Source organism: Petromyzon marinus, chromosome 30 (assembly GCF_048934315.1).
Source record: "Petromyzon marinus isolate PM22_M1 ecotype Great Lakes invasive population chromosome 30, UKy_Petmar_22M1.pri1.0, whole genome shotgun sequence".
Classification (NCBI taxonomy): domain Eukaryota; kingdom Metazoa; phylum Chordata; class Hyperoartia; order Petromyzontiformes; family Petromyzontidae; genus Petromyzon; species Petromyzon marinus.
Genome location: NC_133696.1, coordinates 12987957 through 13132135, shown reverse-complemented (window position 1 = coordinate 13132135; position 144179 = coordinate 12987957). Strand labels below are relative to the sequence as shown.

The following is a 144179-nucleotide window of genomic DNA, read 5'->3' as shown; positions in this document are numbered from 1 at the left end:
GGCCAGGTTCAGCCAATAGCCAATATGACTGACGGGTGTGACAATCAACCAACGGTGTGGGAATGTGTGTGTGTGTGGGGGTTACAAGAACCGGACAGTCTTGAAACGAGTCCTTGTAGCCGGGCCCCAGGCGAGGTGGGCTTGAGCTCCCCGGGGGTCCCAGGGGGAATTCAAAAATGTCCTGACGAGCGTGGCTCCTCTCGAGGAAAACTCAGCGTACAGCGCAGTCGGCAGGGTAGATGGGCGCTCTGCCCGCTGAGCATCTGGAGACAGCGCAGGCTGCGGCGTTGGGGGTGTTAAACGCTCGGATCCTGTAGGCGAAATCACAGAACTCTCCTGAGAACCAACTTCAGCGGGCGCACGCCCCAGCTCGCTCGACACACCCGACACTCGGCCCCTATGTACTGGAGATGAGGTGAATTCACAAGGCGCAATGAAAGGTTTAAGGCATCAGGGGTGAACGAACCAGCTTCACCGACTGAAGCGAATTTGAACACACTGTGGCCTATATTCTTAGTTTTTTCGGTAAAGTCACGTTGAAGAGAAACAACAAAATAACAAAATATATATAAAACAATAAAAAATTCTCACGACGTTTCGACCATAACTCAAACGGTCATCATCAGGTGTGTCGGTTTGCATAAATTTATTTTGAAAACGGCATATTTATTTATATATATAAAAATAACGTTTGCGTCACGCGCAACGATGGCAGTTTGCCAGGACTAGTCCATCTATTTTTTGAAAAGAGGAGGGGGGAGACGAAATTTGTTTTTATGTATGCTGTCTGAAAGGCACTGTAAGCGTGAACAATCAATCAAGAACTGAAATGATTTATCAAATCTTTCCAATGATTGCTAAGATAGAATCCATCTTCTCGGTTGAAATTGTCTCTGTGTTTGTATATGTGGATAGCCTCATGAACGAATCTCTCATGGAAGCCAGATGGCTTACAAAGAACCTCCGTCTTGGAAAAGTCAATGGCATGTGAGCCTACTGAATTAGAACAATGATCTGCTACGGCCGAGGTGTTGGTCCTACCGTGTTTAAGGTCTGCTTTATGTTCACGAATGCGGTCCGAGATATGGCGTTTGGTTTCTCCAATGTAACTACTACCACAGAGGCAACTTAGTTTGTAGACACCAGGGTATTGTATGTCCGGAATCACATCTTTTACAGACGGAACCAGATCACGGATTTTATGTAATGTGTTGAAACGGACCTGGATCTTGTGTTTATTCAAGATTTTGAGCGTTTTGAATTATATAAATTAAAAAAGAGGAATGATATTGTAGTTCTCTCAGCTGACAAAGGCAATGCTACTGTTATCATGGATAAAATAGAATACAACAACAAAATTAAAGAATTACTCGACGATGGTAGTTATACAAAAATAAAAAGAGATCCCACCAACAGCCTCGTCACACAAACCAACAAAATAATTTCTGATTCAACCGCATTAATTGATCAATCTAAACAGTTTTCGTTGAAACCTTCTGCTGCCAGGCCACCAAGATTATACGGCTTACCAAAAATACATAAAGTTGATACACCTCTTCGTCCCATAGTCTCTACTATCAGCTCCCCCACCTACAAACTAGCTCGTTTTTTGTCTGAAATCCTGCGTCCTTTCACTGGAAAGACCACCTCTGCGGTACAAAATTCTACTCACCTGGTATCAACAATCAAGGGTATTTCCCTGTCCCCAGACGACCTGCTTGTCAGTTTTGATGTAGTTTCCTTATTCACCAAGGTTCCTGTACCTGACACCATTGCAATCATTGAAGACTTGGTTCATCAAGGACTAAACACTGAGGTACCCCCCCTGGTGAGACACTGTTTAACCAATACATACTTCACTTGGAATGGAACTTTCTACAAACAAACTGAGGGCACCCCAATGGGCTCCCCCCTTTCTCCAGTTATAGCTAACATTTTCATGGAGAAATTTGAGACTGACGCCATCCAGACTGCCACTCTGCGCCCAACCTTATGGAAGAGGTACGTGGATGACACTTTTGTCATCTGGCCACATGGCCGGCCTGCTCTAGACAAATTCTTCGACCACATCAATTCCATACACCCAGCCATCAGATTTACCATGGAAGTCGAAATAGATGGCAAGATACCTTTTTTGGATGTCCTAATTAAAAAGAGACCTGATGGTTCAATGAGCCACTCTGTCTACAGGAAAGCTACCCATACGGATGCTTATCTGAAACCGGATTCCCACCACCATCCATCACAGAAGAATTCTCTCATCAAGAATCTGTATCATAGAGCCCAATGCATATCCGACCAGGAACACATAAGCAGTGAACTCAAGCACGTACACCAAGCTCTTAGGGCTAATGGTTACTCCGACTATACAATCCGCAAAGCTATCACTCAAACCATGAAGAAGAACCCTCTTGAGGAGCCTTTCAAAACCATCACTTTACCCTACATTGCTGGGATCACAAAAAAGATCTCCAAAATCTTGAATAAACACAAGATCCAGGTCCGTTTCAACACATTACATAAAATCCGTGATCTGGTTCCGTCTGTAAAAGATGTGATTCCGGACATACAATACCCTGGTGTCTACAAACTAAGTTGCCTCTGTGGTAGTAGTTACATTGGAGAAACCAAACGCCATATCTCGGACCGCATTCGTGAACATAAAGCAGACCTTAAACACGGTAGGACCAACACCTCGGCCGTAGCAGATCATTGTTCTAATTCAGTAGGCTCACATGCCATTGACTTTTCCAAGACGGAGGTTCTTTGTAAGCCATCTGGCTTCCATGAGAGATTCGTTCATGAGGCTATCCACATATACAAACACAGAGACAATTTCAACCGAGAAGATGGATTCTATCTTAGCAATCATTGGAAAGATTTGATAAATCATTTCAGTTCTTGATTGATTGTTCACGCTTACAGTGCCTTTCAGACAGCATACATAAAAACAAATTTCGTCTCCCCCCTCCTCTTTTCAAAAAATAGATGGACTAGTCCTGGCAAACTGCCATCGTTGCGCGTGACGCAAACGTTATTTTTATATATATAAATAAATATGCCGTTTTCAAAATAAATTTATGCAAACCGACACACCTGATGATGACCGTTTGAGTTATGGTCGAAACGTCGTGAGAATTTTTTATTGTTTTATATATATTTTGTTATTTTGTTGTTTCTCTTCAACGTGACTTTACCGAAAAAACTAAGAATATGAATTACTGCAGTCACGAAAGCTTTAAATCAAAACACTGTGGCCTGTCGGCCTGAATCATGTCAACCGGCCCTTGCCAGGGTTTATACAATTTTGGTGACGCTCCCACCGGTACTTGAGGACAGTGCAGCCAAGCCCTGTCACCCGGAGCCCATTTATTCTCTCAAAGGCGGAGACCCCTCAGCCTCACGTGCTTCTGAAAGTTTCTGAAGGGTAAGGCGCATGGGCTGCGAAATGTAAGCCTTAGAACTGTTCGGCTCGGTTTCCAGTTGGACATCAATCGGAGGGTCATGCTCCCTTCCGTACATTAGAAAAAATGGCGTGCAGCCGGTGGACGCGTGAGGGGCCATTATATAGGCAGCAAGAACCCCGGGATCATGCAAGTCCCAGTCACACTGGGACTGACTGACCTGCTGACTTAACATGCAGGTCAGAGTCCTGTGCAATCTCTCCACATCCCGTCTGTCTGGGGTGATAGGGCGACGTTCGTACTTTTTTTGGTCCCAAAAATCACACACCTCTCGGAACAATTTAGAGGAAAAGTTTTTACCCTGGTCAGTCAGGAGACGCTCCGGGGCCCCCTTGTCCAGCACAACCGTTGAGGAATGTCTCTGTGATAGATGCCGCCGATTGGTTGGGAAGCGGCCAGGCCATCGGCCATCGTGAAAAATATTCGACGCCCACTAATAAATACTTTTTCCCGCGGGACATGATCGAAAATAGACTGAGGACATCGAGCATGACAAGCTCATTTATGTAGTGTGATGTACAGAGTCACACGCACACTAAAGTTGGAGGCAACACTTTTATTAATAGACCCCAACAGGGTAACACTAACTGCCTCAGGTCCTATAGTTGTGTTCCTATGCTATCGCTATGTGAGAGCAGTTTAGCCATCAACAGATGGGTCAGCCAGCACACACGCTGCTGGCTATGTGGCCAGATGACAAACGTGTCATCTACGTATCTCTTCCACAAGGAAGGACGTAGGGTGGATGTCTGGATGGCATCTGTCTCAAATTTCTCCATGAAAACATTCGCTACCACTGACGATAAGGGAGAACCCATTGGGGTACCCTCCTCTTCTTTGTAGAATGTACCATTCCAGGTGAAGTAAGTATTGGTAAGGCAGTGCCTCACCAATGTTGGCACATCAAAATTCAGTCCCTGTTGGACCAAGTCTTCAATGATTGCAATGGTGTCAGGTGTCGGGACCGCTGCTCCCCGAATCCCCACTCCCTTGTGATCCGAGGCTCTCCTCTTCCACACTCGGGGGAGGGTTGCTACCCTCCGGCTCTCCCACCTTCGCCGCTGCTGTGCGAGGCATGGTCCGCGGCTGGCGCTTAGCCCCCGGGATCTGTTCACACACACGCCCTACGTACCCAGGTGCCAACAAACCCGACTCCGCTACCTGCCCGGCTCCGTACACCAATCGCACGCGAGGGACTCGGGGTCGGGGGTCAGAGGGCAGAGGCGTCTACCGCGCGCTCGCAGCCGATTGGAGGTCCTTCTGAGCCGATTTAAAGGCCGTGTAAACAGCCACACGTGCACGTGCACACAAGGCACTCCACCCTCCCCTTCGCTGTAAACAGCCGCGCATACACGCGAACACAAGGCACTCCACCCTCCTCTTCACACTCACAAAGACCACACAACACAGTTTATCTTCTACTGACGATTTATTCTCCGCGAATAACCCGCTAAACTACGCGTTTGTGTGGGTCAGCAGACACTAGCCTATCCCTCGGAGATCTGGGACTCAATTTATCCTGCCTGTGGCTCCACTTTCTACCCTCTGGTTAATTAGCCCAAACTCACCTCTCCCTTACTTACTCTTGCTCCCGCTCTGATGCGCAGGAAGCTGTGGAAGGGCGATGTTGTGCGATGTCTCCGTGGAGAACTGGGCCCGGCTGCGCTGGATGCTCGTCACATGGACGACTCGAACGGCTGGCCCACCACTCCGCTGATCTCGATGCCTTGAAGAACACTACCCCCCACTGCCTGAATCACCCTCCTTTTATCCTACCCATAACAAATGCGCTCCACTGTTTCGCCTCCTTGGCCTCCCGTCCAATCAGGGGCCCGGATTTTCCCGCTCTTTTGATAGTCGGATCCTAGCTCTGGTGACGTCACCGCAGTGGTCCCCTCGACGTCCGCTTTCTGCTCCTCCCGCTACCAGCCTACTGACCCGTGTTGCGTGTTTCTATCCGCGGTGGCTCAACATCCCCTGCCGTGACCATGCAATTACAATCCCAGGTCACGGCGCCATGGTGCACGTCAGCCTCGGGGGTAAGTCGCCCAATTCCCTGGCCGTAGGAAACCATGAAGCTTGATCCCATTAGGGGCTTCTGGACGAAAACCTGCCGGCCAGGTGACTTCTCCTCGGGCTCCATGTGGGGTATACGTGCATTCATGTGGGGGGCGGTGAGGGGCGAGCAGCGTCGGTGCCGTCGCTCCTTGGTGGCGGCGTCATGGCAGTGGATACGGCCCCGACGGAGCGGCTCCGTTGCGGCGGCACCACACTGGCACCTTGGTTAACAGAGAGACAACATCGAAACTGACAAGCAAATCATCTGGAGACAGTGAGATGTCTTTGAGTAGAGAAACGAAGTGAGCTGAGTTAAGTACAGCTGAGGTGGTCTTGCCAGTGAATGGAAGCAGGGTCTCAGACAGAAATCGTGCCAATTTGTAGGTGGGTGAGTTAATGGTGGAGACGATGGGATGGAGCGGTGTACCTTATTTGTGTATTTTTGGAAGGCCATAAAATCTGGGTGGTCTAACAGCAGAAGGTTTTAGAGAGAGCAGCGTGGTTGGTTCGATTAGAGAAGTCGAGTAGTGATGACATTGTTGGTTTTCATAACCAAGCGGTTGGTACGATCTCCATTGATTTTGGTATAGCTACCATCAATAAGTTCCTGAATTTTGTTGTTGTATATGGTTTTATCCATGATGACAGTGGCATTGCCCTTATCGGCTGAGAGGATGACAATATCATCTCTCTTTTTTAATTGAGCAAGTTCAAAACGCTCGTCCATGCTGATGTTGCTAACAGGTTTCTTAGCGTTTTTGAGGATAGCAGCTATTTCAGATCTTGCTACAGTGAGGGAAAAAAGCATTTGATCCCCTGCTGATTTTGTACGTTTGCCCACTGACAAAGAAATCATCAGTCTATAATTTTAATGGTAGGTTTATTTGAACAGTGAGAGACAAAATAACAACAAAAAATCCAGAAAAACGCATGTCAAAAATGGTATAAATTGATTTGCATTTTAATGAGGGAAATAAATATTTGACCCCTCTGCAAAACATGACTTAGTACTTGGTGGCAAAACCCTTGTTGGCAATCACAGAGGTCAGACGTTTCTTGTAGTGGGCCACCAGGTTTGGATACATCTCAGGAGGGATTTTGTCCCATTCCTCTTTGCAGATTTTCTCCAAGTAATTAAGGTTTCGAGGCTGACGTTTGGCAACTCGAACCTTCAGCTCCCTCCACATATTTTCTATGGGATTAAGGTCTGGAGACTGGCTAGGCCACTCCAGGACCTTAATGTGCTTCTTCTTGAGCCACTCCTTTGTTGCCTTGGCCGTGTGTTTTGGGTCATTGTCATGCTGGAATACCCATCCACGACCCATTTTCAATGCCCTGGCTGAGGGAAGGAGGTTCTCACCCAAGATTCGACGGTACATGGCCCCGTCCATCGTCCCTTTGATGCAGTGAAGTTGTCTTGTCCCCTTAGCAGAAAAACACCCCCAAAGCATAATGTTTCCACCTCCATGTTTGACGGTGGGGATGGTGTTCTTGGGGTCATAGGCAGTATTCCTCCTCCAAACACGGCGAGTTGAGTTGATGCCAAAGAGCTCCATTTTAGTCTCATCTGACCACAACACATTCATCCAGTTGTCCTCTGAATCATTCAGATGTTCATTGGCAAACGTCAGATGGGCATGTATATGTGCTTTCTTGAGCAGGGGGACTTTGCGGGCTCTGCAGGATTTTAGTCCTTCACGGCGTAGTGTTACCAATTGTTTTATTGGTGACTATGGTCCCAGCTGCCTTGAGATAATTGACAAGATCCTCCCGTGTAATTCTGGACTGATTCCTCACCGTTCTCATGATCGGCGCACTCCTTTTAAGAGTGTGTTCCTAATCTCAGCTCGTTACCTGTGTAGTGGAATAAATAGGCGCATGGGGGTAATTGGTGACTTTGCGCGGGAGCAGGACGGTAGGGGGTCATATTGGGATGATGAAGTAACGATTGGGGCAATTAAGCTGGGGGAGCCAGGGACGGCTGTGATTGGCTGGTGTTGTTGTCAGGGCTGGAGTGGCGTCTTGAAGTCTGGTGAGGTAACAGGTGCATGGGCACGCGGGGCGTCGTTGAGACAAGGGTTAATTGATTGGGGTGTAATGATAGCGGGGATAAATTGAGGAGACGTGAGGAGAAACGGGGGGTTGGAGTCTGGGGCTGGACGAGGCAAGACGTGGAGCAGCTGAAGAGAGAAGCAGCCAACAGTGGAGAGAGCATAGTGATAGCGAAGAGTGGAGAACAGAGACGAAGCAGTTAGCAGTGGAGAGAGCATAGTGATAGCGAAGAGCGGAGAACAGAGACGAAGCAGTTAGCAGTGGAGAGAGCACAGTGATAGCGGAGAGCGGAGAGCAGAGACGAAGCAGTTAGCAGTGGAGAGAGCACAGTGATAGCGGAGAGCGGAGAGCAGAGACGAAGCAGTTAGCAGTGGAGGGAGCACAGTGATAGCGGAGAGCGAAGAGCAGAGGCGAAGCAGCCAGCAGTAGAGAGAGCACGGTGATAGCGGAGAGCGGGGAGCAGGGACGAAGCAGCCAGCAGTGGGGGAAGCACAGAGACATCAGAGCTGACGGAGAAGTGGAGAGTGGAGAGACAAAGGTGGCGAGCGAATCCAGTGAAGCACGGCGAGCGAGCTGTGGCAACAAGGGAACTGTGGAGCATTGAGGACATGTGGAGAACTGTAAATAAAGTGGTGTTGGAAGAAAGACAAAGTTGTCCGAGTGAAATCAACCATTACATTTGATGACAGAGGTGACTACAAAACCACGCCGACATGTCGAAGAAATCGACCAAGAGGAAGAACGTTCCGACAGACTCGTCCGACGACAACAACGACGTGGACGCAATTCCCGTGTCAGGCCAAGTAGCTGTTACTCCTCCGGAGGATCTGGTCGAGCAAGTGTCTGCAGAGCGGGATGGCGGCTCAAGCGGGGCCGAGACCCAGGGGCCGACGGGTGACTGGAGAGTCCTCATGGCCCAGTGGGAGGCCAGGCTGGCGACGTTGATGGAGGCATTTGAGCGCTTTATGACGACGTAGCGGGTGCTATCAACGGTGTCAAGTCGTCCGGCAGCTGTTCCCGCGGCATTGGAACGCGCCGACAATGGACCTTAACCTTCTCGGGAACGGCCAGCTGAATCGGACGACGATGGAGCACCACCATCGAGAGAGGGACGGCGACTTCACGTCCAACGATTTGAGGCCAAGGTTGGCGATTGGACAGCGTTTACGAGACGGTTCCGAGCAGCATATCAATCACTCGAATGGACTGAGAGCGACACGCTGCGGGCACTGCTGACTGCCCTTGACGTTGATTCATTGGCGACGTTTAATGGAATCCCTGCCACCGTCCGGTCGACGCTGGACGGGGCGTTCACGGCGATGCGGAAGGTGTACGAGCCGCAGTCGGTCGCCAAACGTAGATTCCAGCAAAGGAAGCGGGAGGGCACGGAATCCCCCCTCGCGTTCCGCAGCGCGCTGTTGGCCCTCGCACAGGCAGCATACCCGGCGATGGACCAGGAGGCCGTGGACTCCTTGCTGTAGGAGAAGCTTTTGCAGTTGGCGAAGGAGCTACGTGTCGTCCTTTCGCTACCCAACAGCAACAACGAAGACGACATGTCGTCTCTACAGATCGCCAGGAACATCCAAGTCAACCTGGATCTCCGCGACGAGCCAGCGGTGGCAGGTGCACAGCCTCTGATGGTGAGCGCCACCGCATCCGGGAGCACGGTGGAGGTGGAGGAGACACCGCCGACTGCAGCGGCGGCCGGATTGCCACACGCGGACATGCTACGTCATCCCGCGGTGTACGGAGGTGGCATGCAGCGGACATGCTACGAGTGCGGGTGGAGAGGACACCTCGCCCGCGACTGCTGGCGATGCAGGAGCGGCCTTCCAAGGGCGCTGACCAGCTACAACTGAGGATTTACCCCGAACCGAGGTGTCCGGGTAAGTCGCGATGCATTCAATACACGGCCGCTTTTTCCACATCACCCATCTGCGTCATCTCACCCAATCACCCTCTTATTTGTATATTTCTCACAGTCAGGACATGTGGGGCGCATTAGTATATCGTGTTTTGGGCGCTGCGCTGGGTCCGTCGGACGTGATGGCGCTTATTCAAGGGGTGATGGTCAGGGTCATTGTTGATACCGGGGCTTCTGCGACCCTTATCTCTTTACAAACCTTTCGCTCGTTGCCAACTTCGCCCCAGGCCCTAGAACCGGTTGACGGGCCGTGCATAGCAGCAAATGGTGGTAGCCTCGGGATTTTGGGCCGTATGGTCGCGACAATTCAGATTGGAGATGTGTGCGTAACGGGAAATGTTTTGGTTTCCACGGCCTTGGCGGTGCCGTGTTTGCTGGGAGCACATTTTTTATAGAGGATGCCGCTTAAAATTTCCATAGAGAAGGGGTGTTTGGAATTGCCATCGGGGAAATGTCTTAATTTTTTAGGTATGCTGTCTAAATTCGCGGTGGCGAACGCCGTGGTGCAGGCCGTGGTTAGCCGCACCGTTCGCATTCCGCCTGCCACGCAGATGCTCGTGCCGCTGTGCTTTAAAAAACGTTTGCCTTTGGACGATCAAAGGGGGGGGGGGGGGAATATATTGCTGACACCCTCCAATGCTGTATCGCGCATGCCCGCTTTGGTCGGGGCTTTAACTATTGTACCGGCGAATTGCGACCCCTTCATACAAATTGTAAATGCGGGGCACGAGCCTGTCATCATTCAGGAGGGTACCACACTAGCACATGCGACGGCAGCGCCGGGTCCGGAAGGGGAGGCGTGTTTGGCAACGGGACAAGGTGATACATTGCCGTCGGGCGGAGATGATCCGGACTGGTTGCGAGATCTATATATGCAAAACCCCGAACCGACGCCTGTGCAGCGGTCGCGTCTCCATGGGTTGCTCGTGGAATTTAAGGATGTTTTTAGTTCTGGCAAATATGTTGGTCGTATGTCCTTGTTGCAGCATCACATTGATACTGGGGATGCACCCCCCATTCGCTTAAATACCCATCGCGTCAGTCCGCTGGAGAAAGATTGTATTCGGCGAGCCGTTGATGAGATGTTAGAACAGGAGATCATTTCTCCTTCCTCTAGCCCGTGGGGAGCTCCCATTGTACTCGTTAAAAAGCGCGACAGGGCCATACGATTTTGTGTTGACTATCGGAAACTCAATAAGGTTTCCGTTGCGGAAGCGTACCCGCTCCCACGCATCGATGATTCACTAGACGCCCTGTCCGGCGCAAACATGTTTTCGACCCTCGATCTGTTGTCGGGCTTTTGGCAATTGCCCCTGGACGAGGAGTCTAAGCCAAAGACCGCTTTTCGAACACCACAAGGGTTGTTCCAATTCAACGTACTCCCGATGGGGCTCCACTCCGCGCCGGCCACCTTCCAACGATTAATGGAACTTGTGTTGTCCAGACTGCAGTGGGAGTTGTGTTTAATATATCTTGACGACATTATTGTTTTCAGTAAGGATTTTGACGAACATTTGCAGCGGTTGTGTGCCGTCTTTGGCCGAGTGCGGCGCGATAACTTAAAATTTAAGCCCCAAAAGTGCCATTTGCTGAGGACATCTGTTAAATATTTGGGTCACATTCTTAGCGCGTCAGGGGTGGCCACAGATCCAGAAAAGACGAGCTGCGTGTAAACGTGGCCAGTACCAAAGACGGTAGCTGAAGTGCGTAGCTTCGCGTCGTATTATCGACGGTTCGTTAAAGATTTTGCCACGATTGCACGGCCGCTGCACACGCTCACTGGTAAGGGCATGAAGTTTCGGTGGGGGGACAAAGAACAACGTTCGTTCGAGGCGCTGATTTCACGAAAACGTTTATGCTCGACATGGATGCCAGTGACACGGGCATAGGCGCAGTCTTGTCGCAAAATGTTGATGGTATTGAGAAAGTTGTGGCGTACAGCAACCGCGTGTTGTCTCCGGCTGAGCAGAAATATTGTGTAACACGCAGGGAGCTGCTGGCTATCGTGCACTTTGTTCGATTGTACCGACCGTACTTGTATGGCAGGGAATTTCTGATCCGCACTGATCACGCGGCGCTACAATACTCGTTGCGGGTTGACCAGCCGTCGGGCCAAATGGCCCGTTGGCTCGAGATCCTGCAGGAGTATTCCTTCACGATCCAGCATAGGAAGGGGACGCGTCATGTCAACGCTGACGCTTTGTCGCGATTGCTGCAACCGACGGGCTCGTGTCGGTGTGCGGAGAGCTCGCTGCGTTGCGGTCCGCCGCTGCAGGGCGTTCCGGCTATGGTCGCTGCTGCGGATTCAATTTGGCCGGAAGTGATTCCCACTGTGGGATCGGGTTTATTGGGATTAACGCTGGCCCAGTGGAAACGCTTACAGGTAGATGACTCCTCCCTGGCCAGAATGAGGCATCGGGCCTCTCGTTCAAGGGGATCGGAAGATCGCCCCTTTCTGCGACTCGTTGATGATCTCCTCGTTCGCTGGGATGTCGAAGCACAAAGATTCTGTTTTGTTGTTGCGATGGTGTTGTGCGGGAAGCTCATTCGTGATACCCATGACAAATTGATGCACTTAGGGGAGAAAAAGACCGCGCTGACCTTGGGAAAAGAATTTTACTGGCCGGGAATGTATAACGATGTACAACGAGATGTTAAGGCATGCCACGAATGTGCACGGTGGAAGGCGCCGGCGCAACCCTATCGCGTACCGCTGCAATCGATACGGGTTTTGTGCGTCAACGAAATTGTCGCCCTGGATATATTGGGTCCGTTTCCCGTCACCCCCCGGGGGCACAAGTATCTACTCATGGGTGTAGAGTACCTTACTCGCTGGCCTATGGCATGGCCGCTAGTGGACCAATCTGCGGGGTCAGTCGCAGAAGCTTTCCTACAAAGATATGTTCTCGATAAGGGCGCCCCAGAGCACTTGCTCACCGATCAAGGCAGGAATTTCTCGTCCCGATTGCTTAAAGAAGCGTGTGATTCGTTGGGGACTAAAAAGATTTGAACGTCCCCGTACCACCCACAAACCGACGGGATGGTCGAACGCCTGCATAAGATGCTGACGTCTATGCTTTGCCACCAGGTTAACTCCTCGCAGGATGATTGGGACCTACACGTTCCGGCGACCCTGGCCGCTTATAGACTGGCCCCGCATTCCTCGACGGGGTACTCGCCTTTCTATTTAATGTATGGTCGCGAACCAGAGGCGCCGGCCTTGGTCAAATTGGGTGTGCGAACACAAGGGAAGTCGTCGACGGTACCTGCTCCTATGCAGGTGGCATTGGACCGTCTGAGGGAGGCTCGGGAAGCCTCGTTGGGTAACACAGCATGACGACAAGCCGCCAACGAACGATTGCATGGTACGCAGCCTCCTCGAGAGCCGTGGTGTGTGGGGGACAGGGCTTGGTTGCACTGCCCCATGGTACCGGTGGGAACGTCTCCGAAGTTCCATCGGCCCTGGCAGGGTCCCGTCGAGATTGTTGAGGTTCTCCGGGACCAGAGTGTATGGATTCGGTTTGGTCGTCGAATATGGTATGTTCATCTGTCGTGCCTTAAGAAATTTGAAACGCGTCATCTCCCATCCCAGAGCGGCCTGTATTGGATGTATCCGACGAACCTGTGATGCGGTCGCATGTGAACGCGCCTCAGAAGTCTGCCTCCCGTGTGCCTGCAGGACCATCCCTATTGACTCGGAGAGGGGGTTCTGGCAGATTTACTGGCCGGAAGCCGGCTGACCGGCCGCAACCTCGGGATACTGTCCGGAACGCACAGGGGCGATGGGCGGTCCCGCCGGCTGATGGTCGCTGTGACAGGGACGGGCGTGCGTCGAGGACCGGATGCAGCCCCGAATTAACAGGAGAGCATTCCCCGCGCTTGCCCCACAGTGTCCCGTTAAGGGGGGCTGGACAAGGCAAGACGTGGAGCAGCTGAAGAGAGAAGCAGCCAGCAGTGGAGAGAGCATAGTGATAGCGAAGAGCGGAGAACAGAGACGAAGCAGTTAGCAGTGGAGAGAGCACAGTGATAGCGGAGAACTGAGAGCAGAGACGAAGCAGTTAGCAGTGGAGAGAGCACAGTGATAGCGGAGAGCGGAGATCAGAGACGAAGCAGTTAGCAGTGGAGAGAGCACAGTGATAGCGAAGAGCGAAGAGCAGAGGCGAAACAGCCAGCAGTAGAGAGAGCATGATGATAGCGGAGAGCGGGGAGCAGGGACGAAGCAGCCAGCAGTCGGGGAAGCACAGAGACATCAGAGCTGACGGAGAAGTGGAGAGTGGAGAGACAAATGTGGCGAGCGAGTCGAGTGAAGCACGGCGAGCGAGCTGTGGCAACAAGGGAACTGTGGAGCATTGAGGACATGTGGAGAATTGTAAATAAAGTGGTGTTGGAAGAAAGACAAAAGTTGTCCGAGTGAAATCAACCACTACACCTGTGTAGTGCCTTGGATTCACTCGGACGACAATCGCCTTTCTTCCACCGTCACTTTTATTTCCATCGTTCCGCACACACTATATAATTTCACACACACACACACACTATATAATTTCACACACACACTATATAATTTCACACACACACACTATATAATTTCACACACACACACTATATAATTTCACACACACACACTATATAATTTCACACACACACACACTATATAATTTCACACACACACACACTATACAATTTCACACACACACACTATATAATTTCACACACACACACTATATAATTTCACACACACACACTATAATTTCACACACACACTTTATAATTTCTCCTCTCCGCGCTCCGCCAACTCGAACACTCGAATTCCCCTCAGCACCGTCCGCTCATACTCCTTGTCTCCACACAGTCTCTTCTTCTCTCACCGCACACACAGTGGTTCTATCTCCTCACACACAGTGACTCGTCTATCTCTTCACACACAGTGGCTCTGTCTATCTCTTCACACACAGTGACCTGTCTAGCTCCTCACACACAGTGACTTGTCTATCGCTAACTCTCCCTGTACCTACCTATACCGTAATCTCCACTCTGCCAACGATAACTCTCGCTATTGCTATTTACTGTCCTCTGGGTTCGGCTCTCAATCTATTTCCCACTAACACTTGCCGGGCTTCCACTCTTCGCATCTCTCTCTACCCGCTGCTGTCTCCACTTCTCGCCAACTCCCCCGCCGTCCAAATCACCTAGCGTTTTCATCCCCTTTCCAATCAGCCTTAATTAATTGCCACGTGCCTCGCTGGCATTTTCCCGCCAGCTCCGCACCTGTCCAACAGCCCAGACTCCATGACGCCGCCACTTAACGCTAACAGCCTCTCGACCAATCACAGCGCTCGTCCCTTGACTCCCTTAATTACTTTGGCTAGTTTACGCCACCCGTGACTTCATCACCTGATCGAACTTACATGACCCACACTGTTTGTATGTACTGTATATGGCCAACTTACCCATGGGTATTGTCTACTCCACTACATCACCCCCCCCCCCCCCCCCCGTGATGAAAGAACCTAGCCGTCCCTGGCTACACTATACTCGAATTAGAGTAGTGGAGTGAAGCGGACAGAATGAGGATAACATATATACAGAATGCACTCGCAACACATAACCATTTTGTACAACCACCCGACACGTACCACACAACGACACTTACACAACACCTTTATACAGAATCCCCAAACCCCCAAAAGTCAACGTAGTGTACTTCTCCTGGAACGGGTTCCCGCTGCCGGCCCATCTCCCTGCACGGGACACCCTGCGGTAAGGGAGGGCCTCGCTCATCTCGCCAACGAACGGCGCTCCTGGGCTCCACCCTGCGCCCATCCCTGTCCCAGCGACACTCTGCTGGTGGGACTGTCCGTCGTTCCCGGTCAGGATGGACATTGGTCCGGATCTGTCGCCGTTCAGTCGGCGTCCGGTGAGCAACTCTGCCCAAAAGGGGCGATCCTGCAGGCACACGGGGGGCAGATCTCTGGGATACGCGCACTTGTGACCTCCCCACAGGTTCGTCGGACACATCCAATACAGGCCGCTCTCGGATGGGGGATGACGCGTCGTATGGCAACACAAATTTCTTCAGGCGTGACGGGTGAACAAACCATGTCCGACGACCAAATTTTATTCGCACACTCTGATCCCGTAAAACCTCCACAATATCAACGGGCCCCTGCCAGGGGCGGTGAAACTTTGGGGACGTTCCCACCGGCACCATGGGGCAGTGCAACCAGGCTTTATCTCCAACACTCCACGGCTCTCGTGGCCACTGCCTGCCGTACAATATTTCGTTAGCGGCTTGTTGTCATGCCATATTTTTCAATGCAGCCTCCCGGGCTTCCCTCAGACGGTCTAAAGCCACCTGCATTGGAGCAGGCACCGTCGTAGATTTCTCTCGCTTCCGAATTCCCAATTTAACAATAGCCGGCGCTTCTGGTTCCCGTCCATACATTAGAAAAAATGGCGAGTACCCCGTTGAGGCATGCGGGGCCAATCTATACGCGGCCAGCGTCACTGCAACATGCAGGTCCCAATCATCTTGAGCGGTGTTTACTTGGTGACAAAGCATGGACGTCAGCGTCCTATGCAGCCGCTCGACCATCCCGTCAGTCTGCGGGTGGTACGGGGACGTCCGGATCTTTTTGGTCCCCAGCGAGTCACACACACGTCTTTAATCAACTTCGATGAAAAATTTCTGCCTTGGTCAGTAAAAAATTGTTCCGGGGCCCCCTTATCTAAGATGTACCCTTTTAAGAAAGCCTCAGCGATTGACGTCGCTGACTGGTCTACTAGCGGCCATGCCATCGGCCAACGAGTTAAGTATTCCACCCCGACGAGCAAATATTTGTGCCCTCGGGGGGTGACGGGAAACGGACCCAAAATATCTAGTGCCACAATTTCGTTCACTCTCGAAACTTGAATCGATTGCAATGGGACACAATATGGCCGTGCTGGCGCTTTCCTCCACGCACATTCCTGGCACACTTTTACATGCTGTTTAACATCATTAAACATTCCCGGCCAGTAAAATTCATTCCCCACAGTCAACACGGTCTTCTTCTCCCCCAAATGCATCAATTTCTCATGTATCTCGTTAATGAGTTTCCCCCGCAACACCCTCGGGACAACAATACAAAATTTTTGTGCCTCCACATCCCAGCGAACAAGCAACCCCTCCGTCAACATCAAAAATGGGCGATCCTCCAATCCCCTTGAATGAGAGGCACGCAGCCTCATCCTGGTCAGTGAGGAATCCTCTACCTGCAGTTGCTTCCACTGTTTCCATGACAACCCCAACAATCCAATTTCTGCTCCAGGGATTATCCCTGGCACTCCAGAACCCGCTGCAGCCATCTGCCCCGACGGCTGATCCACGCGCAGCGAGTACTGTAGTGCCGCGTGATCAGTGCGGATCAAAACTTCCCTGCCGTACAGATAGGGTAGGTACTGCCGAACAAAATTGACAATCGCCAACAATTCTCTACGCGTCACACAGTATTTTTGCTCCGCCGGCGATAACACCCGGCTGCCATATGCCACCACTCTCTCAATGCCCTCAACCATCTGTGACAAAACCACGCCTATGTCCATATCACTGGTCAAGTATAAATCGCTTCGTAAAATCCGGGTATCCCAACGGCGGTGCGTCCGCCAGTGCGGCCCACAACGCTTCGAACGATTTTTGTTATGCAATCTCCCATTGAAACTTCACACCTTTCTCGGTCAGCGTATGCAATGGTCGAGCAATCGTGACAAAATCCTTAACGAACCGCCAATAATACGACGCAAAGCCCACAAAGCTACGTACTTCCCCTGCTGTTCCCGGCACTGGCCATGTTCGCACACAACTCGTCTTTTCCGGATCAGTGGCCACTCCTGACGTGCTAACAACGTGCCCCAAATACTTCACCGATGTTCTTAACAATTGGCACTTCTGTGGTTTAAATTTCAATCCGGCGCGCCGCACTCTGCCAAAAACGGCGCGCAGTCGTTGCAAATGTTCATCGAAATTCCTACTGAAAACAATCACATCATCTAGATATAACAAGCATGACTCCCACTGCAGGCCCGACAACACGAGTTCCATTAATCGCTGGAAGGTCGCCAGCGTGGAGTGGAGTCCCATTGGGAGCACGTTAAATTGATACAATCCTTGTGGTGTCCGAAATGCCATTTTAGGTCTTGACTCCTCATCCAGGGGCAATTGCCAAAAGCCCGACAACAGATCGAGGGTCGAAAAGATTCTGGCGCCAGACAGGGCATCCAGTGAATCATCAATTCGTGGAAGCGGGTACGCTTCCGCCACCGAAACTTTATTCAATTTCTGATAGTCAACACAAAAATCGCATGGTTCCATCACGTTTTTTTAACGAGGACAATAGGGGCTCCCCACGGGCTGGACGATGGGGCAATAATATCTCGCTCTAGCATTTCATTAACAGATCGCCGAATACATTCTTTCTCAAGCGGACCTACACGATGCGAATTTAACCTGATCGGGGGTGCGTTTCCTGTGTCAATACGATGCCGCAACAACGTCGTATTTCCCTGAACTGAAAACATCTTTAAATTACACTAGCAACGCATGCAAACTCGACCGTTGCACAGGCGATAACTCTGGGTTTTGTTTGTAAAGATCCCTTAACCATTCCGGATCGTCTTCCTCCCTTGACAACATTTCATCCTGTCCCATAGCAAAACATATTTTCGTTTCTGGACCCGGCGCACCCATCGCGTGCGCCAACGTAGTGCCCTCTTGAATAACAACCTCTTCGTGCCCCGCATTTACAATTTGAATGAAAGGATCGCAATATGTTGGTATTATGGTCAAAGCCCCTACCACAGTGGGCATTCTCGATACAGCATTTGAGGGTGTTAACAGCACTCCCTCCTGCAGCTCATCCCAAGGCAATTCCTTCTTTAACCGTAGCGGCACCAATATTTGCGATGCAGGTGGGACGCACACGGTGCGGCTCACCACGGCCTGCACCACTGCAAATTTTAAAGGCGTCCCCAAAAATGTTATACATCTCCCAGACGGTAATTCCAAACAACCTTTCTCCATTGAAATCTTAATCGGCATCTTTCGCAAAAAATCCTTGCCCAACAAACACGGTTACCGCCAAGGACGTTGAACCTAAAACACTTCCCGTCACAATCACCTCCCCAATTTGAATTGTCGCAACCACGCAGTCCATAATGCCCAAACTACCCCCGTTTGCCGTTACGCATGGCCCTTCCACCGGCCCCAACGATCCAGGCAACGTCGGCAGCGACCGAAAAGTTTACAAAGAAATGAGAGTCGCCGACGCCCCGGTATCTACAATAACCCGTACCATAACACCTTGAATGCATGCCATCACATCCGACGATCCCGGCGCGGCCCCCAAAACACGATGTACCAACGCGCCACACGTATCCCGGCCATGCGTACTATCCGAACTTGATGAATACGGGTGAGATGACGCGGATGAGTGATGTGGATAGGGCGGCCCTGTATTGAATGCATCTCGACTCACCCGGGATCCTTGGTCTTGGGGGAACCGCCCGCTGTAGTTGTTCGGCGCCCTTGGAGGACCACCTCTCCGTCTCCAGCAGTCGCGGGCGAGATGACCCCTCCGCCCGCACTCGTAGCATGTCCGATGCACGCCATCTCCATACACCCCGGGACGACGCCGTCGTTCTCCGGTCGACACCCCGGCCGCCGCTGCCATCGGCGGCGTCTCGTCCACCACCACCGCCACCGTGCTCCCGGCCCTGGCAGGGGTCGTCAGCGACATATGTCAAGGTTGATTTGTATGTTCCTGGCGATCAGCAACAACGACACGTCGTCGTCATCGTCCTTGTCCAGGAGTGACAAGACGACTTTCAGCTCCTTCGCCAGCTGTAGCATCTTCTCCTGCAGCAGGGAGTCCCAGCCCTCCTCATCCATCGCCGGGTACGCAACTTGGGCGAGGGCCAGCAAGGCGCTGCGGAATGCCAGGGGGGACTCCGTGGCTTCCCGTTTCCTCTGTTGAAATCGACGTTTGGCGACCGACCGCGGCTCGTAGACTTTCCTCATTGCCGCAATTGCACTGTCCAATGTTTTACTGACAGCGGCAGGGAGTCCGTTAAAAGTCGCCAAGGAGTCATCATCCAATGCCGACGGGAGTGCTCGTAACGCGGCACTCTCCGTCCACTTCAGGGACTCGTAAGCCGGCACGGAATCTTCGTATGAACGCCGTCCAATCTCCCACCTTGGCCTCAAATCGTTGTACGTGTAGCCGTCGTGGCGGTCCTGCCGACCGGTCGTCTTCGTCGTCAGAGTCCTCCACCCGCTCCGGCTGAGCGGCAACCTCCGGCGGTAGACCCGGTACTGGTTGTTGAATGCGGTTCTCTGTCAAAAGTTCCGGAACTCCTCCGACAACTTCTCCATCCTGGCCTCCCACTGGGTCATGAGGACTCGCCAATCCTCCGGCGATCCCGGGCCTTCAGCACCACCCGAACCGCTGTCCCGGTCAGGAGTACTGCCGGCCATCTGGCCGCGCTGTACATCGTCGTTGTTCCTGTCGCCGCCCGAGTCCACTGGCACATTTGTTTTCTTTACCGCTTTTTTTACATCGTGACGTGTTCCGTACTTTTTCTGACACCAAATGTAGTGCCTAGGATTCACTCGGATGACAATCGCCTTTCTTCCACCGTCACTTTTATTTCCATCATTCCGCACACTATAATTTCTCCTCTCCGCGCTCCGCCAACTCAAACACTCGAATTCCCCTCAGCACCGTCCGCTCATACTCCTTGTCTCCACACAAGTCTCTTCTTCTCTCACCGCACACACAGCGGTTCTATCTCTATCTCCTCACACACAGTGACTCGTCTATCTCTTCACACACAGTGGCTCTATCTATCTCTTCACACACAGTGACCTGTCTATCTCTTCACACGCAGTGACTCTGTCTAGCTCTTCACACACAGTGACCTGTCTATCTCCTCACACACAGTGACTTGTCTATCGCTAACTTTCCCTGTACCTACCTATACCGTAATCTCCACTCTGGGTTCGGCTCTCAATCTATTTCCCACTAACACTTGCCAGGCTTCCACTCTTCGCATCTCTCTCTACCCGCTGCTGTCTCCACTTCTCGCCAACTCCCCCGCCGTCCAAATCACCTAGCGTTTTCATCCCCTTTCCAATCAGCCTTAATTAATTGCCACGTGCCTCGCTGGCATTTTCCCGCCAGCTCCGCACCTGTTCAACGGCCCAGACTCCGTGACGCCGCCACTTAACGCTAACAGCCTCTCGACCAATCACAGCCCTCTTCCCTTGACTCCCTTAATTACTTTGGCTTGTTTACGCCACCCGTGACTTCATCACCTGATCGAACTTACATGACCCACACTGTTTGTATGTACTGTATATGGCCAACTTACCCATGTGTATTGTCTACTCCACTACACCTGTATAAAAGACACCTGGGAGCCAGAAATCTTTCTGATTGAAAGGGGGTCAAATACTTATTTCCCTCATTAAAATGCAAATCAATTTATAACATTTTTGATATGCGTTTTTCTGGATTTTGTTGTTATTCTGTCTCTCACTGTTCAAATAAACCTACCATTAAAATTATAGACTGATCATTTCTTTGTCAGTGGGCAAACGTACAAAATCAGCAGGGGATCAAATACTTTTTTCTCTCACTGTACGTCTGCCGGGATGTGTTCTAAGCCTTTGAGGGCTACATCTACCCGGGCAATGATATCATCCACTGGAATGTGTTTAGGGGTGACTGCAAATGGCGAGTAGCCGGTGGAAGCGTGAGGGGCCAACCGGTACGTAACAAAAACACCGGGGACGTGCAGGCCCCAGTCGGTCTGTTCTGGATTAACCTGCTGACATAATATTGATGTTAGTGTCCTTTTGAGGTGTTCCACCATGCCATCAGTTTGTGGGTGATAGGGCGAGGTGTGGACCTTCTTGGTACCCAACCGGTCACACACTTCCTTGAGCAATTTAGATGAAATTTTTTGGACCTGATCTGTGAGAAGGCATTCCGGGGCTCCCTTATCCAAGACGTACCCATGGAGGTAAACGTCTGCGATGGTCGCAGCCGACTGATCCGGCACCGGCCAGGCCATTGGCCACCGTGACAGATCTTCCACACCCACCAACAAATATTTATTTCCCCGCGGTGTGGTGGGAAAGGGGCCAAGCACGTCGAGAGCGATGAGCTCATTTACCTGGGACACTGAAATCGATTGCAACGGGGGACAAGCCATTTTTGGCGGCGGCTTTTGGCGAGTGCATTCAGTACATCCCCTCAACACATTTTGCACATCTCCTGCCATGCCGGGCCAGAGAAAATTTAGGCGAAGAGTGGACAAGGTCTTTTTTACCCCAAGGTGCGTCAACCGTTCGTATAATCCCGCATATCAGCCATGTCGGTGTGTGCAACGTCAGCTGCAGCAATGACAGCCTGGGGCAGTACTATATCAGCAGGCTTGCATCGTCCCGCACCCGAAATGCACGTGGCACTGGTCACTCGGTGGCAATCATGGTAGTGCGTCGGCATTTATGTGCCGAAAGCTCTTCCTATAGTAAACTACGAACACGTAGTCCTGAAGGACTTCAAGCCAATGGGAAAGCTGACCTGACGGCTGTTCAACACGCAGCAAGTACTGCAGAGCCACATGATCGGAGCGCACCTCAAACTTGCGTCCATAGAGGTAGCGGCGGTATTGCTGGACGAAGTAAACTATCGCCAGCAACTCCTGGCACGTAACGCAGTAGCGCTGCTCTGTCGGAGACGGCACCCTGCTCCCGTACACAACCACATGCTAGACTCCTCCTACGACGTGCGATAATACAGCGCCAATGCCCGTGTTGCTGGCGTCCGTGTCGGGGATGAAAGGTCGAGAAGAATCTGGGTACCGCAGGGGAGGCGCGTTGACCAGGCCATCTCGCAGCACGGCAAACGCGGCCTCCTCCTCCTTCCCCCACCGAAATGTCTGTCCTTTGGCCTGAGAACATGGAGAGGCTGAACAATCATGGAAAACCCAGGGACAAAGCATCGATAATAAGAGGCGAAACCGACAAAACTACGCACTTCACCCACCGACTTGGGGGTTGGTCACATGTGCATGCACGCAGTTTTGTCTGGGTATGTCGATATCCCGGATTCCCCAACGATATGGCTTAGGTATCGGACCAATCTTTGCAACAGATGACATTTCTGTGGTTTGAACTTATGCTTCGTAGCCTTCATTTTGAGGAAAACTGCCCACAACCTCTGTAGGTGCGCCTCAAACTAACGTCCGAAGACAATAACGTCGTCGAGGTAAATCAAGCACGCGTTCCATTGTAGGCCCGCCAATACCAATTCCATCAAGTGCTGAAAAGTGGCCGGGACTGAGTGTAATCCCATCGGGAGCCCGTTAAACTAAAAGAGCCATTGAGGTGTGTGGAATGCAATTTTTGATCTAAAGCTCTCGTCCAAGCGCAACTGCCAAAACCCCGACATCAAATCCAATGTGGAGAAGAAGTGTGCCCCCGACAAAGCATCCAACAAGTCGTCCATCCATGGAAGCGGATACGCATCAGCCACAGAGACTTTGTTGAGTTTGCGGAAATCCACGCAAAATCTCAAACTCCCATCCGGCTTTTTAACAAGCACAATGGGCGCCCCCCACGGACTATTGGACGGAGAAATAATGTCGGCGGCCAACATCTCGTCCACTGCGTGGCATAGATGGTTCTTCTCTGTGGGACTCGAGCGATACGGGTTTTGCCGAATGGGGGCGGAGTCTCCCATATCGATCTGGTGGTGTAAAATCGGCGTGCAGCCAATATCGAATTTCGTTTTGCTAAAAATGTCGGAGAAATCATTAAAAAGTGCATGTAACTCGAGTCTCTGTGCTCTCGGCGCAGAGCATGTCCAACCACGATTCATCCCCGTCCTCACTTTGGCGTGCATTTTCGCCCTGCCCCACAGATGCAGCAACACCCATGGTCCCAGCATTTCCCCCCTGATAACACGCAGAGGATGCATGAGCCAAAACGGTGCCTTATTGTATCACAGACGCCTCAAAACCGACATTCAAAGCTTGGATGAAGGGTTTTTGATTGCCCGCCACCAACGTCTGCGCGTACAGCAACTTATGGTCATGGATTGCCTTGGTCGAGGGGGCACCGGGGGGAATTTTAACAGATTGGTTGTCCATTGCCAGGACCGATGCGTTCGCCATGCGAAATAGAGTGGGCGATGACAAAAATGCCATTCGGCAGCCCGATGGTAACTTTATGCATCCCTGATCGACCAATGCCACTGCGGCTCCGTAACCAACGCAACCCCCACTCCACCAACGATGTTCCCCTTGCGAAGCGCGGGCGACGCGTGGGCTAGCACGGTGCCCTGCTGTATAATCATAGTATCCAACCCCATGTTGAGGACCTGAATGAACGGTTATTGGACACCAGAGTCTGGGCCCCAACTAAGGTCAACCCACGAATCACTTTGTTTGAGGGTTCTAGTTGGATTCCTCCCACAGTTGCCTCCTGGTCAAGCGGTTTCCGCAAACGCAAAGGAACTAGCATTTGCGCACCAGGAGGAATCTTTACGGTTTTGCTCGCAAGTGCCTGTACAGTAGCGTTGGCCATGCGCAGTCGAGTGGGAGAAGGCAAAAAGGCCATGCGATGGCCCGATGGCAACTCGAGACATCCCTGGTCTATTAAAATTTTCAGGGGCATCTTCCCCAAGAAATCAGTCCCTAGCAAGCAGGAAATGGCAAGGGACGTCAAAACAATAACTGGTCCCATCAATTTAATATCACCAATGCACATTTATGCTGTTATCTGACCAATAATGCCCAATGAGCCACCATTCGTGGCAAGCACGGAATCCCGAAGGGACACAGCGTACGACACTTTTGGGGCAAAATATTGTAAATCAATTCGGAAATGATGGTAGCGGATGCACTGGTATCGACGAGCATCCTAATTTCTTCCCCTGTATCATACCGATAACAGCAGATGATCCCGCAGCCGCGGCAACTACCCGATGAGCCAACTCCGCCAGCCAACCCCTGCCAAACCCGAACCCTTATGCCCAATGACACGACGGGAATAAAAATCGTCTGAACGCGATGAGTGAGGTGGATGCAAGGGCCAAGTGTGTGGTGTGCCGCGACTCATCTTGGGACCTAACGGAGTTGAGGACAGTCGGGAAGATGATGGCGGCGGTCGTGGGAGTCGTTGTCGTGGGGCGCAGCAACCCGACGAGACGTGTCCCGGCAGCCCGCAGTTTTAGAATACAACGGGGCGCTCCCTGGATGGGTTAAGGTCCCCTGCCGTCGGTCTTGTCCTTCCCGTCGCTCCATGTCGCCTCCATAGCTAGCAGGACGATGTTGAGATTCTTTGCCAGTGTCAACAACCTTTCAAGGACCAGTGAGTCGACTCCAGCATGGTCCACCTTTGGAAAGTCCGCCTTCGCCAGCGCCAATAGTGCGCTGCGGAAGGCGAGGGGTGTCTCGGCCTCCCCCTCCTCCGCGCAGCGAACTTGTGGTGAACATTTGACGGCGGTTCGTAGATCGCCATAATCTGGGCAAAGGCCTGTGGAAGCGTGGCCCTCTCTGCCATCGGAATGGCGCAGAATGCCGCGAAGGTGTCATCGTCAAGGGAGGCGGGAAGCGCTCTCAGCGCCTCCGCCTCCGTCCATTCCGCCAAGTCACAATTCGTCATGAAGCGACGCTTGAAGGCCACCCAATCGCCTCCCACAGCCGTGAATTCCTTCATAAAAGGTAGACGGCGCCTGAGAGATGGGACCTCAATAGGTGGTCTTGGCGGGCTTTCAGATTTGGCGAGCTATCCTTCCCGCCCTACGAGCGCGCGGGAATCGGTGGCGGAAGACTCAGCTCCGAGCAGCTCCGGTGTTCTCTCCTCCACCGCCAGCTCTTCTCGGTCGAGCTCGGCGACCATAGCGGCCACCTCAGACTGGACTACTTCCACTGTGGACTGCAGCTTGGTCACATTCCCGTGTAATTGGATCACAGTCCCACGTAAATGTGTCACATTGCCTGCGACATCTCCTTTCCCGGTCTGTAAACCCACCACAGCCATCCCGTGGTGGCCTCGCTGGGTCCCAGGGGCTCCCTTGTCCCCGTCCTTACGGCCCTGGCGAGCTCCTTTTCTTCCTTCTTTTCTATTAGGATGCTTGCGATGGTCCACTCCCGTCCCATCCCTCGGAAATGCACGTGCTCATGAGCGAATCTCTCATACACACGCGCCCGCTCGACAAGGGTATTAAATGGGGGATACGGGCAGTTCGCATCTGGCTGCCACAACGCCGTGCTGGTCAGGTACCGCTGAACCTTCTCAGCGGCGAGATCATCAATAATCTCGGCATTGTACCCCGGGTGCACGCTCTGCATTAGCGAGTGCACATCCTCGGCATAACTGTGGAGGTCCTCGCAGGGCTGGCGGCAGCATGCATTTATAGTGTAGTAAAACGACACTACTGTATTGGCTCGGTATGGGGGCTGTAGGCAGAGGGTCGTGTTGGGCCGTGACACTCTGCGTGAACCCAACAGGACACGTGACCGGAGAAAGGGGGGCCAGGGGCCCCAGGGGGGTCACGTGGTTGGGGTTCGTACCTTCCCGAAGGATCGGGAAGGGGGGCGTGGCCTGGGGCGAAGCAGGCCACGCCGGAGTGGTTATAAGCGGGGCATGGATGGAGAGCTGGGATGGTCTGTGCTGTTCTGCTATGCTGCTGGGTCATCTCTGGGATGAAGCTCTTCCGGTCTCCACTCGTGGACTAGGCAGCATGTTGGGTTGTCCTGGTCCAGTGATATAGTACCCCCGTGGGTTAGCTAAGGTAGGAACGATGGCTACCACCTTAAATCGTTATGTTAAGTGTTACCTGTTGTGTTAGCTAATAAATAGTGTTGCCTCCAAAGTCCAGTTTGTGCCTGAATTTAACCCACTACATTTCGTGTCAGAAGTTGCGGAAATTAATTACTAGGTGTTATCCTAGTATAGTGCAACGTGCGCACAAAGACAACGACTTACCTGGACGCCTTCACACGACGGGGACGGCAGGAAGATCATCCTCCAGACAGACCCGGGGACTACAGCCCCGGTGAAGGAGAGAGATGGAGCTGCAGGCGGGGCAGCGGGACGGACATCACGCCGCTGCTTCGCCGCCGTCGAGAGAGAGAGAGCGTCGGAGCCGCGGGGAGAGGACACCGCCGCTGCTGCTGGTGCTCGGGCGGGAAATTCGCGCACGCGGGATGCATACGCGTGCACCATTTTGCCGGCCGGTCGGGACGTGATTCCTGCCAAAATGCCGTTCCTGCCATTTTCAACACCTGCGGAGGGAGACCTTCGGCTGTCTCGGTGGCGCCCCCGTCTTCTGTTCGAGTGCGGGAGGCCGGATCGGTTCGCAAAAGGATGCTGCGCTCACCATCCAAGATTCTTCAGGGTGTCTCAAGTCTCCACGCTGCTGTCCTCCGCTCTTCACAGATTCTCAAGCGAGTCGTAACACGACATACACCCGGCCCTTGCAGTCACTTCACCCATCTTGTGTGCGCCGGGTTGCGGTTGCGATCGCTTGTTTTCATTTTTTTACTCACTGGGTTGCGGAGCGTGTTAATTGGGTTGTGTGAGTGGCGGATGGACGCGGCGTCCGTGCGGGTGTCCGCGTTGTAACATTGTTATTGTTAATTACGGCGTCGGGATCGTTTATCTTTGAGGGGGTTGTCTTTTTGTTGTTGTCGCGGAGTCGCGTTTGTTGACGATGTATTGACTGTATGGAGCTTTGCTCGCGATTGTTAACAATGTACGGACTGTATGGAGCATTGCTTGTGAGTGTTGCTATGTGCAGACTGTATGGAGCATCGCTCCAAATGGTTGACGATGTACGGGCTGCGTATACTGCATATACTACATATACCGCATTGCACGACATCGTCGATTATTTAGACCATTGCGTATGATGTTTTGCTCTTGAGTTGGGTGCCTGAGCCCCGTGGAAATCCCGTGGTTGAGGTTGTGGGGGATTTTGGATTGACGGGTTCAGTGTGTTACAAACTCACTGGTTGGTTCATGTTTGTTGTCGCTCAAGAAACGAAAGAAAAGTTTTTGTTGTGTGAGGGTGCCCCTTAGATTCTATGTGGAGGGTGCGTGGGGTTGTAAATTGAAATAAATAGTATTGCCTCCAAAGTCCAGTGTGCCCCTGAATTTTACCCACTACACATTTAATGCTGCTTTCGCCTCTTGACGGTCGCATGCACCGAAGCGTTGGCTGAAGCGGTGAATTTTCACTCCGATGCGCTTGGGCACTTGTAGGTAGTGCCTCCACAAAGTCGGCTGCCCTCGCATCCAAATGGATGTGTAACTGCTTCAGCGCCTGTGCATCTGGCCAGCCATTAATCTCTCTTGCATACGTGAGGTTCCGGGCAAATTATTTCCATGATCGTATCCATTGCCCAGTAAACACGTAGAAAAATCGCTGCACTTTGTGGCAGCGATTTTGCTGTGACTGGTCCCACCTGAAGACGGATGCTTGCATTGCCTCCGAAACGTCGTGTTTTAATTGTTTATTTTATTTTGTTTCAATTTATTTTAATTTGTTTTACCTACGTGACTTTACCGAATAAAACCAAAGAGTATGAATCCTTGCAGTCACGAAACCTTCAAATCTAGAATAAACGTATTTTACTGTTGCTTGGCCTCCTGCTGGTGAGGCACCCCTCTCCCTTGGACGTGTAGAGGTGTTAACTACGCGCTGTTGCATAACCTGCATTGCCACCAGGGCAGTGCAGAATTACCCCTGGGTACAGCGGTTGGGGTCAGTCGAGGTGAAACGGATCGTAGCCAGGGTTTGGTACGAACCAATCAAACGGTTCCACATGGAATGTATGATTGGTTCTACCTGGCCACGAAGGAGTATAAGACGGGTGACCCAACGGACCTCGGGGAGTTCTCTCCCTGCACGAAGACAGAAGACTGGGCTGAAGCCTAGCTAGGACCCTGGACCAGCCTCCCAGCCCTTCTAAGGGCTAAGGCTCGGCATACCTAGTGGTCAGGACCCACCGGCCCAGCGGTGGGTCAGATAGCCTCCCCTAGGTCCTAGCCGGAGGACTAGGATAGCGGTAGACGTGTGAGTCCCGCCAAGTCCGGAGGTTGTACCTCCTTAGGTATCAAGGAGGTTAGCGGTAGACGTGTGAGTTCCGCCAGGTCCGGAGGCTGTACCTCCCTAGGGTATCGGGTGAGGGGACCGAATATCCCTCTGTGTGTGTTAAGTGTTGTATAAGGAAATAATACAATAAACAGAGTGTGCCTCCTAAAGAAGTCTGCTCGTCCTTACAACACTACAACTGGTGTCAGAAGTGGTTGGAAATGGAAACCAGAAGTTCAGCCCACGCGCCGAGCCAGAACGAAGATAACGCTGTCTCATCTGCAAGCACCGCCAGCTCCGCTGAAAATGCTGCCGCGTTGACGGCCGCCCAGCCACCGGTTGAGCAGCCGGTCGCTCCCCCTGCCATGGGGGACGGGCTCAGGGCAGCACACGGCCGTCTCGCTCAACTCCTACATGCCGCGGCCTCCATTCTCGAAGAGATCAACTTAGAGGTCACGGGCAGGCCGAGTCAACCGCCGGCAGACGTTCCCGCCATCGGCCAGGGCGGACATTTTGATTTTCCCGCCGGAGAACCATGTGATCCCGCCGGAAGCGGAAGCCAGGGGCATCCTGGGAACGCGGGGGGCCAATCAAAACCCGCAACGTCATCAGCACGCGACGCTGCGAATTCAAGTTCCTCAGCGGACGCTGCGTCATCACTGTACCGACACGGTACAGTAGACTCTATCGGCCGGGAAATCGCCGATCTCCGGCTCGAGACGGTGCAAGCTGAGGGGGAGACGACGTCCGCCCTCCAACAACGCCTGCCCATCTTCCGGGAATTCACATCTGAAGGGGGTGACTGGGCGGCGTTCCAGCATCGCTTCCTGAGCCACCAAGAGATGGTGGGCTGGTCGGACGCACAGGCGCTCCGAGCGCTACCGGCCACTCTGGACGACGACGCTCTCGCCTCGCTCCTCACCATCCCCAGGCACAAAAGGGCGACTCTTCAATCGGCCCTCCGACGGATGTCCGACGTCTACAGGCCTCCATCCGACGTCCACAGCCGATTTTACGACAGGCGACGCCGCCCTAAAGAGTCTCCGTTGGCATTCCGGACCACTCTACTGGCGATGGCAAGAGCAGGTTACCCTCGCATGGACGACGAGGCCATCGACGCCATCATTCTCCAGAAGATGCTGGAGCTGGCGCGCGAGCTGCGCATCGTCATCCAAACAGTGGACGATGACAGTATGTGCTTGCTACGAGCCGCTCGGTGCATCCACGCACATCTGCTGCTCCACACAGAATCGACCATCGCCGCCTCGGCTTCGACGTCGGAGCCTGCCAGTAGGGACGCTGAGTTCTCCCCCGACCGGGCCTTCATGGCGACCAGGTCAACGGGCCGGCGATCGTCCGACCACGCTGGTCGCCACAACGACCAGCAGCGGGGACGGCCTTCTCCCCGCGGCGACGTGACGTGCTTCAACTGTGGCCGACGAGGCCACATCTCCTCTGACTGCCGTGCGCCTCGACGATGCCCCTCCTCATCCCGGGGCCAGGACTACAGGATGTCCACGGCATCGCGGCAAAACCAGGCAAGTCGCAACGCCTCTCACGCTCAGCCCTCATTCACACCATACACACCGCAACGCACCATAAGAAGGGCTCGCGATTCGGCGTGTGATGGGGGGTATTCTGGCGTTTGTTCGCGGCCACTCGGACCTGGGCAGTGGTCTGAGTTGGCCCATAGGGTAGTCGCGGCGACGGCAGGTTCGTCCGTGGTTGGCGGATCAATCGAGGGTGTGGAATTTCGCCTGTTGGTCGATACTGGTGCGTCGGCTACGATCATTTCGGATTTGATTTACAATATACTGCCCGTACGATGTCGCCCCTTGGAACGGGTTTCTATCCCGTGTTTCGCCGCTAATGGCAGTTCGCTGGGCATTATGGGGAAAATTCGGGCGCAAATTTCGATTGGAGACATTAAATTGGCAGGGCCTATTTTGGTCTCTTCTTCCCTTGCCGTGCCGTGTTTGTTAGGCACTGATTTTCTCGCGAAAATGCCTATTAAGATCCTTATAGATCAAGGCTGCATCGAACTCCCGTCGGGTCGACGGATAGCGTTCTTGCCCACACCCTCACATCCGCGCATGGCTAGTGCCTCGGTGCAGGCATTTGTCGCGAGCACAGTCCGCATTCCGCCAGGGACACAAATGCTCGTGCCTTTGCATCTTAAAAAACCGCTAGCCCCGGAGGCCTCGGCACATGGCATTTTGCTGGGGCCTTCAAACGCAGCTGCTAAGGGGTTAGATTTGGTGGCTGCACAGACCCTCGTAGCAGCCGACAGGGAGCCGTTCTTGCAGGTTTTGAATGTCGGATTGTCCACAACCGTCATTCCGCAAGGAACTGTGCTCGCTCACGCGACCCCGGTGCTGTTGGGGACCGGAGTCGCGGGACACGTGCATGACACGCCGCAGGTCCCACCTCCTTCCGAATCGGATGAGAGATGGTTGGACGCGCTCTGCACAGACACGGGTGATCTGTCTCATTCGCAGCTAATTAAATTGCGCGCTCTTCTGCGAGAATTTTCCGATGTCTTCAGTAAATCTAAATTTGATATTGGCTGCACCAAGCTGCTGCGTCACCACATTGATACTGGTGAAGCTGCCCCGATTCGACAAAACCCGTTTCGGCTTAGCCCGGCGGAGAAACAGCATGTTAAATCGGCTGTGGATGACATGCTGGAGGCCGATATAATTTCTCCCTCCACTAGTCCCTGGGGTGCTCCAATAGTGCTGGTCAAAAAGCGCGATGGCAGTCTCCGTTTTTGCGTTGATTTTCGGCGCCTTAATAAAATCTCGGTAGCGGACGCCTACCCTCTCCCTCGTATGGACGAGTCATTGGATGCCCTGGCAGAGGCGCACTATTTCTCCACCTTGGACCTTCTGTCGGGGTTTTGGCAACTCCCCCTCGACGAAGCGTCAAAACCTAAGACTGCTTTTCGGACACCACAGGGCCTTTTCGAGTTTAATAGATTGCCCATGGGTCTCCACTCGGCCCCAGCAACGTTCCAGAGGCTCATGGAGCTGGTCCTCGCTGGGCTCCAGTGGGACTCATGTCTCATTTATCTTGACGACGTCATCGTCTTTAGCCGCACGTTCGGCGAACACATCGAACGGTTGCATGCTGTCTTCTTGAAAATGCAGGCCGCTAACTTGAAATTCAAGCCGCAGAAGTGTCACCTTCTGTGTGAGTCTGTGCGCTATCTGGGCCACATAGTTAGCCACTCGGGCATCTCTATCGACCCTGAAAAAACCAAATGTGTTCAACATTGGCCGACCCCTACATCTGCGGGCGATGTTCGTAGTTTTATTGGTTTTACGTCGTACTACCGCCGGTTTGTTGCTGGCTTCGCGACGATTGCCAAGCCGCTCCACGCCCTTACATCAAAATGGGTGGCGTTTCATTGGGGGGACGCAGAACAGGCCGCGTTCAACTCCTTGCGGAATGCGCTCGTGACGGCACCGTCCCTTGCGTACCCCGATTTTTCCGTGCCATTCGTGTTGGACACCGATGCTAGCAATACGGGGATTGGGGGTGTTCTGTCCCAAAAGTTGATGGCATTGAAAGGGTTGTTGCCTATGGTAGCAGAGTCTTGTCTCTTGCTGAACAAAGATACTGTGTGACCAGACGTGAGCTGCTGGCCATTGTTTTTTTTATTCAGCAATACAGGCAGTACCTGTATGGTCAGCATTTTACCGTGCGATCTGATCATTCGGCTTTACAGTACGCTCTGCGGGTTGACCAACCGTCCGGGCAGCTTTCTCGGTGGCTCGAAGTCCTTCAGGACTACGATTTCAATGTCACTTACCGTAGGGGTGCACAACACACGAATGTCGATGCGTTGTCTCGCCTCCCGCCGGCTCAAAAATGTGCGTGTTTTTTGGGCTGCGCAGGTCGCACCTCTCACAACGGTGTCAGCCGCACTTCCCGCCGCCTCAGCGCCGATGTTGGATCATGCAGATCCAATGGCCAGTGACGATTTGCTGGGGCTAACTTTGCCCGAATGGGGTCGGCACCAGAGCGATGACATGTCATTACTGAGGTTGCGTCGCCATGCGAATAATGCGGCTCCAAAACAGGGCAAATTTTATTCATTCGTCATGAAGCACGGCTTGTTGATGCATTGGGATGTTGACTCATGTCAACATAAAATCGTCGTGCCGTCCGCCTTGCGATGCAAAGCCGTATGGGTGGCGCATGAGCGTTTATTGCACCTTGGTGTTCATAGGACCATTGGGTTGTTACGGTTGCAATTTTTCTGGCCGGGCATGCTGCGCGACATCACTGACATTTTGCTGGGATGCACCCATTGTGCGCAACGTAAACCGCCGGCTAAACCGGCATGTCCACCCCTGCAACCCATTTCGGTCTCTCGTATAAATGAGTTGGTGGCTCTCGATATTTTGGGCCCTTTTTCTACTATGCCACGGGGTAATAAGTACCTTCTGGTTGGGGTAGAGTATTTTACACGGTGGCCTATGGCCTGGGCCCTCCCCAACTAGTCGGCGGCGGCCGTTGTGGACGCCTTTGTTCAGGGCTACGTCCTGGACAAGGGCGCACCAGAACGGTTGCTGACCGATCAGGGAAGAAATTTTTCGGGAGCCTTGCTGAATGATGTGTGCCGCCTGTTGGGCACTAAGAAAGTGCGCACTTCGCCCTACCATCCCCAGACCGACGGCATGGTGGACTGCCTTCATAGAACTCTGACCGCTATGTTATGCCATCAGGTCGATGAATCCCACCTCGATTGGGACTTGCAGGTTCCGGGGGTCCTCGCCGCATACCGAATGGCCCCTCACGCGGCGACGGGATTTTCCCCGTTCTTTCTAATGTACGGCAGGGATGCCTTTCCTCCCGCCGACGTTTGGCTGGAAATCGAACAGCCACCGCAAAAGTCAAAGCTCGTTGACCACTTGCGATTCAACCTCCGTAAGTTGGCCGAGGCACGGGAGGCCGCCATTGAAAATTCGGCTTCCCGCCAACGGGCGAATTTGCGACTGCGTGACCCTCGGACGTACACGCATCGGTGGGCACCGGGAGACAGGGCATGGCTCCACTGCCCCCAGGTGCCAGTGTCCACGTCGGCCAAACTCCTCAGACCATGGCGAGGCCCGGTTGAAGTAGTGGAAGTCCTGCGTCCCCAATGTGCTAAAATTCGCTGGGGACGGCGTCGCTGGTGCGTTCACCCCTCTCGGTTGAAACCCTTCGTCACGCCACGCGTCCCTCCACAACACACACGACACGGGGGCCGAGTGTGCGATGCGTCCGACGAGCCAGATGTTGCCCCGTTGGTGCCTAACCCACAGCGCAGGCGCGTCATTCCTCCTGCAGATGACGCGGGAGTGACAGCTCCATGCAGGCCACGTTCGGCCTCAATGGACCGTGGAGCAGCAGGTGTCCCCGTGGAGAGGCCTAAAGGCCCACCGGATGCTCTGGCTCATCCTCCTCCTTCCCTTGTGCCGCCGACAAAGCCTGCCATCCCCTACAATGGTTCCGCGAAACACACGCGTGCGAAATCTCGCCGGTTGTTATAATTTTTTTTGGCATGTCTAGTGCCTTGTACTAACGTTATGTTGTTAAGGGGGGTATTTATAGGGGTTTTATTGTTCTTGTTCTTGTTGTTCGTGAGGCACACTCACAATTCTTCTACCGTTGGTAATTTCGGAGTTCCCATTGTTGCAGCCGGGACGGCTGGAGCTTCCGAAGGAGGGGGTGATGTAGAGGTGTTAACTACGCGCTGTTTTGCGTAACCTGCATTGCCATCAGGGCAGTGCAGCATTACCCCTGGGTACAACGGTTGGGGTCAGTCGAGGTGAAACGGATCGTAGCCAGGGTTTGGTACGAACCAATCAGACGGTTCCACGTGGGAATGTATGATTGGTTCTACCTGGCCACGAAGGAGTATAAGACGGGTGACCCAACGGACCTCGGGGAGTTCTCTCCCTGCACGAAGACAGAAGACTGGGCTGAAGCCTAGCTAGGACCCTGGACCAGCCTCCCAGCCCTTCTAAGGGCTAAGGCTCAGCATACCCAGTGGTCAGGACCCACCGGGCCAGCGGTGGGTCAGATAGCCTCCCCTAGGTCCTAGCCGGAGGACTAGGATAGCGGTAGACGTGTGAGTCCCGCCAAGTCCGGAGGTTGTACCTCCTTAGGTATCAAGGAGGTTAGCGGTAGACGTGTGAGTCCCGCCAGGTCCGGAGGCTGTACCTCCCTAGGGTATCGGGTGAGGGGACCAAATATCTCTCTGTGTGTGTTAAGCATTGTATAAGGAAATAATACAATAAACAGAGTGTGCCTCCTAAAGAAGTCTGCTCGTCCTTACAACACTACAGACGCATGGGGAGTTGTACCTCTTCTGACACCATTATGTGGGGCCCGACGTCCACCCTGCTGCCCTTACGGGAAAGTGGGGCGCAACATCCGCCCATTCTTCCCCATCCTCCACTGCGACGGGCTGCCCTTGCCTGGCACCCCCTGACCGAGTAACTGGGCCCCCTTGGTTAGCGGTGTCCCTAAGGGACATGCTGTATTGCTGGTTGGGGCCACGTGGAGTTAAAACACATGCCTGCGCACACAACAACTGCCACTAGCAAAAGGCCACGGAACGCTCTACCACCTGCGTAATGAATGAGCATGTGTACATGGTGGTCTACACACAACCACCCACAAAATTGACTCACTTACGTATACGTGGTAGCTCCACACGGAAATCGCAACCACCACGGCACACACAATCCATGCTAATACTTTTATTTTCGGCGCAAACAAACCCTCGTAAGTAAGCTGTCTAGTCGGTATGACCTGGGAGGAGAGTATTGCGAGAAACACCTTATCAACCAAGCGTCTTACCTCGTACTTCGTAGCTGCAGTCACTGGCATTACACGGACGCTGTGATTGACGAAGTGAGGACTGACCCAGATCTTGGCCTTTTTACATCCGACAACAAAAAAACCTGGGTCACGTGATAACGCGAGGCCAATCGTGCGCCTACCTGTGGCCTTACCGAACTTGTTTCTCACAGCGGGCGTTGAGCTCCCCCAACATACTGTTTTCTTTCCCCCGCACTTTTTCCTCTGGCCCACCCGGACACTGTATTCAGGAATGTACAACTCATCGCAGCTGACCCGGTAATCTTTTTGCGCCCATACACTATGAAGCCAATTCTGGGGCACTGCGATGTGAACTGTCCTGCTGCGTCGAGCCAAACTCCTGGCATCGAGAAACTATGGGGCCGAATGTCCCCCGCCATCACCGAATTGTCGGGGCCGTTGGCTCCCGACTCCCCCGCCACATTTATCCCACTACCCCCCGGCTGCTCTGTGGGGTTCGGGCTAGCGACCTCCACTACCCCGCCCTCCTGTGCTGCTGACCGTGTCTGCATGTTTTCACCGATGGGTAGGGCACGTCACTTTACGCTCGCGGTGCGCTGCGAGGCGGTGTACCGTGAGGAGGGCGTTCGCCCATAAAAACTCCCTCCCGCCCGTTAACAGACTTGCGCGGCGCGTGTCTCCCTCCCACCCCCGCTCCACGTGCCCCGGTAATAACAAACACGCCTCTACCCCCTGCCCAGCCCAGTAGACCAATCGCACGCGAGGGGGTTGGGGTCGAGGGATGGGCGGGCGGGACGTTTGCCGTGCGCGCGCCGCCGATTGAGGGTCGCCTGGCTCTGAGTTAAAGAGCCCGTTCAAACAGTCGCGCGAATACGCGCGCGCTCGGCGCTTTAGTTCACTACTTCGCGATTAGCAATCGCGCAGGCACGCGACCACAACACCGTCGCACATGCACACGAGCGCTAAACACCACCGAAAACAGTCGCTTAGGCACGCGCACGCTGAACAGCACACCCATAAACAGCCGCGCAGGCACGCGCACGCTAAGCGCTCCGCCTCGATGTAAACAACCGTGCGTGCGCGCGACCACCAAGCACTCTTTACTCTCGTATCCGCTGCAAACAGCCGCGTATGCGCACGAGCGCAAAACAGTATTGTACACACTCGTACAGGTATGCGAACACCAAACACTCCGTCTCCCTCCTCGCACTCACAGCGACCACGACACAGCTTTATCCTCTATTAGCGGTTTTATTCCCCGTGAGTATCCCGCTAACTACGAGTGTCTGTGGGAGTCAGAAGGCCCTCTTAGCCTATTCCTCGAGGAGCCCAGATTCAGCTTATCCTGCCTATAGCTCCGCTTTCTACCCTCGATTCAATAGCCCAAACTTACCTCTCCTCTACTTACGATTGCTTCCACTCTGCTGCGCTGAACGCTGTAGAAAGGCGATACTGTGAGTCGTCTCCGTAGAGAGTTGAATCTAGCTGCGCTGGGCTCGTCGCACGGACGTCTCGAACGGCTGACAATCCTGCTCCGTGGACCACGATGATTTTGAAAAAGACTCCTCCCGCTACCCCCAGCCTGTGCTTTTATCCACTCTAAAGGCATTCCGGTGCTCCCGCACCCATGCTTGCCCTGTCCATTCAGAGGCCGAGTTATTTTTATCTCATTGTCATCGAGTCCCTAATCCCATTCATAATAAAGGCGCACTGTGGTTCTAACACCCCAGGTGGCCCTGTCCATTCAGATGTTGGATATTCTTACCCCTTCGTTATCTAGATCCCTGATCCTAACAAAGGCATTCCGTCCTGTGACCTTATCTAGCACAAAAGCATTCAGATGCTTCCGCCCCGTGTCGCCCTGCTCATTCAAAGGCCTGAATGCTCCTATCCTGTTGTCATTTGGATCCGTGAGCTCACCTATAATCAGGGGCATTCAGTTCCTAATTCCATCTATAACAACAGGCATCTCGTGGTTCACACGCCCTGTGCCGCGTCTGTGTAATTTCGTCCGTGGTGGCTTTACGGCCTCCGCCGCGACTACGTGATTTTAATATCAGGTCACGGCGCCGCGGTTCGTGTCAGCTACGGGGGGAGATCGCCCCAATTCCCGGCCGTAGGAAACCATGAAACTTAATCCCATTAGGGGCTTCTGGAAAAAAAACCCATCGGCCAGGTGATCTCCCCTTCCGGCTCTACGTGGGGTGTGTGTGCGTTCGTGCGGGGGGGGGGGGTTGCGGCGCAGTGCGCCGCGTCGGCGTTGTCACCCCCCGGGGGTGGTGTCGCGGCGGTGGGCGCGGTCCCTGACGGAACTACTCCGTCGCGGTGGCACCACAAAACCATTGGACATTCCCCAGAGGAATCCTTGGATAAAAACTCGACTGCCAGGCGACCCAACGTCAGGACATTACGTGTGTGCAAAGTGTGTATTCAGTGTGGAGGTCAGGGGGTGGGGGCGGTCGCAGTGCCTGCAAAGTGGCTTCGAGGCCGTGGCATCACATTCCCATGGTGGAAAACCTATCAGCAGAGGGAAGATAAAGGCGGCCAGGTGCGGTACTCGCTATCCATCCTCTCGTGCGCCATGCAATCCCATCTCCAATTAGCACGGTTGGCTACGTACGGTTCGAAAGTTCAACATAGTACATACAGAACCTGAATTTAAACGTTCTCCAGGTGACATTTGAATGTTTACAAATGTTACGATTTACGAACTTTCGGTTTATGAATGTTCACGTGAACGCAATTGACAAATTATGGACACTTTTCGAAACGAAATCGAATTTCCGCGTAAACGAAATTTCACAATGGCCAGGCGCTGAGATCATCATACGAGGAGCACCCAGGAGGCTGCGCCGTCATCTATCCGCGAAAGTGTCACGGTGGCCCTGCAGTGCAACACTAACGCCTCCACATCATTCCTCCACATCATTCTAACACTCGTTTTAATTTGTTCTTGTTATTTGTGTATTGTGAAAAGTGATCGTATATTTTTAGGTTCGGAGTTGAGTTGAAATGACTGTCCGAAACAAATCCCTAATTTTTAGTATTATATTAATGGGAAAAGCCATTCCAATTCACGAAATTTCTTTTATGCGTTGTTTTTTGAATGCATCCCTTTCATAAATCCAGGGATACCTGTACAATCGAAGTAGGATGGCAAATGTGGGTCAGATGAATTTCACACTTTGAAACAGTGCGTACAACAATGAAAACTAAATTCAGCATCTGCAGTCCAGTACTGGGCAACCTGGGGCAACAGTATACTGTTTAATCTTGATTTGAAGCTTTCGTGACTGCAGGAATCCATACTCTTTGGTATACTGTATCTAAAATGAAAAAAAAGTTTTGAAATACCGAAGGTACGCTTTGTGGAAACCTTTGTCCCACATTGCAGAGTTAAGGTCAGGGTGGTCATCACTGTTGGCAATGTGTGCATGGCTCCAGATACCAGTGGTCAACATTGGCCATCCAGTAGAGAATCTAGTCTGCATCGTAAAATAAGCAGTGACTCCAGGGTCTTTAAATACAATTAGCACTGCATTTATTACACATTTTAGCTGGATACACGTGGTCTTTTGACTATGGATTTTGACTCGAAGACTTCAACATATGTAGTTAATTAAAATATTCAAACACGATGCAAAGTCGTTGCACATTTACCATATACGGTACAATTCCTCTTAACTGCAATGCCCTGGCTAAGAGGCAATTCCCTCGGGCCGTTGGGTTGACGTCGGGCTCGTGTTACCTGAACCGCAGCAACCCAAACTATATATATCACAGCTTTGTAGAAGTAATTTCGTTTTCCCAAACATTCTAACATAGGACCAGAAAACTTGGGCAATTGTGTTGCACCAGTTCTTGTGGCCTTCCCGCTTGGCTATGGTTTCCTGCGCATTTGAATCGTTCTTTGTCCAAGAGTGAACAAAAAAACTGTGCGAGTTACGAATTCTACACTTTTACTTTACCGAGACACTCTCATTATGCCCAACTCGTGTGTAGCGTCCTGTCAATGTGCAGGCATGTGTACGGCATAGCGCCTGCAATAGATGTAGCGCTCAAGGGTCAGAGAAGGGCCAGGAGAAGGTGGTACAGCAAGTTCGGACTAATCTCCATCTGTTCCATCTGTATAAGATAGAGTTGCGTGGGTTTTCTCTAAAGACATATGTAACACATATACAGAATATGCACACCCATGTTTTCAGTTTACATAAAGGATGCTAAATCAACAGTGATCAATATTATTAATAATATAATCACCCAACTTTATCTGTGATGAATATGAACGCTGCACTTCCCTTCGTTTTCATGCAGGGGCGTTGCAAACCTACACGCCCCGTGCATGAACGACGGAGGCGCAGGGACGGACGTTCGATTACGTTGGAATCGATCTGCAGATGGTGGTCTTCCCGCACAGCCAGCTCTGTCGCCTTCTGCATCGAACCGAACCCCCAGCAAGGACATTTACTTAACGACGAGAGAAAATTCACACGAAATTCGTTTTCAATGAAGTCTTCCAGATGTAAAATGATATTTAAATATAAACAACTTTCTCTCTCTATGATGAATATCATGAATGCTTGAGAGAGGGAGAGAACGAGGCGATTCAGTGTTAATTCCCAGAATAGACTTGGCCCCCACTGACACGACTTTGCCATTTGTTTTGCGACGACGACAATATCCCATTCTCGCCGCATACGCTATCACAATAACCAAGTTGCAGGGACAGACAATCCATTACGTTGGTAAGCGCACAACTTTATCTTTCTATGATGAATACTAGGTTGTTGGGGGGCGCCATAGGCGCCATAGGCGCCCCCCAACAACCTAGTTATTAAATAATAGTTTGTCCACACATTGTACAACATTGAAATTAAAGTGAATTTGTTCTGTCACATTTCAATTTATACTAATGGTGATGCATAAAAATTTTCCTCTACATGCCTAAATATGCATATTTTAATGTTTAATGCTTTGTGATATACTAGTGTTGATTTTAAAACCTAGGTTTTTGCTTTTAAATGTGTAAGTGTGATGAGCAATTGTTCAGATGCAGATTTATTGAGATCGACATTCCCTCTAGATTATCTTCATGTCATCAGAATGAAGTCAGGTGTGCAAGTTCAAATATGTTGATTAGTCTTGCTGGTCTCGTAGTTTTCGTTTGGAGTGCCGGGCACGGTTCATACTCCAGATCACAGCAGTCTGTCGATCCTGATTTGTCACAGCACTGAAATCCAGAGATTTGAGGGAAGGCAGTGCTGATAGCACATAGTAGCTGCAACAAAGACATGCAGGCACAATAAATTAGTAATTTTAGCATGTAGGCTTTCATGACCAATATTATTCATAATAAAGGCTTTTGGGTTAGATCGTGTAAGTATAAATGTGCCGTAACCCTCCACCACCAAACACAGCCAGTAAGGTTTGTCACGTAAACAACGCGCCAATTGGTTACTAATTCAGCCCACTGGTGTGTTGGAGAGTAAATCCACAACATTTATACTCACACAATCTAACCCAAAAAACTTTATTATTAATAATAAATTAGTGCATTACAGTTTATCATATTTTACAATTAGTACATTTGGTATTCACGGAATTCTTATAACGCGAAGTTATCACGAATCAAAGAGCTATGTTTCACAAAGTCTACAGTTGTTTACTAGGAGGCGATGTTGCTACATTCAATCCGAATTCAGTAATTTTCAGGTAATTCTTAAAATTTAAAAAAATATGGACCGTGACGCTGGCACACAATGGCCTGCTCAAATCGAATGACCTCACGGGCTCTTTAACGTCCACCGTGAGGCAGACGGCATGAAGTATTTACCGGTCAATACAACAGCAGTATTAATCACGGCGATTGCTGGATTAGAACTGCAAACCTCATCAACGAGCAGTCAAAGCGCTACTGCTGGACTGTGTCACGGCTCCGTGGGTATCGTGTGCGCTGGTACCGGTAGTGGTTCTCCGTCTCGATTGGGTTCCCGTGCAGCGTTAGTGAACGGAGATGACGCAAGGGGACCAGAGTGCTGACATTGGAGAGCCGAGACACCGTGTTACCATGGAGATAGAGCACACGCAGCTCCTGCAGCTCACACAGCACCTGGCATATGGACGCACGGAGTCAGTGTGTCAAGTGAGTGTCACACAGCACCTGGAGCATGAAGTCAAGGTGTCACACAGCATCTGGCACATGGACGTGCGAGGTAAATGTGCCAAATGAAGTATCACACTACCTGGCGCACGGAAGCATGGAGTCCGTTTGCCAAGTGAAGTGTCACACAGCACCTGTGCGCGTGGACACATGGAAACCTTTCAGATCACCCTGTGTACTTTCTAAGGTGAAACTGCATATCTGCACCTACTTGCGGAATGTCCGACAGTTGGTTGAAAGAAAGATCAATCCATGCCAGGGCAGAAGGTTGCTGAATCAGTGCCGCTGTCGTCTCCCAGAATCCTTCAAGGTTTGTCAGCGCATTGTTGTTCAAGCGCAGGGCCGTCACGTCATACTTGTGTTCACTCTGCGCGGTGTCTGTGCTTGGGGCCACGCTCGCATAACCAAGCAACCCTAGCGGCACGACTTTAGCAACGTGCATAGATGTTGTTCCACTTGCTGCCATAATCGCATCCTCAGTTTTGTGTTGGCTTGGGGCCTTCACAGCATTGGCATTTCGCGCCTTTGCTTCCGCTGGCATACTCCGAGGATCTTCTGTGAGCAAGTCTGACAGCGACACGACACAACACACTCCAAATCAGGGCAAGCATACAGCAAACAGCATCAATCAATCACTTTTATTTTACGTGCCAATAACGCCATAAATAAAGTAGGCATCAGTGCACACTACAACGGAAGGGTAAAGGGGTATACAGTAAAACACGAATGAAAAAATAAACCCGTCGCAAACTCAGCGGCTAACACCGACTGAGCAAAGTAAATTTCAACCGCGTGCAAAATAAAGAGCAACTGTGCACAACGAATAGCATAAGAAAGGTAAGTGGCAAATACAATAAGTAATAAGTAAATAAAAAGTAAAAAAAAGTATTTGCTTGGCACTCCAACTTCATTACCAGATCAATGTAAAATATTCGTCTGGAACCAAACATAAATAATGATTTTTCTGCAATCTTGCTTATGTTGTTGCTTATTATAGTATTCAGCGGCAAAATAACGGAACGTACTGTTTGGTGCATTCCTATTTTTGTGTCATCTGAAGACTGCTTAGCCTCAGTGAATATGCATGCTTCATATGAACATTATATTTTCATGTAAACAAAATCTTTGCTCTTTTTCACCAATGGGTTTGAAGGATGGTGGCAAGTGTTGTCTTGTTAAACTATGCCTTTACAACTGAAAACTACTTACTTGCAGTACCTCTATTTAAATACACTATCAAAAAAATAATTTACACCCCTCTGTCAATCATCGCGTTTCTCAGTGTGGATTTATGAACACACTTTGTAAACAGTACATAAAATAGTACGCGTTTTCAATGCGCTGTTTATATTGTAACACGCTTTATACCAATGTTACTCTACAGAGTAGTGGGTCGCCGCTCCTCTTATCTGCATTGATACGAGCGGTATGTGGGCACTATGGCTTAACCGCAAAAAAAACCCCTATCTGCACAGATGCATACGGACAAGAGAAGTATTATCAAACAGGAGGAATTAACTGCGCAATGCATCTCATCTGTTAAATATCTAATAGGATTGTCATCGATTGATCCTGGCTGCAGACATTGGTAGGTCACAAATAATAATGAAGATAAGAGAGCAGTTTCACTGTATTATACATACCGTTATGACAAATAAAGGACTTAAGTTGTGTAGGCAATTTGAGCAGATTTTAAATAGAGTGTGCCTCATAAGAAGTGTATTCGTCATTATAAACACTACATATATAAAAGGGAAATTTGTGAATGTGTCTGTTCGAAATGTTTAGTGTACTTCCCAACATGCTACAAACTTGAAATTTGGCATGTGGGTAGTTTTCAGACTGTACACAATGCAAAAAGTATAAAAATTGACTTTTGTATTGGGGGGGGGGGCGCAATAATGCATATATTTTGCACGGCAAGTGAGCGGTCACGTCACATCTGTGATGTCACCCGCATGCGGCAGCGTCACGCAGTGTGCCTGCTGACGTCACGCATCCCCCCCCCCACCCTGCGCGTAGACCCTGTATCCCGCACAAATGCGCGGCTGGGGGGGGGAATGGATATAATATACTAGGCTACAAACTTGAATTTGCCATGTGGCTAGCTCCCATACTGTACACAATGTAAAACCTAAAAAATATACTTTGTATATTGTGGTGGTGGGGGGGGGATGACCATGAAGTGTGTGGCGTTAACCCGCATACAGGACTGGCGAGAATCGATATCTGGTGAGCGTTTGTGGTATCGATTAAACGGGACTAGGCCGATTATAAATAAATCTACAACCTTCGATTACTTTGTTCGATTTAAAGAAATGAATCTTGGCGCGAGCGTAAGTTTTTATTTCCACCGCGCGTTGGGTTTTATTTTAATTGATGAGGTAATGATCAAAGTTTTATTTTCATTTGCATATGTTATGTTTTTAAGTTTTGAGAAATTTTAAAATAAAATTTTCCCCCGGGCAACGCCGGGTACTTCCCGCTAGTATAAAATATAAGAGACTGCTGTTATTTCCATACTTTTCTCACAATCCTGTACCGTACTCGGAAACTAAAATTGATCTACCTTTTTTACGAAATAAAATGCCAAGACAATACGTATTATGATGTTTTTTTATATTCTGTAGGATTGAAAGATTATTCTGGCAAAAAATGCACTAATTCAGAAGTTTGAGCTTACGTAAATGAACCGTGTCAGTCTTCTGTATCCGTTACCCCAAGCTCTTTGGTGTCGCAATCACTGTCGCGTTGTGTCTTCCAAACTTATACCACCATTTCAACTCAATGCGTATTTGTTACGCGGAAGATCCCGTTAAGACGGTTAACGCAGCAAGCTTCGGTAGCAACAGCCCGCAGCAGCCACCAACTACAGAGCTACTTGTGGGAAAAAATCAAATATTTTACCCTTTCTGGCAAACACCAAATACAACATGCAAACTAATAGATGTTTGTTTACATGTTATACCACAAGTACGTGTGGTTAATGCGGACTTAATTCCTCGCAAAAGATACCTATTTACAACGCTGTGGGTGATCACGATATAATTTTCTCCGATACCAAGGTCCTTTGCAAACCGATAGGTTATCGTCAGAGATTTGTCCACGAGGCAATTCATATTTACAAACAGACACAATTTCAACCGAGAAGATGGTTTCAAATTAAGCAACCGTTGGAAAATGTTCAAAATCGAACCAAACATTAAACTAATTTTCAATGGTATAGTATATTTATTCTCGTAGTGGCACTCCAAACTTCCAGGGTGGTGTATTATCATCTTGCGCTAATCTCAAGCGTTGTTAGTGGCGTGTTTTATGCTATTTCCTTTTCAAGGCGTTTGCCGTTTACCCCCTCAGCTTAAAAGGAGGCGAAAGGAGGCGACCAGCGCTTGGATTTCTTCACTCCAACGCTGTCCACTGGACAGGTTGGTCCCTTCACCTGATGAAGGCCGCTTGTGTTGTGGCCGAAACGTCGTGATTTGTGTTGTTTTATTTTTTACCTACGTGACTTTACCGAATAGAACCAAAGAGTATTACCTATTTGGCGTTTAAACATCTTAACGCCTCAATCTTGATTTGAAGCTTCCGGAGTACACACGTTGCAAACCCCACGCGGAACAGGGGGGAAAGCACACAAACTCCACACAGAAAGGGGCCCAATGCGAGTTGTTACCACTGCGTCGCCACCCTGCCGGGGCCCCGCTCGGCGCTCGTGTACCTTCCATGGCGGTGATGCAGCGAAATGAGAAGTCCAGTGTGGCGCCACTGGCGCTCTGCGTGCCCTTGCCTCTCTGGGTGGTGGCGGCAGCGGACATTGCGTCCGACATCTGTGAACAGCAGCGGGGTGGAGGTGGGCCACGCTCCCAACGGGTGGGGCACGCAGGAGACCACCCGCGCCTCGTCTCCCCGTGCACCCGGCGACCCTCCCTGCTCGCTCTCTTGTCCCCAGCGAGTGTCTCTTGTCCCCAGCGAGTGTCTCTTGTCCCCAGCGAGTGTCTCTTGTCCCCAGCGAGTGTCTCTTGTCTCTGCTCCCGCGTCTCCCTTCCCACGTCTCTCTCCCCGCGTGTCTTGCACCACGCGTTGCTATGGACACCGTGTCCTCGATTGGCGGAAACCTCCCACGTGACCCCCCAAAGGAAAATATCCGTTGCTATGGTTCCGTCACGTGCCGCGATTCCTCCCCCACCGTCCCCCCCCCACCGTCCCCCCCCCACCTTACCCCCCCCTGCGCCCCCCGTTCCTCTCCCGTTCCCCCCCTTACCCCCCCCGTCCTTCCCCCACCGTCCCGCCCCTCCCCCTTGTCCCCGTCCCCCTCGTCCCCCCCCCATACGCCCCCCCCCCACCGTCCCCCCCCCATACGCCCCCCACTGTCCCCCCCCATACGCCCCCCCCACCGTCCCCCCCCCATACGCCCCCCCCACCGTCCCCCCCCCACGACTGCTCGTCACGTGACTCGTCACGTGCGCGCGTTGCGCGCTCTCATACCTCCCCCCCCACACACCTCATTAGCCCCGAGCCGCGTTTCCCCAGCCAATCACGGCGCCGTTGCTCTCGCGCGGCTATTGGGTCAACTTCGGTGACGTCAAGTGCGGCGAGCCAATAAGGAGGCGGCGTTGAGGCAGTCGTTGGCGTTTGAAAAGTGGTTGGGGCCGAGTGGCGCGCGTACGGTGTTGCGGTGAGAGGCTGGACTGTACCTCAAGTTACACTTTTTTAACTCTTTATATACACATTAAACTATGCCACATCTCGTATACCCGCGTTAGCCTGTTATACTATAGTACTGTTACAATAGATACATTGTACACTGTATATCAGCTAAAACTCTTGTCTTCCGTGTTACACTGTACACTATATACATTATATTGTGCACACGTTACACTATATACATTATACTGTGTACACGTTACACTATATACATTGTACTGTGTACATGTTACACTATATTGTACTGTGCACACGTTACACTACACACATACTGTACTGTGCACACGTTACACTATATACATTATACTGTGTACACGTTACACTATACACATTGTACTGTGTACATGTTACACTATATACTGTACTGTGTACACGTTACAATACACAGAATATACTGTACTGTGTACATGTTACACTACACACATACTGTACTGTGCACACGTTACACTATACATTGTACTGTTTACACGTTACACTACACACAATATACTGTACTGTGTACACGTTACACTACACACAATATACTGTACTGTGTACACGTTACACTACACACAATAAACTGTACTGTGTACACGTTACACTACACACAATATACTGTACTGTGTATGTTACACTACACACAATATACTGTACTGTGTACATGTTACACTACACACATACTGTACTGTGCACATGTTACACTATACATTGTACTGTGTACACGTTACACTACACACAATATACTGTACTGTGTACACGTTACACTACACACAATATACTGTACTGTGTACATGTTACACTACACACATACTGTACTGTGCACATGTTACACTATACATTGTACTGTGTACACGTTACACTATATACATTGTACTGTGTACACGTTACACTACACACAATATACTGCACTGTGCACACGTTACACTACACATACTGTACTGTGCGCACGTTACACTATACATTGTACTGTACTGTGTACACGTTACACTATATACATGAAATGTACTGTGCACACATTACATTATATACACTATACAGTACTGTGTACAAGTTACACTATATATACGATACAAGGTACACTAGTCTTTCCCGTGTTACACTATACAGTATATACATTATACTTGTGTATTAACCCAGCTCAAATCTGTGCAGCGCAGCCTATGTCCAGCCAGCCCTGTGATAGTGAGAGTTTAAAATGTCACTGTGTACAAGTTTCCAAATACTTATCAGTCTGTGCTAGTGCATTGCGATGAGGGTCACTGGTACCAGCAGTGTCAAGATCGGCCTCTGTGGAGGAGGTTCGTGAAGGAAGCTGCTGGGCATTTGGAGGCAGTCGCCCTCCAGCAACAACGGAGGGCAGAGGAGCGACGCTCACAACAACGAGCAGAGCGCCGGGCGATTAAAACGCAGAGAGTTGGCACTGGGGAGCAGAGTTTGGGTCATCTGCCAGTCGTCTCAGTCGGTGAACCCATGGCACCTGCGTCTGTCCCGCCGTGGTGATGTCCACCGCCCCTTTGTGGTGAACGGCGACTGTTGTTTCAAAAGTCGCGTGAAATCTCTCGCAGAGCCGCTCCCTCACCCGCCCACAGGGTCGCGCTGTGTTCCAAGTATTTTTTGGACGATTTCTTTGTATCAGGACACGACAGGATTGCGCAGCGGGAATACAACAATTGGGCAATAGAACAAAAATATGTTTCAATTAAATAATGAACAATTAATGCACTTTGATGTTGGCTGCCGGCCGAGTGTAGCCCTTGTAAAATAACTTATTAGCACAATTGCCTTAACTTGTGAAATACACTTCTGATTATATCAGCAGTGTGAGTAGGGGCATTGTGTTCATTCAACGTGTACCAACCATTACCCTTCCTCTGGTGTTTCTTTGCAGCGTGCTTTATTGTTTCAAAATGGTTAACGGACGAAAATCCGCAGCTCTTATTAGTTGGGTGAGTCCTCTTATTCGCAAGTTTTATTTTTTCAAGTATGAACTTGATCGACGTTTTTAAATGTTGCACCCACACTTCTCGGATGCCGTGACATTCCAGCCGCATGAAAACCAACTGCTTTAGAACTAATGATGTGAGTCGTTGAGGTTAGGTAATGTTTGCCAGGGCTGTATATTGTCACGCAGTTTGTTCAATGCTGTGCTCGACTGTTTTCAGTACAACCATGGGATAGAGTATAGAATGGGAAATACCCAGGAATCTCAAAGGGTCATGTACACCTTACAGACATGGATAAGGCAGGTGTTATGGTTTAGTTTGGACACTGGAGATTTTGCCAGTTTTTTACCTTAACCAATAATCTGCATTCTTTGTTTATTTCGGTAAAGTCACGTAAGTAGAAAAATAAAATAAAAATAAAAAGAATATATCATGACTTTTAATCGCAGCACAAGCGGTCGTCCTCAGGCGCGATATATTATTTTTTGTTTTATTTTATTTTTCTACCTACGTGACTTTACCAAAAGAACCGAAGAGTATGGATTCCTGCAGTCACGAATGCTTCAAATCAAGATAAATAATCTGCATTTTAACCCACATTTACCATTCTACGTCATGCAGGTGAACTGCATGTGTGCAGAGAAAACGGAGAGCCTCTGGGATCTCAAAGACCTGTCCACCTACCTGCACATCATACAGACCATGTAAGCAATTGCACTGGCCACTGAAACATTTTGTATGTCATTGATTATTATTGAATTACAGTTGTACTCCTCTGTGAAGGACCCATGTTAATGTTTTAAGTAAACTTTATAAGTATTTTTTGTTATAATTTCATGTGTGTAGTCTCTGCTGCACACAAAGAGGGGAGCGGTAGTGTAGCGGTTATCGCGCTGCGCTACGAACCCAGCAACCCAATTTCGATTTCTGTTCAAAGGGCCAACACAAGTGACGAATATCTAAACCAGTCCTGGGCCTCCCCTTGGTTGATGGAGCGTGTGTAAAGGCGGTTAGGCATGGTGCTGGCCACCCACCTCTTCGTGTGCCTAGTCAGTCTTCTTCGGTGCTCGTTAAAACCAATCGCCCCAAAAAGATCGTGAATGTTCTGCAGGGAATTTTTTATCTGCAAGATGCAGCATCTCAAAAACCTCTCAACAAATGACAACAAATTGTATCATGTTGTTTACCGGTACCAATTTCTTGACGTCTTTCAAACCGACACATTGGGCCTAATTGATGTTTTTTTTCTGTAAAAAAAGCATACATTTGTAGTGGGTGTAAAACTTGTGGAGACTTCTCTCTTCTGGAGGCAGTACGTTTATTATAACGTAACAATAACACAAAGGGGTATGGCCCCTTCCACCCGATACTTGGGGAGATATTCCTCCGGCTAGCCTACCTATCACTGGCTATACTCTAGCCTCTTCACTGGTTAAGCTTTTCGCCCGACCCTAGCCAGGGGTCTGTTTCAGCCCTTTGGGCTCTTCATTTCGGGTCTTCAAGGTGGCAGCTCCAGGGTGGCTTTTGAGTCTTCAGGTGAACGACGACTGCCGGACCCGTTCAGGGGATCGTCTTTTATGCTGGATTCTGGCTCACTCCGCCCCTAGCCACTCCTCCCTTCTGGAACCGTCTGGAAGGACCTGCGGAGTGACGCTATACCCCAGCCCCCTTTCTGAGGGTCTGGGGGTTTGCACCTGTGGTCCCGAGCTGCCTTAGGGTTACCTTAGCCCAACGGCCTGATTCATCACCCTTAGATTCCCTTCTGCTCCCTGTTGACTTGAGGCCGTTATTACAAGTTACAAGTAGTGGCAATCGCGTACAGCACTCAACGATGCCGCTACACATTTATTGCTCAACTCTGGTTTATCACACAAACTCAGTGTCATCGTCACACTGGCTTTTTGGCTAACCATCGAACAAAGATGGTCACCGCATCGTGCTCTTTCAGATGTGCTTCTGCGGCTGTTTGGAACGCGCTTCCTTCTGATATTAGGAAGCCACTAGTGCTATTCACTTCTGAATGTAATTAGAAAACGAATTTCTTTAGAACTGCTTTTTTTGTTTAGTTTATTGTCCTTCCATCGCACCTCCAATTAGCATGGTTAGCTACATACGGTGTGAAAGACGTTGGTGACCTCAATTTACCCTTTAATTTGGCTGAAACGCGCATTATACCAGGACGTGAAGAGGTTTCCCAATGGGCCGTGTTATTGTCGCTCTGTATGTGTGCTTGTGTGATTTTTTTTCTTGTCTCCTCGGGAATGAGCGGTGCTGAAGTGGATCGTTGAGTTTGTTACAATCCAGGTCACCTGGATTCGATTCCCAGCTATAGAGAAGTAGTAGTGAGTGAAATCTGATCCATGCCTGTTAGTGATTAGCTGCACACATATTGTGTACATTATAAATCAGACTTATTCTTATTAAAGTCAAATAAATTGCCCCCAATTTTGAGTGTCCAATATAAAAACATGGTTTTCAAAGTTTCATAGTTATGGGCATAGACTCAACTATTTGCAAATTTCTGCTCTGTAGCCCAGAACATCAGTTTGCATCAGTTCATGAATCACTCGTGGCAACTATATTTTTGCACCTTTAGTTCTTCAGTGTTCATCTATATATTATTGATAATACTTTCATTTTATATAGCGTCATTCATGCCAACAACATCCCACAACGCCGCATCCGTGGGTCGTCTACGTGTGTAACCTTCAACAAGGGGTCTTAAACCTAAGAAACCTGTGAAACTGCTCTTGTGTGTTGTCAACATGAGCAGGGTTCACTTAACCAGACTTAGTTTAACACCCTGTAAGGGGGCAACTTAGGATGTTTGTCTTTTGCATTTGTGTGAGCAGAAAGGCCAGTGTGGATGTAAAACCGCTGCTGAAGAGTTCAGAATATGAAAAAGGAAATTACATAAGGGAATTCTTGCATCGTAAGTGGTACAAACACATGTGCATACATAATTCATTCTACGCATATCTTTTTTGCATGTGTAGTGACTGTGAATGTCACTGTGGTGCCGGGCTTACGAAGCCACGGCGGATAATGTGTTGGCATTATGTGTAGCCCACTTACCAGCCCTAGCGGGGTTTGTGTGAGTGCTGGTCAGCGCGGAGGCACCACGTACAGTGTAAGGTGCGGGCTCCTGGTGAGGGAGCAAGAGGGCGTGTCAGCCAGCCAGGGTTACGTTGGGGCATGATACGCTGGTTGACCTGCCGACACGGGACCGGATGATATTGGAGGGGGGCCACCGGGCGGTCACGTGGTATAAAAGAGCTCTCGGGAGCCTTCGGGAAAGAGCTCGAGAGACCTAGAAGGTGAGCGGGGTGAGGGGTGGAGCCAGCCCCAGCCCAAGCCGATATAACAGAGGCCCCGTAAGGGGCTCGGGGTTCTTCGGCTTGCTGGTGAAGAAGATCCACGTCGGGTTAAAGAAGCCTCTAGTCACGTGGTCCGGGACCCAGCTTGTGGTCCGGGCCTGGATAGCGAACCGTGTATAGTTCTGCCGTAGTGTGGCGAGATGGGCATTCAACACCCAAGTGCAGGTTGTGTTATGTTGAGTCGGTAAAATAAATCGTGTTGCTCCCAAGACAACGTCTGCGACTCAGTTGGACTCAATACACATGCAACGGCGGTGTTAGTTACCAAAGCGGAAATGTGTGCACGCTCACAAAAGTCCAGTAACACCCTGATGTACGCCTGCCTGCTTTACGTACTTTTGCTATAATATACTCAACTTATTGATACCCATTTCCATTTTACGTGCTGTGACCGTTCTCCTATAACATGTCTTTTCATAATGCGAATTTGATATAATGCAATGAATGTATTATGGTACACATTTTTTATAACGTGGAATGCGAATTGGAAATAAAGCGATCGAGCGAACAGAACTATGCCGTGCGAGTAAGAATAAGCAGTTGTACGACTGGCTTGCCATTGCATCACACAAAGCGGAATGCTGCTGGGTGCTTCCCACGTGCCTCAGTCTTTGTTCAACCTGCATATGCATCTCACGTGTTTTCGTGGACTCTGCTTGATCCCACATTTATTATAATGCGATTATTCTATAACGCGGTGTTCTTCAGGAACGTACCTACCGTGTTATGGGACAACGGACTGTACTCTAGATTTACGAATTTAATCTTTAAGCCCCACATTTTTTACGCTCCACAGCTAACATTCAGGTGGCAGACGTCCTGAGGTGCCCAAGCGTTAGCATCCCTGACTGGCTATAGTCAATTTCATGTCTACTCTATTCGTACCTTTTTTTCCCACATACCGTATTTATGGTGACTATTATTATACAAGTGTAAACTATTTTTACATATTAAACAACAAAAATTACACGTAGTAAATAAGGTAATATCAATAATATATGCGCTTTCCACACACAGTATAGATGCGCAATGGGTTACTGAGTATCCTCTGTTTCGGTACTGTACCGGGCTACGATCCACCAAAAAAGCTTTGATTTAACTACGTTCGGTTTACATTCTGGTTTTCAGGAACGCATCCTGGGCAGAAACCGGGGTATGTCTGTAAATGGTCTGCAGAAGCACCTCGGTGACTAAAGGCCCAAATCGTGCAACTGAATCATGATAGGAATATATTGAAAATATTAATTTAATTTGGATAGCCTGTAGATGCTTCACGTGTTTTGGCAATTTAACAAATATATTGAATGCAACCAAGTTCTGCACACAGCTTACAGTTTCGCAGAGCTGATATATTTTGTGCATGTTTAAAATTACTCCTTAAGATAACTCGACCATCGGGCCATTCCCGGCATTTTTAAATTGTCAGAGTCGTGTGCACCTTCTGAATGTTGTAGGAAATGTAGCAGTCTCTGTAGAGTAGTGACTTGTATATATGAGCGTGAGGGAGCCGAGAAATGATTTGATTTCATCGTAATAACACAACACGATGTTACCTCAATGTTGAGGAGGAAATTCCTTGAATGGGGTATGAAGACAAATCAGCAATTAAATGAGCAATCTACATCATGGGACCTCCTTTGCCAGTACCAAAATATGGTAATAGGTTTTTCCCATTTTTTTCTGGCAACAAAACAGCTGTTAAAACACCAAACAAACCTTCTTCGGTTCTTTCGGTAAAGTCACGTAGAATGAGAATAAAATTATAAATTGATAAAATAAAATAACACAATAATATTCTCACGACGTTTCGGCCACAACACAAGCGGCCTTAATCAGGTGAAGGGACGAGACTGTCTGGAGGACAGCGCTGGAGTGAAAAAGCCACGCTCAGATCACGACCTTTAAGCTGTGTGAGAAGAAACAAAGCGCCTTGACAAAGGAATTAGCATATAATTTAGCATTGAAATAGCTAAATTAAAGTATACACATCCGCAGAGGCACCCCTTGACAAAGGAATTAGCATATAATTTAGCATTGAAATAGCTGAGTGATTAGCTTGTAACTGGTCACAGAAATAGCTATGTTAAAGTCAGAGCATATACATTCACCGAGGCACCTAGTACAAATCAAACATGATAATTTAGCATTGAAATAGCTGAGTGATTAGCTTGTGACTGGTCACAGAAATGGCTATGTTGAAGTCAAGGCCTACACATCTGAGCTATTCACAGTAACTGGGTATACAATACAATATATAATGAATACTATATAGTGAACCAATAAAAAACTAAAATATAAATTACCTCAATGTTATCAATAAACTCTATATTCTCCAATCAGCTAAGCTGCCAACAGAGGAACTTTAGTTTGTAAACGCCCGGGTACTGTATGTCTGGAACAGCATCTGTGGTAGTAGCTACATTGGAGAAACCAAACGACATATCTCGGACCGCATCCACGAACATAAAGCAGACTTGAAACACGGTAGAACGAACTCCTCTGCCGTGGCAGATCGCTGTTATAATTCAGTGGGCTCACATGACATTGACTTCTCCAAGACGGAGGTTCTTTGCAAACCAACCGGCTACCATGAGAGATTCGTTCATGAGGCCATTCACATATACAACCACAGAGACAATTTCAACCGAGAAGATGGATTCTGGCTTAGTAACCATTGGAAAGATGTTTTAAACCATTTCCGTTCTTAATTAATTGTATTTTACGATGACCTTCTGACCGCAGCTCTTTTGCTGGCATTGACTCTTAATACCTCTCACACCACGGTTAATGGTATGGTTTACAACATGGAGTATAACAGCGCCTCGCAGCTGTCTCTCTCCCCCTCCTCTGTTCCGACCATGGATGAACTCGTCCGTCTGAACGGGACCCGTAGCTATCCATGTTGCTCAAGTTGAGGGTAAGAATCCACCCATTTTTTTCGCCATATAGCATTGTGATATATAACGACTTATTGTTGGTAGCTTAGCTGATTGGAGAATATAGAGTTTATTGATAACATTGAGGTAATTTATATTTTACTTTTTTATTGGTTCACTATATAGTATTCATTATATATTGTATTGTATACCCAGTTACTGTGAATAGCTCAGATGTGTAGGCCTTGACTTCAACATAGCCATTTCTGTGACCAGTCACAAGCTAATCACTCAGTTATTTCAATGCTAAATTTGCCTAGTTATTTCAATGCTAAATTCTCATGTTTGATTTGTACTAGGTGCCTCGGTGAATGTATATGCTCTGACTTTAACATAACTATTTCTGTGACCAGTTACAAGCTAATCACTCAGCTATTTCAATGCTAAATTATATGCTAATTCCTTTGTCAAGGCGCTTTGTTTCTTCTCACACAGCTTAAAGGTCGTGATCTGAGCGTGGCTTTTTCACTCCAGTGCTGTCCTCCAGACAGTCTCGTCCCTTCACCTGATGAAGGCCGCTTGTGTTGTGGCAGAAACGTTGTGAGAATATTATTGTGTTATTTTATTTTATCAATTTATTATTTTATTCTCATTCTACGTGACTTTACCGAAAGAACCAAAGAAGATGAATCCTTGCATTCACGAAAGCTTTAAATCGAAATTTAACCAAACAAACCTTTTACAAGGAATCTATTATCATAAATGAGCAATGCGAAGGTGATTATATCTGTACATTAAATTGGCAAACGCCCTGGTCTCTATAATGTTTGACGAGATCAGAAAGAAATGTATCTGCAGGCATGCTGGCTGCAAGCGAGTGTAAGTGCTGCCAAATGTTATTGGTGCAGCAGGAGCTGGGGAAGATCTGTTCATTTGTGGTGGGCAGCATCATTAGAGCTCCTAAGTACTATTGTGCCTGCTTGGGCAGGCTGTTCCAGTTCCTGCATGAGATTTTCTTTTTTAAACACAGTTTCTGAACACCAGACCCTGAGACCAAAAATGTCAAGTGGAGTTCACACATTGCTTGCATTGAGCAGGGTTATAAGAGCTTGGGAAAAGAGACAGTGGGATAAAATTACAAAGTGGATTGGTGTGAGGGAAGAAGCAGAAAGAGGTGTGTTGTAGCCTGTGGTGAGTGAGTGTGGTGGTGGAACACAGTATGGATGAGACAACAGTCTCATTCCACCCATGTTGAGACTAAGTCTTCAACATGGGTGGAATCAATGATTGAAATTCACAGGAACTTTAACAATGGTAGTCGCGATAGAGGTCGACTGTGACCACTCTTGAGCGAGTGGATAGTGTGTGAATGTATGTTTTGTATAATAGCTCATCGTGGATTTTGGTGCCATTTAAATGTGATTTTTACCTTGTGTGGCCATGCAGAGTTCTTCCAAAAGAATGCTTGTCTCCAGACAGTGGATTGGGATGCACTAACAGTGGGTGAGCACGTGGAATTGGAGCTGGCCAAGGCAAGTCATTCACACACTCATTAGGAATTCTACTGAAGAGGTGTGCTTACAGAATCACATGGGTAGACAGTGGCAGTACAGCAAGGGGATTCATTTCAATCTAATCCATCTGTACGGGGATTGAGTATTTATCCTCTTCACAGTTGTGGCTTTCCTCCCACATGTATAATCACACGTTATTGGAGTTGGCCAAACATCCCAATACAGTAGTTCCTCGGTTAACATCTTTAATCCGTTCCGCGTAAACTACTGTTAACTGAAATAACTTAATCGAGTATATAAATATTACTGAGTCTGCAACATAGCTGTTTCCACTGGCAAAACAGAAAACATTTAAACAAAACCAGTGGAGGTCTTAACGCTCGTAAATGGGCGTCGTTGATTGGCAGAGGGCATGGCTCAGCCCCGATTACGAGCGCTCAGATTGGCGGAAATTGGTGCTGCGTGCATGACGTAAACATACAGTAAATCAAAATTTTAACGTTGAAACCATGGGGGTACAATGGGAGGCGAAACGTTAACCGAAACTGTTAACCGATGCCACTTTTAACTGAGGGACTACTGTATAGGACTACAGAGCTCCAGCAATTGTTCTGGTTGCCTTCCCACTTGTCTGGCTTCTTGCACCTCCACGTGGAATCTACGCATCATAAATTCTACAGTGTTGGGAAATGCAGTATTCTTACCTTGAGCAGGTATAAGCTGGTTCTTTCGGTAAAGTCACGTAGGTATAAAATAAATAAATAAAAATCAAATCACGATGTTTCGGGTGCAACACAAGTGCCCGTCATCAGGTGGAAACAACCCCAGCAATATACAAATAGCTGAAATGAGCAAAAGGAGACTGCTTGTGACACAAGGCTATATATATAAGTAAGAGGGGGAGAGGAGCCAGGGAGGAGTGATAGAGGGGGTGCGGGTGTGGGGTAGGGGGGGTGGCGGAGTGCAAGCTCCACACAATGAGAAGTGCGACGTCCAACCCGAGCTCAAGCTCGACACAATGCCGGGGCTGGGAATTGCAAGCTCCAACCCGAGCTCGAGCACAACACCTCCAACCCGAGCTCGAGTACGACAAAATGGCGGGTCTGGGAAGTGAGAGGGACTGGAGGGTAGGAGGCTGAAGAAACTTGCGATGCTGATATGAAGGCAAACTATAAAGCAGTTAAGGCTTTACCTGGTTAATAACATCCTTCCAATGATTGCTCAATTTATACCCATATTCTTGGTTGAAGTTATGTCTATGTTTATATATCTGGATGGCTTCATGAGCAAACCTTTGATAGTAGCCTGAAGGTTTGCAGAGCACCTTGGTCTCGGGAAAAAAAATATCATGAGAGCCCACAGAGTTATAACAATGATCAGCCACGGCAGAATAATTTGTCCTACCGTGTTTCAAATCTGACTTGTGCTCGCGAATGCGGTCAAATACATGTCGTTTCGTTTCCCCAATATAACAATCGCCACAAATGCAACTCGGTTTATAGACACCAGGGTACTGTAAGTCAGGAATGACATCCTTTACAGATGGGATCAGAGCACGTATTTTGTGTAATGTACTGAATTGGACCTGGATTTTGTGTTTGTTTAGAATTTTGGAAATCTTTTTGGTAACGCCTGCTATGTATGGTAACGTGATGGTTTTGATCGGAGTCTCAGGGGGTTCATCTTCTTGGTTCTTTCGGTAAAGTCGCGTAGAAGGGAAATAATAAAATAATAAAAATGAAACATAATAAAATAAAATTCTCACGATGTTTCGGCCACAACACAAGTAGCCTTCCTCAGGTGAAGAAACAGAACTGTCGGAAAGACAGCGCTCCAATGAACACTGCTAAGCTTGGCAGCATATTTTAAGCTGGGTGGGAGGAGCAGAGCGCCTTGACAAAGGAGTTTACATATCAACAGAAGAATTTAGCATTGAAGTAGCTGTGTTAATGTGATAGATTAGCAGGATGTTAAAGTCAGAAATTAGCATGTAACTGGGAGATTAGCATGATGTTAGTGTGAGGGATTAGCATGTAACTGGTCACGGAAGTAGCTATGTTAAAGTCAGAGTTTACATATCAACAGAGGGATTTAGTATATTGACGCTAAATAACTGCAACAACCCAACTATCATACAATAAACCGATGTGAAAGAACTAAATATAAACTACATCAATATAATCAATGTACTCAATATATTCTCCAATAAGCTGAGCTATTAACATAAAGTAATTGGGTATACACTACAGTATATAATGAATACCATATAGTAAACTGATAAAAAACTAAAATATAAACTACATCAATATTATCAATTAACTCAATATACTCTCCAATCAGCTGAGCTACTAACAATAAGTCATTATACATTACAATTCTATGTCGAAAAAAGTGGCGGTTTCTTTTTTTCTTTTTTCCTCAACGTTAGCACCACAGAAAGCGACGAGCTTTGTTCAGACGGACGAGTCCATCTATGCTCGGAACGGAGGAGGGGGGAGAGAGAGAGAAACAGCCACAATGCGCTGCTCTGTCCTGTGTTGCATTACAACTATGCTATAAACTAGACTACTATACATTACAATATTATACCTTCCAATCTAAACTACATTGTATAATATCGTATACACAGCCCAATGTAAGCTCTAACATTATGCATTATATTGATATGCCTCCAACTAAACTTTTTTATACATTACACGACTATACACCGTAATATACACTGCCATAGACGAACCCCACCATTGAATTATACAATGCGTTACTATACACTACCCTATACTTTAGACGATAAAAATATTAGACTTGTAATATTACACTATTATTCTACCAACCCTACTGTATACCACACTGCTGTATAGTCACTATACAATTACGAGACTATATATTGCCTTGTGAATTATGTTGAACATTACACTGTTATACTATTTATTATTATACAATATGCTATAAACCATACCATTGACCGTCGTGTGAAAGGTACTAAGAGGCAGTGCCAGCAAATGGACTGCGGTCTGAAAGTCACCATAAAATACAATCAATCAAGAACCGAAATGGTTTATCACGTCTTTACAATGATTACTAAGCCAGAATCCATCTTGCCTCTTAGTACCTTTCACACGACGGTCAATGGTATGGTTTATAGCATATTGTATAATAAATAGTAAAACAGTGTAATGTTTAATATAATTCACAAGACAATATAAAGTCTCGTAATTGTATAGTGACTATACAGCAGTGTGGTATACAGTAGGGTTGGTAGAATAATACAGTGTAATATTACAAGTCTAATATTTTTATCGTCTAAAGTATAGGGTAGTGTATAGTAACGCATTGTTTAATTCAATGGTGGGGTTTGTCTATGGCAGTGTATATTACAGTGTATAGTCGTGTAATGTAGAAAAAGTTTGGTTGGAGGCATATCAATATAATGCATAATGTTAGAGCTTACATTGGGCTGTGTATAAGATATTACACAATGTAGTTTAGATTGGAAGGTATAATATTGTAATGTATAGTAGTCTAGTTTATAGCATAGTTGTAACGCAACACAGGACAGAGCAGCGCATCGTGGCTGTTTCTCTCTCCCCCCTCCTCCGTTCCAAGCATAGATGGACTCGTCCGTCTGAACAAAGCTCGTCGCTTTCCGTGGTGCTAACGTTGACGAAAAAAGAAACCGCCACTTTTTTCGACATAGAATTGTAATGTTTAATGACTTATTGTTAGTAGCTCAGCTGATTGGAGAGTATATTGAGTTTTCTGATAAAATTGATGTTTATATTTTAGTTTTTTTTATCAGTTTACTATATGGTATTAATTATATAGTGTAGTGTATACCCAGTTACTTTATGTTAATAGCTCAGCTTATTGGAGAATATATTGAGTACATTCATTATATTGATGTAGTTTATATTTAATTCTTTCACATTGGTTTATTGTATGATAGTTGGGTTGTTGCAGTTATATAGCGTCAATATACTAAATGCCTCTGTTGATATGTAAACTCTGACTTTAACAGGGCCACTTCCGTGACCAGTTACATGCTAATCCCTCACACTAACATCATGCTAATCTCCCAGTTACATGCTAATTCCTTACTTTAACATCCTGCTAATCTATCACATTAACACAGCTACTTCAATGCTAAATTCTTCTGTTGATATGTAAACTCCTTTGTCAAGGCGCTCTGCTCCTCCCACCCAGCTTAAAATATGCTGCCAAGCTTAGCAGTGTTCATTGGAGCGCTGTCTTTCCGATAGTTATGTTTCTTCACCTGAGGAAGGCTACTTGTGTTGTGGCCCAAACGTCGTGAGAATTTTATTGTTTTATTTTTATTATTTTAATTTTTCCCTTCTACGTGACTTTACCGAAAGAACCAAGAAGATGAATCCTTGCAGTCACGAAAGCTTTAAATAGAAATTCTCAGGGGGTTGTTTCTCCATGGTAGCTGTACATGTTCTAATTCATTGGCCAGATGGTGTTTGTCAGAGATGCAGTGGGCCCTATGGTGTAGTATTTTGATGAGGGAATTCTTCTTTGCCGAATGGTGGTGGGAATCAGGCTTCAGATAGGAGTCTGTGTGGGTGGCCTTCCTGTTGGAGCTTGCACTTCCCAGCCCCGGCATTGTGTCGAGCTTGGGCTCGGGTTGGACGTCGCACTTCTCATTGTGTGGAGCTTGCACTCCGCCACCCCCCCTACCCCGCACCCGCACCCCCTCTATCTCTCCTCCCTGGCTCCTCCCGCCCTTTTGCGTATATATAGCCTCGCGTCACAAGCGGCCTCCTTTTGCCCATTTCAGCAATTTTTTATTGCTGGGGTTTTTTCCACCTTATGACGGGCACTTGTGTTGTGCCCGAAACGTCGTGATTTGATTTGTATTTTTTTATTTTTTACCTACGTGATTTTACCGAAAGAACCAAGAGTATGGCTCCTTGCAGTCACGAAAACTTCAAGTCTAGAATTAAGCTAGTTACCTCATCAACACTGTCTTTGGTCGGATGTTTTGGTTACATTTTTATTGCCCTTTGTTTTACTTTAGCTGCGATTTAATATACGCTGGCCCTCCTGAAAGCATTCTTTTAGCTGAGAAATCTGCTGTCATGTTTCAGCTGACGGTGGCATTCCTGTGCTGCGCTGTGGTGAGCACGGAGATTCAATCGCGCATGAAGTTCCTGGACCCAGACACGCAGGTACAAATTCCATGGGGCACTACCTCAGCCTGCCTTTCGTGGATTCTGTGGCTCACGGCTGATATCGCATCACCCAGTATGCCAGATATTCCACCTAACTGGAAAGGCCCTCTCCTTGCTTAGTCCGGATTCAGGAGAATTTGCTGTTTTGTCTATGCGGGGTGCGACACCACCAAAATAAGTAATATTTTAAAATACGCTTTAATGAAATGTACCCTACTCATAATGGCAGGACTCCACGACTCCAGGAAGTGGTCGCAAAGCTTGCCATAACGTAAGGGACCGTGGTGATTTACAGCCAATGTCATTTGTGCGTGGACAATTAGACCCAAGCTGAAACATAACATATAAAAATGCATGTTTAAAAATACTTTTTTTATAGACTATAGTATTGTCATCAGTATGACATATGTATACCAAGTTTGCAGTCGATACCACATTGGGACGTAGGTTAAAATAGAGTTACAAGATTTGAGGCTACGACAACAACAACAGACAGTGAGTTCATAGAAAGCTTGTAAAAAGAGTCAAAATTATTTTTGTATGATAGAATATGGTATTGTCATCAGTATGACATAAATATACCAAGTTTGCAGTCGATACCACATTGGGAAGTGGATTAAAATTGAGTTACAAGATTTGAGGATACGACAACAACAACAGACAGAGTGAGTTAAATAAAAGCGTGTAAAAAGAGCCCATTCTTTTTACGTGTATCTGCTGGAAATTTTCAAGATGCTCATGTTTGTACATGAATGTAAGTACGTGTGAGCTTTTATGCATGCTGGTGCATGACTGTGTGTGTGCGCCCATCCCCCAGATCCAGCTCCATGAAATTCTAAAGTTTGTGATGGACAATGAGGAGAGTCCTCAACTACAGGTCAACCTTGAGCTGCTGCTCAACGTGGGCTGTGTGGGTAAGCAGGGTAGTCTCGCTCACACAATACCACCGAGTGGCTTACGCATCCAAAGTGAACGCATGTTCACAATTCTGAAGCTCGGTCTATGAAAGGCGGCTGTCGCCATAGGTGACCATGTTAATGGTGGTAATGTTGGTGATTATCATGATGGTTTTAACACGCAGGCTTTTGCCACCAATATTATCCATAAGATATTTTTTTGGTAAAGTCACGTGAATATGAATGTCTCGTTAAACCCACCACCACCCGATGCAGCCAATTAGTAAGGTTTATCATGTCAACAAAACGTGCCAATTAGTTACTACTCATGGGTTTACTCTCCAACACACCGGTGTGCTGAACTAGTAACGAATTGGCATGTTTTGTTTACGTGACAAACCTTACTAATTTACTGTCAGGTGGTGACGTGTTTAACGACACATTTATATTTACACGATCTAACCCAAGAAACCTCTTGTGGATTATCATGCTGATGGTGGAGACTAATTATGGTGATTACGATGTTCCTGGTGATGGCAATGCTGATGTTCACTGGTGAACGGGGGGGGGGGGGGGGGAGCGGGCGGATGCTCATGGTGGTGGTAGGGATAACAGTGATAAAAATGAAAATGGTTGAAGTTGTGGTGATGATGATTGTGATTATAGTGAAGGTGATGGCGCACACGAAAATTAAATATCATGCATTCAACCCTTGCTGTCAGGCTTTGACCAGTTTTTTTTAACACATGCATAAAGGTTTCATGAGTATTAAAGAAGTATCGTCAATTCTTTTAATCAGGTTGATACATTAATTGGCAATATTTGGGCATTTCATAAAGTTCTAGTTATAGACAGTTTTAATAAGGCCTCCCGTTGAGTTTGTATAAAGCAAAAATCTCAACACATTCATCAATAACGCTGCCCTAAAATGAAAAGCATAAACATAGGCGATGCTTTGGGCAATGGCCCTTCACAGCACACAAGTATAGAGGCCAATCAGGTACCTAACAGTTGGTTATTTGTGTTAAACTTTTTCCCATCGTGTTCTCAAAAACTCGAATTGGTAGATATGCAAACGATCATGGTATCAGATGCCTACTGTGTGGACAGAGTTCCCTCTAAATGCACAAATGCCTTTTTTTAAGGATTGCGCTGGTGCTTAACCATAACACTTGACGACACTGCACTTCTCTCCTGGTTAAATTAAATAAAATTGAAATGTGAACTCCATGCTGGCTACCGGACGTTGTCTCTGCTGTTGTACAGTTTGCATTTTTTTTACGCAGTCACTGAGCAAAGGCCCAAAACGCAAAGTAGCTAGCAACAAACAGCGCTCCTGAAGCTTTAATATTTTACATGTTTCTTGAATAGCGCAACATTATTATTAGAGCTTCGGAAAAGAACCGATGGGAGGGAATTCCAAAGTGGAGCAGGGTGAGGGAAGAAGCCGAAAGAGAAGGGTTGTGACCTGCAGTGGTGGTGGTTTTCGCCGTGAGCCATGGCTCACTTGTGTTGACTCGGCGTTTGTGCCCCCCAGTGCGGTCTCCCGGCGTGTTCTCCATTGCCACCGAGGAGACCAGCGGACGCTTCTCGTCTCCTCTCTCGTCGCTGCCCCTGGGCCACACTGCAGGGGTTCGCTTCCGGGACCTCCAAAGAATCGCTTCCTCCAGCATGAACAAGTTTGTGCATGCGAGCCATACGCGCACACGCGTGCGCATTATAATACGCTTGTGTGACCACGCATTTCTACGACTGCTTGTGCTGGATGCTGTATATATACAGTGTGGGAAAAAAGTATTTGATTCCCTGCTGATTTTGTATGTTTGCCCACTGACAAAGAAATGATCAGTCTATAATTTTAATGGTAGGTTTATTTGAACAGTGAGAGACAGAATAACAACAACAAAATCCAAAAAAACGCATGTCAAAAATGTTATAAATTGATTTGCATTCTAATGAGGGAAATAAGTATTTGACCCCCTCTCAATCAGAAAGATTTCTGGCTCCCAGGTGTCTTTTATACATGTAACGAGCTGAGATTAGGAGCACACTCTTAAAGGGAGTGCTCCTAATCTCAGCTTGTTACCTGTGTAGCCGCATTGTTATGCGCAACATGTATACTTACCTGCATAGCAGTATTGTATGAGTCACGACTAAAATAACCGTTGACCAGGGGTGAGGGGCCCAGAGCCCACTGAGGGAGGGGGCTGGGGGGGTCAACGGTTGGACCCAGACCCTCTCGAGACAGGACGGTTGAGAGAGGAAGGATATAAAAGGCAGCTCTTCCAGCATGAGTCAGTCTGCACTCACCTCAAGACTCAAGACATCTAGATAGTGCCCTGGGACTTTCGACCTCCGGCCCTTGTCAGTGCCAGGTCCCAACGGCCCAGTGGCGGTACCCGTTAAGCAGAGTATAGTGTAAGGGCCCACTAAGTATGAGGACGTATCCTCTAGGCTATCGGGTGGGAGAGGCCGGTACCTCTCTGTGTTAGGGACGTTCTCTGACCTTAGAGTAAATAAACAGTGTTGCCTACAAAGAAGTCTCTGCCTCCCATGTCAACACTACACCTGTATAAAAGACACCTGTCCACAGAAGCAATCAATCAGATTCCAAACTCTCCACCATGGCCAAGACCAAAGAGCTCTCCAAGGATGTCAGAGACAAGATTGTAGACCTACACAAGGCTGGAATGGGCTACAAGACCATTGCCAAGCAGCTTGATGAGAAGGTGACAACAGTTGGTGCGATTATTCACAAATGGAAGAAACAAAAGAACTGTCAATCTCCCTAGGCCTGGGGCTCCATGCAAGATCTCACCTCGTGGAGTTGCAATGATCATGAGAACAGTGAGGAATCAGCCCAGAACTACACGGGAGGATCTTGTCAATTATCTCAAGGCAGCTGGGACTATAGTCACCAAGAAAATAATTGGTAACACACTACACCGTAGAGGACTGAAATCATGCAGCGCCCGCAAGGTCCCCCTGCTCAAGAAAGCACATATACATGCCCGTCTTAAGTTTGCCAATGAACATCTGAATGAATCAGAGGACAACTGGGTGAAAGTGTTGTCAGATGAGACCAAAATGGAGCTCTTTTGCATCAACTCAACTCGCCGTGTATGGAGGAAGAGGAATGCTGCCTTTAACCCCAAGAACACCATCCCCACCGTCAAACATGGAGGTGGAAACATTATGCTTTGGGGGTGTTTTTCTGCTAAGGAGACAGGACAACTTCACCGCATCAAAGGGACGATGAACAGGGCCATGTACCATCAAATCTTGGGTGAGAACCTTCTTCCCTCAGCCAGGGCATTGAAAATGCGTCGTGGATGGGTATTCCAGCATGACAGTGACCCAAAACACACGGCCAAGGCAACAAAGGAGTGGCTCAAGAAGAAGCACAATAAGGTCCTGGAGTGGCCTAGCCAGTCTCCAGACCTTAATCCCATAGAAAATCTGTGGAGGGAGCTGAAGGTTCGAGTTGCCTAACGAACGTCAGCCTCGAAACCTTAATGACTTGGAGAAGATCTGCAAAGAGGAGTGGGACAAAATCCCTCCTAAGATGTGTGCAAAGCTGGTGGCCAACTACAAGAAACGTCTAACCTCTGTGATTGCCAACAAGGGTTTTGCCACCAATTACCAAGTCATGTTTTGCAGAGGGGTCAAATACTTATTTCCCTCATTAAAATGCAAATCAATTTATAATATTTTTGACATGCGTTTTTCTGGATTTTCTTGTTGTTATTCTGTCTCTCACTGTTCAAATAAACCTACCATTAAAATTATAGACTGATCATTTCTTTGTCGGTGGGCAAACATACAAAATCAGCAGGGGATCAAATACTTTTTTCCCTCACTGTATATGCTTGTAAGAAGGGGAGTGGAAAACATTTGGGGTGGGGTGCTACCGAATACAGACACGTACACACACGGGGGATGCACGTTGGCACGCACAGAATGTTTGAGCACACGGGTGGCAGGGTGGCGCAGTGGTCGCGCATCTGTTTCGCAGCAAGAAGCCTATGTTTGATTCCTGACTTGAGCGCCTCTCTGTGTGGAGTTTGTATGTTCTCTTTTAGTTTTGCAAGGGTTTCTTCCGGATTCTCCGGTTTGCTCCCACAGCTAAAAAAGCATGCAATATATTTGGAATTGGACGAACATTACACTTCTGAAAAATTACCTGCAAGTTACTCAATTGGGATTCAACGTTGCAACATTGCCCTCTGTTATTAAAACTTTGAAGGACCCTCCTGAAAAAGAGTGTTGAGACTCCGTGATGCTTTTGAGGGTAAAATGCTTAATAAAATAATAAAAATGAGTGCCAGCAAATTGAAAATGTGCATTTTTCTTCACGTGGCGTAAGCAATCGTGTTTGCTCGTGTCTTCCTCCAGCTTGCTCAGCTCTCCGGGCTCCCCCTCATCTCCCATGCTGAGTTTCTTTGACCAGCCGGCTGTGGAGGTGCGCAGGCTGAAGCAGCAGCTTCGTCAGGAGTGGGAGCAGCAGGAGAAGCTGGAAGGCGAACTCTCCAGCAAGTCCCAGCTTCTCAAGCAAAGCGGTGAGGCCTCCTGCTTGCGCCAAACATTTCTGTCTCGTTCTTAATAATAATGAATAATATCGCACATTTTGTATTCGGACTTTTTAGCCCAGGGCTTTTACGAAGGGCGCTGTGTTTCACAGACATAGGCTGCAGCAGTTTAACAGTAGAGGCGATGTTGCTGTTTTTAATCACAATGGGGTAAATAGCAGATAATTTTGACGCATTTGGAGAATTCGGATCATTACGCCGGCACACAATGGCCGTCTCATTGAGAATTACATTTAACGCCAACTGTGAAGCAGATGGCACATTTTATAGCTAATACACCCACAGTAATAACCAGGGTGGCTGACTGGATTCCAACCGCGGTTAATGTACTACCCGCTGTGCCATGTCATTGCAGCATGGTGTTCTTGAATGCAAAGGTGTCCAAACAATCATATAATAAATAATGTATACGATGGGAATAATTAATAATGAATACTACATTTTATTTTGACTTGGTAATAAAACATGATCACATCTGCCTCTGGGTGTTTATAGTTGAATTTGTAATTTGTTAAATGTATAATTTGGAAATTTCAATAATGTTTTCGTGGATATTTGTAATTCTTGTATAAATTAGTTAATGCATACAGGAATGCATTCTTGTTTCCATTAATGCATATTTTATTCATGAAGAGCAAAAATGACAAATATTATCTAACTGTAGTAATAGGTTTTACCCTTTTAACTGGCACAAAACTGACACCTTTATTCAAGGCATCATGTTTGCAATAACCACAACACAAGCAGTCGAAATGCAAACAAAAGAGACAACTCTGATAATAATATGCAGTCCTTGAATTTGATTGGTCCACACCCGAGATGGCTTTTCTTAGAGCCTAGTCTCCACTGGTGTTGGACTGGTATTGGCCATATATCCCAATGGTGAAAAATTATCTGAAATTTACTCAATTGGGATTACACAGAGCTGCATTGCCCTACTGTGAAAATGTGGCAGGCCCCTTTTGAAACAAAAAAAGACTTGAGACTCAACGAGGCTTTCCTGCATAATACAAATGCAATAATAATAATGACGTGCCAGCAAATGACGCTGTGTCCATGAACGTGTGGTGTGTGTTGTGCTTCAGAGCAAGAGGTGGCAGAGCTCCGCGGACGAGTGGAGCGTCTGGTGCAGCTCACGCAGACGCGCCCTCCCTCGCCCCTCCCCAGCGAGCTGGCCGAGCTACACGAGAAAACACAGAGGTAGCCAATCGGAGCGGGCCGTGCTGCTGCCATCTAATCCCTGTCCACCCGCTCGGATCGCCTGCGTGCTTCCCCAGCAATGCGTCTTCTATGTGTAGTGACTACTTGTCACTGTGTGGTGCCGGGACTTGCGAAGTCACGGCCGGTAATGTGGTCATTGCTGGCAGCCCGGATTGCGGTCTGCAGTACCAGCACCAGCGATGGTTGGGCGAGCGCTGGTTAGCGCGGAGGCACCGCGAGCAGTGTGCGGTGCCGGCTCCCAGTGAGGGAGCGAGAGTGAGCGTCAGCCAGCCAGGGTTACCCTGGGTCATGATAGTCTGGCTGACCTGTTGTCACGTGACCGGACGATACTGGAGGGGGGCCACCGGTGGACGGGGGCCGAGGGGCGGTCACTTAGTACCGAAGAGCTCTCGGGAACATTCGAGAGGGAGCTCGAGAAGCCTGGAAGGTGGGTGGGGCTAAGGTCGGAGCCAGCCCCAGCCCAGGGGCATATAATGAGAGCTCCGTGAGGAGCTCGGAGTTCTTAAAGTGTTGGTGTTCGAAGATCCATGTCGGGGAGAAGAAGCCTCTAGCCACGCGGTCCAGGACCCAGCTTGTGGTCTGGACCGGGATAGCGAACCGTGTCTAGTTCTGCCGTAGCGTGGTTAGATGGGCATTCGAGACCTGAGCGTAGGTTGTGTTACGTTACGTATTGTATGTGAATAAATAGTGTTACTCCCAAGATGACGTCTGCGACTCAGTTGGACTCACTACGTATGCGCTCGACCAGTTATTGCCTGGCGCAGTGAGTGGGGGAGGCTGACAATAATTTTTTTGGAACAACCTTGTTTTTTTCCTTAACCGTATATTGTCCTTCAAAAATATCCTGAAGCCCCTACTGGACATCTGTGAAAAAGAGCTTCATAGCTCATCGGATTTCTCCAGGATAATTAAATATTCAGATTCTGATTAGGTTAAATACTGTGAGCACTGATAATTATTAATGATGATAATAATTTAGTACATTTAGTATTCGCGCAATTCCTTTTGCGGAGGGCTATCACAGCGGATATGGTTTTCCCAGTAGGGAGCGATGTTCTGTGTTTTGGCAGTAGGGAGCAATGTTCTGTTTAAACCCAAAAGAGTAATTTGCAGGTAATATTTTAACTTGACAAATTTGCACCATGACATCGGCGCAAAACGGTCTGCTCATTTTGAATATGAAGGAGATGGCGCGTGTTACATGATTAGTACGGCATTAGTAATCAGGGCAGCCTACCGGATTCGAACCACAAACCTCTGTCAAGTGGCGATCCTACCACTACCACTGGGCCACCTCACTGTCCACACACTTTCCAGCGCTGGTTCCTGGATATAAACAAGAGATAAGCAGTAGTAGTAGTAATTGGTTTTTACCCTTTTATCTGGCACCAAAACTGACACCTTTATACAAGGGATCATGTTTGCAATAACCACAACACAAGCAGTCAAAATGCATACAAAAAGAGACAACTCTGATAATGATATGCACTGTCCTTGAAATTGATTGGTCCACACCCGAGATGGCTTTTCTTAGAGATAAGCACTGCTCCTTTCATTAAGCAGGAGACACCATTTTTCCTATTTTAACTTCATACTCCATGTTCCTTTGCTGATATTCCCCACATGGATGCATTTTATCTTGTGCACAATAAATGTGCTGGTATGTAGAATGTCTTATTTATTAGAAAAGGCTTTGCCTAAAACATTCCATTTACAGTCTTGCCAAAAAACTAGGGCTGCGCTGAATACCTAATTTGATCTATGGCTGCATCTGAATTTAAAGTCATACTAAAGTTAGTTATTTTACATCAACCGAGACATCCATCATCACCCTTTAGCTCGTACATCTCCAGCACACCTTTCTATCCCACACGCTGCCACAACTCGCCACGCACAATATATTAGATACTTATATTACGTATTGCATGTGCACGTGAAAAGCAGTCCAATTCATGAACTGCCTTTCTGCCCATCTGAATGAACGCAGGTTGTCTGTGACTGTGAAACAATGCCAGGAGTTGAAGAAGGAGAATGAGTTGATGGAAAAAAGACTGACTCAACTTGCCGAGGAGAACGGTGAGCTGTCTTCCAAGGTGAGTGTTCATTCCGGCCGTGAAAGAAACCAAAATGTAGGCACACGCACATTGAGACCTTGTTAGGGATGTGTGATGCAAGGAGAAAGTTGCTTGCATGGGACTGTGTCGCTGCGTCTGTTGTATTGTAACTTGTTGGGACCAGTCCAAGTTGGCCTCTTCCTAGGAAACATTGCCAGAGTTCAGGCGACATGAACTATAATTTAACGCAGTGGTTAACACAGCCAGTATTCATTACTGGGCCTGGATTAGGCCAGGTAATGATCTAACCCAGGGGTACCCAATCCCTGGGCCCCGGACCGGTACCGGTCCGTGGACTGTTAGAAATTGGGCCGCATAGCAGGAGGTGAGCGGTGAGTCCGCGCGTGGCCCCCCCCATTATTTTATTTACTACTTCCGTCCGCGCTTCTTTCCCGAACTGCGCACTTGTCTCAGTCACAGTTTTGGTAAGCCCACAAGCTAACCCTAGCCAAAATGAGTAAAAAACAAATGTCGCTGGAGAGCTTCTTAACCGCTGATCCAACCCAATCTGTGCCCTTGCAACCCTACTGCACCCAATACGGCCAAACCAATTATTCCTTGTATAAGCGTGCAACGCGCCAATTATTGTTTCAGCTCACCGGTAAGTTTGAGAACAATTCTGACTTCCTGGATTTTGTTCTGGTGATGTTTGATGTAGTGTCAAATGAAAAGTATTTAATAGCAAAATTTTGGTTGTGAGGATTATTATTGACTTAAAGCTTTCGTGACTGCAGGAATTCATATTCTTGGGTCTTTCGGTAAAGTCACGTGGATAGATTCAAAGAAAATAATAACAAATAACAGAAAATTATGACGTTTCGATCGCAACGCAAGCGGTCGTTTTCAGGAAAAGGGGGGTTAGCTTCCAAGGGAAACTGTTTATAAGGGTTTGAAATGGGCGTAGCCCAAATGTCAGCAGCCATTGATACTGTAAGTGTTCGGCAGCGCGCCTGGCGGTGGATCGTTTACCACCAATCTATGGGCTGCCAGATGGAAATGATCATGTTAAAGAGAGATTAGCATGTTAATGGCAGATCGCCGAGCCGCAACCAAGGGGTCGGCGCGCGAAGTGACAACTAACATCGGAAGGTGGTAGGATGGGAATAACTTAAACTGGTTGATAACGTCCTTCCAATGATTGCTCAGTTTGTACCCATCTTCTCAGTTGAAATTGTGTCTGTGTCTCTATATATGGATGGCTTCATGAACGAATCTTTGTTGATAGTCAGTGGGCTTGAAAAGTACCTTCGTCTTCAAGAAATCAATTTCGTGTGAGCCCACCGCATTAAAACAATGATCAGCCACGGCCGAGGTATTGGTCCTACCATGTTTCAGATCTGCCTTATGTTCATGAACACGGTCCGAGACATGTCGCTTAGTTTCCCAAATGTAACTACTGCCGCAGACACAGCTTATTTTGTCGATGCCGGGGTATTGCATGTCAGGGATCACATCCTTCACATATGGGATCAGATCACGAATTTTATGTACTGTGTTAAATCGAACCTGGATCTTGTGTTTGCTCATGATTTTGGAAATCTCTTTAGTGACTCCTGCTATGTATGGCAAGGTGATGGTTTTGATTGGGTCCTTAGATGGTTCTTTCCCAATGGCTGGGGTGATAGCTTTACGGATTATGTAGTCTTCATATCCATTCATCTTGAGAGCTTGGTGTACGTGTTCCAGTTCACTGGCGAGGTGATGTTGGTCGGACATACAACGAGCTCTATGGTGTAGAGTTTTTATGAGGGAATTCTTCTGGGATGGATGGTGGTGGGAGTCCGGTTTTAGGTAGGCATCCGTATGGGTGGCTTTCCTGTGGACAGTGTCCCATTGAGCCATCTGGTCTCTTTTCGATTAAAACATCCAAGAATGGTAACTTGCCATCCGGCGGTGGTGTCACCGCTGATTGGTGGTTGAATGCTGGAAGCCGGCGGGGTTGCTGAGCCGCGTGCACATCTGCTGCACGAGTGTGCAGGTGCGCGAGAGCTGCACACACCTGGCGGAATGTCGCTCGCTGTTTGAGGAATCGAGCCGCAGTGCGGAGCAGAGGCACGCGGAAGCAGAGGTGCGCATCCATCGGCTCGAAGAGGCCCTGGGAGAGGCGCTCAACAGCAAGGTACATGCACTGTGATATGTACCACAGTGGCGAGATGTTAACTACCTTGCTTGGTATAGAGGGGTCGTGGGTTCGATCCCAACCCTGACGCCTGTATATTTGAAATTTGCGTGGTCTCTCTCCGTGGTCGTGTGGATTTGTCTCCAGGTCCTTTGGTTTTTTTCCTTTAAAAAGACGCATTTAAATTATGTAGCTGCTATACATTTCGATATTATAAGCCAATTTGTTGAGCTATCATTTGTGGCCAGGACGGTTTTGAATAAGTGCTATACAGCTTAGTGGGCCTTACCTTGTGAAATAAAGTAAAAAATGTGCATGGTGATGCAAACAAATTCCCCTCAATTCTGCCCAGATTCAACACACATATAAGGCAGAACTGCTGTGAAAACGCTGTGGTACTTGCTCATGATTTCTGGAACATGCTGATGGCTGGCCAAGGTAAGGCTAGGCTTGCTTTTGTCTGAAGCCTGGTGTAAGGCAGCCATCAGCATTATCCACTCCCTCTTAGCCCCACTTGAGTAATGGCCCCGTTGGTTCATGGTGATTATTGTGTTTGGAGCTGGGACTATTAAGTTGATTAATCGACTAGAAATGTAATTGACACTCTCTTAGAATTGAAGCGTCGTACATGTGATGTCAAGAACATGCTGATGGCCAAGTGCAAGCCTAGGTTTACGTTACACACAGGTTTTCGCAGCCAGTATTATGAATCTTAATTATTACTCTTTCGTTCTTTCGGTAAAGTCACGTAGGTATAAAAAAAAAGGTTTTTAAACAGTCTGCCTCGGCAGCAAACCATGCTTTCCCACCTGATGACGGACACTTGTTGTGCACCCTAAATGCTGTGATTTATTTTATTTATACCTACGTGACTTTACCGAAAGAACCAAAGAGTATGGATTCCTGCAGTCACGAAAGCTTCAAATCAAGATCTTAATTATTGTTTAGGATTTAACGTGGGTGATCTCAAATATTCTTCATCCTAGTTTTAAGTTTTACTCCTAGTCATAGTCCAGAATCCAAGTATTATTTATGACTTATAATTGTTTACCCTGGAAAGCCTCCCTGAATCTGAAGACTTTTTTTCAGGAAGGTCCTGCAACGTTTTTACAGTAGAGGGTGATGTTGCTATGTGTTATCCCAATTGGTTAATTTCAACTTTGGAAAATTTGTACCATGACACCGGCACATAATGGCCTACTCGTTTAGAATGATGACAAGGGATCTTTAACGTCTACTGTGAAGTGGACAGCGCGTAGTGTTTGTACGGGCAACACACCCGCAGTGATAACTAGGATGACCTGACCGATGTGAACCGCAAACTCCTGCAGCAAGCAGCGAATTTGCTACCGCTGGGCCACGTCACCGCTCACACGATGTGCACAGGCCTCGCTGGAGGAGACTGTGCGGATCCTGCAGGGCAAGCTGGGAGCGCTGGCAGAGAAGGAAGCCTCTCTGAAGGAGCAGCGTAACCTGCCGCCCGGGGAGGTCATGTCGGAGGTCCTACAGGTGGCTTACGCATTCATTGTGCTCACTCAAAATTGAGCTTGGTACCAGCAGTATGCAGAGTAGCCGTTGTGGGGATGGGTTGTGGCTGATGCCACCTAGTAGTTGGAAGTGGCCACCCGTTAGCAGACATGAAGAAGCGAAGATCACAATGAGTAGATCATTGAGACTCGGACGAATTAAAGTGAAGTGTGGATTAAAATTGACGTATTTATAAGTCACTGCTACCTGGTAATTCACAATGCCTATTTCTCGCAATCTATTATCAAGTCTTCACCTCCATGTGGACTCAGTGCACCTAGCCTACCACAGATGTTGTTATTTTGCCATTACTTTATGTTAATTGACAGCTTTTATTGTGAAGTTTATGTGCGATTGGTGTGTGCCTGTGTGTGTGTTCCAGATGGAAGAATGGCACATGTGTCAGAAGGCACGGGAGAGAGCTGACGTTGGGCTGCCACCTTTAGCCAAGGCACACACAAATACAACGCACGGCCATGACACTCCCACATCTTCACGGGAGGAACAATCTGCTGACTTTAATAATGTATCGGACAATGATAGCAGCACACTCATAGTGAAAGACAGGAAATATCTCATGCCAAATGAATCCACAATGGAGCTGGAAGGTTCCATGGTTGATCAATACAATGTCACATTCAGGGAAGAATTGGATGGTCATGAAAGTAAGCAAACCGGAGTCTCTCAAGACAAATGTGTGGAGGCCACTCGGGCACGGTCCAGCGCCTTGAAACAAAATTCGTTGGAAGGGAGCAGCACATCGTCCCGCAGAGAGATGGGTATCGCGCGTGGCGTGCAGGAGAACTTTGAATTTAAAAACAATGGCCACAGGGACACTTTGGAGCAAGGAAGGACTTTATTACAACAGGAAAGGGTGGCTTTAAGCAAAGAGAGGGACATCCTCGAACGAGAGAGGGCTGCTTTGGAGAAAGAGCAAATGGCTGTCATAGCCATGGGAGCGGGGAACAGGTCCATTTTAATGGGTCACATGTTGACAACAGAAGCCTCAATCGCGCAGCAAAGAGCCATATTAGATCAGGAGAAAAATAAATTAAATCTTGAAAAAGCTGCTTTGAAAGCAATGGAGGATGAAATTAATATTAATTTAAGGCAACAAAAGTCGAGACTGGACCAGGAAAAACGCAAGCTAGAGCAGGACATGATTATTCTCAAACAAAAATGGAATTGCGTAGAGCAAGAGCAGGACAACTTGGTGAAAGAGAGGGCAATTGAAGACCAAAGCAAGGCCAGCTTTACCAAAGAAATTATTTATTTAAAAGCATCACTAGAGGAAGAAACATCAGGTATGAAGGCAAGGGTGGAGCAAGAAAGGGTCCTGTTGGAGAATGAAAGAGAAAAAATAATCCAAAGTATAACCGCAAATCAAAATGATACTGCTTCACTCCAGCGGGAGAGAATTGCGATGCAGCAAGAGGTGGATGTCCGAGAACAAGCAAGGTCTGCGCTTATCTGCGTTGTTGCTGCCTTGGAAAAAATAGAGGTTATGCCTGGCAATGAAAAGGGCAGCGTAATCTGTGCCCTGGAGGAAGGGATGACCACTTTAAAAGCCATTCTAGGGCTGGACAAAGGTATTGCATGCGAAGGAACTCACATCGACATGGCTGACAATGGCATTGTAGCACAAGCAGTTCTGCAACAACAGAGGACAGAACCTGCACAAGATAATTATTTTATATCTGTTGGGAAGCACGGTATGGGGCATCGTGAAAGGGACACACTATGCCAAGAAAAAGACAAAACAAATATAGAGGAGACCACTTGGGATGGAGAGCGGTCTTTGTCTCAGAGGGAAAGTCTGGTGTCGCTGGATCAATCAAACGATGTCTTGGATAGAGACCAGGCTGACTTGGAGACAGTGAGAGATGTGTTGTTGAAAGCTGATACAAAAATGGCCGTGCTCGCACCAATGCAAGAATCTGCTGCAGTGAAAGACTTTATGGAAGAGGATTGTTCCCCACTTGATCAAGAGGATTCCGACGCCACTGTACGAAATCAAAAGGCATTCACCCCAGCAGAGACTGTCCGCCTCGTTCAAGCCAACTTGGACCATGAGCAAATCGTATTCAGAGATTCCCTTCAACATGAGGTGGCCGTGCTGGAGCAGAAACGAACCACCCTGACGGCATCGCTGGAGCAGGAGAGAAACAGACTGTGTGAGCTGGAGCAGGCAAGCATGAGCGTGCGTATGGAAGCGGACAGCTTAAAAGCAGCACTGCAGCTCGAGGAGATTGTGTTCCGAGCCACTCTGAATGAAGAAAGGACTGTGTTGGAAGAAATGAAATTCAAAGTACAAGATAATACATTATTACAAGATCAGGAGAAAGTGAAGTTGCAGCGAGATAGGGATTTATTGGAAGATGAGAAGGTTTCTATTGAGCGAGAGAGAGTCGCGCTGGATAAAATGAAAGCAACTTTAGAGGAGATGAAAGCCATCTGGGAACGAGAAAGAGTCGTTTTAGTGGCTCCATTAGAACAAGAGAGAGTCACCCTGAAACGAGAGCTTGCAGCTCTGCACCAGGAGAGAGCCAAATGGACCACAGAGAGCGAACGTTTGGTGCAAGAGCAGGCTTTGTTAGAACAGCAGAGGGTAGCGTTACAGCAAGAAAGAGAGTCCTTAGATCAGCACAGAGGCAACCTCAAGGTTAAGTCCGAGCAAGAGCGGGCCGCTCAAAGTGAAACGATGTATAAAGTGGAGCAAGAGAATGCCTGTTTGCGCACTGAGCAGAAAACGCTCATACATGACATGGCTGAACTCAGGACGACCGTGGATGAGGAAGAGATGAGTTGGGCACGAAAGAGAGTTGCGCTTGATAAAGAGAAGGCCGAGAACGAGCGAGTCAAGTCGAACTTGGATAGAGAAATGGCTGTGATAAAAAAACAGAAGAGTTTGCTTGATCAATCGATGGCAAAATTTGCCTTGGAGAGAACTGATTTTTTGCATCAAAAGGCGATGATTGAAAATAAAAGCAATTTGAAGACTTTAATAGAGACTGATTGTATAGTGTTAGAACAAGAGAAAACTGGGCCCAAACAAGTAAAGGGACTTTTAGATTTAGAGAGTGCTACCGCAAAGCAGGAACGTGATGTCTGCAAAGCAAAACAGGCGAGCAATACGTTAACGCAAAGACGAGCGGCTGAGGCGCTTTCAAGCAGCGTAGAACGTCATAGCGTTGTATTGGAGCAAGAAATGTATGACGCAGTGCCAGCTAAACCGCGGCAAGCTGCCACGCAGCATCACGAGACGGAGGACACAGCTCCCCCAGGGAAGGTGAATGCTGCTCTGAAAGCTCTGCAGGATCTAGAAACCGACACGGAAATTCAGGAAATGTCCAGCCCAGGAGCCACCGAGGATCGCAAGACTGCTAGGTCAGAGATAAGAAGGGAAAACGTTAACTCCTCTTTCGATCAAGAGAAGGGACATCTGGAATTGGAGAAGAACGCTTTGGAGAAAGGAAAAGAAAACTTCAGGGAAGATGACATTATGGCAGCTACAATGGAGGAAAACTTGGACACCACGATGCAGTATGAGGTTTCAACTGACGTGGCCCGTTCAGACATTGTTACTGAGACAGGCATGGCTCCAAGTAATACAATTTTCACAAAAGAAGAATGTGCCACCCTGCAAGCTAACGTGAGTGAAATTGAAGATCATTTTAATACAGGGGTGGAAAATACAAGGATTTTGTCAAAAGAAAATCTGGAACAAACTCCAAGTGAAGACGGAAGACGTCACAGCATGGTCACACGCTCGGCGCGCAAGAGAAGTTCACGGTATGCAAAATCATACATATCCGAGTGCCCACAAATATTTTAATAGATCTTAAAATCTGCCCCATTGGCAGTTTCTCATGGAGCTAAGTACACGTGCAGCCTTTGTGTCGATCCCCCACTAGAATGGCGCCTTGTCCCTTACGTTCAGCGACAAAGGGCCAACCTTCATCCTGCTTCTTGCTGTGCGCGTTGTGCGCATGTTGCCGTGTGTGTGTGCCCGCGCAACAGGTACTCCCAGGAAACCCTCTACTTCACACCGTTGCAGACGAGGCCTTCCCTTGTGGGAGGGCAGGCTCCGGCTCTGGACTGGAGCCTCAACTCCCTCGAGGATCTCGTCATCGACTCGGCCAAGAAGAAGCCGCGCACGTCGTCCACACGGCGCCGCACCATGCATGTCATCGACATCACGCTTAACAAGGCACGCAGCCGCCCTTGCACATCACGCACGCACGTCACCCCCCCCCCCCCCCCGCCCTTCTCGGTGGTGGCTACGCTGCACCACGGCTTTTTGTGAAGCATTGGGCTTCAAGCGGCCATACCCATTTGTATGGGCGAGAGTGTTTCCCCCTCGCAGGTGTGGGTTTTCTCCGGTTTCCTCCCACATCGATAAACAATCATTCATCGGCTAAAAAAAAAAATCTGAATTTATAGAGGGTTGCAGAGTTTGGCCAATTGTTGGTTGCGGCAGCTCGCCACATGGCTGCCTTCCCGCCTGTCTGTGGTTCCTCAGAGTTGTGAGATGCAATTTCCATGAGCGATGAGACATTTCATTTTACATTATTCTTTCAGCCTCTACCGCCAGTGCCCTCACTGCATTTACATTGTTAATCCATGCTTGCCGATGTGGTTTAATGTTGGTTAAAACATTACTGGTTTTAATTCGGACTTAACGGTTTACTTTTTTACATTTCAGAATTATATTTTATATACGTGCCAATTTTCTATTTGTCGAGACTTTGAGCGATTGGCTGTTTAATAGAGATCTATGGTGTGTATTCATGTTGCATTGATACAACTGCCTAGTGCATCGCTAAAGAGAGCTACCGGGGCGGTGACTTAGCCAGTGCAGTGCGTTCTCAGCTTGTTGCAGGGGTCCACGGTTCGAATTCAGCGGCCGCCTTGTTTATTATTGCCGGTGTATTCACCATAAGTATGTGCCATCTGCTACAGTGGGCAGTAAAGATCTCGTGAAGTCATTCAAAAACGAGTAGGCCATTGCATGTCGCATCGTTCAAATTAGAAAATTACCTCCAAATCGCTCTGGCGATTATAGACAGCAACAACATTGCCTCCTGCTGTGAACCTGCACGGCAGTCACGGCACTCCAAAATACGATCTCTCCACAAAACACTCCCCGTCGTATCGGCCTGCGTAACGAGCCGCTCCCCCTGTGCTGCAGAAGGTGGAGTCGTGTCGGCGTGACAGCGTGTCAAGCAGTGCGTCCACGATGCGCAGCAGCACCACCACAGCCTACGAGCTGCGCTCCCATGGGGACAGACCCACACCCGTGCAGTCTTCCAACTGGTCGCTGGGATTCCCAGCATCCTCCGCTTCGTTTGTGACGCTCGACACCTTCACTTCCCAGAATTCCCTGCAGCTTGAGGTACTGGAACTGAGAAATTACAACGTAGAGAGGACGATTCAGAGTTGATTTTAGGTTAGGACACATCATGATGTGGCCAAACTTTTTTGACGTAAAACCCTCTGCCACCTGACACAGCCAAATAATTACAATTGTCACGTGTATAATGGTTTATTGCAGCAGGTATTATTGCTTCGACTCACCGGTAAGTTGAATAACTTTTCCTGCAAATCTGGTTGTGAGGATTGTTGTTCAACTCACCGGTGAGCTGAAACAATACCAATTTGGAACATTAGACGCTCGTACGTTACAAAATTAATTTGGCTATATTGGGTGGTGATGGGTCCCTTGCACCAAAAATTGGGCCAGATTATTATGTGGCCCTGAGCCAAAAAGCAATTATGAACCGTAATTTTGGTTGTGAAATTGTACGTGTTATATATGTAATGTTCAATCGAAATAACGGTCCTGTTTTTTTAAACGTAACACTAAACCAAACAAACTTGTAAACTGGCAGCACGATACTATTGGGTTGTGTGAAGCTTGTGTCGAGTAACTGGTGGGGACACCGCTGCTGTTTGTACAGGACATGAGGTCTGGGCGCTTGTCCGACGCCAGCCTGCGGAGCCTCCCTGGCTACCGGCCCCTCGGTCCACACGGAACCGATGGCCGCAACCTGGAGCAGTTGCAGGCCCCGCCAACGACGCGGCGTCGCAAGGGTGAGCTGTCATGCGCTCTCCTTCAGGTCGTCCACATGCACCCCGGTGGGAACGTGCACGCGAGAAGCTCGTGATCGCAGTAGCGGGGCCAATGGCGCGGCCCAGCGGTAGCGCGTTGGCCTCTTATTCGAATCTGGCAGGCCGCCCTGGTTATAACTACGGGAGTATTAACCATAAAATGTGCGCCGTCTGCCTCATAGCGGACGTTTAAGATCCCGTGACGTCGTTCGAAATGAGCAGGCCATTATGTGCTGCTGGCACGGTTCAAATTTTCCAAACTTTATTAAAAATTTACCGCAAATAACTCAATGGAGATTGCGCAAAGCAACGTCACCCCTGCTGCAAAAACCTGACAGGACCCTCCTGAAAATGAGTCTTGAGACGCAGCAAGGCTTTTCTGGGTAATCAAGCGGAATAAAAATATTGATTATGAAATGCACACATTGCACAGCAGCGTTTGCATCAATTATCCGTGCGTTGTTTTCCAGGAAATGCATCGTATTACATGAGCTGCGTAGACGAGCCAGACCCAGAAGCCGAATGGGATGAACTTGAGCGCCAGGGACTTGGCGCGCACGCTCTGCCTCGGCGGCAGCCCAGAGCAGCACTGGGGACTAGCGCTTGCTACACGGAGGGTTTGCAGGAAAACCAGCCACCGGTCAATTGCAAGGTGGACTTTTCTGAGAAAAGCGACACCAGAAACGACCATTTGCTACGTCAGGAAGAATTGGGAAAGCGCAACCAAGCAACCCTGCCTCACCTGCGATCCTGCTACCCACTGAAAGTGGAGGTGAGTTGCAGTGGAGCACTTTTAGACAGTTATTCTCATCAAGATATCACAGATGCCCATAGCTATCACAACACTAATACTCGTAGTCCTTTACCTAGGAAAGCCTCGGGGAGGCCCAATTCTTTGAATTTATTTGCATGTGACAAAACCCACAATAAGGAGGAGGCAACCATGAAAAATGCACACGTGCAGTGGTAATCGTTTACAACAAAGTGACAAGCTTGTGCAGTTTTGAACGTACGTGATGGAAATGCACACACATGTTTCGGCTGTGTGTGTGTGTGTACACGTGTGTAACAGACATTCATGCCGGGTGAGGATCTGTGCACGGCAAAACCAGAAATGACAGCACGCCGCATGTTCCTCCGCCCCGCGCTCGCCGACGCAAATGCGGACATGCGAAAACGGAAATCTGGGATCGGCCACAACACAGAATGCTCACCGGAGGTAACGTTGCAGCTCTGTGCATAAGGTCCAGAGGTCGTCGTGGTCAGTGTCAATTTAAGCCACCGCATGGCCCTCGCGCTGTCCCCCTATGTGCCATGTGACCAGTGCAATTCGTGGAGCATGAGCGGGCATTGGTAGATGCGCACATCTTAGTATTTTATAGTCTTTGGGTCTTTCGGTAAAGCCACGTAGATAGAAAAAATAATAGAAAGGATAACAATATCACGACGTTTCGATCGCAACACAAGCAATTGTTATTAGGTGAAAAAATATCTAGCGGGAGAGCTGCTGAGGCAGGAAAAATATATATCTGCCTCAGCAGCTCTCCCGCTATATATTTTTTTCACCTGATGACGATTGCTTGTGTTGCGATCGAAACGTGATATTGTTATTATTTTTATCTACGTGGCTTTACCGAAAGACCCAAAGAATATGAATTCCTGCAGTCACGAAAGCTTTAAGTTAGTATTTTACTTAAGACACTGAACATCATGTGACTGGTGGTCTCAAGCTCTGAAGCTCAAGAGAATGTCAACTAATACATATCTGGGCACGTCATCAGTTCCCTGATCCATCACACCTTACCTAATCACAAAAGTCAAACAAACTTCACCATCTGACTTATTACCATGTTTTTTCATGATTAGTATACAAACCCCAAATTATACGATTTTGTTTAATTATGCCGGGGCTGAATTGTTAAGAGCCCAAAATATGCAACTCTTACAGATTATCAACAGCTGGAGCTATTCGGTGATTCTTGCCTAGCAGGGAGGTGGTACAGTGCTCGCAGCAAGAAGGACCTGGGTTCAATTCCCAACGAGGCTGACTTTCTACGTGCTGTTTGTACCTTCTCCCCCGATTCCGCATGGGTTTCCTCCAGATTCTCCAGTCTCCTCCCAGAGTTAAGAAAACATCCAATGTAAATAGTATTGGTCAAATCGTATTGCTGAAAAATTTCCCAAATATTGCTCGAATGGGATTACACAGCAGCAACAGGACCATCCTGAAAAAGAGTGTTGGGACACAGTGAGGATAATTATTCTGCTTGTTGATTTCCGTGAATGTTACGCCTCTTGCTCATTCGCAAGCTGATCCAACGCGAGCGTATTGCCCGACAGCCTACGTCACGCTGACGGTGCCACGCTGCTGTCCCCTGTGCTTCCCACAGAGTAAGAAGTCGGCCACCATGTGCTTTGTGGTACCGGCCACCCCCCGCGAGAGGCCGCCGCCCCGGGCGTCGCCGCGTCGAGATGACCATCCCCAGGTACGCGTTGCGCGCGGCAACCTCACTCTCCCCCTCGCTTTACAGCGATGCAGCTTCTACTCCCGCCCCCTCTCCCTCTTTCTCCCTTCTCTACTGGAAGATATTCGTTTCAGATCTGTTGCCAATGCATCACGTCATGGATGGTGTCATGAGCTGTGTGTCATCTGCTTGTATGGTATACGAGTGCATATGAATGAGCGCGTATCCATTTGTGTCCAGCGTTCCTGGCCGATCATCCGTCGCCTTCGCCAATCCATGTCGCGTAAGAAATCTCCTTCCAGCAAGGTACGAGATTTCCCACGGATTAACATAATGCAACTAAACCCCACGCAGGCACTTGGCCCGCACACCCACGTGGGCTCACTCACTCGCTCCAGCACCACAAGGCTGCACTCTGGTTAACGTGTAACCATGGTAGACACATCCAGATAAGTCACGGGATCAACATTGTGTTGGGAATTGGCTTTGCACATATCCCATAATATTAACTGTGTATGCTCAAATAACATGAACTGTCTCCGAAATTATTATTATTCCAAATCCTCACCACAGTGGCAGGTGGCATTGTGTGATAACTGTAAAGGAATTATAGTATTTCCTCCAGAGAACCTGGAGAAAAACCCTTGTTCTCCCCCTGTTCTGCATGGGGTTCTCTAGTTTTTTTCACAAAGCTAAAAAAACTGACTGGTATTAGCCAACCATCCCAATGCTGAAAAACAATTCACTCAATTCGGCTTGCACGCAGCAGCTGCTGCAAAAAACTTGACAGGACCCTCCTAAAAAAGAGTTTTGAGAGCCAGTGAGGCTTTCCTTGGTAAATACACTTAATAATTATAAACGTAAAATGTTGTTCCTCTCTCCCGCAGGCATCTAAACCTTGAACCTAAACTACATGTTACGATCATCAGCACAGATATGAGAAGATGACGGTGGTGAAAGTGACAGAAGGATGCCATTCCTTGTTATCGGTGCACTGTACCTTGTACATTCTTGATTACGAGCTGTAATTCTTTGTGTAGATATTTTGTTGGCTTCCATCAGAAGATTATTTGGGGGTTTTTTTTACGATGGTTCCTTGTAATCTCACCGCTGCCCTGCGTTGTCCCTTCACGACAGTGCCATGCACTTTTAAAAACCCTGCTTGAGCAAGGGTTTTTAAAAGTTAGCTCCAAGCTATGCAGGTCCTTCACGCTTGTCGCACTGCGTGTAAATATTCGTGAGCACGTTTAAAATTAATTCTGATTCCTGTTTCTCCTCGTAATACATTTTCCTGTAAATACCAAACAGTGACGTAAAAAACAAGTGTGGGGAGCGTGCCTTCTTGTATGCTGGCCCCAAGCCTTGGAATTCACTTCCCAGCAAACTGGCTTTTAAGTTTAACACGTAGGCTTTCACGACCAATATCATCCATAATAGAGGTTTTTGGGTTAGATCGCGTAAACATATATGTGTTTTATTTAAAGCTTTTGTGACTGCAGGGATTCATGTTCTTGGTTCTTTCGGTCAAGTCGTTAAACCCGCCACCACCCGACATAGCCAACTAGTCAGGGTTGTCATGTAAACAGAACATGCCAATTCGTCACTAGTACAGCACACCGGTGTATTGGAGAGCGAAGCCACAACATTTACAAACCAAGTATGACGTTTCGCCAGTAATTACAACTAGCTTCATTAGGCGACAGCCAGATGTAGCTGTCGCCTGATAAGCCCTGAATGAAACTTTATAACACTCTCATGTAGGTGCACCTGAGAGTTATTGCTAAGATATATTCCAAGTCCTTTGCATAAAGAGGAGCGGTATAGTTATTTAACAAAAGAATGAAATCATATCAATGTAAAATGTCAAATCTGCATGACACCAGCTAATGTATCCAAATTGCACGGAGGCATTAATGTATTTATAGCTTTTGGCATTATTGTACAGGTATTCCTTGCGTAATGCACCCCCCCATAGCGAAAATTCGCAGTTACGTGATTCGTCTTTTAACTTCACACTTACGCTCTGCATTGCACAGTTTACGCGCTCAAGAAACAAAAAAACATTGTAACAATTAATTGTGAAAAAGAAAAATGTTTTTTCAATTATAGAGATTCAAAATAGTAATCTTTTCCATCCTAGTTATCTTATTGTTAAACTCCTTGTTAAGTAATCTTTGTAATATTAATATTATTAAATATTACATTTATACATGGTTTCTTTTGTAAATCCAGGGCTAAAATACTTCAATTAAATTATACTTAAGTTTTCTTCGGTAATGCACTCCCGCTTATAACATGTATGTCTATGGGAAAATCGGCTTCGTACAGCACAATTCGACTTGCGCGCTGTTTTTCAGGAACGCTTGTTACACGTTACGCGAGGGACGCCTGTATTTGCATGTTTGTGCTTCTGACAGTCATTCCACTCTACTTCTAACCTAAAAATATACTCCTTTATCACTTTTCACAATACGTATAATAAACGTGATTATTAAAACTGAATTATTTAAAACAAAAAGCTTTTCGGGGAACTCGCCAAAAGATGTGTAATGTTGGAACAACTGGCAAGGGGATGTGGAGGCATTACTGCTGGACTGCAGGGACACCGTGGCGCTGTCAGGGATGGGTGGCGACGCAGCCTCCCCGGGGTGCTTCTCGTTGTACGATTTCACGGCGCGTGGCCGGAGTGAAATTGCATTAACATGGCCATTTCGTGGATCGAAAAGTGTCCGTAATTTTTCTGCGTTCACGCGAAATGTCAGGAAGGGAACGTTGGTGAATCGGAGAGATACCTGTGCTTGGCTGCTAGTCCACAATTTGTCTTTCACCCAGACGCCCCTCCAAGCCACTTGACCATTTCCATATTTGCCCCCTCCTCCCAAGCCATTCTTTCCTTTCATATCAGCGGCATTCACTGCAATAGCAAAACTTTTACAGACGTATGTCTGTTTGACCAAGTTGTTAAGTGTCATTTTCAAATGTAACATTGTAACCTTCAGATGTGTCATGCTGTTAATGTTAAAATTATAATTTGTAAATGATTTAGATACAGGAGTTAGCACGCTTTGCTTCTTCCGATCTAGTGTGCAATGCATAGAGGTATCCAAGAGATAAACGACACTTTTAGGTGCTTCTCACAGCATCGAGGCAAATCGACCTCAAACGAATAAGTTCCCACATTCTTCTCACATTAATATCAAGCGTTTTTTTTTCATGTTGGTGCAAGATTAACTTGTTGCTGTCCAACAGCGTGTTTTTATACTGTAGCGTATGGGTATAATTTTGGTTATAATTTCCAAAATAAAAGTTTGCATGCTTTTGTGGTGGGAAATAAATACAACACTAGGAAATATGTATTCACTTGAAAGTGTAATCTTTATTTCTTACATATGTAGTGGGTTCAATTGAGGCGCACACTTGAACTTGGAGGCAACACGTTTGATTAACTAACACAACAGGTAACTCTTCACGTTAACAGGATAACGGCATAGGGTGGTGACCACCGCTCCTAACAAACACTCGAGGAGATAGCTAAAGAGTCGGACCAGGACAGCTAACAGGCTGCCTGGTCCACGAGCGAAGACCGGAGACCGAGGATCGTAGATGGCGGCTTCATTCCCAGAGTTGACCCACCAGAACAGCCAACACGTCGTCGGGTTGTCGTGTGCGGCGACCGAAGAGCGAGGATCGAAGAAGGTAACTTCTTTTCCGGGTTGAACAGCCACGCTCCCTCTCGGGACTCGGCTTATATCTCCTGTGGTGTGACCGGGCTCCGCCCCTGGTCACGCGCCCTTCTCGATCCTTCGCGGAGGGTCTGGGTCCACATCATGTGGCCCGCTCACCCCCTCCTGGGGGTCCCCGTGCCCCCTCGTCCAGTCACGTGCTCTCGCGGGTTTTCGCAGGATATGTCCTCACCCGACCTCAGTGACACCCGGACCGTGCCCTCTCGTGAGCCATTCCGTGCCATACACTGGTGCAATAGAGCGGCACCACGCATACAGTACCACTCTTCACTCGGTACTGTCGCTACACAGTAGTGACACCATTTATGTCACTACACATGGATAGATACCTGATGTGCATACATTACAAACGGTTGCAACCGCACCTTGGTTTTGCACAGTGTCGTTTTCCCCACAGCATCGTATTTATTGGCGGCGGCATCGTTGAAATGCGATGACCGAACGTGTTCTCTTGGTGGAGCATCGCATCAACTCCTGCCTCCGCAATACAGATGCCAAACAGCGGACTGCCCGGGTCAAACAAGTGCCACCAATGTGCTTAAAGAACAAAGTGTTGAGTCGACGCGTCTACTTTCTTCTATAATGGGGGTTTCCTTAACCATTACTGCAGTTCTAGATTTAAAGCTTTCGTGACTGCAAGGATCCATACTCTTTGGTTCTATTCGGAAAAGTCACGTGATTTGTTTCATTTTTTACCTATGTGACTTTACCGAATAGAACCAAAGAGTACGTTACTGCAGTCTTGCACCCCTTTGTTTCTCAATCGTTACAAAACTGTATAATGTTAATAAAAAACAGGGTTTGATGAAACAAAGTAAGTTGTACTTACGTCCCCGTGCTTAATTTGTGTTTCGATTTACCTTCTGAAGATATCTGGCCATGTCGCGTACCCCCAGAAAGGGCATCTCGTACCCCCCACTTACACATTGTCATAGAACCACTTCTATGACAATGTGTAAGACACGGCAATTAATGAAAACCACAACAAAAACTTGATTGCGCAGATAATCACGCACAGATAGATGCGTGCTTGAAATTAGCCAGATAGGGGAGCACGAACTCGAGATCGCACGCACGCAGCGGCTGCTGACGGATGACGTTCAAATTGTTCAGAAAAGTAGTCTGGCCGCGGCAGGACGTGTTGCTAGAGGCATGCTTGCCACAAATGAACGACACCACCTTGCTGCACTCGTTAAGGAGCATGAACCATCACGTGAACTCTGGTCATCCTAGCAGCAGCTTAGGGTTAACCCTCGAACAAAGACGGTCCGTCACTGCATCGCGCGCTTTCGGATGTGCTTCTGCGGCCGTCTGGAACTCTCTTCCGATATTAGGGAAGACACTGGAGCTGTGCATTTTAAAATCTGAATTGAAAACTCAATTCTTTCGAACTGCTTTTTGTTTTTAGTTAGTCCTTCCCCCACACCTCCGATTAGCACGGTTTAGCTATGTGGTGCCACAGCAATGGAGCAACTCCGCCGGCGCTGCCATCCCCTCGCACCCCTCAACACGAACGCACGCACACCCCCACTAAACACACACACGCACCCACGTAGGGTCTCGTGGGGGAGTCACCTGATACCATGGGTTTTTACCCGAGGGGCCCCTAGCGGGGATGTCCCACGGTTTCCCAGTGCCAGGAGATTGGCTGGCCCTCCCCCAGGCCAAATTGCATTGCGGCCCTGTGAATTGGCTTAAAATTGTATGGGCGCGACGAAGCTCACCGGGCTAACCGCAATGGGACACTCACAGCACAGGGAGATAGGGTCTCGAGGGCAAGCACTTAGCGAGCAGCGCATAAGAGGAGGTGGGAGGGAAATTCCTGGACCGACTGCAGCTGTGTATTCTGCGAGACGGCCACCCCGACCAAACCGGTTGTGACTGGGGTGGGGAGGACGGGTGCGTAAACAATGGGTGAAGGTGCTCTGGAAGGACGGCTCCAGGTAAGGGCGGCCCATCGGTTTAAAATCGAAAGGTAGGCACTCGATTGGCCGTGCAGGATAACACAACGTGACCCTGGATCTTTGGATTCCGAGGGCATGAAAGGAGGGAGTGGAAACAACCTTGAGTGGTTCTGCAGCCGTTCAGCTGCCCGGTCCAACTCCCAGTCGCTCGCAGCATCCGAGGGACACTGGCGAGCGCTGCTACGACTCGACCCCAGGCAGAGACCTCTCGTACCCTCATCCCTCCGAGGAGGGGGGAGGGGCGCGCGTGCATATTCATACGGCTATTTTTAGCGCTAGCCGTGGTGGGCGACGTGCACTTGCACGGGCACGCGCGTGCACGCAGCCACCTTCACATTAGGGGTGGTGTACGTGGGGAATGTGTGGGATAACTCCGGGCGGTGGTGAGCCAGCCGCTTCTCCACGTCCCTCAGAGGGCGCTGGTGCGGGGGGGGGGCAATCACCCGATCGGCGGGGGCCCGGCTGGAAGTGGCCGAGGAGGAGGTTGGGGGAGAGGAGGTGGGCGTCAGCCCCCACAGCTACGCACGGTGCAAAATAAGTTTAATGAACATACTTGAAGGACAAGGGTCAATGTTAATAATGGAGTGGCAGCCTCGTGAAGGAATGCGTCTGAGTTTGGGGGTAGGGGGGGTGTCAGCCGTGGAGGGTGAAACCCGCGCGGATTCTGGCTGGGTCGTTACAATCGCAGCACGACCCTGCAGAGAGGTGGCGACGTTTCGCAGAAGTCCTCGTCCATGCAGTGGATGCAGGCGACCGACGGAGCTGCGGGCGCTGAGTCGACCAGGGATGCAAACCCCCCTCCGCCGCCGATCCGGGGCGGGGAACAGCCCTGGGCACCCCCCCAAGGGGTGAGAGCGCGGACACGGAGCGAGGGAAGAGTGGGGTGAGGAGTGGAGCAAGGAGTGTCGTGAGGGAGGAGTGGGGTGAGGAGTGGAGGGAGGGAGGAGTGTCGTGAGGGAGGAGTGGAGGGAGGGAGGAGTGGGGTGAGGAGTGGAGGGAGGAGTGGAGGGAGGGAGGAGTGGAGCAAGGAGTGTCGTGAGGGAGGAGTGGGGCGAGGGAGGAGTGGGGTGAGGAGTGTCGTGAGGGAGGAGTGGGGTGAGGAGTGGAGGGAGGCAAGAGTGGGGTGAGGAGTGGAGCAAGGAGTGTCGTGAGGGAGGAGTGGGGTGAGGGAGGAGTGGGGTGAGGAGTGAAGCAAGGAGTGTCGTGAGGGAGGAGTGGGGTGAGGAGTGTCGTGAGGGAGGAGTGGGGTGAGGAGTGGAGCAAGGAGTGTCGTGAGGGAGGAGTGGGGTGAGGAGTGGAGGGAGGGAGGAGTGGGGTGAGGAGTGGAGCAAGGAGTGTCGTGAGGGAGGAGTGGGGTGAGGAGTGGAGGGAGGGAGGGAGGAGTGGAGGGAGGGAGGAGTGAGGTGAGGAGTGGAGGGAGGGAGGGAGGAGTGGAGCGAGGAGTGTCGTGAGGGAGGAGTGGAGGGAGGGAGGAGTAGGGTGAGGAGTGGAGTGAGGAGTGCCCTGAGGGAGGAGTGAGGAGTGGAGCGAGGTGAGAGGCGCCGCTCCTCCGCGTTCAGTCATGGAGAGCTACCGCGGGCTGCTCGCTTGCGCCGCGCTGCTCGCCGCTGTGAGCGCTGGTCGCCCCGGTAAGGCGTGGGGGGCACCTCGGCACCTTGAGGCGTGGGGGGCACCTGGGAGAGGCGTGAGAGGTGGGCTTGGGAGGAACCTCTGAGTGCGGATGAGTGGGGAGCGGTGGCGGAGCGGTTAGCGCGCTGTTCGATTCCCGCTCACGCCCAACACCGCTGGCGATTGTCTGATCCGGTCCTGGTCCTCCCCTAGGGTCAACTGAGGCTTAAACGAGTACCTGGTGCGGTGTGTAGTAAACATCGCCACGAGGAGACAAAGGCGGCCGGGCGTGGTGCTGGTCACGAACCCCCTCGTGTGCTGTTCTGGCCTTGATAAGTGCTCCTCGCTAACAGAACTTGCCCCAACAGTCTGTTAAGGCTACACAGGGGATCTTTGTATTTTTGTTGAACTGTACAGGTACAGTACTTGTAGTTTGTGTACGCAGACGTGCATAGTATTGTCTTCCATCACCATACTTCACCACCCTGGTCATTGCGGGTTGATGGAAGGCGAAGAGCAGAGATGTGGGAGCATAGAGCAGGGCAGCAGTGGATTTTACCGCGATCCCAGGAGCCTATAGCACCTGTTGCAATGCAGCCTATTTCCCCTTTTGATATGCAGCCTATAGCACCTGTTACTGTGCAGCCTATAGCACCTGTTACTGTGCAGCCTATAGCACCTGTTATTGTGCAGCCTATAGCACCTGTTATTGTGCAGCCTATAACACCTGTTACATGTGCAGCCTATAGCACCTGTTACTGTGCAGCCTATAGCACCTGTTATTGTGCAGCCTATAGCACCTGTTACTGTGCAGCCTATAACACCTGTTACATGTGCAGCCTATAGCACCTGTTATTGTCCAGCCTATAACACCTGTTACATGTGCAGCCTATAGCACCTGTTATTGTGCAGTCTATAGCACCTGTAACTGTGCAGCCTATAACACCTGTTACTGTGCAGCCTATAACACCTGTTACACGTGCAGCCTATAACACCTGTTACATGTGAAGCCTATAGCACCCGTTACTGTGCAGTCTATAGCACCCGTTACTGTGCAGCCTATAGCACCTGTTACTGTACAGCCTATAGCACCTGTTTGTGCAGCCTATAACACCTGTTACTGTGCAGTCTATAGCACCTGTTACTGTGCAGCCTATAGCACCCGTTACTGTGCAGCCTATAGCACCTGTTACTGTACAGCCTATAGCACCCGTTATTGTGCAGCCTATAGCACCCGTTATTGTGCAGCCTATAGCACCTGTTACTGTGCAGCCTATAGCACCCGTTACTGTGCAGCCTATAGCACCTGTTACTGTACAGCCTATAGCACCTGTTTTGTGCAGCCTATAACACCCGTTATTGTGCAGCCTATAGCACCTGTTACTGTGCAGCCTATAACACCTGTTATTGTGCAGCCTATAGCACCTGTTACTGTGCAACCTATAGCACCCGTTACTGTGCAGCCTATAGCACCCGTTATTGTGCAGCCTATAGTACCTGTTATTGTGCAGCCTATAACACATGTTACTGTGCAGCCTATAGCATCTGTTACACGTGCAGCCTATAGCACCCATTATCGTGCAGCCTATAGCACCTGTTACTGTGCAGCCTATAACACCCGTTACTGTGCAGCCTATAGCACCCATTATTGTGCAGCCTATAGCACCTGTTACTGTGGAGCCTATAACACCTGTTACTGTGCAGCCTATAGCACCTGTTACATGTGCAGCCTATAGCACCTGTTACATGTGCAACCTATAGCACCTGTTACTGTGCAGCCTATAACACCTGTTAATGTGCAGCCTATAGCACCTGTTACTGTGCAGCCTATAGCACCTGTTACATGTGCAGCCTATAGCACCTGTTACATGTGCAACCTATAGCACCTGTTATTGTGCAGTCTATAACACCTGTTAATGTGCAGCCTATAGCACCTGTTACTGTGCAGCCTATAACACCCGTTATTGTGCAGTCTATAACACCTGTTAATGTGCAGCCTATAACACCTGTTACTGTGCAGCCTATAGCACCTGTTACTGTGCAGTCTATAGCACTTGTTACTGTGCAGCCTATAACACGTGTTATTGTGCAGCCTATAGCACCCGTTACTGTGCAGCCTATAGCACCTGTTACTGTGCAGCCTATAGCACCTGTTACTGTGCAGCCTATAACTCCCGTTACTGTGCAGCCTATAGCACCTGTTATTGTGCAGTCTATAGCACCTGTTATTGTGCAGCCTATAGCACCCGTTATTGTGCAGCCTATAGCACCCGTTATTGTGCAGCCTATAGCACCTGTTACTGTGCAGCCTATAGCACCTGTTATTGTGCAGCCTACAGCACCTGTTACTGTACAGCCTATAGCACCCATTACTGTGCAGCCTATAGCACCTGTTACATGTGCAACCTATAGCACCTGTTACTGTGCAGCCTATAACACCTGTTAATGTGCAGCCTATAGCACCTGTTACTGTGCAGCCTATAACACCCGTTACTGTGCAGCCTATAGCACCTGTTATTGTGCAGCCTATAACACCCGTTACTGTGCAGCCTATAGCACCCGTTACTGTGCAGCCTATAGCACCCGTTACTGTGCAGTCTATAGCACCTGTTACTGTGCAGTCTATAGCACCTGTTACTGTGCAGCCTATAACACCTGTTACTGTGCAGTCTATAGCACCTGTTACTGTGCAGCCTATAGCACCCGTTACTGTGCAGTCTATAGCACCTGTTACTGTGCAGCCTATAGCACCCGTTACTGTGCAGTCTATAGCACCTGTTACTGTGCAGCCTATAACACCCGTTACTGTGCAGCCTATAGCACCCGTTACTGTGCAGCCTATAGCACCCGTTATTGTGCAGCCTATAACACCCGTTACTGTGCAGCCTATAGCACCCGTTACTGTGCAGCCTATAGCACCCGTTACTGTGCAGTCTATAGCACACGTTACTGTGCAGTCTATAACACCCGTTACTGTGCAGCCTATAGCACCTGTTACTGTGCAGTCTATAACACCCGTTACTGTGCAGCCTATAGCACCTGTTACTGTGCAGCCTATAGCACCAGTTACTGTGCAGCCTATAGCACCCGTTACTGTGCAGCCTATAGCACCTGTTACTGTGCAGCCTATAGCACCTGTTATTGTGCAGCCTATAGCACCCGTTACTGTGCAGCCTATAACACCCGTTACTGTGCAGCCTATAGCACCTGTTACTGTGCAGTCTATAGCACCTGTTATTGTGCAGCCTATAACACCCGTTCCTGTGCAGCCTATAGCACCCGTTACTGTGCAGTCTATAGCACCTGTTATTGTGCAGCCTATAGCACCCATTACTGTGCAGCCTATAGCACCTATTACTGTGCAGCCTATAGCACCTGTTACTGTGCAGTCTATAGCACCTGTTATTGTGCAGCCTATAACACCTGTTATTGTGCAGCTTATAGCACCCGTTACTGTGCAGCCTATAGCACATGTTATTGTGCAGCCTATAGCATCTTTAACTGTGCAGCCTATAGCACCCGTTACTGTGCGTAGTGATCCCACATCCCGTGGAGCAAACCCCATTGTTGTTTTGAACTCTTCTCCACCTTGATCTCTCACTGACCAGCGTGGCGATGTATCTGCAGCGTCGTAGGTCTCTTCTTCTCTTCTTCCTTCTGCTCGAGGCGTGTGTGTGCGGGTAGCGTGCGTTGTGCACACACTCAGTCGGAGACCAGGTAGTCGCAGGAGGCACCGTCCTGCGAATCGGCGACACCCCCAGATCCTGTCTCAGTGCAAGGGAGAGTCTCCTCATACCGGGACATAGCTCGCGTGATCCTCTCTCCACATGGCGGTCCCCCGCCATGCTGCTTGGTCAGCGCGTGACCACGGGAAAATCTCAGCCGCTCTCCCTGTCGAGGTGCAGCCTCCGCTCTCCGTGTTGACATGAAACTGCTCTCTCTCCGTCAATGTGCAGCCTCTCTCTCTGTCGATGCGCAGCCGCTCCTGTCACCTGGCGTAGCCACTCCCGCAGTCGACGCTCGGCCATTCTCTCTGTCAATGGTCAACTGTTCTTGCCGTTGATGCGCAGCTGCTCCCGCCGTCTTGCGTAGCCACTCTCGCCGTCAACGCCCAGCAGCTCTCTCTCCGTCGACGTGTAGCCACTCCCTCCGTCGACTCCCAGCCACTCTCCCCTCGTGGATGCGTAGCCGATCACCCCGCACATTTTGCTTAGCAGCTGTCCTGCCGATCCGTGGCGGCTCCTCCGCTGCCCAGCAGCCCACGGGCTTTGTAACCGGGATCCTGGGTCCTGGGGCTGTCGGAGGGATGACCATCTTGCCATCCTCATCCCGACGACACGATAGGTGGGTTTTTATACCCCACTTCTGACACCAATTGCAGTGTCGTAGGTCTCTTCTTCCTTTTTCTCAAGGCTTGTGTGTGTGTGCGGGTGGCGTGCGTCGCGCACACACTCGGTCAGAGAAGAACTAGTCGCAGGAGGCACCGTCCTTCCCTTTTATTGTTCTGTTCACGCTACCAACTCCGGCCCCCCCTCTCTCATGACCACGCTGCCGCACGACCTGGCCTAGACAAGACCCTGTCCGCGTTGTACCGACGGCGTCGACCGAGACAGCCAACTACTGTCCGGCCGCGCAATGATCGGGCGAAGGCGGCGACGACAACAGCGACGACGAGACGAGTCCACTCCCAGAACCGGCAGCCTGCAGCTCTCGCTCTCTGCTGCTTATATTCCCCTCGGCGCAGCTTGGCTCCGCTCTAGCCGCGCCTCCCTTCTCGGGCCCATCACAGGGTTCCAGGGGCTTTCCCACGAGGTCTACCGTGACCCTAGCCCTAGTTCCTACGCCCTGCCGGCACACCCGTGTATATTCTGAACGGCGTGTGCGCTAAGTGTCCACCTGCAGTTGCAGCTGCTGTACAACAGTCAGCGCTATGTCACTACATATGTATGTATGTTGAACTTCTTTCGCACCGTACGTAGCTAACCCTGAGGTGTGGTATGGTCAAACATACCGTGCGGTAACATGCCAACACAATGATTAACTTTTTTCCACAATTGGAACGTTTTAAAGAAAAATTTAAAAAAACAGCTGTTAGAGTTATTGCATTTTCACCCAGATTCATCGACAAAATGGTTTTGTGAGGTTTCTGTTCTTTGTTATAAAGTGCCCGTCCCTCCCGGGGGAAGATCTGCATGTGGGAGTTCTGCTGCTGTTGCTGCCCAAGAGCAAATTTAATTCAAATCGCCTCCCTCCTCCCCGTCTCCCCTCTTGGGCTTTGCCAGAGATGCGCGTGCCAGGTGCCCGCGTACCGCCGCGAGTGACGCTGCATGTGCCCAGCGGAGCTCGCCAGCTCCTTCGCTTCTATGGCGGGGAACGGGACGTCGATGAGCAAGGTAGAAAGCTGCTGCAACCAATTTTAATCTCGTCTTTGCGCACAACACTTGCAAGTGACCGAGCCGACGCAATCGGTGAAGGAAAGGAGAAAATAATGCTGCTTCAGGCAGGCTCATGTGTATTCTGTGGTTGCGAATGGCGGGCGGCAATCGATGTGCTCGGGAGCAAGATGGCAATGTCGAGGTCTGCTGAGCACGACGAGAGGGCTTCAGGAGAGAGTTCGCAAAGTTTTGCTATTCGTCCTCCATTAAAGGAGCGCAGACTGCAGTGGTTTACGGTATGGTCCATAATCCAGTCTGTTCTCCTGCAATGCGGCAGTTGCGTTCCTGACGAACGCCGTGTAATGGAAAAATTGCATTATAATCCATGATATAGGGTAAAGCACAGTCCGTAATAACACATGAGATGTGTATGCAGGCTGAACAAAGACTGAGGTGCGTGGGTTGCATCTAGAAGCATCCAGCAGCATTCCACCTTGTGTGATGATGCTATGCTGAGGCAGCCGTATAACCGCTTATTCCTACTCGCGCAACGTGGTTCCGTTCACTCAATCACGTTATATCTAATTCGCATCCGCGTTATAAAAAAATGTGTTTCCTAATGCATTCAACGCGTTATTTCCAATTCGCGTTATGAAAACAACACGCGGCGTTATAGAACAGACCGTGTTTGGTTAATTGGTGGTCATAGGTAAGTGTTGATTTGTGTTTTTAAAGTGGCACTGTGTATCTCCACGAGTGTCGCACACACTATCCTCACGGTGCGTTGTCACATCGCGTTGTTGTCACATGTCGCATGCCAGCAGAGGCTACGAGGCTCGCGCCCCCCCGCGACCTCAAGGTGCGCGTTCTGCCCACCCTGGTGGTGGTCACATGGTCAGACCCCATGCATGAGGCGGGGCCCGCGGGAGCGGACAAGAGCAAGCGGTAACGGGCAACAGTCACGGCCAGTCATATGTGCAGCAGTCATGTTCGTGTGGTCACAGGTGCATACGGAGGAAGCCAGGGATGCTAAGTGACAAGATAGTGCGACTTGAAGGTGTGGACTAGAACGTGGAAAGACAGCATTGTAAATTGGATTATTTTTTATTGATTTATCCTGGAAAAGTCCGATGAGCTATGGAGCCCTTTTTCACAGGTAGTCCAATAAGCACGGTTGGCTACGTACATTGCTAAAGAAGTTCAACATACATATTGTACATACAGATGTCCAAAAGATGTAGCCGGTGTGTTTGAGAGTAAATCTACAACATTTACAATTTCAGTGCGATGTTTCACCAGCAATTACAACTAGCATCATCAGGCTGTCAGCCTGTTACACGATCTAACCCAAAAACCTCTTTTATGGAGGACACTAAACCTTTGAGGCTAGGTGTTGTCTGTGCAGCAGTTGCTGAAGTGATGTTGAGTGGCGGTGACGTTACCGGCTTTGGCCAAGGAAATCTTCATCCCGATTTGTTTAGCCTCCCCCTCAGCAAATGCTATGATGCCAATAATGTAATTTTTATTTTAAAAATATATTATTACTCTGTAAAGAGTGTTCAGTCATTGCACATGTTGTTCAGTTGTAAGAATAATTTCGATTTAAAGCTTTCGTGACTGCAGGGATTCATCTTCTTGGTTCTTTCGGTAAATTCACGTAGAAGGGCAATAATAAAATAATACAAATAAAACATAATAAAATAAGATTCTCACGACGTTTCGGCCACAACACAAGTAGCCGTCCTCAGGTGAAGAAACAGAACTGTAGGAAAGACAGCGCTCCAATGAACACTGCTAAACTTGGCAGTGTATTTTAAGCTGGGTGGGAGGAGCAGAGCACCTTGACAAAAGAGTTTACATATCAACAGAATAATTTAGCATTGAAGTAGCTATGTTAATGTGAGAGATTAGCAGGATGTTAAAGTCAGAAATTAGCATGTAACTGGGAGATTAGCATGATGTTAATGAGGAACTAGCATGTAACTGGTCACGGACGTGGCTCTGTTAAAGTCAGAGTTTACATATCAACAGAGGCATTTAGTATATTGACGCTAAAGAACTGCAACTACCCAACTATCATACAATAAACATATGTGAAAGAACTAATTATAAACTATATCAATATAACCAATGTACTCAATATATTCTCCAATAAGCTGAGCTATTAACATTAAGTAACTGGGTATACACTACACTATATAATGACTCCCAAATAGTGAACCGATAAAAAACTAAAATATAAACTACATCAATATACTCTCCAATAAGCTGAATATACATATCAACAGAAGAATTTAGCATATTGACGCTAAAGAACTGCAACTACCCTACTACCATACAATAAACCGACATGAAAAAACTAAATATAAACTACATCAATATAATTTTTTATTTAAAGCTTTCGTGACTGCAGTAATTCATATTCTTAGCTCTTTCGGTAAAGTCACGTTGAAGGGAAACAATAAAATAATAAAATATATATAAAACAATAAAAATTCTCACGACGTTTCGACCATAACACAAACCTGATGACGACCGTTTGTGTTATGGTCGAAACGTCGTGAGAATTTTTATTGTTTTATATATATTTATTATTTTATTGTTTCCCTTCAACGTGACTTTACCGAAAGAGCTAAGAATATACATCAATATAATCAATATACTCTCCCATAAGCTAAGCTACTAACAATAAGTCATTATACATTACACTTCTATGTCGCAAAAATTATTATAATATGCCTCCAACTAATCTTTTAAAAAATAATAATTATAAACTACCATAGACAGACCCCAACATTGAATTATACACTGCGTTACTATACACTACCCTATACCTTAGACCAGGGGTCGGCAACCTATGGCTCGCGAGCCAGATGTGGCTCTTTTGATGACTGCATCTGGCTCGCAAATAAATCTTAGCTGACATTTCTTAACATGATAAGTAATGAATAATTCTGCTGACATTAAAGTAAAACAGTACAGAAATCACAGTGTTAAAAATAACGTTTAAAATATAAAACATTCTCATGCATTTTAATCCATCGATCCATTTTCTACTGCTCCTGCTCAGGGTTGCAGGTGGCTGGAGTCAATCCCAGCTGTCTGACACCAAAACTCTATTTTTATTGGATAATGCGGTAGCCTACGGGTCTTTGTGATGTCAAGAAGTACACTTCCGTCCTTTTAATCCAAAGGTCAGCTAGCTAATGTATGCAGAGCAAACCCTTTTGATGAAGAAGATGGCGAAAAGAAAAAAAGATGAGGAGTACCGCACATTTCAGCACGATTGGACAGAAGAATTCGCCTTTATGGAGAGGGCAGGTTCTGCGGTGTGTCTAATATGCAATGATAAAATTTCATCGATGAAATGGTCAAATATAAAGCGGCACTTCGACACACGCCATGCTACATTTGCATCGAAATATCCAGCGGGGGACAGCAGAAAGAAGGCATGCCAAGAGCTACTGTCCAGAGTGCAAGCTAATCAGCAGCAACTCCGTGTATGGACCAGACAAGGTGATGGGAATTCGGCTAGCTTTGCTGGTTCTTTAGCAATTGTGAGGAACGGAAAGCCATTCACAGATGACGAGTATGCCAAAACATTCATGCTTGATGTGGCCAACGAACTTTTTGATGACTTTTCGGATAAAGACAAGATAATCAAACGAATAAAAGACATGCCTCTGTCAGCAAAAAACTGTTCACGATCGTACCATAATGATGGCAAATCAAGTGGAGGAAACACAAGTGAAGGACATAAATGCAGCGCCATACTTTTCCCTCGCTTTGGATGAGTCAACAGACGTAAGTCATTTATCCCAGTTCAGTGTGATTGCAAGGTATGCTGCCGGTGACACACTGCGTGAGGAAAGTCTTGCTGTTTTTCCAATGAAAGGGTCAACAAGAGGGGAGGATTTATTCAAGTCTTTCATTGAGTTCGCTAAAGAAAAAAAATCTACCGATGGATAAGCTTATTTCGGTGAGTACTGATGGTGCTCCGTGTATGGTGGGGAAAAACAGAGGTAGCGCTTCTTCGTCATCATGAAAAAAGACCAATCCTAAGTCTTCACTGCATTCTACATCAGGAGGCGCTTTGTGCTCAAATGTGTGGCGAGCAGCTTGGTGAGGTGATGTCACTGGTCATTCGGGTGGTCAACTTTATTGTTGCCCGAGCTTTAAATGATCGCCAGTTTAAAACAATGCTGGATGAAGTTGGGAATCATTATCCCGGTCTGCTTTTGCACAGCAATTTGCGTTGGTTGTCAAGAGGGAAGGTGCTCAGCCGTTTTGCAGCTTTCCTGAGCGAGATCCGGACTTTTCTTGAAATGAAAGATGTCGAGCATCCTGAGCTAGCTAACACTGAGTGGCTCCTGAAGTTTTACTATCTTGTGGACATGACTGGACATCTGAACCAGCTCAATGTGAAAATGCAAGGCATTGGAAATACAGTCTTATCCCTTCAACAAGCAGTGTTTGCATTTGAAAACAAGCTGGAACTCTTCATCGTGGATATTGAAACAGGTCGTTTACTGCACTTTGAAAAACGAGAGAATTTAAAGATGCATGCACAGCAAGTGACCCCGTTCAACATGTTGATCTCCAGCAGCTAGCTGGCTTCACATCTGATCTCCAGCAGTCATTCAAAGCACGCTTTGGAGAATTTCGTGAGCACACTCATCTTTTCAAGTTCATCACTCATCCACACGAGTGTGCAGTGGACAATGCCGACCTGAGTTACATCTCTGGTGTCTCCATCAGAGATTTTGAGCTGGAAGTTGCTGACCTGAAGGCCTCAGACATGTGGGTGAATAAGTTCAAGTCACTGAATGAAGATTTGGAAAGACTTGAACGACAGCAAGCAGAGCTGGCGAGCAATCACGAGTGGACAGAAATTAAAAAACTTCAACCCGAAGACCAACTGATTGTCAAAACATGGAACGCGCTGCCTGTCACATACCACACACTGCAGCGTGTGAGTATTGCTGTATTGACCATGTTTGGTTCTACGTATTCATGTGAGCAGTCGTTCTCACATCTAAAAAACATCAAGACCAACCTACGATCCCGTTTAACGGATGAAAGCCTCAACGCCTGCATGAAGCTTAACCTCACCACGTATCAACCAGACTACAAAGCCATCAGCAAAACCATGCAGCACCAGAAGTCGCATTAATGGTATGAAGTATTTTATTTATTATTGGTTGTTGGTATAACAACGTTATTAAAAAGGATATATTCAGAGACTTATTATATGCTAAAATTGGTGGTCTTAGTTAAAAATACACGCATTTAGTTGTATTCAGTGTTAAAAAATATTTTATGGCTCTCACGGAAATTTATTTCAAAATATGTGACTTTCATGGCTCTCTCAGCCAAAAAGGTTCCCGACCCCTGCCTTAGACTATAATAATATTAGACGTAATATGTATTATTCTACCAACCCTACTGTATACCACACTCTATATATTCACTATACAATTACGATACTATATACAGTGAGGGAAAAAAAGTATTTGATCCCCTGCTGATTTTGTATGTTTGCCCACTGACAAAGAAATGATCAGTCTATAATTTTAATGGTAGGTTTATTTGAACAGTGAAAGACAGAATAACAACAAAAATCCAGAAAAATGCATGTCAAAAATGTTATAAATTGATTTGCATTTTAATGAGGGAAATAAGTATTTGACCCCTCTGCAAAACATGACTTAATACTTGGTGGCAAAACCCTTGTTGGCAATCACAGAGGTCAGATGTTTCTTGTAGTTGGCCACCAGGTTTGCACACATCTCAGGAGGGATTTTGTCCCACTCCTCTTTGCAGATCTTCAAGTCATTAAGGTTTCGAGGCTGACGTTTGCCAACTCGAACCTTCAGCTCCCTCCACATTTTCTATGGGATTAAGGTCTCGAGACTGGCGAGGCCACTCTAGGACCTTAATGTGCTTCTTCTTGAGCCACTCCTTTGTTGCCTTGGCCATGTGTTTTGGGTCATTGTCATGCTGGAATACCCATCCATGACCCATTTTCAATGCCCTGCCTGGAAGGAGGTTCTCACCCAAGATTTGACGGTACATGGCCCTGTCCATCGTCCCTTTGATGCGGTGAAGTTGTCTTGTCCCCTTAGCAGAAAAACACCCCCAAAGCATAATGTTTCCACCTCCATGTTTGACGGTGGGGATGGTGTTCTTGGGGTCATAGGCAGCATTCCTCCTCCAAACACGGCGAGTTGAGTTGATGCCAAAGAGCTCCATTTTGGTCTCATCTGACCACAACACTTTCACCCAGTTGTCCTCTGAATCATTCAGATGTTCATTGGCAAACTTCATAGAGGCATGTATATGTGCTTTCTTGAGCAGGGGGACCTTGTGGACGCTGCAGGATTTCAGTCCTTCACGGCATAGTGTGTTACCAATTGTTTTCTTGGTGACTCTGGTCCCAGCTGCCTTGAGATCATTGTCAAGATCCTCCCGTGTAGTTCTGGGCTGATTCCTCATCGTTCTCATGATCATTGCAACTCCACGAGGTGAGGTCTTGCATGGAGCCCCAGGCCTAGGGAGATTGACAGTTCTTTTGTGTTTCTTCCATTTGCAAATAATCGCACCAACTGTTGTCACCTGCTCACCAAGCTGCTTGGCAATGGTCTTGTAGCCCATTCCAGCCTTGTGTAGGTCTACAATCTTGTCCCTGACATCCTTGGAGAGCTCTTTGGTCTTGGCCATGGTGGAGAGTTTGGAATCTGATTAATTGATTGCTTCTGTGAACAGGTGTCTTTTATACAGGTAACGAGCTGAGATTAGGATCACTCCCTTTAAGAGTGTGCTCCTAATCTCAGCTCGTTACCTGTATAAAAGACACCTGGGACCCAGAAATCTTTTTGATTGAGAGGGGGTCAAATACTTATTTCCCTAATTAAAATGCAAATCAATTTATAGCATTTTTGACATGCGGTTTTCTGGATTTTGTTGTTATTCTGTCTTTCACTGTTCAAATAAAACCTACCATTAAAATTATAGACTGGTCATTTCTTTGTCAGTGGGCAAACGTACAAAATCAGCAGGGGATCAAATACTTTTTTCCCTCGCTGTATAACCTTATCAATTATATTAAACATTACACTGAAAGGTACTACGAGATTAGCAGGGTGTTAAGGTGAGAAATTAGCATGTTACCGGGAGATTACCATGATATTAATGTGAGGAATTAGCATGTAACTGGTCACGGAAGTGGCTTTGTTAAAGTCAGAGTTTACATATCAACAGACGCATTTAGTATATTGACGCTAAAGAACTGCAACTACCCTACTACCATACAATAAACCGACATGAAAGAACTAAATATAAACTACATCAATATACTCAATATACTCTCGAATAAGCTAAGCTACTAACAATAAGTCATTATACATTACACTGTCGCAAAAATTATGATAATATGCCTCCAACTAATCTTTTTTTAAAATTATAAACTGCCATAGACAGACCCCAACATTGAATTATTCACTGTGTTACTATACACTACCCTATACCTTAGACTATAATAATATTAGACTTATTCTTAGTTTTTTCAGTAAAGTCACGTTGAAGAGAAACAACAAAATAACAAAATATATATAAAACAATAAAAAATTCTCACGACGTTTCGACCATAACTCAAACGGTCATCATCAGGTGTGTCGGTTTGCATACATTTTAAATTTTAAAATCATAAAATTTATGCAAACCGACACACCTGATGATGACCGTTTGAGTTATGGTCGAAACGTCGTGAGAATTTTTTATTGTTTTATATATATTTTGTTATTTTGTTGTTTCTCTTCAACGTGACTTTACTGAAAAAACTAAGAATATGAATTACTGCAGTCACGAAAGCTTTAAATCAAAATTTAATATTAGACTTGTAATATTACACTATGTATTATTCTACCAACCCTACTGTATACCACACTGATGTGTCCCCCCTTGGTGAGACACTGCTTAACCAACACATACTTCACCTGGAATGGAACTTTCTACAAACAAACTGAGGGCTCTATGGTGCAGAGTCTTGATGAGGGAATTCTTCTGGGATGGATGGTGGTGGGAATCCGGTTTCAGGTAAGCATCCGTATGGGTAGCTTTCCTGTAGACAGAGTGGCTCATTGAACCATCAGGTCTCTTTTTATTAGGACATCCAAAAAAGGTAGCTTGCCATCTTTTTCAACTTCCATGGTAAATCTGATGGCTGGGTGTATGTAATTGATGTGGTCGAAGAATTGGTCTAGAGCAGGCCGGCCATGTGGCCAGATGACAAAAGTGTCATCCACGTACCTCTTCCATAAGGTTGGGTGCAGAGTGGCAGTCTGGATGGCGTCAGTCTCAAATTTCTCCATGAAAATGTTGGCTACAACTGGAGATAGGGGGGAGCCCATTGGGGTGCCCTCAGTTTGTTTGTAGAAAGTTCCATTCCAAGTGAAGTATGTATTGGTTAAGCAGTGTCTTACCAGGGGGGGTACCTCAGTGTTTAGTCCTTGATGAGCCAAGTCTTCAATGATTGCGATGGTGTCAGGTACAGGAACTTTGGTGAATAAGGAAACTACATCAAAACTGACAAGCAGGTTGTCTGGGGACAGGGAAATACCCTTGAGTATTGATACCATCCATTATTTTTCGTCTCCCCCCTCCTCTTATCCGAACATAGATGGACTCGTCCATCTGAACAAACTGTCAAATCTCTCTCCGTGGGGCTAACGTAAAAAATAACCGCCATTTTTTTCAAATTTTATTGTTTCCCTTCTACGTGACTTTACCGAAATAACCCAGAACAGGAACACATTGCCAGTGAACTCAAGCACGTACACCAAGCTCTCAAGGCTAATGGTTACTCCGACTACACAATCCGCAAAGCCATCACTCCAACCATGAAGAAGGATTCTCTTGAGGAGCCATTCAAAACCATCACCTTACCCTACATTGCGGGGGTCACAAAAAAGATCTCCAAAATCCTGAATAAACACAAGATCCAGGTCCGATTCAACACAGTACATAAAATCCGTGATCTGGTCCCGTCTGTGAAAGATGTGGTTCCAGACATACAGTACCTGGGCGTCTACAAACTAAGTTGCCTCTGTGGTAGCAGTTACATTGGAGAAACCAAACGACATGTCTCGGACCGCATCCGTGAACGTAAAGCAGACCTGAAACACGGTAGGACGAACACCTCAGCCGTGGCAGATCACTGTTATAATTCAGTGGGCTCACATGACATTGACTTCTCCAAGACGGAGGTTCTCTGCAAGCCATCTGGCTACCATGAGAGATTCGTTCATGAGGCCATCCACATATACAAACACAGAGACAATTTCAACCGAGAAGATGGATTCTGGCTCCGCAGTCCATTCGTTGGCATTGCCTCTTAGTACCTTTCACGTGACGGTCAATGGTATGGTTTATAGCAGATATGTATAATAATAAATAGTATAACAGTGTAATGTTTAATATAATTTATAAGGTAATATATAGTATCGTAATTGTATAGTGAATATACAGCAGTGTGGTATACAGTAGGGTTGGTAGAATAATACATAGTGTAATATTACAAGTCTAATATTATTTTAGTCTAAGGTATAGGGTAGTGTATAGTAACGCAGTGTATAATTCAATGTTGGGGTCTGTCTATGGCAGTTTATAATACGGGGTATAGTCGTGTGATGTAAGAAAAAAGAGTTGGAGGCATATTATAATAATTTTTACGACATAGAAGTGTAATGTATAATGACTTATTGTTAGTAGCTCAGCTTATTGGAGAGTATATTGAGTATATTGATGATATTGATGTAGTTTATATTTTAATTTGTATTTGTTCACTATATGGTAGTCATTATATAGTGTAGTCTATACCCAGTTACTTAATGTTAATAGCTCAGCTTATTGGATAATATATTGAGTACATTGATTATATTGATGTAGTTTATATTTACATCTTCTTTCACATCGGGTTATTGTATGATATATGGGTATTTGCAGTTCTTTAGCGTCAATATACTAAATGCCTCTGTTGATATGTAAACTCTGACTTTAACAGAGCCACTTCCGTGACCAGTTACATGCTAATTCCTCACATTAACATCATGCTAATCTCCCAGTTACATGTTAATTGTTGAATTTAACATCCTGCTAATTTCTCACAATAACATAGCTACTTCAATGCTAAATTATTCTGTTGATAACGCTGCCAAGCTTAGCAGTGTTCATTGGAGCGCTGTCTTTCTGACAGCTCTTTCTTCACTTAAGGACGGCTGCTTGTGTTGTGGCCGAAACGTCGTAAGAATCTTATTTTATTGTTTCATTTTTATTTTTTTATTATTTCCCTTCTACGTGATTTTACCGAAAGAACCAAGAAGATGTAAGAATAATGTTGAATTCATTCCTTGACAGCTGCTAAGCTCCCTCATAGATCTTAAGGTCATAAAAGCCGCAAGTATCGAGAGCTCAATCTTGATGTGAAGCTTTCGTGACTGCAGGAATCCATGCTGTTTGGTTCTTTCGGTAAAGTCACGTAGGTATAAAAAATAAAAATATATCACGACGTTTCGATCGCAACACAAGTGGTCATCCTCAGGCGGAAAAAATAATCCAGCAGTGGAACTGCTGAACCAGCGAAAGAGCTGTTACAACAAGAGGTTATATATGTGGCGATGGACAAGCAAGGGGAGTCTGAGCTGGAAGGAATCCCAGCCCCGGACGCAAGCACGTCAGTTGTGTTAATGAGGGAGATAGGGAAAGAGAGATTAGGGAGAGAGATTAGCATGAAATGAGCTTCCATCACCGCATAAGAGTATCATCCCCAGCAGTGTTAATGTAAGAGTAGCACTATGTTGATGGGAGAGATTAGGCATGGAGATTAGGGGGATTTCCAAGTTAATGTCATGTCTATGTGTAACGCAAGCTGCGGCGCTGCCAACTGCGCTGTGAGAGGCAAGCGCGTCCACGCAAGGGAACCACCGCAACGGTGGTCGCGCCAGTGAGACACACAGCCCATCACACAGCCAGAACCATCGATACATAGAGGTTAAGGGAGCAGAGGTGGCCATGTTAGTGAGACCCCAGCCCGTTAATGCAGAGGCACCTAACAGGGCAATGCAACTCAGAGTCGGAGATAACAGCCAAACGGCAGGGAAGAATGGAAGCACCACAGCAAGTTACGACTTTGCTTGGTTAATAACATCCTTCCAATGATTGCTCAGCTTATACCCATTGAAGACTTGGTCCAACAGGGACTGAATCCTGATGTACCAACTTTGGTGAGGCACTGCCTTTCCAACACTTACTTCATCTGGAATGGTACATTCTACAAACAAAATGAAGGTACCCCTATGGGTTCTCCCATATTATCAGTGGTAGCGAATGTTTTCATGGAGAAATTTGAAACAGATGCCATCCTGATATCCACCCTACGTCCTTCCCTGTGGATGAGATGCATAGATGACACTTGTCATCTGGCCACATGGCCAGCCAGCACTGAACTATTTTTTTCAACCACATCAATTCCATACACCCATCCATCAAATTCACCACGGAAGTGGAAAATTATGGCAAGCTACCATTCCTGGATGTTTTGATCGAGAAAGCCCTAATGGCTCGTTGGGACATTCCTTCTACAAGGAAAACCACCCACACAGATTCCTATCTCAAGCCTGACTCCCGCCACCATCCAGCCCAGAAGAACTCCCTCATCAAAACACTACACCACAGGGCCCGCTGCATCTCCGACCAGCGCCACCTTGCCAGTGAACTGGAGCACGTACACCAAGCCCTCAAGATGAATGGATACTCAGACCGCACAATCCGCAAAGCTGTAGCCCCAACCATGGGGAGACAACCATCCGAGGATCCAATCAAAACCATCACCTTGCCATCCATAGTAGGTGTTACCAAAAAGATTTCCAAAATCTTAAGCAAACACAAGATCTAGGTCCGATTCAATACAGTACATAATCCGTGATTTGATCCCATCTGTGAAGGATGTCATTCCTGACATGTGTAATAAAGCACTTATATTCTTTCCGTTCACCAAGGTACCTTTACCTGACACCATAGCAATCATTGAAGACTTGGTCCAACAGGGACTGAATCCTGATGTACCAACTTTGGTGAGGCACTGCCTTTCCAACACTTACTTCATCTGGAATGGTACATTCTACAAACAAAATGAAGGTACCCCTATGGGTTCTCCCATATTATCAGTGGTAGCGAATGTTTTCATGGAGAAATTTGAAACAGATGCCATCCTGATATCCACCCTACGTCCTTCCCTGTGGATGAGATGCATAGATGACACATGTCATCTGGCCACATGGCCAGCCAGCACTGAACTATTTTTTTCAACCACATCAATTCCATACACCCATCCATCAAATTCACCACGGAAGTGGAAAATTATGGCAAGCTACCATTCCTGGATGTTTTGATCGAGAAAGCCCTAATGGCTCGTTGGGACATTCCTTCTACAAGGAAAACCACCCACACAGATTCCTATCTCAAGCCTGACTCCCGCCACCATCCAGCCCAGAAGAACTCCCTCATCAAAACACTACACCACAGGGCCCGCTGCATCTCCGACCAGCGCCACCTTGCCAGTGAACTGGAGCACGTACACCAAGCCCTCAAGATGAATGGATACTCAGACCGCACAATCCGCAAAGCTGTAGCCCCAACCATGGGGAGACAACCATCCGAGGATCCAATCAAAACCATCACCTTGCCATCCATAGTAGGTGTTACCAAAAAGATTTCCAAAATCTTAAGCAAACACAAGATCTAGGTCCGATTCAATACAGTACATAATCCGTGATTTGATCCCATCTGTGAAGGATGTCATTCCTGACATGTGTAATAAAGCACTTCGAAGACGGTCTTGGACTTGTCTTTTTATTATTTATTTCTCGATGGCTGGACAGCTCCGCGTTCCTCCCACGTCAGCACCGCTCGCTCCGCGTTCCACGGTGTGAGTTGTTGTCGTCCGGCGCACGGCTCGCTCACGCTCCCCGCTCCCGCGCACCACTGGCAGGCGGCTCGCAAGGAGACAGCCTCCGGACCGCCACGTGGCCGCTGGCGTTCCGGAGGCGCGAGACATGCTCCTACTTCCAGACTTCCCACACTGACCCCGAGCCTCTTCCTGCTTCCCCTTATAACCCCCTCATGTGTCACCAAGCCCCGCCTCTAGCCACGCCCCCTTTCGAACCCTCCAGATGGTTCCTTACGAACACCCTTGAGCTCCTCCCTTGAACTTGGCCCAGATGATCCCATCCACCTGATTGGCTAATGGCTGAAGCGGCGGAGCCTATCCCACCGATCAGTGACCGTTTGTGTACTCTTGTATTACACATGCAATACCCTGGTGTCTACAAACTAAGTTGTGTCTGCGGCAGCAGTTACATTGGGGAAACGAAACGACATGTCTCGGACCATCTTCGCGAACACAAGGCAGATTTGAGACATGGCAGAACCAATACCTCTGCAGTGGCTGATCATTGTTATAACGAAGTGGGCTCGCACGATATTGTTTTTTCCGAGATCAAGGTACTCTGCAAACCTTCTGTCTACATTCAAAGATTTGTCCATGAAGCCATCCAGATATATAAACACAAACCCGAGAAGATGGGTATAAGCATAGTCGTAACTTGCTGTGGTGCTTCCATTCTGCCATGCCGTTTGGCTGTTATCTCCGACTCTCTGAGTTGTATTGCCTTGTTAGGTGCCTCTGCATTAACGGGCTGGGGTCTCAATAACATGGCCACCTCTGCTCCCTTAGCCTCGATGTATCGATGGTTCTGGCTGTGTGATGGGCTTTGTGTCTCACTGGCGCGACCACCGTAGCGGTGGTTCCCTTGCGTGGACGCGCTTGCCTCACATCGCAGTTGGCAGCGCCGCAGCTTGTGTTACACATAGACATGACATTAACTTACTAATCCCCCTAATCTCCCTGCCTAATATCTCCCATCAACATAGTGCTAATCTCCCATTAACACTGCTGTTGTGCGCATATGCGGGGATGATACTCTTATGCGGCGACGGAAGCTCATGCTAATCTCTATCCCTAATCTCTCTTTCCCTAATCTCACCCATTAATACAACTGACGTGCTTGTGTCCGGGGATGGAATTCCTTCCAGCTCAGACCTCGCTTGCTTGCCCATCGCCACATAAATAACCTCTTGTTGTAACAGCTCTCTCGCTGGTTCAGCAGTTCCACTGCTGGATTATTTTTTCTGCCTGAGGACGACCGCTTGTGTTGCGATGGAAACGTCGTGATATATATTTTTATACCTACGTGACTTTACCGAAAGAACCAAACAGTATCGTGAGTTGTTAATTATCCGTGAATATTCCAAAGTGCATAAGGCTAGCGTGAAGGGGACATTTTTTTAAATACTCATTTCATATGAACGTTTTTAATTTACAATTGTGATAGTTAAGGAAAGTTTCTATTTCCATCCTCACATGACATTTTTCTGCAGCAATATTACTGACAGGCAGAAACCTTCATCTCCTCTTGGCAGAGATACTGCTCATGGATCAACCTGGGTGTTTCGCCTTTCCTTAGCCCTGGACATTTATCATCTCTTCAGCCCCCAGCCCCTTTTTGCAGCCGTACCCTTTTTTTGGCTTCCTGAGAAACCATTCGAATGAATACAGTAAACTCTCTCTCTATCCGCGAGGGTTATGTTCTTGAAAGCGCTCGCGAATGCAGAAACGTTGCTCCAATTGGAAAAGAACTGGGATACGTTCCTGGTACGAGTGAACATGGGGGGAAATGGTAAATGTTTAATGACAATGACTATAATAAATAATACATCTTAAAGAACAATGTTTTTTTTCCTTTGATGATGATTATGATTTGACAACGCTGGAGGTGGTGGTGGTGATGGTGATTAATTCAGAAGGATGACTCATCAGGACATGCTGTTGTTTGATAGCATCGCACAGTTATCATTTTAGCACTCTGGGGAGCGCGAGCCGCAGCACTTTCCCCGGTTGGATTTGCGTTATTTTTAATGGACCTCATAGTCGACTTATTTATACCAAAATGTATAAACGAGACGACTGTAAGTCCATATGAAGTAAAAAATGCACAATAGCCAGTTCAGAGCGGGATTACTCCGAGACCGAGAACACATTGTGCAGCCGAGGGGGTGTGCCTGATCTTCGCAGACAGCTTCAAATGTAACCACATTCTGCACGCACCTCCCCGGTGTGGGTGGTCTGGCACTACGCACGTTCGCGAATACTGGTGTCTGGCGCGTCGCGCATAGGGAATGAATACACATTGGATAGCTCGCGAATATGCGAAACTTGCAAATCCAGAACGCGCGCACAGCGAGGGTTTACTGTAATAGGAAAAGTTAATTCGGTTTGTGCTGGGAATTCTCACAGCGTTAGGTAAAAGTGCACACGTTAGAAATGTCAGAATTATTTGACCAATTACGGTTTGGCACTGCCCGTGTTGGGGTGAGCGCCTCACGAGAGAAATGTTTATTTCTTCCCACCGGTGCACGTTTACGCCTCACAACCAAACGCTTTCACCACTGGGTTAGGTATATGAGGAATAGGGCACATTCAACGTGAAGGCTGCCATCATAGCTGATATCTTTTTTGTTGTTCCACCGAATGTGTTGTTGTACGTGTGTTGAATGATTACCTCAACATTACATTTTTGTGATGTCAATTTTGCCTTCCTCTTCCACTCTCACAGCTTCTACACCGTTCGCTACCGGCAAATGACGCCTGCTGCGGCATGGTACTACCAAACGGCGATGGCGCCGCGCGTGATCATCACCCATGTGACACCAGGGACGCACTACGAAATATCGGCACGCGTTTCCGAAGGAGAGAAGGACGGGCCGTGGTGTACGCCTGTGATGACACGCACGTACGCACGAGCACATCCCGAGGGTAATTGAACACGGACGTGACGACTAGAAATCATAACTGCTGTATTAATGCGATTGTGCAGGTTGAGAGTCCCTTTATCTGTTACCAGAGACCTGGGGAATATGTGTAGTGAGTCCAACTGAGTCGCAGACGTCTTGGGAGCAACACTTTATTTCACCAACTCAACATAACATAACACAACCTACACTTGGGTGTTGAATGCCCATCTAGCCACGCTACGGCAGAACTAGACACGGTTCGCTATCCCGGCCCGGACCACAAGCTGGGTACTGAACTGCGTGGCTAGAGGCTTCGTTAACACCGACGTATATCGTCTTCACCAGCAACCCGAAGAACCCTGCGCCCCTCACGGGGTCCCCGTTATATTGGCCTGGGCTGGCTCCGCCCCTCGCCCCGCCCACCTTCTAGATCTCTCGAGCTCTTTCCCGAAGGCTCCCGAGAGCTCATTTATACCAGCGGCCCTTGACCACCGGTGGCCCCCCTCCAATATCATCCGGTCACGTGTTGGCAGGTCAACCAGCGTACCATTCCCCAACGTAACCCTGGCTGGCTGACACTCCTTCTCGCTCCCTCACCGGGAGCCCGCACCGCACACTGTACGCGGTGCCTCCGCACTGACCAGCACTCACCCAAGCCCCGCTAGGGCTGGTAAGTGGGCTACACATAATGCCAACACATTATCCGCCGTGGCTTCGTAAGCCCGACACCACACAGTGACATTCACAGTCACTACATATGCAAGGCACAAGTAAGGAAATATATCGGAAATTGTTGCAAGCCGTTGTTAAGTAACAAACAAATATAGGAAAATAATATCAGTCGAGAGCACACGTGTAGTTGTGAAGCCAAAAAAAGAATAAACTGTTCTAGATTTGAAGCTTTCGTGACTGCAAGGATCCATACTCTTTGGTTCTATTCGGTAAAGTCACGTAGGTAAAAAATTTAAACAACAAAAATCACGACGTTTCGGCCACAACACAAGCGGCCTTCATCAGGTGAAGGGACTAACCTGTCCAGCGGACAGCGTTGGAGTGAAGAAAGCCAAGCGCTGGTCGCCTCCCTTTAAGCTGTGAGGGGGCAAACAGCAAACGCCCTGACAAAGGAAATTAGCATGAAACGCACCACTGACAAAGCTTGGAATTAGCACAAGATGATAATACACCACCCTGGGAGTTTGGAATACCACTACTAGAATAAATATACTGTACCCTTGAAATTTAGATTTGAAGCTTTTTTGCCTGCAAGGATCCATACTCTGTTATTGAATTTAAATGAATAGTTGCTCTTCCTGGTTTTGAAGTGAACGTAAATCTTGTGAAGTTTCGTTTCATAAAGTAACGAGAGTTACTATAAAACGATTGTGTTCGCATTGCCTTTGTTGACTTAGTTCAACTTGAACTCGGTCGAGATCGGTCGAGCCCTGCGAGTGCTGATCTCAGCTGCCCAGCGACTGCCGGCCGCGCTGCATCCATCGTTGGTCACGTGTCACGGCGCATTCCGCGGCGGCGCTGTTGGTGCTGGTGGTGATTTACTGTTGCAGTAATATTGTGCATAATAGAGGTTTTTGGGTTGGATTTCTTGTGTTGCGATCGAAACATCGTGATCTATTATTTTTTCTACCTACGTGATTTTACCGAAAGAACCAAAGAGTATGGATTCCTGCAGTCACGAAATTTTCAAATCAAGATTATATAAATATGTCATTAAAACCCGCCACCACCTGACACAGCCAACTAGTAAGGGTTGTCACGCAAACAGATCATGCCAATTCGTCACTAGTACAGCACACCGGTGTGTTGGAGAGCCAAGCCACAACATTTACAATCTGAGTACGACGTTTCGCCGGTAATTACAACCAGCTTCATCAGGCGACAGACAGATTTGTGGAGAAGTCCACCTGTTTTGTTCCTTATATAGAGGCGTAGATGTGGTGACCACGCTTCTGCGCTCTTGCACAATGTGGGGGGGGGGGGGGGGGGGATTACTGAGGCAACGTACATTATGCATGTGCATTATGCGAGCCCTTTGAACTTGTCCTTCCTGAATATTGTGTTTATTAAAATAGCCCAAGCAACGGTAATCCTTATTGAAGTACGCTGCCCTTTGTAGGCATCTACGCCTCTATGTAAGGAACGAAACAGTAAGACTTCTCCACAAATCTGGCTGTCGCCTGATGAAGCTGGTTGTAATTACTAGCGAAACGTCATACTCAGTTTGTAAATGTTGTGGCTTGGCTCTCCAACACACCGGTGTGCTGTACTGGTGACGAATTGGAATGTTCTGTTTACATGACAACCCTTACTAGTTGGCTGTGTCGGGTGGTGGCGAGTTTTAACGACACATTTATATATTTATGCGATCTAACCCAAAAACCTCTATATTACGGCGTTATTGTAAATGTTTATATATTTACGTATATATAGTGTGACCCTTCAGGAACCTTCAACCGTCATGATTACGATTTCGTTGGAAAGGAGCTCTCACCCTGAGCACGTAATATGATCTGCATATATTTCAGAGGACCATTCCATGAGCTCGGCAAACCAGCAGACCGAGAGACGTGGGCTGCGTCCCTCGGAGTGGACTCACAAACAGGCGCTGCCCGGACGCGGCGAAAGGCTCCAGCAGCGTCGCAGGAATGAGAAAGTGACGCCAACGCAACGGCGCACGGAGGCGCACGGGGCCAACCTTGGGCCACCGCCGCTCATGGAATTTCCCGCTCCCACCACCGGTCCAAGTCCCGCGCAGCCCGACGGCTCGACGGGTCACCTGTGGGTACGCCATCGCTTTAAATCTTTCGTCCAGCGGGCAGTTTAGTCTGTTCAACTTTCAACCTCGAACATGCTCCTTGAGAAAATGGGCCAGAAATTTGCGACGTCGATGTGATTTAAGAAGGTTTGGGGGGGCTCCTGCTTTTAAACCTTTGTGCCAGGAGCCTGAGATGTGTGCCATGGCATTCTGCGTGCAATTAAAAAGGCACACACGAGTTCCTTGGCCCGAGCCCTTGGCTCCCTGCCTCTTAGTTTCACTCTGCATTCCCTCCACATCTGGTTTTGCTTTCTGCTGTAAGGGTTTTCCCATGCCGCCAACTTTCCATTAAAGCATCGAGCGAGGCTCCGTGCACCGCGCACCACTGCGCGTGGACAAAATATCACCAACTTGTGTGTGAATCATGTGAGAGTACCTGGGATGAATACAGTCTTATTATTTATTACTTGTGCTTATTTACCCAGTAAAGCCTTAATGAGGCTCAAGTCTTGTTCAGGAGGGTCCTGCCAAGTTTTTCTTCCACAGGATGCTGCTGCTGCTGTGTGTAATCCCAATAGAGTAATTAGCAGGCAATGTTTCAGCTTAAGGATGTTTGGGCCGCAGCCAGTTAGTGTTGTGTGATTTTGTAGCTCTTTTAAGCTTTTCTTGGTTTTCAGTCGAAGTCAATATGAGTTAGATGTAAATTTATTAAGCGATTAGCATGTTTTTGGTTGTTAAAAGTTAAGTCAATTGAAATATCTATAAAAACATACCTTCCCATACAGTCTTTGTTACAAAGGGTTGACATTTGACCTGTATATATAGTATTAACACAGTTTCTGCGTGTGTGTGTGTGTGTGTACGTGTGTCTTCACATGTACGCATTAGCTGATTGACACGGAACAAAACCTCCTGTTTACAAAAGACGGAAATGTGGTGTATGACGACAAAGGCCTTCCCATTAGGCTGTGTGTGGCTGAGGATGGGCACACAATCATCTGTGAGTGATTCACACTGTCACACTATCACATTGATGCATATTGTCACACTGCCACTGTGATTCACAATGTCACAGTGCACACAAACAGACTGTCGCAGAGATTCACACTGTTTGTGTGAATCACTGTGACACTATGAAAGGGTTTCACAGTGCACACAACACAGAGGCACCCTTCACTTTTGCAGGGGATGGTTCAGGCATGCCAAATTCACCATCTAAATGTAACAAACACTGTATCATCCACTTTGCAACAACAACACTAAGCACCAATTACAACATAACATCACGTATATAAGAGTAGTTTATTAGTTGCTGAATTTATATTTTTATTACGATATATTTGTTTTTAAATCCAGTACAGTTGTGAAATGTAGGAGTGTGGTTCAGTGATCAGGGGCAAGAAGAGTTAAAACGACATCGCACCGCGCTGCTCGCATCACATCCGGGAGGGCGACTCACAGTGGGTGATCCGTGAAGGAACGATGTCGAGAGAAATCGAGCATCGCGTTTTACGTTTTAGGCAAGGATGGTCTCATTTGCTAGAGTGACCTGGGTCACAAAACGACTAAGAACAATAACATCACAACTAAGTACAGCGACGAAGCAGCTAGTAATCGGAACTTCGAGGATGCGTTGCGCGAGTTAACCGTGGGACGCTGCGCGAAATGTGGTCATCGATTGTGCATGAAACCCGACCACGTTCATGTCCTCGCACGGTCGTCTCCAGCCACGTGCTCTCCTCTCGCCCTGGTTTAAATCTGGCGGCATCAACAACGAGTTTCCCGCTGCCCCTCTGCGTTTAGCCGACGCGCTGCTCTGCCCGCGCGGCCTTGTGTGGGGGCCCCGCTAGAGCTGCGCACAGAGAGCCACCTCGCTCTGATTAAATGACACAGAAACATGATACTCTTTCAAGATTTATTTATCTTCAAATGATTCTACATTCCATAACCGCGTATGAAAAAAAGTATGTGAACCTTTAGATTCAGTAACTGGTGACACCCCGTTGAGCAGCAATGACTGCCACTAAGCTTTTCCTGTAACCGTTGGTCAGTGTCACTCACATCGGATTCGATGAATTTTGGCCCATTCCTGCTTACAGAACTCCTTCAACTCGGTGACATTTGAGGGTTGCCTTGCATGGACAGCTCGCTTCAGGTCCTGCCACAACATTTCGATGGGTTTAGGTCCGGACTTTGACTCGGCCCATTGTAAAACGCATAATTTCTTCTTCTGCAGCCATTCTTTTGCAGAGCTTCTTGTATGTTTAGGATCATTGTCTTGCTGCAAGACCCACTTTTGGTTCAGCTTCAGCTCACGGATAATCTATGTGCTCTTTGGCGAACATCAGATGAGCAGCAATGTTATTTTTGGAGAGCAGTGGTTTCCTCCTTCCTATCCTTCCATGAACACCGTTCTTGTTCAGTCTTTTTCTGATGGATGCGTCATGGACACTCACATTAGCCAAGGCCAGAGTGGCCTGCAGATACTTGGATTTCTCTGGGATTCTTTGTGACTTCCTTGATGATTTTACAGTTTGTTCTTGGAGAGATTTTGGTAGGACGACCACTCATGGGTAGGATGACTGTGGTCTTGAGCTCAACCTCAAATGAGTACATGTTTCCATGTATGCAGGGATGTTGGTGAGGCATCACATTAACATGTGATCATGTATGAAAGCATGTTGGTATGACACATTGACTTGTGATCAAGTATGTAAACATGTTGACATGTCAGCGCAGTATATCAACATGTGTCAGCGTGTAGACATGCCAGCCTTGTTGGTATGTCAGCATGAAAGCATCATTCTTTCTCACATGTATGTTATGTAATTATGTTACATAATCAGACATGTTACGTAATCATGTATGGTGTCCTGTCTTCCTCAACCTGGTTCTCTGAGCAGCATCTGAATATACTTATGTGTGCCAGCAAAGCGAATGGCATGAGTTCAGCAGTTTCCACTGGGTGATGGTTTAGGAAACTAATTCTTATGCTATTTTCTCTCTCCACAAAGAGAAAAGATCCCCCCTATAGCCTTAACAGACTGTTAGGGCAAGTATTGTTAGCAAGCACCTATGAAGACCGACATGGTACACGAGGGGGTGGGTGACCAGCACCACGCCAGGCCGCCTTTGTCTCCCCAATGCCAATGTTTTAACACACTGTACCAGGTACTCATTTGAGGATGAGTCTTCCAAGGGGAAGCCCAAGACTGGTTCAGATAATCACCACTGGTGTTTGCCGCGAGCGGGAATCGAACTCGGGTCACCGGGTTCATAGCGCAGCGTAGCGCTAACCACTACACTACCGCTCCCCACTCTGCCATGCACAGAGACAGACAGACACACAGTGAAACCATTGCACTCGTGGTGTCTGTTCTGACGCTAAACGCGGGGGCTATAGGGACCGAGGGGAGGGGCCGTGTTGGAAGGAATATGAAAGGGGGGGGAGCTGTGGGGCAGTGACCTCTGGGAGGTGAACTTTGTGCCGTGCAAAGCCCCTAGCTGCGTTTCTCTTGTCCCTCGGTTCACTTCCAATTTCCTCTCGCACGACAAACACGCCGTTTTACTGAGCGCTAGCCACGTGCGTTCATTTCTAGTGAGTAAAAATAAATGAAAATAGTTGCAAGGAACAAAGTTAAATGTAAGGGGATAAAAACAATATATTTAAAGTATGAAACCAATCAATGAATCGCACCTCCGATTAGCTCGGTTGGCTACATACGGTGCGAAAGAAGTTTAAAAATATGTACATCTCTGACTGGATGCCTAACCACGATCTGTAAATAGAAAAGAGTGACGGGAAACTGACACCAAGGATACAAAACCAGCGACAATAGTCAATCATTACGGCGTCGATAAATATTGCCAGCACATTGGTGTCATAAGTGCGTGTGATGATATTTTGTCCCATCGTACTGCATCTGGAGTTTCCAGAGCTCTTTGAACCACTTCGAGCTGACCGAATAGTTTATGAGGCCAAATTCGGTTATGGGTAAAAAAAAAATTGAGCAAAGTATTTTTCCACATGTTTTCCCAATCGTGAAGCTCCGGTAAGTGTCCGAGTAATGGTAATAAATGAATGAGAACACTGCTGCTGCTTGCGGGGATGAATCGGTTCACTGCATTCCAGACCTTGACTCCCAGTAGAAAAAAAAACAACGCCACAACATGTGAGCTGTGATCCCAAACATATGCAATGAAAGTATGGAAACAGATGAATTTCCGCGTTTTCTAACGCATCGCGGCTACGGACGGTTTCGACAAAGTGGGCCTAAACGCCGTGTAATTGTTGTTATCCCTGCAAAAGATGACCATCGGCTGCTACCCAACAGTGTTCACGGTAGCGTTTAAGAGAAACGTTGACCAGTACCTTGCAACTGCAGCAGGGCCTACGGGGTGTGAGAGGGCCCCAGGTGCTGGGGGTTGAACAGGAGGCCCCATTCTATTCCTTGAGCAGGCCCCCCCCACGCAATGCCACCCACGCCACTGACTTGATTAATAACATTTCAACAGCACAGTTGGAGAGTCATATTTATGACATTCACCCCCTCTATTTAAAACCAAAACAGGAGGTGGATTGCGCCACAATTCTGGCCGTCACATGATGATGCTGGTGGTTGTAATTACCGACGAAAAGTCACGGTTACTCGAATTTTAAATGTCGTGGGTTTACTCTCGAACTGGTAGCTAATTGGCATGATTTGTTTACATCACAAACCTTACTAATTGATTGTGTCGGTGGTGGCGGATTTAATGACGCATTTATATCTATGTGATCTAACCCAAAAACCTCTTATGGATAATATTAGTAGCGAAAGCCTACATGTTAAACGAACAGTTGAGTAGGTATGAGTCTGCATTTTATTGACAAATCCATCCTTTAAATGATGATGCTATGAATGGTTTAAATTTATAAAGCTTCTGTAAAAAATATATATGTTAGTGTGAATTACTCTTTGGTCCTTTCGGTAATGTCACGTAGAAATAAAATAAAAAATAGAATACGACGTTTCGATTGCAACACAAGCAACCGTCATCAGGTGTGAATGAATGCAAGATCGGAGAGAGACACATATACAGAGAGAGACACAGAGAGAGAGAGACAAACACACAGAGACACAGAGAGAGACATACATGGGGGAGAGACACATAGACACACACACAGAAAGAGACACACAGAGAAACCGCCTCTGTGACGCGGCATTATGTATAGAGAGAGGGGGGGGGGCAGAGAAATTAGTATGTCAATGAGAGCGGTAGGAGGAGAGAAATTGGAAGTTGACAAATCTAGTAAAATTTAGAGAGCGGTAGGGGGAGAGAAATTGAGTAATTCCTGCAGTCACGAAAGCTTCAAATCAAGTTTGAACCACCTCTTCGGGGAGGATTTCCACACAACACATACTTAAACTTCAAATTTATCAATCTTTGGAAGAACGTAATCAACCAGGTAAAGTGTTAACTGTTGTGTTAGTCGACTCTCTGTGTTGCATTGCATTACATTTCTAAGTTTACTTGGTTTGTTTTCTCAAACTTCCAATTTCTCTCCTCCTACCACTCTCATTGACATGTTAATTTCTCTGCCCCACCCCCCTCTCTATATATAATGCCTCGTCACAGAGGCGTTGTTTCTCTGTGTGTCTCTCTCTGCGTGTGTGTCTCTCTATGTGTCTCTCTCTGTGTGTCTCTCTCTGTGTGTCTCTCTCTGTGTGTCTCTCTCCGTGTCTGTGTTTGTCTCTCTCTGTATATGTGTTTCTCTCCGAGCTTGCATTCATTCACACATGATGATATGTTGCTTGTGTTGCAATTGAAACGTCGTATTCTATTATTTATTTTATTTTCTTTCTACGTGACTTTACCGAAAGAACCAAAGAGTAATTCCTGCAGTCACGAAAGCTTCAAATTCAGTTTTAGTGTGAATTAGTTCAAATTTGTTGATTTATTTTCAAAAGAGACTTCCACCCATGTGACTCTGTGTGACCACCTAAATTTTAGGTAAATTTCTGGTGAATGCCACAGATGACAATTAGCAGCGCTCGGTGAGTGGTTGTGTCATTTGAGCAGAGCAGTGTTCAGCAGCTATAATCAAAGATTAAAAAAAAAACTTTCAACGTGGAAAGAAAATATTTAGGAACCAACCTTTAAACTTAAACAGTATATTGTTGGTTTTACAAATTGTTGTTTAAGCCCAACGGTAAATAATCGCAACTGCATTTTCCTGTTTGAATCGTTCCCCAACGATATAACAACCTTGCGTGTTGTCGCCACCTGCGTCACGGTAAACACTCATTGTGTTTGCTCTCGCGTGCGCTTCGTGCGCGTCCCAGCGAGCTCATGTTCATCATCCGCGCGTGAGTCCCGTGTGCAGCGGAAGCCCGGCAGCCCGTGCTGACGCGCGCAGGCACGCTCGTCGCCGGATTCGACGGCCGAGCGGCCGGCGACGGAAATAAAACCGGGCCAAGCCACTCGGAGTCTGAGAGAGGCCTCCTCCGTGCCGCCGGCGTCGTCCTGCACGCGAGCGCCCGGCTTGCCACCCCGGGCGGTCGCGCGGAGGACGACGGCGGCGGCGGCGGCGGTCGGCACACGGCACCGGCCGTAGCGCTAGCGCCAGGGTCGGAGTTCGTCGATGGAGACGAAGGCAGTGTATCGGACGGTGTGGCGGTGGGCTACGGAACGGCTCCACGGGAGACGGAGGAGGGCGCTGCGGACGGCTCTCCACCCTCAGGTGGAGCTGCGATCGCCGTTGTCGCGATTCGCTCACGTCCGACTTCGCGCGTTACGGGAGCCCGTTATGTTGAAACGCGATCGTCAGTTTAACATGTAGGCGATCGTATTTGCTTCTCCTCTTGTAAGCGGTGTAGCAGGAGGCAGGGTGGTGCAGTGGTGACACCTGGGTTTGACTCTTTTTCAGGAGGGTATGGATTTTCTGGGTAAATAAGTCATATTTCATCAAGTCATACATTGTATTTATTGAGTCGACTTTCAGGGGCTTTTCAATGTATGTCACTGTTTGATATGTTATATTAGCTGCATAGTCTTAATAAATTAAAATCGAAATTTTTAAGTCACCAACTCACTCCCACTGGGTGAGGGAGTCGGGGAGAGCGGCTGCCAAATGCCATACAAGGAGACCACCTCAGTGGTGATGTTGGCTTGACGTTCAAGTGACCGGGAGCAAATCGTTCTCGTGTCTTGTCCATCTCATCACCCAGCATTCATTTCTGTGTGGTCCTCATTATTATTCGCTTCAGAATCTGATCAGATCTGATATATATTTTTCAATGTTAAGTTAAAACCTGGTCACCCCTTCCGATTGGCTGATTGAACCATCTTCATCCAGATGATTGATAGAAGCCAGGTTTCATGATTTACTTGCTCGTTCTGTTTGTGCCAATACGCACCTTTTACTCTCGTATACCATACGATGCCCTGCTGAAGAGAGGGTGCAATCCCTAATGATGGTATCGGCACTCTTGTGTGGTAGGCATACTATGTTCACAGTGTGCAGGTGTGGCTTGGCCTGTAGCCATGACGGTGCGTGACAATGAAAGCGTTGCGTGTGGCTCTCATTGCAGAGCCACGTGTGAAGTTGCTGAAGAAGGAAGCGGGGTCACTCTGTTCCATCTCCGATGCTCTCGAGCAGATCCAGAACCATTTGGAAACCAAGAAAAACATTCAGCTTTCAAGAACCTTTAGGTATTTAAGGGACACAAAAATAGAAGAGAGCTCTGGAAAAGTAACGATTGCTGGCACGATGGGAGCACAGCCAATCGAGCCTATAGTCGTGGCTGTTGAAGGCTGCCCCTCCTTCGTGGTCTTGGAATGGAGCCCCGAGGAGATGCCTCCTGGGGAGACGGACAATGGCAGTGCTACCGGTAAGAATCGTTCCGCTGCACACCTCGCTATCAGCAACTGCATCTTTGTGCCATCACTGGCATCATCGCGGCCAACCTACATAACGAATAGTCAAAACAACTCTGTGGTTAGACCCAGGTCTGAGGAATTCATTTGGGGCACGTGTGGAACTGCTGTAGCGTTGCACACACACACAGCCGTGCGGCACTCTCGTGCACGGTAGAGGAACACAGTGGAGCTGCCTTCACATCTGCCTGGATACTTTCGGTGTCTGCGGGAGAGTTTTTCTGACGAAGGCGTAAAGTCTGGCTCATAATACCGAATACAATGGAAAACCACCACCTGAAGGTTTGGTTAAGAATGTTGTACGACGGAGGGCATGCGGTAGGAATGACCCTGTGATCGAGCGGGCGTGAGTTGGCCTCGCTCCAAAACCCGGCTCGCTTTCTGGCTTCCACTCACAACTTTGAGTCATGGATGCACGAAATGGGGCCTCTAATGTTCCTATCTCATGACAATGCCTCAGGAAAAATATTAGCAAAACAACGGCCACGTGTAACATGTTTACTCGACTACTTTAGACGCCTGTCAGAGAGACTCCGCAGGAACACACAGCAGGGTGTGTGAGCCCTAGGGCAGTTTGAAAGCAGAGCCGGAATTATAACGATGAAATAAAGAGGAGGCCGAAAGCAGAGTTGGAGTGCTTCTGTAAATCTGAACTCCGTCATGAGCAGGAACGCAGCGGTGTGCCTAGAGAGCAGAGTTTGTATTCAGTGTGCACTGCCTGCCACGACAAGTGGCTTAGAAACACGATCACGAATGAAAATTATGGAACAAAAGCTGAGAGTGTCCTAAGAGGCGTGGAGAGATGTATGCTTGGAATTACTATAAACCAAACTAAACTTTTAATTTTATTTTACCAGGCAAGGCCCACTGAGCTATGTCGCTTGTTTTTCAGAAGTGGCCTGGCTACAAATGACAGCTCAACGAAGTGCCTTATCATGTGAAAATGTATAGCAGCCAAATACTCTAAACGCGTGTTTCTAGATTTGGAGGGAAAAACTGGAGGACCCGGAGAAAAATCCACGCGACCACTGGTAGAGAGAATGCAAACTCCAAATATTCAGGCGTCAGGGTCGGGTTCGAACCCACGACATCTCACCACATGTGGATTAGAGGGTTTGGGCAGTACACGTCGTTAGCAGGGATGATGGCTGATAGTCCAAAATAATAACGGAGTGGCGGCCAACTCATCCGAGAAGCCACCCACCGTGGAGACGGAATGATGAAGTCAGGTGCTAGACAGATTGTTACATCGCAGGATCATGAGAGGTGGCTGCAGCTTGGAGAGGCCTTCATCCAGCAGTGGATTGACCATAGCCGATGATGAGGGTGTGATACACTTTCAGAAATGGGTAAGCGTAAAAATGTGTTTTATTTGAAGACATTGGTACGTTTTGTTCCCTCGGATGGAGGCAGTTCCCGTGCTCCTTGGCTCGAGTCCTCCTCGGTCGGGGTCCCTTGTGTTTCTCGCGGCAAAAACAAAAACCCAAGCACTCACCTGGCATCGCCAGGCTTCGATGCGACACCGAGTATCGGCCACTCGTTACTGGAGTTTAACGGTGGGTTTTGTTTTCTCCGTATGTGTGTGTGAACAGGTTACGTGGTCCAAGTAGCGAATTCATCAGGGATGAACCAACACAGATGGCTCACAGCGGGATTCACCAACAGCAGTTTTCTCCCAGTGGAGAACCTCCAACCCAACGAGAAGTAGAGAATCCACACCCACATGGCAGCGGCGCACTCTAGAACCTATAGAGGGAACTTTACTCCGCTTTTTACCACTGCAGCTGGTATAGTCATTATCATCATCATCATCGCAACTGTTCATAATGATTCACGGCCAACCGAGGGTGGATAGAACCGTGCAGATATATTTCCCTCACGTTTTTACGTTGAATGGAAAAAAGACGCCTATGCACGCAGATCAGAATGAGCTCGCAAGATGCTCACATTTCTTTCTCGTTTTGTGATTCTGAAATTACACACGGAGTAATTTCCTCCTCGGGTACGTTTGTAATTTGGCCGCTTCACATTGACGTCTACCGCGACAAACACGAGGGACCCCGACCGAGGAGGACTCGAGCCAAGGAGCACGGGAACTGCCTTCATTCGAGGGAACAAAGCTCCACGAGTACCAATGTCTTTAATAAAAAAAAATCACTCTTACACATTACTGAAAGTGTATCACACCCTTATCATCGGCTATGGTCAATCCACTGCTGGATGAAGGCCTCCACAAGCTGCCGCCACCTCTCACGATCCTGCGGTGTAACAATCCGTCCAGATATGACAACGGCAAACTTACAGCAGTGAAGCAGACGTGATATTTCTCCAATTTCGCTCAATGTATACTGCGTACGTCCTTTCACGTGTACGTTTTCCTCGGATCTCCCTTGCAAAACAAATGTGTTGGGTCAATGGCATGCCGCACGTTGGTAACGTTCAATTCACTCTGAACGCTGCATTTTATTTCAGATACTTCTTCAAAGTTAAAATCGACAGCCAATCAAAGCCTGAGGTCTCCTCGAATATTGTGACGTTTGTCACCGGATCAGGTAATTAACACGACGGGAAAATTGGCTGCACCACACTTCAATGACTTTAGCCTTAGGGATCATTTAACAAAGCATGATGTTTATTTGCCTCAGAGTGGACTGACAAGTCTCTACATTGCAAAGCCTTGCCAATCAATATTCTGTCGCTTAAACCCACGTTTGTTAAACTCTATACCACCAAAGTGATATATTTTTTATTTGCAGAGAGCAAGGAAGTTGCTGACAAGTCTGCAGGTAAGGTGATGTTTTTTTAAATAGCATTCGTGTGAATTTGCGTTAATCTAGTTTCAAAGCGGTGCTGCTGCTACTGTACTTCACCTTCACAGCACGGAGCACTCCGCCATGCGGCTCTGTCTGGGTATTATTTATTTTAGTCAACATTTTTTGGCTGGAAAAATACCAGTGAGATGGTAACAGACTCGCAAATTGGTGCCTCCGCTATCGGGGCGGGAGAAGCCGCGAGTGGACGCTGCCTTCTCCACCGTGTTGTTCAATTTGTACGTAGAGAATGTCGAGTTATCGTGCACCTCCTATGAGCACGGTTGGCTACGTATGGTGTGAACGAAGTTCAGCATACATACTTCACCTTCTGATGGAAATCACAGTTAACGGGCTTCATGTCTGTGTCCGTATCACGAGCGCATTCAGCAGAGCTGTCCCTAGGATACGGAGGTTTGGGGCGACCGCACCGGGCCCCATGCGTTGGGGGGCCCCGCGCTTCGACGTCACGGTGTCCAATGTGATAGTTCCCATTTAGTTTGAAGGCGTAAGGGGGCAGTGGGATTTGGGGGGGGGGGAGCCCACACAGCGTGATTTGCCCCTGGCCCCGCACCCCCCTATGGAAGGCCCTGGCCTTTATTGATCTTCGTGTTGGTTGCTCTGCACGGCACGTCCCAGCTTGGCCTGTGTCATTTCACCAAAACATTATTGGGATGTGCATAGTTACGCCAGTGTGCGCGCCATTGGACAGTCTTTGTATTTTATGGCCCAAAACATTGTTTTTAGCTGTAATGAAATGAAAGCTGGTGAGGTCATTATCCTTCACCAAGTTTGTGTGTGTGCATTGTCTAAGTTTTGGCTGGACGGTCTCCCGTTCAGAAGGCAGCCTGTGCCTCGTGCTGGTCGGTAGCCGCCCGCTGTGATTGAGTAAGGTTGCCTACTTGGCAGTGTCGACGGGCTCACACAGGAACAGCTGTGAGAAGACTTAAAATCCCAAACAGGCTGGGGGTTGGCTGCCTGTTGGCCCATAATTTGAAATGTCGACACGCCACGATTGCCACCGTGGCATTGTGCAATTCCCTCTGCAGCCTCGGCGTGGCCAGGGAAGATGCCCCCCCCACCCCCCAACACACTCGCTTGAACGTGGAGATATTTTCACTCTTGAGATCACTGACTGCAGAGTGAGATCTGACCACTCTGCCGTGGTTGGGGGGGGGGGGGCGAATGAGTTTTAACAAGGCGGAGCGTGGCTTTGCTTCTGCTGCTTTTGCCGCTGCTGATGTGTGCATCACTGTTCATGAAACATGCTAGCCCCTGTTTGCTATATCCGTTGCATACGCGTGCAGGAATGTCATCCGTGTGGACCCCATTTGCATTCCATGCGGATCCCGGCGCACCCAGCGCCTGCGTCGGGAAGCGCTACGTGAAGCGCACACTGCAGAACAAGCTCGTGGGCGTGTCGCTGTGCAACTCCCTCCGCTACAAGATCTACCTGGGGGAAGACCTCCGGGGTAACCACGCATCACTCGGTCACTCAGCCCCCATCGCAGTCCCAGTTCCATCACTCAGGCAGTCCCCATCGCAGTGACCTATGCGCTGCAACCACAGCTGCCATCTGTATTCAATTACTCAATCGGGATTATGCATGGCAACCGCTGCCCCCCAACTGATAGACTAAAGCTCGCTTACAGGCCAGGTGCTGAGTCATATTTTGCTGCACAGGGACAGCTGCCACTGGGGATGCCCAAGAGTAAGGGCATTCTATCAAACCCAAATCATGATCGTAGGAACTGCAAGACCGTCCCCGCCGAACACAGCTCTCAGAACGCAAACTTTTTTTCCACCTTAGGAGGAATGCACTCTGACCACAGGGCTGGACAGCCACATTAAGGGCAATAATAATGATGAACCCCCGTGTGTTGTGTTTCGTGACCCAGGCACGTTTTATGCCTTGGGAGATGCTGACGGACGTGGTGAGGACCACTGCGAGTTTGTGGACTCCCCGTGGGATGGGAAAACGGGACCATTGCAGCCACTGGATAACCTCGCAAGCATAGACGGTGAGTGCACAGGGAGGCCTCGCCAAGGCACCAGAGCGCGATAGAGTGAGCCCCGTTAAATCTGGAGGGATTGTGCGCGCGTGAGCCCAACGCAGCCAAATGGGGAGCAATGAACAGCCAATGGAAAGCGTCGATTCCATAAACAGTTGCATGTGAATCGTTGTTGCCGAGCTTGGGATTGAGCTGTCACGGGTTCAAGAATAGGGGATCTATACATCAATTCCAGACACCCCGCCATCAAATTCACCATGGAAGTGGAGAAAGATGGCAAGCTACCATTCTTGGATGTTCTGTTTGAAAGGAGACCTGGTGGCTCATTGGGGCATTCTGTCTACAGGAAACCCACCCACACAGATTCCTACTTGAAGCCTGATTCCCACCACCACCCAGCTCAAAAGAATTATCTCATCAAAACGTTATACCACAGGGCTCATTGCATTTCGGACCAACACCACCTGACCAGTGAATTAATACATGGACACCTGGCCCTCAAGAGAAATGGATACTCTGACCGTACCATCCGCCAAGCTGTTTCTCCCTCCATACAGAAACAACCACTTGATACTCCGGTCAAAACCATCACACTACCATATATAGCAGGCGTTACTAAAAAGATCTCCAAAATTCTAAACAAACACAAGATCCTGGTCCGGTTCAATACAGTACACAAAATCCGTGACCTGATCCCATCCGTGAAGGATGTCATCCCTGACTTACAGTACCCCGGAGTTTACAAATTGAGTTGTACCTGCGGTGATTGCTATATCGGGGAGACGAAACGACATATCTCTAACGGAATTCGCGAGCACAAATCAGATCTGAAACACGGCAGAACGAATTCATCTGCTGTGGCTGATCATTGTTACAACGCTATGGGTGATCATGAGATTGTCTTCTCCGATACCAAGGTTCTCTGTAAACCTACAGGTTATCACCAGAGATTTGTCCACGAAGCCATTCAGATATACAAACACAGGCATAACTTCAACCGAGAGGATGGTTTCAAATTAAGCAACCATTGGAAAGACGTTTTCAATCATACCAAACGTCAACTAATTTCTAACAGCAATTTCAAGTAATGGTATACCAAGCATATTCCTTCCGAACTTTCTATTAAACCCTTTTCTCTACTCTACCCTGACAGCACATTCTTGCCGATCTTTAATTTTTTTCCGTTTCTATTGCACACACACAGTGACCCATCCTCCGCACCCTCTACACAAAAACATGCTAATCCTCCAGCTAATTTTCTGACTTTAACACCCTGCTGCTTCAACACTTTAACACAGCTATTTTTGATATGTAAACTCCTTTGTCAAGGCGCCCTGCTCCTCCCATCGAGCTTAAAAGACGCTGCGAATCTTAGCAGCGGTCATTGAAGTGCTGTCGTCCCGACAGTTCTGTTCCTTCACCTGAAGAAGGCCACTTGTGTTGTGGCCGAACGTCGTGATTTTTGTTGTTTTATTTTTTACCTACGTGACTTTACCGAATAGAACCAAAGAGTATGGATCCTTGCAGTCACGAAAGCTTCAAATCTAGAATAGGGGATCTAGCAATGGGGCTTGAGCATGGAATTGAAATCGCTATTATTTCTATCCATTTCCTGTTCCATAACTCGGCCCAGGGTAGCCTTACTTGGGCACGACTCGCCTACTTCACACTGTCATATCCCTCCATACTCCACGGACTCATTCGCCACCCTTCACATTCCCGCGACGCCACGGTAACATGACGTACGCGCATGTGTGTGGTGTCCCCACGTCGTCGTCATCGTGCTCTGTCAGGGTACCATCGCAGCAAGAGGCAGCAGAGGCTGACCCGAGGCGTGTTGGGGCCCGAGTCCGGGCTGTACCACGCGGACTGGTACGAGTGTGGGGTCGCCATCCCTGGCGCCTGGTGACGACGGTGGGAGAGCGGGCGTCGTGTCTGTGTGCCGTCTGATCTACAGCGACTTTGACTCAAGATATATTTTAACGGTACGCATGTACTCATGTATACGGTCCAGCGTAATGAATTTCGAACCGTGTATAAATCTATCAAGGACCTTTCCTGCATTCTCATTCCATTGTTATTCTGCTTTGTCTCATAAAATAATATGTTTCACTTGCGAATCTGTTTATTTTACAAAACCGCAAATGGCATTGCGTGGCCACTTCACTAAGCAGCGGTACAGCCACATTATTGTCCCACCTCCATTCCCACATGGCCGTACCACGGTGATGTGTTGTATGACATGAGCTGCTTTGTAAAAAGCTGTAGGGAGTGCCGCAGTGGAGAGCCTAATCCTCTGCCACTGGGAGTCTGAACACGCCTGCATGTTGTTCGCAGGTTCGATCCCGATTCTGACGCATGTATATTTGGAGTTTGATTTTCTCCCCGTGGTCTGGTTAATTTTCCCTCCACATTTAGAGACGCGCGTTTAGAGTATTTGGCTGCTATACATTTCCACATGATCAGCCACTTCATTGAGCTGTGATCCGTGGGCAGTTCGCTTGTGTAAAAGAGCTACATAGTTCAGTGGGCCTTTACCTGGTGAAATTAAAAAAAACCTTATTAGTAATCGTCTATCTGTGCCCAAGCCACGTGGAAGTGCTGCCACCTGCTGAATCTTTCGGTAATAGCAGCCCAGCCAGTCGGAGAGTGGAGTGGCCGAGACTACAGCTGCACGTAGGGGCAGGCACATTGTGGTCGATTACAGCATGGCCATTGTTTGTTATGGCTTCAACTGCAAACACATCTGACGTGGTGCCATCGCATTTCAATCCCGGAATCATTAGGTTGGTTCTCTGTGTCTTTTGTGTGTCCAATTTAATTCGCTTTCTTTGTATTATACACTTGCAACGTTGTGCATGAAAAATGCATAGATATGCAAATTAGTTGCATTCCTCTTGATCTACACACAGCTGTTTGTTTTGCCTATGATGTTGCTCCCTTCTAATAATAATCAGAAGGTGGAGTGTTTTGCAGCTAATTCCAACAGTGTGCATTCTATGTTGTTGTACCGGACAGTTGCAGTACGTATCTTATCATTGCATAAAATAAAAATGTTCATGCAGCATACATGGTGAGCGTGTTATTATTGAAGAGATAACAGTTATTTGGTTATTTAGGAAATGTATTTAATCAGCTATGTCATTTGCGCGATGGATTCCACAAATAGCAGCACCTTTACTACTCCAAAATCAAATATTCAATTCGGTCAATTGTATGATTCACAATATACGTTGGCAGAGAGCTAACAGCTGATGATTTGTCACAATTTTGCTTGGGCTCTTCAACTCTCCTTTGGTTTTGTTCATAAACCAAATGATTTGCCCCCACGTGACAACTTTTCCCGCACCTCCGATGAGCACGGTTGGCTACGTCCAGTGCGAAAGAAGTTCAACATTGCTCTCCGATAACGCAGCAGTAGTTGCGTTCCTGAAGAACACCGCGTTATGGGAAAATCGCGTTATAATAAATAAATAATACGGGGTAAAGCACAGCGATAACGCGTGAAATGCGTACGCAGGTTGAACAAAGACTGAGGCGCGTGGGTAGCATCTAGAAGTATCCAGCAACATCCCGCCTTGTGTGATGCGACGCCGAGGCAGCCGTTCGACCGTTTATTCCTATTCGCACGACGTAGTTCTGTTCACTCAATTGCGTGATATCCAATTCACATCCGTGTTATATACATAAAAATCCCTAATACATTAATCGCGTTATAACCGATTTGCGTTATGAAAAAAAACACGCGGCGTTATAGGAGAACAGACTGTACAACTTAATTTGCAGAAGGGGTATATCTAAACATTGGCATTACACAATCAGAAACTAATTATGAATCCTAATCAGGTTCGTTTCTCAGTCCGCTTGTCCTGGTGTGGATCGCGGTGGCAGCATATTGAGTAGGGCGGTCCAGACCTCCATTTCCCTTGGCGACAGACTCCAGCTCTTCCTAGGGAATTCCCAGGCGTTCTCAGACCAGCCGAGCAACAGTCCCACCAGCGTGTCCTGGTCCGGCACCGGGATCTTTGCCCAGTAGGACGTGCCCGGTAGAGTTCCAGGGGGAGTCTTACCAGATGCTTGAACCACCTCAACTGGCTCCTCTCGATTCGGAGGAGCAGCGGCTCAACTCTGAGGCTCTCCCGGATTACCGAGCTCCTCACCCGATCACGGAGAGTAAGCCCGGCAACCCTGCGGAGCAACCTCATTTCGGCCCCTTGTTTCAGTTTTCAGTTTCAGTTTATTTATTTTGGTATAGCCCTGTGAGCCATTAGGGTCTTGAATCGGGTGCAACCACACCAAACAAAAAAACAAGAACACGAACAAGAAAACAGCTTAAAGTGACTATGTGACTGTGCAAACACAAAATTCATGAAAAAAAACAGAAATATTCATGAAAAAAGCACCGTACACCAACGCTGTGTGCAAAAAAAATCCCAGTGGGATGCAAGTCAAACAACAACAACAACCACAAGACAACTTAGATTAAGGCCATCAGTCTAACTCCGCACTACAACAAAACAAACATGTCCAAACCAAAAAAACTTTTCGAAATCACCAAAAAATAAAGCCATAATTGCAACGTAACAGTGATCATAGGGACTGTGACCGAATTTTTACAATAAACTACATAAATAACATGTAACACCAAATCCTAGAGCCATAGCTGGCTGCATGAGTTACTCCACAACAACAGAAGCATCAGTCGGAGTATCAAATTTTTCAATGCACCTTTAAGATCAGCACGCTAAATCAAAATACAGATAATACTTTGCAGCGTCATCCGAAGAGAAATATTTTATTTTATTTTACGCCAATGAATAGCAGTGGCAGCTAGGGGTGTACAACTCCTAGAGCAGTTTTGAGAGAAGTCTTGAATCGCTACCAATTGAATCGCTACCAATTCTCATTGGTAGCGATTCAAGTTGCAGTTTATTGGCAATAGCATTCCAGACCCTGGGGGCATCAATAGCAAAGGCCCTTCCTCCAGTTTTTGTACGGTAATAGGGAATGTGAAGCTGGTAAATTAGCGAAGACCTGAGGTCAAATTTGTTCTTTGAAACAGAGAGGAGATCCAGCAGGTAGTCTTCGGATGTTTTTGTAAGTACATCGTGAATAAATAAGATCTGGTGCACAAGCCGTCGAACATTAAGAGATGTTAAGTTTGACCCAATGTAGAGATCACAGTGGTGAGTCCTATATGGGCAGTTCAATGTAAATCTTAAGGCCGAGTGATAGATGGAATCAAGCTTCTTCAGTACAGTACTTGGGGCTGATTTATACATGATGTCACAGTAGTCAAGTAGAGGCAGTATGGTAGCTTTTATCAATTCCAAACGGAACATTGGGGGGAAGCAGTGCTTGTGTCGATACAGAAAACCAATTTTTATTTTTGTCTTTTTACCAATATAATCAATGTGATCTTCAAAATTCAGTTTTGAATCCAGGATGACCCCAAGATACTTATAGATCTTGACTACTGTGACATCGTGTATAAATTTAAGGAATGTAATTGGGGAAAAATAACTTCCTGCTTTAGTCCTGGTGAGAAGCATAGCACCTTGGTTTTGGAGGTATTCAGGACTAGTTTAAGAGCAACTAGCTGATGTTGTAGTTTGTTGAAATCACCTTGTAGCTAAGCAATCACGTCATCCGGAGAGCGGCCAGCAGTAATCAGTATCGTGTCATCTGCAAAAAGATTTACCCTGGAATGATCCAGGTCAGTGCACAAGTCATTGACATAAAGAGAGAATTTCGATTTAAAGCTTTCGTGACTGCAGGGATTCATCTTCTGGGTTCTTTCGGTAAAGTCACGTAGAATGGAGATAAAAGAATAAAGTGATAATAATCACTCAAGCGCTGTCTTCCAGACAGTCCTGTTTCTTCACCTGCGGAAGGCTACTTGTGTTGTGGCCAAAACGTCGTGAGAATTGTATTTTATTACGTTTTAGTTTTATTATTTTATTTCTATTCTACGTGACTTTACCGAAAGAACCAAGAAGATGAATCCCTGCAGTCACGAAAGCTTTAAATCGAAATTTATTTGGATCATCTTTAGGGCTCCCTTTGTGAAGTGGACAGACATAGGAATGTTCCACTCTAGAGGAACTGATGCTTCTTTGATGGACAGGTTGAAAATATGGGCTATAGGTTTGTATATTAGGTGACCAACAGTTAGTAGAGCAAAGACGGGAATACTATCTGCTCCGGTAGAGGAGGACCCTTTGAGGTAGGACAGTTGTTTCAGAACATTACTTTCGTGGATTGGCTGGAAACTAAATTCGTTTAATGTTTGGACAGGGGTGTAGGAATTTGCATGAGCAAGGGTGACTCCCAATACATTATCAAAAAGATTACCAGCTTTAAAAAAATGAAGGTTAAAATTGTCAACTATTTTTTTGGGATCTGAAAAATATTCCCCATTTCGGTTAAGCTCAACGGGCAGATGATTTGTTTTGGATGCCTTTTCGATACATTTGATTGTTTTCCAGAAAATCCTGGCATTTCCATGTGATTCCAGGAGAGTGGAGGACAAGTAGGCATTTTTTTACGCATCTATTCCTTAAAATTCTGTATTCTAGCCAGTCATTGACCAAATTATCACAGAGACACACCGATACCACAGAGACACACCGATAACACAGAGACACGATACCATAGAGACACAATGACACCACAGAGACACACCAATAACACAGAGACACAACGATACCACAGAGACACACCGAAACCACAGAGACACAACGATACCACAGAGACACACCGATACCACAGAGACACCAAAACGATACCACAGAGACACACCGATACCACAGAGACACAACACCACAGAGACACACTGATAAGAGAGAGACATAACAATACCCCAGACACACAACGATACCACAGAGACACAACGATACCACAGAGGCACACCGATAACACAGAGACACAACGATACCACAGAGACACACTGATACCACAGAGACACAACGATACGACAGAGACACACCGACACCACAGAGACACACCGAAACCACAGAGACACAATGATACCACAGAGACACAACAAAACCATAGAGACACACCGATACCACAGAGACACACTGAAACCACAGAGACACACCGATACCACAGAGACACCAAGACGATACCACAGAGACACCAAAACGATACCACAGAGACACACCGATACCACAGAGACAACGATACCACAGAAACACACCGATTCCACAGAGACACACCGATAGCACAGAGACACAACGATACCACAGAGACACAACGATACCACAGAGACACACCGATACCACAGAGACACGATACCACAGAGACACAGCGATACCAGAGACACAACGATACCACAGAGACACAACAATACCACAGAGACACACCGATACCACAGAGACACACCGATACCACAGAGACACACCGATACCACAGAGACACACCGACACCACAGAGACACACCGATACCAGAGAGACACAACGATGCCACAGAGACACAACGATACCACAGAGACACAACGATACCATAGAGACACAACGATATCACAGAGACACACCGATACCACAGAGACACAACGATACCACAGAGACACACCGATACCACAGTGACACAACGATACCACAGAGACACGATACCAGATAGACACGATACAACAGAGACACACCGATACAGAGACACACCGATACCACAGAGACACAACGATACCAGAGAGACACAACGATATCACAGAGACACAACGATACCACAGAGACACAACGATACCATAGAGAAACACAACGATACCACAGAGACACACCGATACCACAGTGACAGATCGATACCACAGACACACACCGACACCACAGAGACACAACAATACCACAGACACACAACGATACCACAGAGACACACCGATACCACAGAGACACAACGATACCACAGAGACACACCGATACCACAGAGACACACAGATACCACAGAGACACAACGATACCACAGAGACACAACAATACCACATACACACAACGATACCACAGAGACACAACGATACCTGAGAGACACAACGATACCACAGAGACACAACGATACCAGAGAGACACAACGATACCACAGAGACACACAGACACCACAGAGACACACCGACACCACAGAGACACAACAATACCACAGAGACACAACAATACCACAGACACACAACGATACCACAGAGACACAACGATACCAGAGAGACACAACGATACCACAGAGACACACCGATTCCACAGAGACACACCGACACCACAGAGACACACAAATACCAAAGAGACACACCGATTCCACAGAGACACACCGATACCATAGTGACAAAACGATACCACATAGACACACCGATACCACAGAAACACACAGATACTACAGAGACACACAAATACCAGAGAGACACACCGATACCACAGAGACACACCGATACCACAGTGACAAAACGATACCACAGTGACAAAACGATAGCACAAAGACACACCGATACCACAGAGACACACAGATACCACAGAGACACAACGATACCACAGAGACACAATACCACAGAAACACAACGATAAGACAGAGACACGATACCTGAGAGACACACCGACACCACAGAGACACACCGATACCACAGTAACAAAACGATACCACATAGACACACCGATTCCACAGAGACACACCGATACCACAGAGACACACCGATACCACAGAGACACACCAGACGCAGAGCCACGGAGAGGCTCAGATCGCAGCAGGAAGCGACAACGAGAATGTCGCGAGTGTTGAATGCTTGAGAGAAACAGGCGACCAGAGTCGTTGAAGGCTGCTGAGACAGAGACACTGAAACTAGGACTACTGTGGTGCCGCTGCAGTGGAGCCGCTCCGTCGGGGCCGTACCCGCCGTCATGACGCCGCCACCGGGGAGTAACGACGCCGCCGCTGCGTGCCCTCGCCGCCCCCCCCCCCCCCCCCCGCATGAATACACGCACACCCCGCACACGCATGCCCCACATAGGGCCCGCGGGGTGGGTCACCTGGCCAACAGGTTTTCGTCCAGAAGCCCCTAATGGGATCGAGCTTCATGGTTTCCTGCGGCCGGGGAATTGAGCGACCTACCTCCGAGCCTGACCAGCACCGCGGCGCCGTGGCCTGATATTATAATTACATAGCCACGGCAGGGGGCTGTAAAGCCACCGCGGATGAGATCACACACACGGCACGGGGCGTGGGAACAGCGACACGCCTTTGTTATAGGTAGCATTAGGGACCCCAATAACAACGGGACAGGAGCATTCCAAAATCTGAATGGACAAGGCAGCACGGGGGGTGGGGAACAGCGGAATGCTTTTGTTACAGGTAAGATTACGGATCCGAATGTGAAAGAGACGAGAATAACTCGGCCTCTGAATGGACAGGGCAGGTACGGGTGCGGAAGCATCTGAATGCCTTTTGTTCTAGGTAAGGTCACGGATCCGAATATGAAAGAGACGAGAATAACTCGGCCTCTGAATGGACAGGGCAGGCACGGGTGCGGAAGCATCTGAATGCCTTTAGGGTGGATAAAAACGCGGAGGCTTAGGGTAGCGGGTCCAGAGTTCTTCTTCCAGTCATCGAGGTCCACGGAGCAGGAGAGTCAGCCGTTCGAGACGTCCGTGTGACGAGCTCCAGCGCAGCCAGGCTCAACCCTCTAGGGAGACGACCCACAGCCTCGTCCTTCTACAGCGTTCAGCGCAGCAGAGTGGAAGTAAGCGCGAGTGAGAGGGAAGTGAGTTTGAGTGATTTAATCGAGAGTGGAGAGTGGAGCGACAGGCAGAGTAAATTCAGTCTAAGATCCCAGGGGGAATTGGCTGGCACCCACTGACCCACACAATTACGCGTAGCTTAAGGGGTTACTCGCGGTAAATAAAATCACTAGTAGGGGGATAAACTGTGTCGTGTGGTCTTTGGGAGCATAAAGAGGAGGGTAGAGTGTGCTTGGTGTTCGCGTACCTGTACGATCATTTACAGTAGTGTTTAGCGCCCGTGTGCCTCCGCGACTATTTTCGGTGGTGTCCAGCGCTCGCGTACCTATGCAATTGCTTACAATAGTGCTTAGCGCTCGCGTGCCTGTGTGACTGTGTTGCGGTCGCACGCCTGCACGATTGTCTAATAGCGAGGTAGCAAGCTAAGCGCCTGGCGTGCGCGTATTCGCGCGGCTGTTTAAACGGCCCTTTAAATCGGAGCGAAGTGACCCCCCTCCAATCAGCAGCACGCGCACGGCAGATGCCCCTGGCCTCCCACCCCTCAAAACCCCACTACCTCGCGTGTGATTGGTGCACGGGGCTCGGCAGGTGGTAGCGTCGTGTTTGTTATTGCCTGAGCGCGTGGAGCGTGTGTGTGAGGGAATCACGCGTCGGCGCGCCGCACCTGTTTGTTCACGTGCGGGACGGGGTTTTACTTTGCGAGCGCGCTCACCGCGGCACGCCGCCACTGAACAGCGTAGTGCGTCGTAAGCGTACAGCAGGCGGCCGCATCCAATTGAAACATGCCTACGCGGGCAACCGCAAAGTCTGGGGTGCAAGGGGGCGAGGGATTGAGGGTCGGTAGCTCGGACCCCACAGAGCAGCCGGGGGGTAGTGGGACAAATGTAGCGGGGGAGTCGGGAGACAACGGCCCAGACAATTCGGTGATGGCGGGGGATGGTAGCCCCCACAGTTTGGCATCAGAAGTGGTACGAACCCCCGCGTTACCCCACGCAAAAATAAGGCATATATTCCCCGGCCGGGGTACCCCTTCGTGGATAGCATTTTGCCCGCAACGTCATAGGGGCTAAAGAGATTAATGGGTGGATGGACGCGCAGGCGTTCCGTCAACTTGTTATGAACCTGGATGGACGGGCAGCCGATTTTGTGGAAGCTCTACCCGCAAGCGCGCAGACACAGCTAGAAGAACTGATGCGCCAACTTGATCTGCGTTTTGGTACGCGTGATGAGGAGGAGGCAAAAGCAGCCTTAGAGGCATGCCGTCGCCAACCCGGCGAGGACCTGCGTGATTATGCCGAGCTAACAAAGATCGTACACCCGGGGTACACGACAGATGTAATTGAGGAGCTTGCCGCCGAGAAGATCCAGCGATACTTGACTCGCACGTCGTGGTGGCAGCCAGACATGAGCTGTACATGTCTTCCCTTTAACGCCCTTGTCGAGCGCGCGCATAAATGTGAGAGAATTTCCAGCGAACGCGCGCAGCTCCGAGGGCTGGGACGAGAGCGCACCATCGCAAGCCTGTCCCTAGAGGAGGAAGAGGAAGAACAGGAGCTCGCTAGGACAGTAAGGGGTCGGGAAAGGGAGCCTTCGGTACCCCGCGAGACAACTCCGGGATGGGTGGCGGGGATACAGACGGGCATAAAGGATGTAGCCGGCCAGGTGACCCACGCACGTGAGGAAGCGAGTAAAAATATGAAAGCCATCCAGTCCGAGATGGGGGAGCTCCCCCATCTGGCCGGGCGGGTGTCCCAGTTAGAGTCCGACCTGGGACAGCTGCGTACGGGAAGGGGGAGAAGGGATGGGCAGGGGGCCTCCTATGGGACCGCCCCCCGAGCATGTTACCTGTGCAACCGTCAAGGGCATCTCGTGAGGGACTGTCCTCAGATCGCCCGCACTAGAAACGCGCCAGGGTTAAACGCCAATGCCCCGTAGAGAGTGGACCACCTAGGGGTGCAATCAACACGGTCCCTTTGCAGAACGACGATGGTAACAATGGTGAGCGAGGGACCCCCACACAGGTTCCGACCACAACACCCAAGGATGCGGTGAGGACGGGCGACTGGCTGCGGGAGCTGGTGGCAGGAATCACGGGGGCCAAGTCGCTGGTGGAAGGACAGGTGAACGGGCAGCGCACCCGGATCCTACTGGACACGGGGGCCGTAGCCTCACTCGTGAGCGCCGCGCACTGCAGCATGTTCGGGGTTGACGTGAGCCGCCTGCAGGTCTCGGATCGCGCGCTGCACACAGCGAGCGGAGCCGGGATGGGATTGCTGGGAAGGATCTCCCTCGAGGTCCATCTCGGAAACCAGGTGTGTACACAGGAATTCTATGTCTCGAGTGTGTTGTGCCATGAGTGTATTGCAGATACGGACCTCCTGGAAAAGCTGGGGCTCAACGTGCAGTCCCGCCAGCGATGCGCCACTGTGGAGGGCAGCGGGGAGCGGATCCCTTTCCTGGGACCCGAGCCGAATCGCCCTCGCTTCACACCCATGGCCGCTACGCGGGTGTCGGCCGTCACCATCGGGCCGCTCGCCGAGATGCTGGTGCCAGTGGCAACCCCCTCCGCCGACCCCACACACCGACCATCGGGCGAGGTAATGCTAACTCCTCACCCGGAGTTGGCAGCGTGGTACGGAGTCGTAGGGTCAGCCACACTGGTAAACGTAGATGGGGGCCGACTGTTCATGCGGGTGTTTAACCCACACAGTACCCCGGCGATGCTACGACGACGCACCACAGTAGCTACCATACACCCCCTGCACGCGCGCCACTCTAACGACTCGGTGTTTGCGCTCTGGGCGGAGGACCCTGGCCGCCCCGAGGACAACCAAGACCTGGCCTGGCGAGTCGGCCCGACTCCCCGAGCCGAGATCGTCCCCTTGCATGATGCGTAACATGTGCCTTGGGCAGATTTACCTAAGGGGGAGGCCGATCAGCTGCGTGGGTTGTTGCAGGAGTACGCCGACGTGTTCAGTGAGCACAATTCAGATGTAGGCCGGACAGACCTTGTTAAGCACCAAATTGACACAGGTGCAGCCTGACCTATCAAACTCCTCGCATACCGGGTGGGCGCGCCTGAACGGACCCAGATCAAGGAGGCAGTCGCGGATATGCTCCGTGATAACATAATCCAGCCCTCAGCGAGCCCCTGGCCTGCCCCGGTGGTGCTAGTGACGAAAAAGGATGGGTCGACCCGGTTCTGCGTTGATTACCGAAAGTTGAATGCAGTCACCCTCAGCGACGCCTTCCCCATACCGCGCATCGACGACACCTTTGATAGCCTCACAGGAGCACGGTATTTTTGCACCCTCGATCTGGCGTCCGGGTACTGGCAGGTGGAGATGGCAGAGGAGGATCGGCCGAAAACCGCATTTACCACCCAGATGGGACTGTTCGAGTTTCGAGTGCTTCCGTTCGGACTCACTAACGCGCCTGCGACAGTCCAGCGGTTGATGGAGTTTGTGATGCGGGGCTTATAGCGGGAATAGTGCCTGATTTACCTGGACGACGTGATAGTGTTCAGTAGATCTCTGTCTGAGCACTGGTCCAGGCTGCGAGAGGTGTTCCAGCAACTGCGAGCAGCCCATCTCAAGCTCAAGCCGCGTAAGTGTTACATTGCGCAGCGTGAGGTGGGGTACCTTGGACACCGAGTCAGCGAGGCGGGGGTGTGCACCGATCCGGAAAAGGCGTGCGCCGTAGTGGAATGGCCACGGCCAAGGAACCTGACGGAGATCAGGTCATTCTTGGGGCTCGCCACCTATTATCGTCGATTTATAAAGGGATTCAGCGAGATTGCACGCCCCCTCACCCAACTCACATCCCCTAAGAACCCCTATCAGTGGACGGAGGCCTGCCAGATGGCCTTCACCACCCTCAAGGACCACCTCACCCACACCCCCACCCTAGCTTTCCCCGATTTCACCACGGATTTTATTTTGGACACCGACGCCTGCAGCAGTGGGCTGGGCGCGGTGCTGTCACAGGTGCAGAGTGGGACGGAGCGGGTCATCGCATACGCCAGTTGGACCCTGAGTGGGGCCGAGCTGAATTATTGCGTGACCCGTCAAGAACTGTATGCCGTGATCTTCGCGTGTAAACACTTCCGACCGTATTTGTACGGCAGGAAATGTTGGGTGCGCACCGACAATTATGCCTTGCAGTTCCTCCTTACGTTCAAGGAACCCCGGGGGCAGATGGCCCGATGGTTGGCGCAGTTGCAGGAGTACAACCTGCAAATCAAGTACCGAGCTGGGCGTACGCACGCAAACGCGGACGCCTTGTCGAGGTGGCCTGCGGTGTGCGCCGAGACAAGGGGAGGAAGTCTGCCCGTGCTTCATGGGGGGCCGTTGCCGGCAGGTGGCGGGCCCCTAGGAGCGCACCGAGACTAACCCTCCCCTGGTGAGGGACAGTGCAGTATGTGCCACAGAGACCCTGGTAGGAGGAACCAGGGACCCGGGGGACCATTCGGCAGGCACAGGGTCCACACCCCAGGGCCCGACGGGTCGCTCAACCCCACCCGATCGGATCCAGGAGGACGCCGGGTGCGCCTTCCCGGGCCTGGACGACGAACAGCTGAGACGGACCCAGCTGCGGGATCTGGATCTGGCAGCGGTGGAGGTGGCCCTACGGGAGAAGAAGGACGCCCTACCGGGACCCTGGAGTGGTTTGTATGCCCGGTTGTGCGTGCAGAACACGGTGGTACGGGAACTAACCGAAGCCGGCCAGCTGGGATGCATCTGCGTTCCCGCCCAGGTACGACCCCAGCTGCTAAGGCTAGTGCACGACCACCCGCTCGGGGGCCATGACGGGGAACGGCGCACTCGGAAAACCCTGCGTCGCCAGTATCTCTGGCCCAAGTTGGCACAAGACGTGGCCGCCTGGGTATAGGGCTGCCGCGCGTGTCAGCAATGCGGGCCGAAACCAGCGCGATACCAGGTACCCCTGAGACCATTCTGCGTCAGCCGGACGAACCAGCTGGTTGGGATCAACCTGCAGGGACCATTCCCGCGATCCCACTGGGGCAACCAATATATTCTCGTAGCGGTGGAGTACTTCACACACTATCCCGTAGCGGTGGCCATCCCCGATAAGACAGCCCTCGTAGTGGCCCGAGCATTCGTGGAACACTACGTACTTAAGCACGGGATCCCCAAACGAGTCATTACTGACCAGGGTGGTGAGTTCGAGGCAGAGCTATTCCAGGCGCTGTGCCGGGAGTTCGGGATTCAGAAGGATCGAACTACGGCATATCACCCCCAGGCAAATGGGATGGTAGAGAGGATGAACCAGACTCTAGCCGGGAAGCTTAAACGCATGGTGGCCACGAATCAACGGGACTGGGACGAACACCTCCCCTATGCTCTGTTTGCCTACGCCACCACAGTACACACATCCACGGGACAGACCCCGTTCCTAATGATGTTTGGTCGCGAGTCTCGCCTGCCCGCAGATCTACTGTTCGGTGTCCCTCCGCCACAACGGGAGGAAGGGAGCCGCCCCGTGGAGCACCTGATGGAGACCCTACGAGGAGCTAGGGTCCGGGCCTACCCGCAAGGCGATGCCACACACCAGCGGCAGGAGCAGGGCGCCCGACCCCGAATGGAGCCCCCCTTTTTCTCGACGGGCTCTAAGGTGTGGCTGCACACCCCTCGCGTCGGGGCCGGACAGGTAGGGAAGCTAACCACCTACTGGCGGGGACCCTGGACCATGGGCGACAGATCTCCCCCTGGACGGTACTGATTCAAAGGGGTGAGAGGGGCCGGGAGATGGTAGTCAATGTCCGGCGACTAATACCATGGAGGGCGGCCCCAGCGAGGGAGGACCCCGCTGTTCGAGAGCCCCGAAACCCCAGGGTCCCCACACCCCCCATACCCGGGGGCCTCGCACAGTATATGGGCCCCACGGAGCCCCGTGCCCCAGGGGGTCCCGACCCGAGCCAGGAGAGACAGGGACGACGGCCCCTGAACCCTACCGCCCCCGAGTTTGTCTCCCAGCCCGCAGGGACCCAGGACCGGAGAGAACCACTGGAGTGGAGTAGGAGACCGCCACCGAAACCCCGAGAGATGGAGCCACCACCACCGAGGCCAGCCACGAGAGCCGGACGAGTCCCGCGGACCCCGTGGCGCTACCTCGTAGGGGCAACCCAGGCGAGGACTGGCACCTCGGGGGACTGTGTGGTGCCGCTGCAGCGGAGCCGCTCCGTCGGGGCCATACCCACTGCCGTGACGCCGCCCGCGGGGAGTAACGACGCCGCCGCTGTGCGCCCTTGCCGCCCCAACCCCCCCCCCCCCCCCCGCATGAATACACGCACACCCCGCACACGCATGCCCCACATAGGGCCCGCGGGGTGGGTCACCTGGCCAACAGGTTTTCATCCAGAAGCCCCTAATGGGATCGAGCTTCATGGTTTCCTGCGGCCGGGGAATTGAGCGACCTACCTCCGAGCCTGACCAGCACCGCGGCGCCGTGGCCTGATATTATAATTACATAGCCACGGCAGGGGGCTGTAAAGCCACCACGGATGAGATCACACACACACGGCACGGGGCGTGGGAACAGCGATACGCCTTTGTTATAGGTAGCATTAGGGACCCCAAAAACAACGGGACAGGAGCATTCCGAAATCTGAATGGACAAGGCAGCACAGGGGGTGGGAACAGCAGAACGCTTTTGTTACAGGTAAGATTACGGATCCGAATGTGAAAGAGACGAGAATAACTCGACCTCTGAATGGACAGGGCAGGCACGGGTGCGGAAGCATCTGAATGCCTTTTGTTCTAGGTAAGGTCACGGATCCGAATATGAAAGAGACGAGAATAACTCGCCTCTGAATGGACAGGGCAGGCACGGGTGCGGAAGCATCTCAATGCCTTTAGGGTGGATAAAAACGCTGAGGCTTAGGGTAGCGTGTCCAGAGTTCTTCTTCCAGTCATCGAGGTCCACGGAGCAGGAGAGTCAGCCGTTCGAGACGTCCGTGTGATGAGCTCCAGCACAGCCAGGCTCAACCCTCTATGGAGACGACCCACAGCCTCGTCCTTCTACAGCGTTCAGCGCAGCAGAGTGGAAGTAAGCGCGAGTGAGAGGGAAGTGAGTTTGAGTGATTTAATCGAGAGTGGAGCGACAGGCAGAGTAAATTCAGTCTAAGATCCCAGGGGGAATTGGCTGGCACCCACTGACCCACACAATTACGCGTAGCTTAAGGGGTTAATCGCGGTAAATAAAATCACTAGTAGGGGGATAAACTGTGTCGTGTGGTCTTTGGGAGCGTAAAGAGGAGGGTAGAGTGTGCTTGGTGTTCGCGTACCTGTACGATTGTTTGCAGTAGTGTTTAGCGCCCGCGTGCCTACGCGACTATTTTCGGTGGTGTCTAGCGCTCGCGTACCTATGCAATTGCTTACAATAGTGCTTAGCGCTCGCGTGCCTGTGTGACTGTGTTGCAGTCGCACGCCTGCACAATTGTCTAAAAGCGAGGTAGCGAGCTAAGCGCTTGGCGTGCGCGTATTCGCGCGGCTGTTTAAACGGCCCTTTAAATCGGAGCGAAGTGACCCCCTCCAATCAGCAGCACGCGCACGGCGGACGCCTCTGGCCTCCCACCCCCGACAACCCACTACCTCGCGTGTGATTGGTGCACGGGGCTCGGCAGGTGGTAGTGTCGTGTTTGTTATTGCCTGAGCGCGTGGAGCGTGTGTGTGAGGGAATCACGCGTCGGCGCGCCGCACCTGTTTGTTCACGTGCGGGATGGGGTTTTACTTTGCGAGCGCGCTCACCGCGGCACGCCGCCACTGAACAGCGTAGTGCGTCGTAAGCGTAGAGCAGGCGGCCGCATCCAATTGAAACATGCCTACGCGGTTAACTGCAAAGTCGGGGGTGCAAGGGGGCGAGGGATTGGGGGTCGGTAGCGGACCCCACAGAGCAGCCGGGGGGTAGTGGGACAAATGTAGCGGGGGTGTCGGGAGACAACGGCCCCGACAATTCGGTGATGGCGGGGGACGGTAGCCCCCACACTACCACCAGTGCCGGATTAAGCGAGTGTGGGGCCTTAGAATGTTTTTTTTTACCTATAAATGTTATTGTTTGTCTATCTGTCCGTCTGTCTG

General features: G+C 48.6%; 3 protein-coding genes across 7 annotated transcripts; 2 read left to right on the top strand and 1 right to left on the bottom strand.

The window, feature by feature from the left end:
* Positions 1-39004: 39004 nt before the first annotated feature.
* On the bottom strand, positions 39005-45491 carry LOC116947628 (leucine-rich repeat-containing protein 51). Its single transcript, XM_032963594.2, has 4 exons — positions 45359-45491; positions 41852-42207; positions 41441-41589; positions 39005-40758 (listed from the first exon to the last, which is right to left on the bottom strand). The coding sequence occupies exons 1-4, from the start codon at positions 45465-45467 to the stop codon at positions 40617-40619; spliced, it is 756 nt and encodes a 251-aa protein (XP_032819485.1). The 5' UTR covers positions 45468-45491; the 3' UTR covers positions 39005-40616.
* Positions 45492-46225: 734 nt separating this feature from the next.
* Positions 46226-85618, top strand: LOC116947626 (uncharacterized). Its single transcript, XM_032963593.2, has 22 exons — positions 46226-46315; positions 48212-48269; positions 48888-48970; positions 51119-51198; positions 55966-56051; positions 61139-61219; positions 62040-62136; positions 63656-63797; positions 66514-66677; positions 67793-67907; positions 69916-70021; positions 72021-72161; positions 73548-73670; positions 74071-77480; positions 77709-77898; positions 78880-79083; positions 79649-79781; positions 80270-80571; positions 80872-81018; positions 82190-82285; positions 82505-82570; positions 83152-85618. Exons 2-22 carry the CDS (start codon positions 48231-48233, stop codon positions 83164-83166), a joined length of 5820 nt encoding a protein of 1939 aa, XP_032819484.1. The 5' UTR covers positions 46226-46315; positions 48212-48230; the 3' UTR covers positions 83167-85618.
* A 3032-nt stretch (positions 85619-88650) lies between these two features.
* LOC116947625 (uncharacterized) lies at positions 88651-129441 on the top strand. Of its 5 annotated transcripts, none has more exons than XM_032963592.2 (14): positions 88651-88819; positions 94862-94972; positions 95776-95899; positions 110683-110882; positions 113401-113657; positions 114519-114630; positions 119986-120354; positions 121205-121504; positions 123143-123254; positions 124023-124102; positions 124307-124336; positions 125668-125832; positions 126259-126381; positions 128166-129441. In XM_032963592.2, the coding sequence occupies exons 2-14, from the start codon at positions 94864-94866 to the stop codon at positions 128279-128281; spliced, it is 2097 nt and encodes a 698-aa protein (XP_032819483.1). In that variant the 5' UTR covers positions 88651-88819; positions 94862-94863; the 3' UTR covers positions 128282-129441. The 5 variants fall into 5 exon arrangements, with proteins under 5 accessions (XP_032819483.1, XP_032819482.1, XP_032819480.1 ...); XM_032963591.2 differs by lacking the exon at positions 88651-88819 and adding an exon at positions 89407-89502; XM_032963589.2 differs by lacking the exon at positions 88651-88819 and adding an exon at positions 89442-89599 and having other exon boundaries at positions 95779-95899.
* Positions 129442-144179: the final 14738 nt, after the last annotated feature.

What these genes read in the sequence shown, in the direction of transcription:
- LOC116947628 (XM_032963594.2), bottom strand. Translation starts at nt 45,467, where the DNA reads ATGTCGGACGCAATGTCCGCTGCCGCCACCACCCAGAGAGGCAAGGGC. An exon ending in CTGCATCACCGCCATGGAAG is followed by an intron (nt 42,208 to 45,358) that starts GTACACGAGCGC and finishes TGTCGCTGTCAG; the next exon opens with ACTTGCTCACAGAAGATCCT. An exon ending in AACTGTCGGACATTCCGCAA is followed by an intron (nt 41,590 to 41,851) that starts GTAGGTGCAGAT and finishes TCCATATGCCAG; the next exon opens with GTGCTGTGTGAGCTGCAGGA.
- LOC116947626 (XM_032963593.2), top strand. Translation starts at nt 48,231, where the DNA reads ATGGTTAACGGACGAAAATCCGCAGCTCTTATTAGTTGG. An exon ending in TCATGTCGGAGGTCCTACAG is followed by an intron (nt 73,671 to 74,070) that starts GTGGCTTACGCA and finishes TGTGTGTTCCAG; the next exon opens with ATGGAAGAATGGCACATGTG. An exon ending in AACGACGCGGCGTCGCAAGG is followed by an intron (nt 79,782 to 80,269) that starts GTGAGCTGTCAT and finishes GTTGTTTTCCAG; the next exon opens with GAAATGCATCGTATTACATG.
- LOC116947625 (XM_032963588.2), top strand. Translation starts at nt 89,533, where the DNA reads ATGGAGAGCTACCGCGGGCTGCTCGCTTGCGCCGCGCTGCTCGCCGCT. An exon ending in GCTCGACGGGTCACCTGTGG is followed by an intron (nt 113,658 to 114,518) that starts GTACGCCATCGC and finishes TGTACGCATTAG; the next exon opens with CTGATTGACACGGAACAAAA. An exon ending in GACGTTTGTCACCGGATCAG is followed by an intron (nt 124,103 to 124,306) that starts GTAATTAACACG and finishes TTTTATTTGCAG; the next exon opens with AGAGCAAGGAAGTTGCTGAC.